General features: G+C 40.9%; 1 protein-coding gene across 1 annotated transcript; it reads right to left on the minus strand.

Annotated features, from left to right (window-relative positions):
• Window positions 24,956–67,435, minus strand: MTAP (methylthioadenosine phosphorylase). The gene is made up of 8 exons (XM_018051903.1): window positions 67,299–67,435; window positions 54,933–55,019; window positions 53,745–53,803; window positions 49,922–50,089; window positions 36,881–36,983; window positions 32,066–32,305; window positions 28,722–28,844; window positions 24,956–26,402 (listed from the first exon to the last, which is right to left on the minus strand). The coding sequence occupies exons 1-8, from the start codon at window positions 67,329–67,331 to the stop codon at window positions 26,364–26,366; spliced, it is 852 nt and encodes a 283-aa protein (XP_017907392.1). The 5' UTR covers window positions 67,332–67,435; the 3' UTR covers window positions 24,956–26,363.

Consider the following 144,179-nt stretch of genomic DNA (forward strand, 5'->3'; position numbering starts at 1 on the left):
ATGATTTATCTACAATAACTGTACACATTCATCTTCTTCAATCTGCTGGTTGTTGATGAGTCTCTCAGTCATGTCTGACTCTTTGTGACCCCATGACTATAGCATGCCAGGCTTCCTTGTCCTTCACCATCTCTCAGAGTTTGCTCAAACTCATGTCCATTGAGTCGGTGATGCCATCCAACCATCTCGTCCTCAGTCTGGTAGAGAAACAGTTTTTTAATGCTTGTACTAAATCATATAGAACACATTTGGCAGCAGTTTTATAGTTTGGTTTGCTGTATTCCCCTTTAGTTTGTCTATTGAAGGGTATGTTTTTTGGTAAAAGGAAGAAATAAGCTTTGCTCTTAATTGAATGTTTAGGATCTTGCTCATCAGTGATAAATGAAATGAACAAGGTTGGTATATAACCACGTTTTGATGAGTGATTGATTACTTATGTTTTCAGAGAGATGGACAGATACCTGCAGTGATAGAACAGACAATGAATCAGATCTGACTAGTTCCTAGGAAGAAGGTTGTCAAAGGTAAATGGAGAAGTTGAGGAGATAAATGACATTTTGATGAATGACTGACTATGTGTACATGAAGACACATGGAGTCATTCAGAAAGTAAATTTTCTTTTTTTATGAAATACTGCTTTTAAAATCCAGTCAAAAGATTGAAAGTAGGTTTTAACATCATAGTTAAAACAAGGGGGAAAGGTGTCATAGGATTATCCAAGAAAATGCAGTTACCAGACCCAAGATTGAAACCAGGCAGTACATTTAATTATTGATTGAACACCTATTATGTAAGTAAGTTTCTTTTCCAGAGTTCTTGGTTTTCCAGTGTATCTAGTTTGGAGAGCAGAAATTGTACAAAAGTAAAATTACTCCAATAAATGGTCTGTGAGAAATATGGACCAGGTGGTTTGGGAGTACAAACAAGAAAATATTTACTGTGAGTTGGTCTGATCAGGTTCTTGGAAAGAAGTGATTTGAACTGGAAATGGATGGATGACTAAAATTTCAGTAGGCAAAAATACCATAGGTTTATACATTTATTTGACAGTTATACATGGTAACTCTTATGTGTCAGTTGCTATGCTAAATAGACAATGAATCAATTATGGTAACAGTGTGCCAAAGTACTGTAATAGAACAAGGTATTTGTGGAACACAGAGGAAAGACAGACAGCAAAGGAGCCAAATGAAGAAAGGTGATAGTGGAGTAAAGAGGACTGTCTTCCAGGTGGAGGGACAGCAGTTACAAAGGGCCAGTGGCAAGAAGGGGCCCACCCAGGCTGCTTGGAGCTGCAAGCCCAAGAACTGCCCTGCTCGCTATGGTGGCCCTTGTCACATGCAGCTGTTGAACACTTGAAATGGAGCAAATGTGACTAAGAAACCAAATTTTTATTTAATTTTAATTAACTTAAGCTTAAAAATTGACATCTGTTTCATTATATTTGGAACAAATAACAACTTGATTACGTGAATCTGCTTTTTCAAAGTAAATATTATTACATTTCAATAAAGAGTAAATATGTCCTATGGTGATTTAGCATCTGAATTGACATGCACTGTTGGTGTACAGTACAGGCCAGATCCCAAAGATTTTGTGTTTGGAAAAGAATGTGTAAAATTTCATAACTTTTTAATATTAACTGTATGTTGACATAATATTTTGGATATTTTAGATTACTTAAATTAATTTTACCTCTTTCTTTTTACTTAAAAAAATTTATTTTATATTGGCGTATAGTTGATTAACAATGTTGTGTTAGTTCCAGGTATACAGCAAAGTGATTCAGTTATACATATGCATGTATCTATTCTTTTTCAGATTCTTTCCCCATTTATGTTATTACAAAGTATTGAGCAGAGTTCTCTGCTATACAGAGGTAACTTGTTGGATATCTATTTTAAATACAATAGTGTGTACATGTCAATACCAAACCCCCAATGTATCCATCCCTTCCACCCTTTCCCCTCTGGTAACCATAGTTTCTTTCTCTAAGTCTGTAAGTCTGTAAGTCTGTTTCTGTTTTATAAATAAGTTGATTTGTATCATTTTTTTTTTTAGATTCCACATGTAAGCAATATCATAGAATACTTGTCTTTCCTTTGTCTGACTTACTTTAGTTAATATGATAATCTGTAGATCCATCCATGTTGCTGCAAGTAGCATTATTTCATTTTTTTAATGACTGAGTAATATTCCATTGTACATATGTAGTACATCTTCTTTATCCATTCCTCTGTCAGTGGACATTTAGGTTGCTTCCATGTCTTGGCCATTGTAAACAGCACTGCAGTAAACACTGGGCTGCCTGTATCCTTTCACACCATGTTCTCTAGATATATGCCTCGAAGTGGGATTGCTGGATCATATGGTAGGTTCCCTAGTGGCTCAGTGATAAAGAGTCCACCTGCAGTGAAGAAGTGGCAGGAGACTTGGGTTCAATGGCATGGCAGCCCGTTCCAGTATTCTTGCCTGGAGAATACCATGGACAGAGGAGCCTGGCGGGCTATAGTCCATGGGGTCGCAAAGAGTCAGATATAACTGAAGTGACTTATATCACACAGCACACATGGTACCTTTACTTTTAGTTTCTTAAGAAACCTCCATACTGTTCTCCATGGTGACTATACCAATTTACATCCCCACTAACAGTGTAGAAGGATTCTCTTTTCTCCACACCCTCTCCAGCATTGATGATGGCTATTCTGACTGGTGTGAGGTGATGTCTCATTGTGGTTTTGATTTGCATGTGATATCTCATTGTGGTATTGATTTGCATCTCTCTAATCATTAGCAGTATTGAGCATCTGTTCACATACCTCTTGCCCATTTGTATGTATGTCCTCTTTGGAGAAATGTCTACTTAGGTCTTCTGCCTATTTTTTATTGCATTTTTTTTTAAACTTTGAGCTACATGAGCTGTTTGTAAATTTTGGAGATTAATCCCCTGTTGGTCACATTGTTTGTAAGTATTTTCTCCCATTTTGTGAGTTAATTTTCTTTTCATTTTGTTTGCTTTCCTTTACTGTGCAAAAGCTTCTGAGTTTAATTGGGTCCTTTTTGTTTATTTTTGTTTTAATTTCCATTACTCTAGGAGATGGGATGAAAAAGATATTGCTGTGATTTATGTCAAAGAGTATTCTGCCTATGTTTTCCTCTAAAGAGTTTTATAGTATCAGGTGTTACACTTAGGTCTTTAATCCATTTGGGGTTTATTTTTGGGTATGGTGTTAAAGAATGTTCTGATTTTATTTTATTTTATTTTTTACAGGTAGCTGTCGTTTTCCTGGCACCACTTATTGAAGAGACGGACTTTCCTTCATTGTACAGACTTGTCCCCTTTTGTCATACATTAACTGACCCTACATGTGAGGGTTTCTATCCTGGGCTTTCTATCCTGTTCCATTGATTTATGTTTGTGTTTTTGTGCCAATACCATACTGTTTTGATGACTGTTGCTTTGTAGTATAGTCTAAAGTCAAGGAACCTGATTCCTCTAACTCCATATTTCTTTATCAAGATTGCTTTGGGCATTTGGGTTCTTTTGTGTCTCCATATAAATTTAAAAAATTTTTGTTCTAGTTCTATGAAAAATGCCATTGGTAATTTGATAGAGATTGCTCTGAATCTGTGATTGCCTTGGATAGTATAATCATTCTGACAACATTGATTCTTCCAGTCCAAGAACATGGTATATTTTTCCATCTGTGTCGCCTTTGATTTCTTTCATCTTATAGTTTTCAGAGTATAGGTCTTTTGTCTCCTCAGATAGGTTTATTCCTAGGTATTTTATTCTTTTTGATGCAGTGGTAAATGGGGTTGTTTCTTTAATTTCTCTCTCTGATCTTTCATTGTTAGTGTGTAAAAATATCCACAGATATTTTAAAACAGATTTCTATGTATTAGTTTTGTATCTGAACTTTATAGAATTCATTGATGAGCTCTAGTACTTTTCTGGTAGCATTTTTAGGATTTTCTGTGTATAGTATCATGTCTCTGCAAGCAGTGACAGTTTTATGTCTTCTTTTCCCATTATTTGGATTCCCATTGTTTCTTTTTCTTCTTTGATTGCTGTGACTAGGAATTCCAAAACTATGCTAAATAAATTTGGTGAGAGTCAACATTCTTGTCTCATTCCTGATGTCAGAGGAAATGTTTCAGCTTTTCCTGGTTGACTATGATGTTAGCTGTAGGTTTGTCATATGTAGCATTTGTGACATATGGTCCCTCTACGCCTAATTTCTGGAGAGTTTTTGTCTGTATTATAAATGAGTGTTGAATTTTGCCAAAAGCATTTTCTGTATCTATTGAGATAATCATATGATTTTTCTTCTTCAATTTTTAAAAAATTAATTTTATTGGATCATATTTGCTTTATAATGTTTGTGGTGAAACAAAGTGAATTAGTCATATGTAATATGTATACATATGTCCACTCTTTTTTAGGTTTCCTTCCCATATTTTTCAATTTGTTGATGTGGTGTATCATACTGATTGATTTGTAGATGTTGAAAAATCATTGCAACTGTGGGATAAATCCAACTTGATCATCATGTGTGATCCTTTTAATGTATTGGCAGATTCAGATTGCTAGTATTTTGTTGAGAATTTTTACGTCTAGGTTCATCAGTGATATGGCCTGTAATTTTCCTTTTTGTAGTATCTTTGTATGGTTTTGGTATCATGGTGATAGTAGCTTCATAGAATGTGTTTGGGAATGTTCCTTCCTCTTAATTTTTTGGAAGAGTTTCAGAAATATAGGCCTTAACTCTTCTCTAAATGTTTGATAGAATTCACCTGTTAAGCCATCTGGTCCTGGACTTTTGTTTCATGGGAGTTTTTTATTCACAGTTTCAATTTAAGTATTTGTGATTAGTCTGTTCATATTTTCTATTTCTTCTTGGTTCCGTTTTGGGAGATTATACCATTCTAAGAATTTGTCCATTTCTTCCAGGTTATCCATTTTATTTGTGTGTAGTTGCTTGTAGCAGCCTCTTATGATCATTTTTATTTGGTTTTATTTCTCCTTTTTCGTCTCTTATTTTTATTTATTTGAGCCTTTGACCTTTTTACTTGATGAGTCTGGCTAAATGTTTATTAATTTAGTTTATATTTTCAAAGAACTAGCTTTTAGTTTCATTGACCTTTTACTATTTTGTCTCTATTTCATTTATTTCTGCTCTGATCTTAATGATTTCTTCCACAGTAAACCCCTTACATACAAACCTTTAAGTTGCTAAGTTTCAGAGATGCAGAAGTGTGTTCATATGTCCAGTTACATATGTTAGGTTACATGTCTGGTGTACATTATCATGTGTGTGCATCCTCTACAAGTTGTTGTGGTACTTTTGTGTACTTTACAGTACTGTGTACTGTATAGTATCTTTATTTTAAGCTAAACCTATAAGAGGACAACTTCATTGAACTCATTGCTGTATAACGCAAAGAACTTATTGATGAAGACCTAGAGTAACTGGAGGCCCAGAGAAATGACAAAGAGAGACAAGAGGAGGAAGAAGCAACTGAAGAACTGAAGAGATTCATGACACAGGAAATGGCAAGGGGACTTTCTTTATTTAGCGAGGCACTGTTAGTTTTGAGGGACAGGACCCAAATGTAGAGAGGCACATGAAGGCTGCAGCAGTCATTCAGTCAGTCAGTGATACTGTGTCATCTATGGAGAGGAAAAAAGGTCTACTACTCAGATGTCACTGGATTGTTTTTCAAAGAAGGTAAACACAGTTGAATCCAGCAAGGAGCCAGAACCCATGCCATCAGGGTCAGGCATGAGTGATACTGCAGCCTGCCCTCTGGTTCCTATTCCTGACCATACTTCAGTTCTACCATCTACCACCTCCTCCAGTTCTTGACTGTTTACTCAGTGTCAGCCCCTGTATGCCAAGTGTTGAACTATACTACTACTATTCTTTTCAAGGTACTGTACTGTAAGATTAAAAATGCTTTCTTTATTTTTCATGTTTTTTTTAATGTATTATTTGTGTGAAAAGTATTACAAACCTATTACAGTACAGTACTATATAGACAATTGTGTTAGTTAAGTACCTAGGGAACTTTGTTGGACTTGTAAACAGATTGGACTTACACACTTGCTCTTGAAATGGCACTCATTCATATGTACTGTACTGACTTTTGAGTTTTGAAGTTCTTTCTTTAGTTACTTTAGGTGTAAGTTTAGGTCGGCTGTTTGGGATTTTTGTTTCCTAAGGCACGATTATATTGCTATTAGCTTCCCTCTTAGAATGGCTTTTGATGCTGCTTGGATCATTGTGCCTTCATTTTCATTTGTCTCTGTGTTTTTTCATTTCCTCTTGTATTTCTTCAGTGATCTATTGGTTGTTTGGTAGCATATTGTTAAGCCTCCAAGTGCTTTTGTTTTTAACAGGCTTATTTTTTTTCCTTGTAGCTGACTTCTAACCTCACAGATATTAAGATGAAAAGATGCTGAAAAGATGCTCAGTCAGAAAAGATGCTTGATATAATTTCAAATTTATTGAATTGACCAAGGCTTTCTTTGTGGCCTAACGTGATCAATCCTGGAAAATATTCCAAGTACACTTGAGAAGAATATATATTCTGTTACTTTTGGATGGAATGCTCTATAAATATCAATTAGGTCTATCTGGTCTAATGTGTCACTTAAGGCATGTGTTTCCTTACCAGTTTTCCATTGGGATGATCTGTCCATTGATGAAAGTGGGGTATTAAACCTGCCACTATTATTGTGTTACTGTTGCTCTCTCTGTTAGTATTTTCCTTACATATTGAGGTGTTCCTATGTTGGGTGCATAAATATTTACAGTTGTTTTATCTTCTTTGATGGATCCCTTGATCATCATGTAGGGTCCTTCTTTGTCTCTTGTCACAGTCTTTATTTGAATGTCTATTTTGTCTGATATGAGTATTACTACTCCAGGTTCTTCTGATTTTCATTTGTATGGACTACCTTTTCTGTCCCCTCACTCTCAGTCTGTATGTGCCTCTAGATCTGAAGTGGATCTCTTGTTGACAGAATATATATGAGTCTTGTTTTTGTGTCCATTCAGCCAGTTGTCTTTGGTTGGAGCATTTGATTCATTTACATTTAGTGTAACTATCAATATGTGTGTTCTTATTGCCAATTTGTTGTTTTGAATTTGTTTTTATAGGCTTTTTTTTTCTGCCTTTCTTCTTTATTCTCTTGTGATCAGACTATCTTTAGTGTTGTGTTTGAATTCCTTTCTCTTTTTTGTATGTATATCCATTGTAGATTTGCAGCTTGTGGTAAACCATGAGATTTTGAGATAGCAGTGTATATATATACATAGGATTAAGTTGCTGGTCTTTTAATTTCAAATGCATTTACAATTTCCTGTGTTTGTGCTCTCTTCTCACAATTGCTGGTTTTGATATCATATTTGTCTGCAGATTATTTCCTGTCTTTATTGTATGTTTGCCTTTACCAATGAGCTTTTCTATTTGTAAGGTTGTTTCTAGTTGTGGCCTTTTCTGCTTAGAGAAGTTCCTTTAATACTTGTTGCAGAGCTTGTTTGGTGGTGCTAAATTCTCGTAGATTTTGCTTGTCTGTAAAGCTTTCAATTTCTCTCTCAAATATGAATGAGAGCCTTGCTGGCTAGAGTATTCTTGACTGTACGTTCTTCCCTTTCATCACTTTAAATATATTGTGCTACTCCCTTTTGGCCTGCAGATTTTCTCCTGAGAAGTCAGATGATAATCTTATGGGAGTTCTCTCATATTTTTTGTTGCTTTTCCCTTGTTGCTTTAATATTTAATTAAACATTTAATATTTTTTGATTACTGTGTCTCAGCATGTTCTTCCAAGTTCCTGCTTGGGATTGGGACTCTGTGCTTTCTGGACTTGAGTGACTGTTTGCTTTCCCATGTTGGGGAAGTTCTCTATTATCTCTTCAAATATTTTCTGAGGGCCTCTCTCTCTGTCTTCTGCTTCTGGGACTCCTAAATGTGAATGTTGGTGTATTTATACTATTGTCCCAGAGGTCTCTTAGACTGTCTTCAGTTCTTTTCATTCTTTTTTCTTTACCGTGTTCTATGGCAGTGATTTCCACCATTCTGTCTTCCAGCTTGTTTACCAGTTCTTCTGCCTCAGTTATTGTTACTGGCTCCTTCTACTATAGTTTCCATTTCAGTTATTGTACTGGTCCATCTCTGTTTGTTCTTTAGTTCTTATTGGTCTTTGTTTAAACATCTCTTATGTCTTTTTAATCTGTGCCTCCATTCATCTTCTGAGATCTTGGATCATCTTTACTCTCATTACTCTGACTTTTTTTCCTAAGCAATGTGTCTATGTCCACTGAGTTGTTCTTCCAGGGTTTTATCTTGCTCATTCATCTGGGACATATTTCTCTGCTGTCTCATTTTGTCTTTTGTGGTTGTGGATTCTGTTCTGCAGGCTGCAGTGTTGTAGTTCTTTCTCTTGCTGTCTGTCCCCTGGTGAATGAGGCTGTCTTGTGCAGGCTTCCTGGTGGGAGGGACTGGTTCCTGCCCACTGATGGGTGGAGTTGGGTCTTGTCCATCAGGTGGCAAGGCCATGTCAGGGAATGTGATTATTGGGTAGCTGTGTGCTCAGGAAGACTTTAAACAGTCTGTCTGCTGATGGTTTGGGCTGTGTTCCCACTCTGTTGTTTGGCCTGAGGCATCCCATCACTGGAGCCTACAGGCTGTTGGGTGGGACCGTGCAGGCGGCTGCGGCCGGCGCACTGAGCGCAGGCGGCTGCAGCCGGCGCTGAGAGGAGCTACCCCACGACCGAGGTCAGGGGCAGCGGCCTAGAGTGCCAGGCTGCGACGGCGCAGGGACGGCCAAGAGGAGCTACCCTGCGTCCGAGGTCAGGGGCAGTGGCCGAGGAGCTACCCCATGTCCTAGGTCAGAGGCAGCGCCTGAGACCAGGGGCGGCACCCGAGGCCAGGAGCGGCGCCTGGGAGGAGCAACCCCACACCTGAGGCCAGGGCAGTGACCGGGAGGAGCAACCCCACACCCGAGGCCAGGGATGGTGGTGGGGAGAAGCAAACCCACATCCAAGGAGTGGCGGCTGCACAGGAGCAGGAGGGCCTAGAGGAGCCATCCCATGTTGAAGGTTAGGAAGGGCAGTGGTGAGGAGATACCCCTCATCCAAGGTAAGGAGCAGCGGCTGCGCTTTGCTGGAGCAGCTGTGAAGAGATACCCCACGCCCAAGGTAAGAGAAACCCAAGTAAGATGGTAGGTGTTGCAAGAGGGCATCAGAGGGCAGACACACTGAAACCATACTCAGAAAACTAGTCAATCTAATCACACTAGGACCTTGTCTCACTCAGTGAAACTAAGCCATGACTGAGGGACAACCCAAGATGGGCGGGTCATGGTGGAGAGGTCTGACAGAATGTGGTCCACTGGAGAAGGGAATGGCAGACCACTTCAGTATTCTTGCTATGAGAACCCAATGAACAGCATGAAAAGGCAAAATGATAGGATACTGAAAGAGAAACTCCCCAGGTCAGTAGACGCCCAATATGCTACTGGAGATCAGTGGAGAAATAACTCCAAAAAGAATGAAGGGATGGATCCAAAGCAAAATCAATACCCAGCTGTGGATGTGACTGGTATTAGAAGCAAGGTCTGATGCTGTAGAGAGCAATATTGCATAGGAACCTGGATGTCAGGTGCATGAATCAAGGCAAATTCTAAGTGGTCAGACAGGAGATGGCAAGAGTGACGTCGACATTCTAGGAATCAACAAACTAAAATGGACCGGAATGGGTGAATTTAACTCAGATGACCATTATATCTACTACTGCGGGCAGGAATCCCTCAGAGGAAATGGAGTACCCATCGTGGTCAACAAAAGAGTCTGAAATGCACTACTTGGATGCAATCTCAAAAACGACAGAATGATCTCTGTTCGTCTCCAAGGCAAACCATTCGATGTCACGGTAATCCAAGTCTATGCCCCAACGAGTAACACTGAAGAAGCTGAAGTTGAACTGTTCTATGAAGACCTACAGACCTTTCAGAACTAACACCTAAAAAAGATGTCTTTTCATTATAGGGGACTGGAATGCAAAAGTAGGAAATCAAGAAACACCCATAGTAACAGGTAAATTTGGCCTTGGAATACGGAATGAAGCAGGGTGAAGACTAATAGAGTTTTGCCAAGAAAATGCACTGGTCATAGCAAACACCCTCTTCCAACACAAGAAAAGACTCTACACATGGACATCACCAGATGGTCAATGCCAAAATCAGATTGATTATATTCTTTGCAGCCAAAGATGGAGAAGCTCTATACAGTCAACAAAAACAAGACTAGGAGCTGACTGTGGCTCAGATCATGAACTCCTTATTGCCAAATTCAGACTTAAACTGAAGAAAGTGGGGGAAACCACTAGTCCATTCAGGTATGACCTAAATCAAATCCTTTATGATTATACTGGAAGTGAGACATAGGTTTAAGGGACTAGATATGACAGACAGAGTGCCTGATGAACTATGGACAGAGGTTCGTGACATTGTACAGGAGACAGGGATCAAGACCATCCCCAAGAAAAAGAAATGCAAAAAAGCAAAATGGCTGTCTGGGGAGGCCTTACAAATAGCTGTGAAAAGAAGAGAGGCGAAAAGCAAAGGAGAAAAGGAAAGATACAAGCATCTGAATGCAGAGTTCCAAAGAATAGCAAGAAGAGATAAGAAAGCCTTTTCAGCAACAAAAATAGACAAAGAAAAATGAAAAAACAGAAAAAAGACTAGAGTCTTCAGCGAATGCAACATTAGCTAAAGGAAATAGATGATACAACAGAACAGGAATGGTGACAGAAGGCAGACATATAAGAGATCACTCAAGAGAAATCAAAGCAAGGTTAGAGAGCTACAATAGCGAGAAAGGAAGCAGAGAAGAAGATACAAGCATTGAATGCAGATTCCAAAGAATAGAAAAGAGATAAGAAAGCCTCTCAGCGATCAATGCAAAGAAATAGAGGAAAAAAAGAATGGGAAAGACTAGAGACTCTTCAAGAAAATTAGAGATACCAAAGGACATTTCATGCAAAGATGGGCACAATAAAGGAAGAAATGGTAGGACCTAACAGAAGCAGAAGATATTAAGAAGAGGTGGCAAGAATACACAGAAGAACTGTACAAAAAAGATCTTCATGACCCGGATAATCACGATGGTGTGATCACTCATCTAGAGCCAGACATCCTGGAATGTGAAGTCAAGTGGGCCTTAGAAAGCATCACTACGAACAAAGCTAGTGGAAGTGATGGCATTCCAGTTGAGCTATTTCAAATCCTGAAAGATGATGCTGTGAAAGTGCTGCACTCAATATGCCGGCAAATTTGGAAAACTCAGCAGTGGCCACAGGACTGGAAAAAGTCAGTTTTCATTCCAATCCGAAAGAAAGGCAATGCCAAAGAATGCTCAGACTACCACACAATTGCAGTCATCTCATACGCTAGTAAAGTAATGCTATAAATTCTCCAATCCAGGCTTCAGCAATACATGAACCGTGAAATTCCAGATGTTCATGTTGGTTTTAGAAAAGGCAGAGGAACCAGAGATCAAATTGCCAACATACTCTGGATCATGGAAAAAGCAAGAGAGTTCCAGAAAAACATCTATTTCTGCTTTATTGACTATGCCAAAGCTTTGACTATGTGGATCACAACAAATTGTGGAAAATTCTGAAAGAGATGGGAATACCAGACCACCTGACCTGCCTCTTGAGAAATCTGTATGCAGGTCAGGAAGCAACAGTTAGAACTGGACATGGAACAACAGACTGGTTCCAAATAGGAAAAGGAGCACATCAAGCTGTATATTGTCACCCTGCTTATTTAACTTCTATGCAGAGTACATCATGAGAAACGCTGGACTGGAAGAAACACAAGCTGGAATCAAGATTGCCGGGAGAACTATCAATAACCTCAGATATGCAGATGACACCACCCTTATGGCAGAAAGTGAAGAGGAACTAAAAAGCCACTTGATGAAAGTGAAAGAGGAGAGTGAAAAAGTTGGCTTAAAGCTCAACATTCAGAAAACGAAGATCATGGCATCTGGTCCTATCACTTCATGGGAAATAGATGGGGAAACAGTGGAAACAGTGTCAGACTTTATTTTTGTTGGGCTCCAAAAATCACTGCAGATGGTGATTGCAGCTATGAAGTTAAAAGATGCTTACTCCTTCGAAGAAAAGTTATGATCCAACCTAGAGCAGTATATTCAAAAGCAGAGACATTACTTTGTCCAACTAAAGGTCCGTCTAGTCAAGGCTATGGTTTTCCAGTAGTCATGTATGGATGTGAGAGTTGGGTTGGAAAGAAGGCTGAGCACCGAAGAATTCATGCTTTTAAACTGTGGTGTTGGAGAATCTTGAGAGTCCCTTGGACTGCAAGGAGATCCAACCAGTCCATTCTGAAGGAGATCAGCCCTGGGATTTCTTTGGAAGGAATGATGCTAAAGCTGAAACTCCAGTACTCTGGCCACCTCATGCAATGAGTTGACTCATTGGAAAAGACTTTGATGCTAGGAGGGTTGGGCAGGAGGGCGACAGAGGATGAATGGCTGGATGCATCACGGATCGATGGACATGAATCTGAGTGAACTCTGGAGTGGTGATGGACAGGAGCCTGGATGCTGCGATTCATGGGCGCAAAGAGTTGGAAATGACTGAGCGACTGAACTGTAACTGAACTGAAGTCTTGGTGAGAAAAAGGCAGCTTCCAAAAGGACTCATGCCAGTGAATATTCCCCAGAACTATCACCACAGTGTTTTGTACCTGCAGTGAGATATAGCCACCCTCCAATTCTGCAGGATACCTCAGTACTCGCAGCAGTCTGCCAGCTCTTAGGGTACTGCTTTTTTTTCTTGTATTGGATTATGTATCTTTAGTACAGTTTCTGTTTCCTCCAGTCCTGTGAAATTCCTGTGATCAAACCTCAGTTCAGTTCAGTTCAGTCACTCATCGTGTCCGACTCTTTGTGACCCATGATCCAGCCACCACCTCCCTGTCCATCACCAGCTCCTGGAGTTCTCTCAGACTCACGTCCATCGAGTCAGTGATGCCATCCAGCCATCTCGTCCTTGGTCGTCCCCTTCTCCTCCTGCCCCCAATCCCTCCCAGCATCACAGTCTTTTCCAGTGAGTCACTCTTCGCATGAGGTGGCCAAAGTACTGGAGTTTCAGCTTTAGCATCATTCCTTCCAAAGAAATCCCAGGGCTGATCTCCTTTAGGATGGACTGGTTGGATCTCCTTGCAGTCCAAGGGACTCTCAAGAGTCTTCTCCAACACCACAGTTCAAAAGCATCAATTCTTCGGCGCTCAGCTTTCTTCACAGTTCAACTCTCACATCCATACATGACCACTGGAAAAACCATAGCCTTGACTAGACAGACCTTTGTTGGCAAAGTTATGTCTCTGCTTTTGAATATGCTATCTAGGTTGGTCATAACTTTTCTTCCAAGGAGCAAGTGTCTTTTAATTTCACGGCTGCAGTCACCATCTGTAGTGATTTTGGAGCCGCAAAAGATAAAGTCTGACATGGTTTCCAATGTTTCCCCATCTATTTCCAATGAAGTGATGGGACCAGATGCCATGATCTTCATTTTCTGAATGTTGAGTTTCAAGGCAACTTTTTCACTCTCCACTTTCACTTTCATCAAGAGGCTTTTGAGTTCCTCTTCAGCTTCTGCCATAAGGGTGGTGTCATCTGCATATCTGAGGTTATTGATAGTTCTCCCGGCAATCTTGATTCCAGCTTGTGTTTCTTCCAGTCCAGCGTTTCTCATGATGTACTCTGCATAGAAGTTAAATAAGCAGGGTGACAATATACAGCTTGATGTGCTCCTTTTCCTATTTGGAACCAGTCTGTTGTTCCATGTCCAGTTCTAACTGTTGCTTCCTGACCTGCATACAGGTTTCTCAAGAGGCAGGTCAGGTGGTCTGGTATTCCCATCTCTTGAAGAATTTTCCACAGTTTGTTGTGATCCACACAGTCAAAAGCTTTGGCATAGTCAATAAAGCAGAAATAGATGTTTTTCTGGAACTCTCTTGCTTTTTCCATGATCCAGAGGATGTTGGCAATTTGATCTCTGGTTCCTCTGCCTTTTCTAAAACCAGCTTGAACAGCTGGGAGTTCACGGTTCACATATTGCTGAAGCCTGGCTTGGAGAATTTTGAGCATTACTTTACTAGCATGTGAGATGAGTGCAATTGTGCGGTATTTGAGCATTCTTTGGCATTGCCTTTCTTTCGGATTGGAATGAAAACTGACTTTTTCCAGTCCTGTGGCCATTGCTGAGTTTTCCAAATTTGCCGGCATATTGAGTGCAGCGCTTTCACAGCACCATCTTTCAGGATTTGAAATAGCTCAACTGGGATTCCATCACCTCCACTAGCTTTGTTCGTAGTGATGCTTTCTAAGGCCCACTTGACTTCACATTCCAGGATGTCTGGCTCTAGATGAGTGATCACACCATCGTGATTATCCGGGTCATGAAGATCTTTTTTGTACAGTTCTTCTGTGTATTCTTGCCACCTCTTCTTAATATCTTCTGCTTCTGTTAGGTCCATACCATTTCTGTCCTTCATTGTGCCCATCTTTGCATGAAATGTTCCTTTGGTATCTCTAATTGTCTTGAAGATATCTCTAGTCTTTCCCATTCTATTGTTTGCCTCTATTTCTTTGCACTGATTGCTGAGGAAGTCTTTCTTATCTCTTCTTGCTATTCTTTGAAATTCTGCATTTAAATAGTTACATCTTTCCTTTTTTCCTTTGCCTTTCGCTTCTCTTCTTTTCACAGCTATTTGTAAGGCCTCCCCAGACAGCCATTTTGCTTTTTTGCATTTCTTTTTCTTGGGGATGGTCTTGATCCCTGTCTCCTGTACAGTGTCATGAACCTCTGTCCATAGTTCATCTGTCACTCTGTCTGTCAGATCTAGGCCCTTAAATCTATTTCTCACTTCCAGTATAATCATAAAGGATTTGATTTAGGTCATACCTAAATGGTCTAGTGGTTTTCCCCACTTTCTTCAGTTTAAGTCTGAATTTGGCAATAAGGAGTTCATGATCCGAGCCACAGTCAGCTCCTAGTCTTGTTTTTGTTGACTGTATAGAGCTTCTCCATCTTTGGCTGCAAAGAATAGAATCAATCTGATTTTGGCATTGACCATCTGGTGATGTCCATGTGTAGAGTCTTCTCTTGTGTTGTTTGAAGAGGGTGTTTGCTATGACCAGTGCATTTTCTTGGCAAAACTGTATTAGTCTTTGCCCTCCTTCATTCCGCAGTCCAAGGCCAAATTTGCCTGTTACTCCAGGTGTTTCTTGATTTCCTACTTTTGCATTCCAGTCCCCTATAATGAAAAGTACATCTTTTTTAGGTGTTAGTTCTAAAAGGTCTTGTAGGTCTTCATAGAACAGTTCAACTTCAGCTTCTTCAGCGTTACTGGTTGGGGCATAGACTTGTATTACTAGGCTGCCACAGCACAGGAGCAGCTGAGAGGAGCTACCCCCACCTGAGGCCAGAGGCGGCGGCCAGGAGGAGCTGCCCCACGCCCGAGGCCAGAGGTGGCGGCTGGGAGGAGTGACCCCATGTCCAAGGAGCGGTGGCTGCGCGGGCACAGGAGGGCCTAGGGGAGCTATCCCACATTGAAGGTCAGGAAGGGAGGCGTTGAGGAGATACCCCTCGTCCAAGGTAAGGAGCAGTGGCTGCACTTTGCTGGAGCAGCTGTGAAGAGATACCCCACATCCAAGGTAAGACAAACCCAAGTAAGACGGTAGGTGTTGCAAGAGGGCAGACACACTGAAACCATACTCACAGAAAACTAGTCAATCTAATCCCACTAGGACCACAGCCTTGTCTAACTCAATGAAACTAAGCCATGCCCTGTGGGGCCACCCAGGACGGGTGCGCATGGTGGAGAGGTCTAACAGAATGTGGTCCACTGGAGAAGAGAATGGCAAACCACTTCAGTATTCTTGCCTTGAGAACCCCATGAACAGTATGAAAAGGTAAAATAATAGGATACTGAAAGAGAAACTCCCCAGGTCAGTAGATGTCCAATATGCTACTGGAGATCAGTGGAGAAATAACTCCAGAAAGAATGAAGGGATGGATCCAAAGCAAAAACAATACCCAGCTGTGGATGTGACTGGTGTTAGAAGCAAGGTCTGATGCTATAGAGAGCAATATTGCATAGGAACCTGGAATGTCAGGTGCATGAATCAAGGCAAATTGGAAGTGGTCAAACAGGAGATGGCAAGAGTGAACGTCGACATTCTAGGAATCAGCAAACTAAAATGGACCGGAATGGGTGAATTTGATGACCATTATATCTACTACTACGGGCAGGAATCCCTCAGAGGAAATGGAGTAGCCATCATGGTCAGCAAAAGAGTACGAAATGCAGATCAAACGTCACTGGCCTGCAAGCAGATTCTTTGGGGGCTACTCCTCCTGTTGCCAGACCCCCAGGCTGGGAAGCCTGACATGGTGGCTCAGAACTTTCTCTCCTTTGGGAGAACTTCTGTGGTATAATTATTTGCTAAGTGTATCCCATACACCCTGTGTATGAGATTTCATTTTATCACGATTGTGTCCCTTCTACCATCTTGTTGTGGCTTTTTTGTCTTTGGATGTAGAGTGTCTCTTTTGGTAGGTTTCAGTGTTTGTTTGCTGTTTTGTCAGTGGGGTTCAGCAGTTAGTTGTGATTTTGGTGTTTCCATAAGAAGAGGTGACCTGGCTTCCTTCTACTCTACCTTCTTGTGTCCTCTCAAAAAGGAATTTTCTTTTCAGAACTGGAGAACTGGAGGCAGGTAACTGGCTGCTGGCTGATTGCTGGCCATCTGCACTTACAGTGCCAGACTCTGTCTCTTCCACTCTGATGTGGGATGGTGGGAAAGGAGGAGGCAGCTGCTGTTTCCAAACAGCTCCTCCGCTATCTTTTTACTTTTTAAATGTGGCTTCTAGAAGATTTAAAATTACATATTGGTGCACATTATATTTCTCTAGGCTAGCTCTGATCTAGAGTGCCATGAGGTGTGGGAGGTGAGAGAAGAGGCTGTAATAGGCCAGAAAATGTTAGAACATGCAGGGCTTGTGATAAGGAAGGGGAAACTGTACATTTAAAAAGTATTGGCTGAAAGCCTTCTAAGTGCCAGACAGACACTATTCTGGTCATTTGGAATACGTATCAATGAATGATAGTATTCCTGCAGAGTTTACATTTTAGAGAAGGCAGTAGGGGAAGGGCGTCAACAGACAACAAAAACAAATAAGCAAACACAAATACTAGCATGTGTTGGGAACATTGAGAGCTATGGAGAAAAAAGAAAAGTTGAGCCAGGAATGCTGGGGGTGTGCAGTGGAGTGAGGATCTTTGCCTTCTGTTAAGGTAGGATAGTTGAGGTTGACCTATTAAGGTTTATTTTGAGCAGAGAATTGAAGGAGCTGCAAGCCTGAGCCACATGTTTATCCGGGGTAACTTTTCAGGAAGAGGGACACAAAGCAAATACTTAAGGAGGAGAAGGCCTGGTGTGTTATAGGAAAAGTAAGGGTGGTGGTATGGAGCAGAGTGAGTTTTGAGTATAGTTAGGAAGGAATTAAGAGAGAGAAGGGAAAGGTGCAGGTCTCATGGAGAAGAGTAGAAGCTGGAAGACCAGATAGAAGATTATTTCAGTAGTCAGATAAGAAATGAGAGCAGCTCAGATCAGGGTAGAAATAGTAGATGCTGTGAGGAATAGTTAGTTTCCGGATGTGTTTTGGTGGCAGAGTGAATAAAGTTTTCCTGGTGTGAATATGGCTTTTGAGGTGGCAAGGATGACTCCATGTTTTTGGTCTGAGTAACTGGAAGGAAGGAACTGCCAGCTCTGCTGGGAGGGCAGATTTGGGATGCAGATGAGAAATGGTCCCCAAAGAATGAGTGAAGATAGAAAAATCCAAAGATTGAGCCTTGAGGCAGGTAATGTTGAAAGATTAGGGAGGAGGAATAAGCCGAGACTGAATCGCAGCTATCGAGATAAAAGAAAAATCAAGTGTGATGTCCCTGAAAGCCACGTGAAGAAAGGTTATCAAATAGCAGGAATGGATAAATTTATCAAATGCTGCTGATAGGAAAAAGATGAAGTCTGAGAGCTGACCAGCAGATTTACTAGAGATAACTTTGAGAATAATTTTGGTGGTATTGGAAGTGGGTTGCTGACAAACTTTGATTTGGAGTGAGCTGAACAAAGAATGAAGACCAGTTGGAGACAGTGAAAATATATAACTCTTCAAGAGGTCATATTTCAATGAAAGTCAAAGCATTAAGACAATCAGTGAACAGAATTGTGGTCAAGAAGTTTTTTGTTTTTTGTTTTTTTAATGGGAGAAAGAATAGCATATTTGTGCACTGAGATGCAATGATCCAGTAATGAGAGATGGTTTGATTTTTAGAGAGGGTCAAGTGTCACAGTGACATCTTTGACTAGGTAAGAGTTACAAGATCCAGTAAGTGGATGAGCAGGGGAAAACATCTATGATAGTAGTTTTCAAAGTGTGGCTTCAGTGTCACCCGGAACTTATATAAGAAATGTAAATTATCAGGCCCTATCTCAGATGCCTTGAATCAGAAACTCTGAACCCTATCTTATACTACTCACAAAATTAAATTGAAATGAATTGAAGACCTAAATGTTAAGACCTGAAACCATAAAACTCCTAGAAGAAAACTTGGGAGAAATACTTATTGACATGGGTCTTGGCAGTGATTTTTTTAATATGACACTGAAATCACAAGCAACAAAATACAATGGTAAACAGATGGGACTATGTCCAATTCAAAAGCTTCTGAATGCCAAAAAGAAACAGTCAACAAAATGAAAGAGCAGTTTACAGAATGGCAGAAGATATTTGCAAATCATGTATCTGACAAGGGGTTAACATTCAAAATATATAAAAGCCCCATACAACTGAATAGCAAGTAATAATCATCTAATTGAAAAGTTGGCAATGGACCTGAATAGACATTTTTCTAAGATATTCAGATGACCAAAAGGTACATGAAAAGGTGCTCAACATTAGGGTAGTGCAATCAAGACCACAATGAGATTACATGTCAGCCATTCCATCAGAATGTCTATCCTCCAAAAAAAAAAAAAAAAAAAACAACCAGAAAACAGATGCTCATCAGGATGTAGAGAAAAGAGAACCTTTGTGCAAGGTTGGTGAGAATGTAGATTGGAACAGCCTCTATAGGAAACACTGGAGGTTCACAAGAATAAACAAAATCACTATGTTGAAGAGATCTCTACACCCCCATGTCCTTTTTTTTGCAGCATTATTCACAACAGCTGAGACATGGAAACAAACTATATACTCACTGAGGGATGAACAAAGAAAATGTGGTATATATAGAAACAATGGAATATGCTACAGCCATAAAGTGAAGGAAATTCTGCCATTTGTAACAACACTGATGGACCTTGAGGGCATTATGCTAAGTGAAATAGGTGAGAGAAAGACATATACTGTTTGGTCTCATTTATATGTGGAATCTAAAACAGAACACTAAACTCATAGAAACAGATCAGATTTGAGGTTGCCAGAAGTAGGGCATAGAGGATAGGGGAATTATGTGGAGGTGGTTAAATTTATAAACTCCCAGTTATAAAATAAGTAAGTACTGGGGATGTAGTGTACAACATGATGACTGTAGTTAACAATCCTTTATGGCGTATTTGAAAGACGCTAAGGGACAGGTCCTAAAAGTTCTCCTCACAAGGAAAAAATTTTTTTCTGTAACTATGGTGATTTTCTGTAACTAAGTTGATTGATGCTGAAGCTAAAGCTCCAATACTTTGGCCACATGATGCAAAGAATTGACTCATTGGGAAAGACCCTGATGCTGGGAAAGATTGAAGGCAGGAGAAGGGGATGACAGAGGATGAGATGGCTGGATGGCATCACCGACTCGATGGACCTGAGTTTGAGCAAGCTCTGGGAGATGGTGGACAGGGAATCTTGATGTGCTGCAGTCCATGGGGTCACAGAGTGGGACACAACTGACTGACTGACTGAATGGAACTGAATTGATGAGGTGATGGATGCTAACTAAACTTACTGCAGTAATGTTTGCAATAGATACATATGCCATTGTGCTATACATTTAAACTTACGATATCAAATGTAATTTTATTTCAGGAACACTGGAAAAGAAAATGAACTAAAGATGTTCAGGCAAAAGATCTCTTGGGAGGACAGATAGACCGCCATCAAATCTTAGAACTGTGCTGTGTGGAAGAGATTAGATGACGCCCGAACAGTTCCAGAGAAGGATAAATGAAAGCTACAGGTAGATTAATTTCAAAATTTAAGAGAAAGAATTTTTTCTAAGTATCCTTTGTCCACCAGTGGAATGGGTTATGTTGGGAGCACCAGTCAACAAGCTCAGTAGAGGCTGGAAGATACAGATAGAAAGGGGGACTGAGACACCAGTACTGAAATGTGTGTATAATTTCAAGATAGCTACGAACCCCAGATTACGACGTCCCAGACTGAGGACTTTTAAAAAAGAAACTCTAGGGTGGTGCCATGTAGTCTGTTTCAAGAAGCCCTCCAGGTGCTGCTATGTATATTGTCAGAAATAGCAAGAGAGGAGAAAAGAGTTTGGGGAATGGTAAAGAGGGGTATGCCTGGAAGTTCTCTGCTGAGGCTTCAGTTTTGTCAGTGAATAAGGAACTGAAGTTACCTAGTGGAAGTTGACATGGAGGGGAAGGTTCATGAAGAGCTAATGAAGGTTTTATGTAGCAAAAGTAAGATCAGATTTTCACTTACACAAATATAGATTGATCTTGTGATAGTAAGTTCAAGGAACAAAGGATCTCATAAATAAAAAGATGTTTCACGATTTTATGGAGGCTTACTCAATAGTGAGATAGACTAGTCTATAACTGAATGACAGCCTTTTAAATATTTGAAATGCTCACGTAAGATTTTCTCTTAAATGGTTAGACATACTCAGTTGCTTCCACCATTACGTATGTGGGCATTGCTTTCCCAGTTCCTGTACTCTTCTGTTGGTGCTTTTTGGTCAGAGTTCCCCTGAAAGTATTGTGCCCAGAACTGGACACACTGACCCAGACATGACCTAACAGAAATCAACGTCAGGCTAAAGAGATTATTTTATATAAACTGCTACAAAGCAAGGTCTCTATTCTCCATTCCTCAAAACATGTAAGCATCTACTAAGTAGATGCCTATGGTAAAAAGTCCAAACAGTACAGAAAGGTATGAGGTAGACAGTAGGGCTCTTGATTCACACCTCAGAGGTGGTCACTCAGCTTCTTGCCAGAAACTCTGTGGCCGTAAAACATAAATATGCTATTCACAAACAAACTGCTTTACTTCACATAATTTTCTGATTTCCACTTCTGTCATAGACATTGTTCTCTACTGGTGTATAGACACTGATTTGAATTAATGAACCTTATTTAGACTTCCCCACACCACTGAGAATTTTAGCCGTTCTTAAGTTTTGACCTGTTATGAACAAATCCAGGATGCACTGAGGCTAATCTGCAAAGTATTTTCAGTTCTCAAATGTAACCCTACTATTCCAGCCTTCTCCACTCTTTGCCTATGAACTATCAACACTCTGCCTATGAAATATTCTAGTTATCTGCTCATCAAAATCATGAAAAACAATGCAAAATAAAAATAAGCAGCTCACAATGCCAATAAAATATTTTTACGTAGATGCAGATATACTAATTAGTAATTCAGCACTCTTCTAAGGGGCTGAGTTGCTAAGCTACAACTTTTCTAATATGCCCATCATTCTCTGGAGAAACTCTGACATACTCAGAGCTCATCACAGTGTTCACTTATTGTTGTAGCTAAGAAAAGGAGTGAAGAACCAGGGAATTGAGAAGTATTCCAGGAAGAAATGGTCAGCAAAGTCTTCAAGGATGAGCTATGAGAAACATTATATTGTTGGCTTTGCTTAAGGAGTGAATGGTGGGCAACAAAATAAGTGAACTGTATACTTCGTTTGAGAAGTTAAAAATGAGGTTGCAAGAAAACACTACTGAATCAAGAAAATAACTTCTGTAATTTGGAAAGCAAAAGTAGGAAGTCAAGAAATACCTGGAGTAACAGGCAAATTTGGCCTTGGAGTACAGAATGAAGTAGGGCAAAGGCTAAGAGAGTTTTTCCAAGGAAACGCACTGGTCATAGCAAACACCCTCTTCCAACAACACAAGAGAAGGTTCTATACATGGACATCACCAGGTGGTCAATACCAAAATCAGATTGATTCTATTCTTTGCAGCCAAAGATGGAGAAGCTCTATACAGTCAACAAAAACAAGACCGGGAGCTGACTGTGGCTCAGATCATGAACTCCTTATTGCCAAATTCAGACTTAAATTGAAGAAAGCAGAGAAAACCACTAGACCATTCAGGTATGAAGTGAAGTGAAGTCGCTTAGTCGTGTCCGACTCTTTGCGACCCCATGGACTGTAGCCTGCCAGGCTCCTCTGTCCATGGGATTTTCCAGGCAAGAATACTGGAATGGGTTGCCACTTCCTTCTCCAGTGGATTTTCCCAACCCAGGGATCTAACCCAGGTCTCCCATATTGTAAGCAGATGCTTTTACCGTCTGAGCCACTAGGGAAGTATAACCTAAATCAAATCCCTTACGATTATATAGTGCAAGTGACAAATAGATTCAAGGGATTAGGTCTGATAAGGTACCTGAAGAACTATGGACGGTGTTCGTAACATTGTACAAGAGGCGGTGATCAAGACAATCCCCAAGAAAAAGAAATGCAAAAAGGCAAAATGGTTATCTGACAAGGCCTTACAAATAGCTGAGAAAAGAAACAAAAGGCAAAGAAGAAAAGGAAAGAAAGATTTACCCATTTGAATGCAGAGTTCCAAAGAACAGCAAGGAAAGATAAGAAAGTCTTCCTCAGTGATCAATGCAAAGAAATAGAGGTAAACAACAGAATGGAAAGACTAGAGATCTCTTCAAGCAAATGAGAGATACCAAGGGAACATTTCATGCAAAGATGGGCACAATAAAGGATAGAAATGGTATGGACCTAACAGAAGCAGAAGATATTAAGAGGTGGCAAGAATATACAGAAAAATATACAAAAAAGATCTTCACTACCCAGATAGCCACAATGGTGTGATCACTCACCTAGAGCCAGACATCCTGGAATGTGAAGTCAAGTGGGCCTTAGGAAGCATCACTACAAACAAAGCTAGTGGAGTTGATGGAATTTCAGTTGAGCTATTTCAAATCCTACAAGATGATGCTGTGAAAGTGCTGCACTGAGTATGTCAGCAAATTTGGAAAACTCAGCAGTAGCCACAGGACTGGAAAAGGTCAGTTTTCATTCCAATCCCAAAGAAAGGCAATGCCAAAGAATGCTCAAACTACCACACAGTTGTACTCGTCTCACATACTAGCAAAGTAATGCTGAAAATTCTCCAAGCCAGGCTTCAACAGTACATGAACCATGAACTGCCAGATGTTCAAGCTGGATTTAGAAAAGTCAGAGGAACCAGAGATCAAATCGCAAACATCCATTGGATCATCAAAAAAGCAACAGAGTTCCAGAAAGACATCTATTTCTGCTTTATTGACTATGCCTAGGCCTTTGACTGTGTAGATCACAATCAACTGTAGAAAATTCTGAGAGATGGGAATACCAGACCACCTGACCTGCCTCCTAAGAACTGTATGCAGGTCAAGAAGCAAGTTAGAACTGGACATGGAACAACAGAGTGGTTCCAAATTGGGAAAGGAATACGTCAAGGCTGTATATGATACACCCTGCTTATTTAACTTATATGCAGAGTACATCATGAGAAATGCTGGACTGGATGAAGCACAAAGTGGAATCAAGGTTGCTGGGAGAAATATCAACAACCTCACATATGCAGACGACAACACCCTAATGGCAGAAAGCAAAGAAGAACTAAAGAGACTCTTGATGAAAGTGGAAGAGGAGAGTGAAAAAGTTGGCTTAAAACTAAACATTCAGAAAACTAAGATCATGGCATCTGGTCCCGTCACTTCATGGCAAATAGATGGGGAAACAATGGAAAGAGAAAGGCTTTATTTTTTGGGCTCCAAAATCACTGCAGATGGTGACTGCAGCCATGAAATTAAAAGACACTTGCTCCTTGGAAGAAAAGTTATGACCAACCTAGACAGCATATTAAAAAGCAGAGACATTACTTTGCCAACAAAGGTCTGTCTAGTCAAGGCTATGGTTTTTCCAGTAGTCATGTATGGATGTAACAGTTGGACTATAAAGAAAGCTGACTGCTGAAGAATTGATATTTTTGAACTGTAGTGTTGGAGAAGACTCTTGAGAGTCCCTTGGACAGCAAGATCCAATTAGTCCATCCTAAAGGAAATCAGTCCTGAATATTTATTTGAAGGACTGATGCTGAAGCTGAAACTCCAGTCCTTGGCCACTTGATGCAAAGAACTGACTTCATTTGAAAAGACCCTGATGCTAGGAAAGATTTATGGTGGGAAGAGAAGGGGATGACACAGGATGAGATGGTTGGATGGCATCACTGACTCAATGGACATGAGTTTGAGTAAACTCTGGAAGTTGGCAATGGACAGGGAGACCTGGTGTGCTACAGTCCATGGGGTCGCAAAGAGTCGACACAACTGAATGACTGAACTGAACTGAATTTGGAAACCACCGTACTTTTGAAGGAACAAGAACAATTCCTACATTTCAGCCTTGACATCCTTAGATGTCTACCAAGAAAGAAGGATAGTAAGGCATAGCATATATTATAGGGTAGTGAAAACAATCATGGTGTACAGAGCCAGAGAACCCTGGGTTCAGATCCATCATGTCCTGTGGCTGTTTCATGCACAGAGCTGAAACGCTGCTTCAGAGTCCAAGAGCCATACTTATATATAACCCAAACATAAGGGTAACTGGTTTATTATTTACAGTTAGCTGCTCATTATCTTGAAGACAATTCCTTAGACACAAACACATTCATTCTACATTCTCTTTAAACAGGCAAGAGATATACATTACTAAAGGACTGAGAAACAGACTATAGTGGGGAGTAATTCTGAGGGAAAAATGATCTTTCTATAAGAAAACAAACCACATTCCTATAAAATTAAGAATAAAAACCAGTAAGAAGCTTCCATTTTTTTTTATTTAAAAAAAATCAACTCATGTAAAATAATTCATCAAATCATAAACAGGTGTAGAAATAAAAAGTCAAATATCAGTTTTAAAAATATCTGACACACTATAATGTGTGTATATGGTCTCTTAAATAATTTAAGATTAGCTCCATATTAAACACTCAGCTTTTCTTACATTGTTGCAAACCCAAATATTGTTCTAACCATACAGTCATTAATGGTCTTTTTAACAATATAAAGATGGAACTCAAACAGAACTCCTCTTGGCAGTGCCATCTTAACTTCTGCTGCATTACCAAAAACAGTGGGTTTTCAAGAACTGGATCTTTCTAAGCCCATTTTTATTTCTAAAACTTCACTATTCAATTATATTCATTGTAGAAAAATGTGAAGAAATGGAAAAATAAAATTAAAAATTACCCAGTATCCCTCTTCCCAAATACAATAACAGAAGAGTGCATATATTTCTTTCTATTCTTTGTACATAACTATGTAGAATTTTAAAACAAAATTAGTACTGTAAAATGCTTACATATCCTCATTCCATATTTACAGCAACAATGTCTTTTGTACATTATGTGAAGCTATGATGTTCAGCTGGCTGCTTCACAATCTAAGAGCTTGACCATTATTTACCTTCATTTGTTAGATATTCAGATTGTTTTGAATATTTGCTATGATAACTATGTTATACATCCTTCTTTATTCATAATTATTTATATGTATCTCTGATAATTCCTTAAAGATAAATTCCTAGGAGTTTAACCAGCACAAAGAGTGTTTTTTAAGCCTTTGATACATTTTACCAAACTGCCCTCCAGAAAGATTATACCAACTTACAGTCACACCAGTAAATAGTCTAAGAGCTTTTCTTCTTCAAATTCCTTGGCAGCATAGGAATATTACTGACTACCTTTATTGTTACAAATTTAATAGGGGAATGGTGAAAGGTGTCTTCTTTTTCTTTTCTGGAAGTGTAATTTGCTTTCCTTCAATTATTTGAAGCAGTCCAAGTCTCTGAGAAGGCATTTCTGATGAGTGCAATGCCTTATCACTTCTTCCTTGGGCAGCAAGGGCACAAAAGCTGCATGTCTTTTCTATGTTTTCTCAAGCAGGAATTCCCAAAAGGACTGGAATTTCAAAGTCTCCTGGTCTTCTGAGCAGCCATGCTATTTTAATGTCTTAGTAACAAAACAGAAAACTGGGCCATTTTCTGAAAGGAAGTAGGCACAGATTATGATTAATCAAACAACTGCTACAGGCAGGAATTCTCATGCTTGGGGGCATGATAGTCACCTGGAGTGCTTATTACCACTTTGATTTTTATAGAGTGAGACTCATGGGATATATACTGATAAACTCTCCAGAAAATTCTCATGTTCACTGAAAGTTTGATAATCACTAACCACATATGGAGTTTTGAGCATAACTCTTTTTTAACTATTAGTTCCTCATTCTCCTTTCATGTAAAGTGAGGTTTAGAATGTTTATCTCAGAGGACTGTTCTGATTCTCACTTATCTCCACCCTTGCCCCTTTACGTCCACTAGGACATATTTTATACACCAACCGCTAGCCTTTGTCTTATTCTGCTGAAAAATGTCATTGAAATTTTAATATGTGAGTATCTCCAAACAGACCAGGAGCTTCTCCATAACAGCATCTTACATATCTGTGTAAACCATAGCTTGACATATAGTTGGTGCTTGTTAAGTGATTCTGAAATGAATTAATGATACACACTTCACTGTTCAGAGAGCTGAAAATACTGCCTTGGAATAAGGGATTTTTAGTGTGGTATTCCTTATATGTTACAGAATGGAGGCCATGATTCCCAATTTTGTCTAGAGTAGCAATTCTTCATTTTCTCTCTTCTACACATATTAACCCTTTTAAAAAATGCCATTTTACATACACTTTCAGAAGCTTCACAGAAGGAATAGAGAACACCAATCTACTATCCAAACATTTTTACTTAAAAATGAAGCTGAAATAATAAATTTATTCCTTGACAAATTATCTTTGAAAGTTCAAGGGACTATGGTCAAATTGGCTTAGTCAAATTCTGACCAAGGGTCAGAAACCTTAAAAAAACAAAAAACCAAACCCCAAACCTCACCCTCCCATCCTGCAGGTAACAGCCTCAGCAGTACCAAAAGTATGAATCACATTTCCTGCCAGTCAACAGTGTGTTTAGATACGCCAAAGTCATGCTGTTACACTCACTACCAGATGCAGCTGTTTCTGTTTAAAGTGATAGTCTCCAATTCCTAAACCTTATTTTCTGTTCCCCTTTTCTTCATCCATTTAAAAGAGCTGCCTATATTTCAATTATGATGAAGTAATTCATGAGGGAAGGGACCTATCATTAAAGAACATTTATCTCCTGAGCAGATAGGCTGAAACCAACAGATGTGTTTCCTGCTCCTTATGGATTTAAAATCTGGTAAGGAAGACAGATTACAAAATGCCAGTATTCCTGACTTTGCCAGTCCTCAAGGCTGAGAGACATTTTATTACACTGGTTTTCTGGAGCCTGCTTGTACCAGCTTGTAAAAACCCATTATGTATATCACTTCCCAGCTTACCAGTGGCTTCATGTTGATAGCTTGAAATGGGCTGTGCAAGAGCATTTATACCATGGCAGTCAGCAAACGACAAATCATGGCTCCTCCACGCCCAGCAGTTGGCAGTCATTTACTACCACAGTACTGCCATCACACTGAAACAGTAGCTGTCATTCCAGGGCTCCTTGGCGGTTATTCAGGTTGAGAGGGATTTTATCAACTTTTCAAATCCTCTCTCAACTCTAAGACCTAAGAGTAGAGATGTATCCTAGGAGACCTTTGGATATGCTGGCTACCCTCTTTGGATACTAGGTGAATGTAACATCTGATCAATTTCAGCCAACTCCTTATCTAAGGTGGTTAGTCAAGAGACCTAAGAGGTCCAGATAAAAACCATACATCTGAGCTCAGCCATCAGTTCAAATCATATTCTGGGAATTGATACGAGAGTTGAAAAGCTACCAATGTGCAACCCTCCACATGTTTATTACTGTCTTAGTTTGTCTGATGCAGCATTAAGTGTAAGTGGACAATCCCTGGCACCATTTTGGTATTGTATGCCAGTGTTCTGGCTTTAAAGGCTGCAGGACTTAGCATGGATCTGCCAAAGAGAAAACAGCCTTGTCTGCAGCATAATACGTGTACAGAGCAAACACCACCAATCTTCTGTCGTAAAATTTGCGGATACACCGCAAAGCAGTGTATCAGTGTATCAGTGTCAAGAACCTGATAGATTAGATAATCAATCTCCTTCACCTCAACTTTTAGTGCTCTTGCGTTACCAGCCAGAATATCTCTCTCTTCCGTTTATGGTTAGTATGCTAGTAAATGACATGAAAACGTGTAGAGAACATCTAGTCTAGTATAAAATACATGAACAGATGGACCAAGGGTCCAATGCAAATTAGAGCAAAGGGCAGCTGAGAGTCTAGGAAGTGTCTGCTGGCAGATGGAGACGATACATACCTTCATGTTATGGAGGGTTTCTGACCATTCCATGGATCCTATCTGAGGTATGGTAGTGAGAAGTAAGCTTTTGGCTTTATTGGCATTTTCTTTCAGGGTCTTTAAGACCCGGTCCACTGAAACCTAGAAAAAACAACAGCACAGGCTATTACCAGCAATTTAAAATTCCACTGCTTTTCACAGAACATTTTTTTCTGAGTTCCTACCTGATCTGTTGAAGTCAGTTTACTCCCAAGAACTTGAACCCAAGTTCTGCACTTATTAGGGGAGAGGTCATAGAGAAATCCAATGACATCTCTGAAAAGCACAACTAGTTTTCAACATGGTGTCTGAGAAACCTTTTCAGTTGTATAATGTGTTGGCATGGCCTAGAAAGTTTGTGGCTCTTCTCATGTCCACAGAATGAATTCCAGTTTTAAAACTGTTGCTATACTGGACAGATCAGAAGATAAGAACATTTCCCTTTAGAGAAGCCTTTAATAAAAATAATGGAATCAAAGTATCACCATTTTTATAGTCCCAGTGAATTAATGGATGGGCTGTTAACATCACAAAACCAGAAACCCAAACCAAACAAACAGTCTACTTTCATGAGTTTCCTTGTGGATTATGATGTCAGAATTAGATCAAATCTCTGGATCCTGCTGCCAATTTACAGAAAATATAGAACACTGCGAAACTGGATAAACCATCCTAAGGAGATGATTTCAGCAATTCAGACTGTGGGAAACTCTATAGGACAAATGACCTAGTTTCTTTTAAGAACACCTGGAAGCAAAAAATCACGCTACTTGAGATAGCTAGAAAATGGAACTTTGCCTGGATTTATTAAGGAATTATTGTTGGAGTGTGATAACAGCAATGTGGTTATGTTAGATGTCTCCTAGAATGTTCACAGATAAGATCATGGATCAGCATTGAGATGAAACATGGTTGGCTTAAAATCGTTATGTTTATGACTGAAGTTGGATGTTGGATTCACAGAAGCTTACCCTACTGCTTCTGTGTATGACTGAAATTGCTTCCTAAGGAAGCTGAAGGAAGTTGAGTATAAGACAGATGACCAGAAAGCGTACTTGTCATGCTTAACTATGCTGAGAAGAAACCCAAGATTCAGGGCACCATGATTATACCTTCCTATTCCTTCCTAGACCCCTCCCACAACATGGAGATGTGTTTACAACAAAATGATAAGCACGGTAGCGGAGAGGAGTGCCATCACTGTGGGAGGGATCACAGCAGAAGGAGGCGGCCAGCTGGGTGCCTGCCAGGTAGGAAACTCCAAATGCAGCATCGTGAAACAACCAGGAGATTTACCTTGTATTTTACTCTTTTCCTCATACTTTGTGACTGCTATTTCTATATAGATTCTGACCTCCTTTTCCTCTGTGTTTTTGCTGCTGCGCTCCACCCAGAAAGTCCTTTCTGCTTTCTCACAATAAATTCTCACTTGGTCAACATCCAGCTTTAATCTCAAAAGATTTCTTTGGAAACTACATCCCTCCACCATTCCATCACACCTATCATCTGACTACGACCTTCTTAGAAGCCAGCCAGTACTATACTGTGCATGCTAAGTCACTTCAGTCGTGTCCAACTCTGTGCGACCCTATGGACTGTGGTCCACCAGGCTCCACTGTCCATGGGATTCTCCAGGCAAGAATACTGGAGTGGGCTGCCATGCCCTCCTCCAGGGGATATTCCTGACTGAGGAATCGAACCCGTGTCTCTTACATCTCCTGCAGTGGCAGGCGGGTTCTTTACCATCAGTGCCACCTGGGAAGCCCCAGCACTGTACTAGTGGCTCTGTATTTATCATGTTTAATCCTTCCAGGAATCCTAGAAGGTCAGAAATGTAATTAACACCCCCCACTCATGTGGAAGGGTTAAATTAGTCACCCAATATTACAAGTAAAAAGAACAACGGGAATTTGAAGAAGGGGTTAAGCAACTCTAGAACCTTTTTCTGTGCCAGGCTGCACATCTGGTTTAAAGCACAATGACACACATAGCTGACTGAGATGATGCCATCTTTTCTATGCTTTCCTTGTGGCATTTAACATTATTTGCTTTCATGCCTTACCACTTACACAGAGCTTAGTTTTTCTGCTTTTAACTGAAGTAGCTCCAATTGACTGTTTTCCAAACCTCATGTGGCCTACTAAATGAAAGCACCATTAGCTCTGCAAAGGAGACAAATGTTATGAGACCACGCAGAAAGCCACAGGCAGGAAGCAGTCTGCTCTCGGGGAGTGGCAGAGGCTGGAGTCTCCTATTAATTGGAAGCAGCTTCTCAACATCATGAGGCCGAGCTGCCCCTGAGGTGACCAAAGCTGCCAAATCAGAGACTACCTTGGGTCAGGATTTGCAAGTCTCTTAACTAACAAACATCCTCAAAGAATCTGTGTTCATCCATGACTTAAACTCCATACCCATGGATGGAGAGGCAGCTAGAATATCTTAGCCCATTTTACATGAAACTGGGTGGTGAAACAAGCAGCTCTGAGATGGTGGTACGGTCCCCCTAGAGAAGATGTCCCCTCCCCTAGATGCGTCCAGAACAGCCACTGCCATACTCCTTCCTTCAAAATTTCTTGGCTGCAGTTTTGTCCTTTTCTCTTTTTAAAATGAGATAAATGACAACACAAGTGATCTGGTTGCTTCAAGTAAAATGCAAGGAATGAAAAGGGAGGAGAATATTAGATTAAAGACTTAAGAGGTTTATCATTCAAATACAAAGTGTGGATTATAAGGGATCCTGATTTGAACAGTTAAAAATTATGAGACAGGAGGGGAAAATGTGACAAGTCTGGACATTTGATTTTATTAAAGAATTAATATCACTCATTGTTTTGTACAACAGTGGTGGTGTGGTTTTAAAAAATTATTTTTAAAAGAGAGGTCTTTTAGAAAAATTTACTTCAAAATCATGAGGGTAGTGGGGAGAAAACTGAGTAGGGAAGAGGTACATTAATAGGTTTTCCCGCTACATAATAAATAGGAACATAAAGAACTTATAACCAAGAATCTTTATCTGTAATGTAAGGGCTGAGTCTCAGTAAGATTCCCAAAACACCTACATGTTTACAGTGTACTCTTCCCTGTTGATCCTTGCATAAGTGTCCTTTCATTCTCTATGAAGATTTTGTTCTTCCAATGGGAACTACAGAAAAAAAATCTGGTAACACCTAATGACAATGTATAAAAAGCTGACTTTAAAACTTGGTATAAAGGCACTTTTTGGAACTAATGTAATAGAAACAAAAAGTTAAGACACTCTGTCACTGGCTCTCATGGCACATGGAAACCCAGGCCGTACATGCATCAAAGAGAATTCCACCTACCGCTTCCTCATGCTCCTTCCAGCAATCATAATCTGTCGCCATGGCGATACTTGCGTAGCAAATTCCCGCCTCCTTAGCAAGAACCACCTCTGGAACTGTGGTCATGTTGATAACATCCGCCCCCCAGGTTTGGAACATGATGCTTTCTGCCCGGGAGCTGAAACGAGGCCCCTCAATGGTGATCACTGTCCCTTTTGAGTGGCACCGGAGTCCTAGCTTCTTAGCAGTCTCTATGAGGACCTAGAACAGAAAGAACCAAACTCAAAACATACAAACAGAAGCTGAGCTTTATTTTTTCTTCCCTACTACTTTAAAAGATTCTTGCTATAAATACCCAGTACCTGCAGGCCCTCAAAGAGAACCTGGGTGATCACAGAAGGGAGTTTCCTAGCTCCCTATCTATTTACATAATGCTCTGTCCCACCTAACATCTAGCTCACAGCAATAAGAGCAAACAGTGGGCTTTTTCTTTACACCAGGCATTTGTTTACATGCTTTAATCTCACTTTTTAGCTGATTTAATAGATTATCATGGACTGTGAATGTGGGCTTGAGTCTGAGCTCTTAACTTTCAAAGCGACACAAGGCACCCTCCTCATCCACATCTCAGAGATGTGCAGAGTAAAGTTTCCAAGCTCCTGAGAAACTCATTCTCATTGCTCTTCTATACAAAACTTGAGGGCTTTTGTGAAAGCTTTTTTGGGGTAGAAAGTGCTTTCATAATCTCTTTGCCTGCTGCCTCTCTAAAGACATACAATAAAAAACAGAATGGAGGCTATGCTGATTTCTTCTATCCAGAGATAAACTTATCTTGGCATCCTTTTAGAGACAAGGCTATATATGAGCTTAGAAACATTACTTAAAAGTTTGATCACTTTTCCTAGTGTCTAATAATGTATATCTAATCTAATTTCATTTTTCTCTTACTCTGTGCTTAAACATTCCTGTTTAATTGAAAAAAAGTTAGTCCTTTAAACTTAACTGTTAAAGTACTGACAAGAATTCACTTTCCTATGCCCTAGTTTTTTCATCAGTGATATGGGAGTAATAATATAACTCAGAGATATGAGCTAAGGAATACACTTCCACTTCTCTGGTGGCTCAGATAGTAAACAATCTGCCTGCAATGCAGGAGAAGCAGGTTCAATCCCTGGCTTGGGAAGATCCCCTGGAGAAGGAAATGGCAACCCACTCCAGTATTCTTGCCTGAAGAATCCCAGGGACAGAGGAGCCTGGTGGGCTACAGTCATTGGGACTGCAAAGAGCTGGACACGACTGGGCAACACTTTCAAGGAATAAACGGCAAGGAGTGCCCAACACAATATATAAATGCTTAACTGGTCTTCTGATTTTTTTTTTAATTAATCATTTTGGCTGCACTGGGTCTGGGCTGCTGTGCACAGGCTTCTCTAAATGCAGCGCCTGGGCTTCTCGTCCAGGTGGGTTCTCTTGTTACGGCGCACAGGCTCTAGGACGTGCAAGCCTCAGCAGTCGCAGCTCACTGGCTCTAGAGCGCAGACTCTCTCATTGTGGCGCAGAGCCTTAGTTGCACCGTGACACGTGGAATCCTCCCGGACCAGGGATCGAACCCATGTTCCCTGCATTGGCAGGTGGATTATTCACCTCTGGACCACCATGGAAGTCCTCTTCAAATTATTAACACTGGCAGCTTCTACACATTTCCTAAGTAATTGGTCAAAGTTCCTAGGATACTATATACAAAACGGAGTGACTCAAAGTCAATAGAAGGCTCCAATCTAGGCCAAAGTCTTGCCTGCACATGTCTGAACCACACAGGCAAATTAACCTATTTCCTTAAAAATAACATTGTGCTATGGCAATAGAAGAATTTTAGTAAGACCTTGGCAACTAAATTTAGAACCATGACAAGCGCTAGCCAAAAACTAGTTGATGCTCCATCATGTTTATTTATCCTATACATGCTGAAAATAAGACTGTGCTAAATCAAAACTGTTTCCTAAGGAGCACAGGTTATAAATAATAAGCCTTATTAAATCACTCCTTCCCCTGCTGTCCCCACCCCCTTTCAAAATTAAGGTATAACCAGCCCAGTCCTGTCTTCATTAAATGTCTTTTAAAAGTCCCAAATAACTGAGCTGTATGTCTTGGCCAAACTTCAGAGTACTTCTAAAGATGTGTGAAGGAAGATCACAATTCTCGCAAGCCAGTGCCATATGGCATGTAAGTCTTCACCATCACCCTGGGGTGGGTGCCACGCTGGGGAGGAGAAGTGGAGGCTTATGGGCATGGCCCAGTCAGTGTTAGACCCTGAGGGCTTGCCACCCGAAGCAGCACTTTGCACAAACAGGTAATGCCATTGTAAGGTGCCAGAAATGCAACTCCAGCCTGAGAGGTCTTTTTAATGTGTCAGGACTTTTTGAAGAAATATGTTTCAGATTACTTTTTGACTAGAAGTGGCACTGTTTTCTGAATAGGTAATACTCGTACATGGTACAAAATGTAAACAGCACAAAGGTTCTTATTTGACAAGTATTTCTTCTGCCTGTGTACGAGGGATTCAGTTTCCCCATGGGAAATCACTGTTTCTAGTTTTTGGTCAGCTTTCCAGAAACACTTTACATATAAATATTTTCATAGATGCTCAGTCATGTCTGACTCTTTGCGACCCTATGAACTGTAGCCTGCCAGGCTCCTTTGTCCATGAGATTTCCCAGGCAAGAATACTGGATTGGGTTGCCATTTCCTCCTCCAGGGGATCTTCCTGACCCAGGGATTGAACCCATGTCTCCTGCATTGCAGGTGGAATCTTTACCACTGAGACACCAGGGAAGCCCCTTATATATATACACACACATATTTAACACAAATGATAAGATACAGAACAACCATTATGCACCTTGCTTGCCACTGGACAGTTCATCTTGATAATCTGTCGTCAGTACACAAAAGATCACAAGGATACTGAAAGTTTAAGTGATAATTACCGAAGGGCAACACCATCTACTCTTTACATTTTTTGACAGTATTTTTAAAATCCCTTTTAGGGTATATAAGAATAAAATGATATTGTGAAGGCCTCTCCGCGCCTCCCCATTTTCTGAAACTGCCTTCCCTAGCACTCTTAATCTTTATGGGTCCTTAGCTTGGCTAGACTAATAATAGCTGAATTAATTCAGTCTCCAAGGAGGCCAAACTGTATTTATTCCTGGGTACTATTACTCAGCCACCACATTCACAAGTACTCTGAATACCTCATCAGCACCTCCCTCACACACCTCTACTCCTAGTACCCAAACCTCTGGGGCAGTACCTCAGATTCACTATTAACATGCATATTCTCTCCCTAGTCTATTTCTTCCAAGCTTCTCCCAATCTGAAGTGGACAAAAATGTTACTATACACTTCCAACTTCTCTTGGAGAGCACATTTATTTTGCGGAGAGATCTGTGTTTCAGAGGTTAAGGCCAACATCATTCTGATATATTCTGCTGATAACTACCCAGGAACATATATAGTTAACCCTTGAACAACACAGGTTTGAACTGTGTGGTCTACTCTTACATGGAGTTTTTTCACAATAGATTCATGCTACAATGCTGTTCACTCTGTGGGTTGGCTGAATCCTTGGATGCAGAACCGCCAGATATGGAGGGCCAACTGTAAATTTATACTCAGATTTTCAACTGGATGATGGGTCAGTGCCTCTAACCATGCTGAATGTTGTTTAAGGCTCAAATGTATATCTAAACGCCTACTCAAAAATATGCTTTCACAGAAGTCACAAAGAATAAACATGCAGTGATATACCTGAAATAGCTCCCTTCAAAGCCTGGCTTCGGACTCTAGATTTCTGAGACCAGAGTGCGGTTATTTAAAGCACTCTAGCTTTGCCTGTAAAGAAGCTAGTTACACGATTATGCAAGGCTGAACATAAATCTGTTTCACATCAGGTGTTAAAATTATCTGAATGAGTAACATGTTTAGTTATTTGTATTGTCTAAGTAAGATTTTACTAGGCAGCCTCCTTCTGACAGTACTTCTGACCTACTAGGTTGCATTTGACTTTCAAATTTGGGGGTTATAAGAAAAGTACCATGGATGGACTTGTGAACTGTGGTAGCCATTTTTATTCTCTGAAAGCTAAGGCTAGGATTTCTTATTTTATACCACCACTGGCTTTTGTAAGGGTTACCTCTACAATCCTGAGATCTTACTATAATCCTGGAGAGGAGAGAAGGCTGGACAGGAAAAGTCAAACTCAGCTCAAAGGCAAATAATACCAATCTGACTATTTAGATTATTAATAAGTTAATTCATAAAAGCAGTTACCAGTCACTAGATGTCTTATAATTGACAGGCATCACTCAAAGCACTTTATTTAAGTAAGTTACTCTTTTATCTTTCACAGTCCTGTGAAGTATCAATATGTTATCATTACTTTATTTTATAAATAAGGAAACCAGAGTCCAAGGTTCTGATCCAGAAACAAGCAACAATAAGTTGAAGAATAAAGACCTGATCTAAAGAAATCTGGTTCCAGAGTGTATACTCCATATTATGCTGTCTAAATTATTTTAAAAGGCATCCAGGTATCCTGACGCTAAAATCAACTTACTGAAAAAAAAAAAGGTTGCAAATTTGAGCAATTCAGCTTATAAATGACTGAGACAGTGGGATCATTAACAAAGGTACACAACTCTTCCTAAAACCTTACATAAGCATCAAACTAGAGAGGGGAAGAGAGACCACATGCTTGGCCAACTAATCTGTCTGTAGATGCCACCCCAAGCCCTCATGGTTTACTCTGGCACACCTTCCAGGAAGATTACGAACCTCTCTTGTTTTAGGGCAGAATGGCTCAGCCATTGGAATATGGCACACTCCTCTGGCACAGGAATGATTTCCATCATAGAAGGTCTGAAGCCTTCTGGTAGTCCTACAAAATAAAGTAAAAAAGTTATTTTTTAAAAAGTTACCTCTCCACCCTTTGGAGCTGGTAACCAGTTATATCTAGGTCAGGATCTTGGTCCTCACTCTAGAATCAATAGTTCTGGATAAGCTGAAAGAAACTGTTTAAAAAGAGAGCGAGCTTCTTGACAGTCCCTGGTTTTTCTGGCTCTGGGTTGGTAGTAACCTGCCTCCCAACAGGAGTTGAAGTATCTGTGGTCTGCTGACCGTGACAGGCTAACCACACTGCACAGTAGGAGAAAGTCAACTGTGGGCTCAGCAGGCCAGGTGAAACACTCAAGAAGTCAACTGTGAACATCTTCCGTCATCTCAATATAGAGAATCGTACAGTGAACCCCTTATATATATTTAGATTCAAAAATTTCCTAAATTTCATCAAACCTACTTCATGTATTGCAAATCCCAGACTTTGTCACTTTATCCCTACTTCAGAGAGACTAAAATACATGGATTATTTTCCATGGCAATGTCATTATCACACTTGATGAAAATGACAATTCCTAAGTATTATCTAATATATTATAGACCATCTGCCAATTTCCCTCGTGTCCTCCTCAAAAAATAAAGTCTTTTTTCTTTTTTTAAAAACTGTGGTTTGGTTAGTTTCATATTCCAAACAAGGTCCAAGGTCCAAATTTTGCACTTGACTGCCTTGTCACTAAATTGAGAGTAACTCCTGCCCTCCACCCTCAACCTTATTTTTTCATGCCTTTGATCCATTGAAGAAAGCAGCCATTCATCCGGCTCTGCATTTCGAAGCATCTGTCTCTGCTGTCTTGCTTAAACTTGTGCGTCTGCCTGCCAGAATTAATTCTAAAGTCTCATGAAAGTTCTAAAGTTAACTTTCTGATAAAACATTTTTGAGTCCATAAGAGAGTCCAAAATTAACCCAGTGCCAAGTCACCCAGCAACTTCTCTCTCAAAGTTTTCAGAATAAAGCACTTTTTATATCCATTGCACTGTTCTAAACTTGAACTCATGAGTAATATAGGAAAGAGAGAGCCCTCATTTTCCTAGAGAGGGGAGAGCAGGGTAGCAACAGGGCATGGGAAAACCAACAGCTGAAGGTACATTGCTTCATTTCTACTTCTACTGGGAGGGCAGAGAAGAGCATGGAGAAACATTCTGGTTCAGTTTACACAGCTGGCATGTCTACCTCTCAAAGTTCACCTGTCACTTCCTCCCCATCACACATTAAACAGTGATACCAGCTGGCATCAAAGCCACCTCTCTCAGAGATTAGGCCTCAGAGCTTGGGAGGAATGAAATCAAAGTCCATGCTCCTCTCAACCCCCTTATCACGCGAGTCTTCAGAGAAAGGCTAAATTAACCCCAAGCAATTCCAGATGGGGTTGAGGAACAAGTCAAATGACTCTTCCAGCCTATATACACAGAGGCTGTTTTCTTTTTGTAAAACTGACCAATAAAATGGTGCCACATATTCCAGCTTTGACTTGGTTTCAGCCTTCAGTGAAGCAAATATTAGCAATAATCCTATTTACAACCATGATTAAGTGTAAAAACAGGGCCACAGAACCCTTCAGGGGCTATGTCCCAGTAGACATCTATGCAGTAACACTCCATCTTATCTATTCTGTCCCCCTCTCTCCCCGTCCCTTCTTCGCCTAATTACTCCTCTCTCTGTTCTGAACATTTACCTTAAGACATCATTAGTGGGCTTCCTAGATGGCTCAGTGGTGAAGAATCTTTTTGCCAATGCAGGAGATGCACAAGATGCAGGTTTGATCCCTGGCTTGGCAAGATCCCCTGGAGAAGGAAATGGCAACCCACTCCAGAGTACTTGCCTGGGAAATACCATGGACAGAGGAGCCTGGCAGGCTACAGTCCATGGGGTCGCAAATGAGTCAGACCTGACTTGGTGACTAAGCAACGATTATGTATTATTCTTCAGCTCAGTTCAGTTCAGTCGCTCAGTCGTGTCCGACTGTTTGCAACCCCATGACCGCAGCACGCCAGGCCTCCCTGTCCATCACCAACTCCCAGAGTCCACCCAAACCCATGTCCATCGAGTCGGTGATGCCATCCAACCATCTCAACCTCTGTCATCCCCTTCTCCTCCTGCCCTTAATCTTTCCCAGCATCAGAGTCTTTTCAAATGAGTCAGCTCTTCACATCAGGGTCTTTTCCAGTGAGTCAACTCTTCGCATCAGGTGGCCAAAGTATTGGAGTTTCAACATCAGTCCTTCCAATGAACACCCCAGGACTGATCTCCTTTAGGATGGACTGGTTGGATATCTTTGCAGTCCAAGGGACTCTCAAGAGTCTTCTCCAACACCACAGTTCAAAAGCATCAATTCTTTGGCTCTCAGCTTTCCTTATAGTCCAACTCTCACATCCTTACATGACAATGGAAACAACCATAGCCTTGACTAGACAGACCTTTGCTGGCAAAGTAATGTCTCTGCTTTTTAATATGCTGTCTAGGTTGGTCATAACTTTCCTTCCAAGGGTAATTCTTTATGTTATGCTATAAACACGTGATGTTAACTGCCTACAGTTTAACATTTTACATTTTTCTCTTTAAACAAAGCTCCCCAACTTCCACCTCTACGGTTTATAGTAAAACCACCATATCTTTTTGATTCTTCATTTTCCAGTTGTAAAATGTATTGTTCACTACCCATTTGTAAGAGTGCTATGAGGATTAAGTCAGCCCTGAGGCCCAGCTACCCCACAGCAGCTCAGGACTGAGGTCTGAGCTGGAGGCTGAATCAGGAGTCAGCACCAAGGAGAAGCTGTAGTTGGCCCTCAGAACACCCAGCCTTGCAGGAGGGGCAGCCCCAAGGAAGACCTGGGGACTTTAATACCCATATGTCTAATAGTTTCAGGGTTATACTGTTAAGATTCCAGGAAGGAAAATGCTGATAAGAAACATCTCTTCATGCAGCCTGCCCACCTAATCACGGTGTTCTGTGCAACTCAGATAGCAATACATTCAAATAATGATCTGAATTTAAATCACTGTGAACATTCCAATACCGGATAAAATGAGGCATGATTATGCTGAGTGAAATTCAGATCAAGAACAATGAGGTATGCAACCACAAGTGAAGGTACTGAAGGACACACCCAAGGGAAATTCTAAAATGAAAATACATGTAATTTTAAGATCTCCTATCCTCCCCCTGAGAACATTAAATAGAAGTCAGAGGTTCTACAAGTCTGCAAGAAGCAAGGGACATCCCACAGTGGGGACTGTTACCTGATTGAGCCTGTGTTGACAGGGACTCCCCTGCCTGTTCACTCCTAATTTCTAGTCAAAAAAGAAAAGCTCTTCTGTAGACAGAATAGTGGCTCATCCTCAGTTTTGTACACGGATTTCAATCTTGTTACTGATTTTTCATGTGTCCTTGAGAAAATTACTTAACCTCTGTGAGTTCTTTCTTCATAACGTATTAACAACATACACTTACACCCTTGTTTAAATATGTTTAAATATATTGAAATATTGTTTAAATATGAAAACAGAGTCACAGAAATCTCTAGTAGCGACATCCCAACAGGCAGATGCAATAAGTCCTCCATTTTTTTATGTCAAATGTGTGAGTTTGGGGATAAACAATAGTTGTTACAAAGCACTACTACTATTGCCCTGAGGATCAGTGAGGGAACAAAGTGTCCAGCACACAGACTCACACAAGTCACGTTACAGATGGATGCAGGCACAGCAGAAGCAAGCATATGGAGCCCGTCGATGGAAGACACCTGCAGATTTCTCTAGATCTGGAGCGGTGCCCAAGTGAGCATCTTTTCCTGATAAACAGGGGCCTTAATGGGATATCTTTTTCCTTCCATTAAGAGCTAGAACTGAAATACATTGCTGGGCCATAGGAAAAAAATTAGCCTTAGACAACGTCAGACTGGCTGGATCCGTGGGGAAGCAGTGTTCTAGACTGTGGGTGAGAAGAACAGAAGGATCACCCAGTTGCTAGAAGCAACCTAGACCAAGGATGACAGTTTGGGGGCAGTGGCTCCATCCTACCAACCTGTGAAAGTGGCATGTGGTAGCAAGCAGAATAATGCCTCCCACCATACCCCCAAATATCCATACCCCAAAGCCCAGAACATAGGTTGTCTTCCATTGTAGACGGAAGGGGGCCAGGAGCCAAGAATGCAGGTGACAAAAAACGAGGAAAGGGATTCTCCTGAGCTTCCAGAGAGGAATTCAGCCCTTGATTTCAGCCCACTGAGACCCATGTTATACTCCTACCCTGCAGAGTTAGCTAATAATGTTGTGTTGTTTAAGCCACTGCATTTGTGGAAATTTGTTCCAGCAGCAAAAGGAAGCTAATACATGTGCTGATATGATTTAACCTGGTTAACACACTGTAATTTCTCTGGTAGTAAAGATCTGATGCCAAAGGTCTGCCTCCAACTCTTGCTTCAACTGGTGAACCCTCCTAGCAGGGCTAAGGGACTGCTAATTCTCACTCCCAACCGCACCATCATCCTGGGACACCCACTGGAAATACACTTCAGGGACTGCCCGACTGGCTGGCTTTACTACTCCCTGGCTAGCTGTGTGCCTGCAGGAAAGTCACCCTGACCTCTGTCTACCTCAGTCTCTTATCAGCCTTCTCATATTTAAAAGGGGGACATGAAGGGGAAATACAGTCAGTGTGAAGACAGAGAGCACACGAAGCAAGTGCTCAGCCCAAGTCCTCACTGCCGGTCGGAATCTGCTTCTGCACTTCTCGTCTGCCAACCTCTGAGGGTGGCTTGTACGTGGGCCTCAAGTCAAGGATACCCCCCAAAAAGAGATACGTGATAAGAAAAGTCAGAAAACAAACAACAAACTGCCATGGAAGAGTGAAGGAGACAAAATTATGGTGTGTGTTGGCAAGGGAAATGAGTTCAAGGCCATCGAGGAGAGAACACCAGGCACTTTCAGACACAGCAGGGAACAAAACGCAGAGAAAGAATGACTGGTAGGTTCTTTCAAGATCAAGACCCTTGAATCTGCACACAAAGATTGCTATCTGTTAATAGTTTTCCTTTGAAGAAATGCTGAGTTGCAGACAAGTTGAGAGAAAACACTTGTCCCACAGCAGAAACACCTGTCACACACCTGCACACTTCCAAGGTAGTTCTGGAGCACAGGACCTGTCCATAAGCCTCAGCACACAGGGATACCAGGCAGTTAATTTACCAGCAAAGCGGTGCCAAGGGCTCCTTATGAGGAGCTTGGGTTCAGGGAAATGATTCCACCCACATCTCTTAAGGTCTATCCAAACAGTCTATCTCAGGAGAACCCCTAATTGAAAAACGCATCCTTTGGTGCAGTTATTCGTAAGACTACAAATTGCAAAAGGTGGAAGGCTGGTTGGAAAGGCATGCATATTAAAACTTTAGTTATGTGACAGATTACCTTTTATGATTCTAACCATCTCTACCAGTAACACATATATGTATGTTAATACCCAGGACCTAACAGCATTCCCTCATAGATGGGAAGAACTCAGTATTCCACCACCCCCTTCATAAATATCCAGAAATAACTTCATGTTCCAAAGACCAGAGATGACCAGATAATAAACATTAATCCTTCACTGGGGCAAGGAATATGAGCAGGGATGCGAAGTAGAAAAGCAGTGAAGAAACCACCACAAAGGGCACGGGACAGTTTTAAGTTTACGTCAAAGATCATTACCATCAGTGACAAAAGGAACGAGGAAAAATTACATCAAATTACAGTAACAGATTTCAGGGCAAGCCCTCCCAGAGGCAGCAGATGTTTGGGCTTGGCTTCCAGCTCTCTTGGTGACTGTGTCTTTCTTTCTATTTCCAGGGAGTAGTACGGAAACCAGGGAGTCAAGCTGAGAGAAGCAAAAATGTTAAGAAACTTAATAATCCAGATGAGGGCAGTGGTGACGGACAACAGGGTGGATTCAGGGCACATATGGGCACGACTTGGAGACCAGCTGGATACAGGGGTGACAGATCCTCAGCAATGACCACGTGGTGGACGGCAGTGCCGTGGTATTACCAACGCAGCAACTTACCAAGTGGAGAGGAGGGAGCTCGGGATCGGGGGAGGTGTGGGTTGGAAGACTACCAAGGGGGATAATTCAGTCTTTTTAAAAACAGCTTTTTATTGGAATATAGTTGCTTTACCATGTTGTATTAGTTTCTGCTGTACAGCGAAGTGCGGAGTTATACATCAGTTCAGTTCAGTTGAGTCGCTCAGTCGTGTCCGACTCTTTGCGGACATACACCCCCTCTTTTTTGGACTTCCTCCCCATTTAGGTTGCCACAGAGGACTGGATTAAGAGCTACCAGCACTGTACAGCAGGTTCTCATTAGTTACCTGGTTTATGCAGAGTAGTGGATATATGTCAATCCCAACTTCCCAGTTCATCCCACTTCTCCTTTCCCACCTTAGTGTCCATACCTTTTTTCTCTATGTGTCTCTATTTCTGCTTTGCAAATAGGTTCATCTATACCATATGTCTAGAGTTCATATATGTACTAACATACAATATTATACACTTGATCTGATAACATACACTTGAATTACAAAGTGTGAGATGTCTTTGGGACCTTGTCCTGTATCTGGGAGCCAAGGGGGATCTCAAGGGGGAGGACAGATCTGGGAAGTCCACAGATCAGGAGTGGCTGAGGTCAGTCTTTGGAGATGAACCCAAATTCAGATCCCATAGGTCCCACTTTTAGCAAATGACCAGTATTTCTAAGCTTAAGTAACATCAATTTAAACTGATCCTTATATGTGGTGGTGGTTTAATCACTAAGCCGTGTCTGACTCTTGCAACCCCATGGACTGTAGCCCACCAGGCTCCTCTGTCCATGGGATTTTCCAGGCAAGAATACTGGAGTGGAGTGCCATTTCCTTCTCCAGGGGATCTTCCCGACCCAGGAATCGAACCCAGGTCTCCTGCATTGCAGGCAGATTCTTTACCAACTGAGCTATAAACAGGGTTAATTGATTTGTGGCACTTGGTGGGAACTCAAACACTGGGAGCTTATTAGCATTTTTAAATAAGAGTAAGGACAGAAGGTGAGAAGGCAGGTTGCAGAACAAGGAAAAGAGTTAACCTCACCCAGGGAATAAAGGCCCCCACTTCAAGGACAATATCATGATGACAAACAGGGATGCAAGTAACTGGTGACAGGGAGAGTGAAGGAAGATGACGTGTTTGTGCCTAATAACATCTGTTTTCTTGTAAAGAGGCAACCGTTTCAACCAAGAGTGAAGGATATGAGCAGGAAGCTGTGAGAGAACAGAAAGGTTTTAAAATAACTGCTGACAGGAACGGGAGAAAGAGCTCGCCGAGCAAGGTTTCCCGTATAATTCTTTATCATAAACCTCCATTTCTCTTGGTAAGAACCCACCCCCTGCCCAAGAGGCGGAAGGACTAATGAACTGACATTAGTACACATCTCAACCTCCCCAGGCTGACCTCCCAAGGGTGGCAAAGAAGAACTTTGCACTGAGACACGGTGGGGGAAGCCCAAGGCAGGGCTGTGTCTTTGGGAGAGGGAAATAAACTGACATAATCCCTTACCACTCTTGCGGGACTTTCCTGATGAGTAAGCCTGCATCACCAGCCAACGCTTATCCCAACCCCCAACCTTTCCCGACTCTAGTGAGAAAAGAAAAGAATTCTCTTAAGAGGGTGGACATCAGAACTCTTAGGAACCAATCCAGCACCCTCACTTAGCAGATGAGGACACTAAGTGACACAGGAATTTGGGGGCAGAGCCAGGAAACAATTTTGGATGTCCTCACTTCCAAGCCAGGACTTCTACTGCATTCTTTTAATAGAATCTAACCGGGGGCCAGAGGCCAGTGTATTAACAGCGTTTTGCAAAAAACACCTGGCATTAGGAATTACTTCCTGCTTTTTTTTTAATCTTAATTTTTTGGTCATACTTTTCTCATTATTTAAAAAAACAAACAAAAACACCCCTTAAGAGGCCACTATTAAAAAGAAAGAAGCTTATTCTTACCCTTATGGATGTTACCCAGCCTCACCTTGAGATATTTCTGGTAGAAACAGAAGCAATTTAAGAGATCCAACTAGTTTGCATCTTTTTTAAAACCTAATATAATGTGGGCATCTTTCCAAACACTCTGCAGATCCAGTTGTTCCTTTAATAAATGTGTAAGTTGAATTCCCTTCAATGATAATAATCAGGATTGACGGTGAAGAGGAGAAAGGTCATTTGTGGAAACTTCTAGAATCCCCTGCCCATGTGCATCTTCATGGTATGGACAGTTACTAGTTTGGAGTGAAAGGCCATATAATCGGCTCACCCCACTACCCCGAAGACAAATGAATCTGTAGAAGTCCCTAACTGGTCCCCAATGGCAGGGATGGGCAGCAGAAGGAAAACAGGAAGAGACAACAAAATACTTCCTGCTTTGGAAAAAGCAGCTACTGGGCAAACAGTGCTGCTCGCTCTGTAACGGCAAAAATCTCATCAGAGATCAGCTCTCCACTCCATTTATAACGTATCATTAAAGTCAGGCTAAAGCGGGGGTAGGATGTGAGGGATGGTTATGTCTTTACCTGCAAGGCTGAAAAGCAAAAACGAAACAAAAGCCAAGTAAATGCATAGTCATGCCTCCAAGTTTCTAAGTCTCATCTCAGAATCTGGTTAGTCTTATATGGAGCCATCACCAAACCTCAGGCAGGGAGGACCCAGCTCCATAGAACAAGTACCACTGATCCTGCTGGGCTCAAAGGAGGGGAGCGCTTCTATCAGCAGGAAGGGAGGGGAGCAGAGCCAGTGAACAAACACAGCCTGCTGACTGTCCCAAGCGCTTGCTGGGCAGGGGCAAGTAGACACGGGAGAGCACCAGACGCAAGGATGCAGGCAGGCGTGAAGCACAACAGAGAGACAATCTGAAAAGCCCCGTAGAAACGGGAGAGCAGCTGAGCTTTCAGACTGCTCTCTCCGTGTCCTGAGCAAAGCCAGATTCTGGCGAGGGGATGGACTAGGATTTCCTATGAGATCTTTTCTCTGCCTCGCTCAGAGTCCTGCTTCCCCAGCGCTGATACTGTGAGAACCGGGTGTGCCCTGCTCAGACACAGACTTGTACCACAGAAACACCCCAGATTATGAATCTTGGGAGCATCTCCCTTATAAGATCCTTTTAAAGTAGAAACAGCCTCACAGCTTTCTCTTAAGACAGATGAAAGGTCAGCCACATTCTCTCCACAGTTCATATGGACTGTTAAACGATGGTCAAGAAGCAGAACAAGCCCCATGCTCACCCATGTTTTCTCCTGAATTGCCAAATGACTCATGACTCTGTTAGTGGAGTCCTCCACCAAGCAGAAGAAAGGGATTAACCAAAGCAGTGCATCAGGAGGCCCAAGGCGCTGAGGACATTTACTGTGGGTGAGCCTCTTACAGCTCCCTGGAATGAGTTACTATTTTGGGTTTGTGAAGAAAATTACACATGTGAGTCAGGATGAGGGAAGAGTTCACTGGGAAACCTGTCACTGTGTAGCACGCGTGGGAAATGACAAAAGGACTCCTCCTTTCAGCTTTAAGGGCTAGATCCATATCCATTTTCCTTTAGACAGCAGCCCTAATGATGAATGAATGATTACTTTCACTTTGCGCGTTAGCAAAGGTTATTTCCTTGCAGGTCTGAGAAACAGAAGGACTAAGAGGACACATCCCAAAAATACTGGAACCACTCCTCTCCCTACCTGTCTGCTGTTCTGATTTCTCCAGGTCAGCCACACCCAGGATTCCCCTTTTCTCATGCCCAGGCTTTCAAGTTTTCACAGGCTGGAAGGTAGCATGAGCAATCCCAATGATTTTTAGAAGAGAATGATCTTATTTTCTTAAAAGAGCTTTCAGCCTGTCAGATACCTTCAAGGATATTTTTTCATTTTTAGCTTATAAAAATCTGATGATTTTAAAAAACAACCATAAAAATCAAAGCTGCCTGTCACTCTTAAATTGTAATGACCTCTAAGGTATGCACAGCATAGGTGAGAGGCCAGGTTGATGTCTTTTTTCCCTATGCTAAGCACCAAGGGCAGAGAAAGCAAGAGGTTCCAGTCCTGTCATCTGTTAAAAAAAGAACAGCCACACTCTTCCCTTTTGATTCTTTATCCTGAATGTATGTCAGAGATTAAAACAATCCTTCTAGCTTTTGAAGACACTTTAGGATGAGGGCACTGTTTCTTAGATGATGTGCTGGCAAAGTTATAGCAGTAGGCAAATATGTGTTTCCAGATCAGTCCCTGGAGGAGAACCCATGGATCATTCAAGGAAAAGGAGCTTAAGTGATAGAATTCAACTTGTAATTCCCAAGAGAGGACCAAAGCCCACAGGGGTGAAATGATCTGCCTGAGGCCAAACAGCCAGACTGAATCCTTCTAGTCCAGGGCTCCTGCCCCCACAGCACTAATCCTCTGTGCAGCTTGGCAGGATATTGCAATTCTACTCAACATGTTGAGGCTGTGGTTCTAGCTAGGGGCGCTCAGTCTACAAGCAGTACAGCCTCCAGCTCACCATTCATCCCTGATGACAGGAGTAAGTGGAGGTGCCTGCCTCAACACACCAGGATTTACTCTGTTAAAATAATAAAGTACTATCAGTACAACACATATAGGCCATTTCTCACAAGGCAAAAAGTTCGGATTCTCCTATCCTATAAGACATTCTCAAGCCTGGGTAACAGAAACCACACAGCTCAGCCAGCAGCAGCAATATATAAGATGCTCTCCAAGAGCAATATAATACAAGGCACATATGTCATTTAAAATTTTCTAGCAATCACATCAAAAAAGTATAGGAGAAATAGGTAAAATTAGCTTTATATCTTATGTAACTTAATATATAAAAAGTGTTACTGTTATATAATCAATATAAAATTTGACATTGCATTCTAAATGATTCTTAGGGGATTCTCCCTTTTAACAGATCATTTCTTCTGTCTTTACCAAGTGATGTTAACTAGTAGAAATACTCCAGCCCAGACTCACAGTAAAGGTGTTTATTGGGCAGGTAATGCAGAGTTGGACACGACTGAAGTGACTTAGCAGCAGCAGCAGCAGCAACACAAACTAGATTCCATTAAAGGCACTCGCTAAGTTGAGAGTAAGGAGGCAGGTTAATGGACATGACACACAGAAGCAAACAGATACCAGAAGATTTTAAGGTCACACAGCTAAGTGCCAAGACAGGAAGAAACCAGATCTGATGGCAACACTTTCTATTGTCTTTGTGTCCCAAATGCTTTCGTGGGAGCCAGTATGTGAAACATCTACGTTTACTATGTGAGAAAAAGATCTGGGAAATAGAACAGTGTACAGTTACACCACTTAAGGAACAAATTAATCCCAGGCTTAGTAACCAAGCCAAACTTTTCTTTCCAGTATCATATATAATACTTTATAAATCCGCATCATTCTAGAGTTTTGTGTATTGCATTATTAAAAAACCACATTACACCCATTTTCTTAAGTCATTGCCCCTAAACACTCGTCTGACAGCCATAGAGATTTTGATCAAGATATCCCCTAAACACAGACTCCAGCCTCCCTCTCCCTTCGAACAACCACGTTCACACAATCACTCAAACACTACTGCCTGAACTACCCCGGGCCAGGAAGTGTGGTGGGTGTTGGGGATGAAGTGGCAAACAGGAGACGTGGGGTCTGTAACCTTCACACTTTCCATTCAAGAGAGGAGATTGTAAAACACGCAGTATCAGATGCAGAAAAATGCCTGGAGAGAATGAAAGGGGCAGGTAATGATTTTAGTCTATCCTCAGACTGCACCACACGAAACTGCTGATGTTCAGCCACTTCTACCTTACAGAACAGGCAGCTGCATTTGGTTCAAGCTAGTAGCTTCATTTCATCAGCAAACATTCGAGAATGTTCCTGATGGACTAGGGATCATTTTAAATCCATGAAAACAGAAGGCACAGAATAGGACTGAATAAACTTTCCTCCTGTAACAGATACAGTAGGAGAGGCATTGGGTATAGTGAGCAGGAAGACCAGGATGGACCGAGGTGATGGTCTGGGTGACTGGGTGGGGGACTCTGATAGGAGCTACCGGGCGGTTTACTCTCTGTGGTACTTCTCCCCAACTCAAGTAGCAGAGTGCAGTAACCTGTCTCTATCGAGTGCATTCCAGGAGGCGGTTACTCCCACCAGGAATGGGAGGTGAAGGCAGTGTGTGGATGGGATCCCTAGGAGACCATCCACTCTCTCTCGTCCATTTCTTCACCTACTTCTAAATGCAAAGCCCAGGATCTTGGCAGTCCATCCTTGTTTAATATTTTAGTAAAGGAACATTACCTATTCCTTGTGCAATTCAGTAACAAAAAATCCTAGTTCATGAACAAACTATTGATCTTAACATCAGAAAAAGACAACCAGACATTACGTGCCTCCTGATATGACACAGAAAGATTCTTGCCAAGAATTCAGACCTGGTTCTGATCAGGCCTCCAGAATTAAGCACTGTTTTATCAGGTAAATGCATGGGACAGAGGAAGACACTAAACGACACTTGAGGATGCAATCAGTAAAATCTAGCATGTGGGGAAGACTAAAGGGCAAAAAAAAAAAGGAAAAACAGGCTTCTTTGGATCTTCATTTGAACAAATCAACTATAAAAAAGTTTGTGAGACAACAGGGAAAAAAATATTGCCTAGACACCTAATTCTAAAGAAATATGAAGTAATTTGTTTTTTAAAGAATTCTTATCTTTAAAAGTTACAAACTGATAAATGTTGAAGCTGGGAATTAGGAACTTGAGAGTTCATGGGGATTATTCTGTTTTGTTTCTGTAGGCCTGTGCCGCCTCTCCCCCAAGTCCCCACACTATCCCCCGGGGCTGGGAATGGTCTTACAGGAGCCGGAAGCATCTTAGGTGACTGCTCACCTGTCAATGAACTGATCAATAATGATGATATCGCCAGGCTGAATCTCTTCCTTCAAGGAACCGCAAGCTGTGGTCACGATGACATGTGTGCAACCCTCCTCCTTGAGAGCCCAGATGTTCGCCTGATAGTTGACTTTCGAAGGCATGATGGTGTGTTGCCTCCCATGCCTAAGGAAGGAGAGTACACACAGTAGAGGAGTGAGCAGGGCATTTTCACACTTCTGGAAAAGAAAACTCATTTCCAGCAGTGCCTTCCAGCCCTTTCCACCAAAGTGCTTTCCTTGGCAGAGGAAGAACGCAAACAGGTCAGGCAATTACCAGCCTACTTTAAGTATAAACTATCTGGTTTTAAAGTAAAGACTCACTTTACTCTCCATATTGACTTTCCTATCGAGGGTAGGTTAACAGCCAACTTAGAATTCACTCCCCGGGAAGACATGCCGTGTCTATCCTGTGAGGCACCAATACCCCCAAATGCGAGGCATCTGGTCTCCCCTAAGCCACAACACAGAAAACAAGAGGTGCCAATGAAGAAACAGACAGACAGAAATAGAAACTCAAGTTTCCAGTTTAATCTCTCTATTCTTTTTTGCCCGATCATCCAAATAAATTTAAATTTTGAAACATTTAAAATACCAGATTTCCCAGTTGTTTGACATCAGCAGGTATGGTCCAAGAAGGGGTCACCTCACACATCACCAGTGTTATGAGCTGAATTATGTCCCCTCCAAATTCTTAGGCTGAAATCCTAACCCCCAGTATATCAGAGCATGACTGTATTTGGAGACAGGCTCTTTAATGAGGTAATTAAGTTAAAATGAGGTCATTAGGGTGGGTCCTAATCCAATACAAATGGTATCCTTATAAAAGGAAATCTGGACAGACACACACAGAGAAGAAATGTGAAGATTCCGGGAGAAGACAGTCAGTCCTCTACAAGCCAAGGAGAGGGCCCTGGAACAGACCCTTCTTTGCTCCTAACCTCAGAAGGAACCAGCCCTGCTGATCCCTCGGTCTCGGACCTCTGGCCTCCAGAACTGTGAGGAACAAATTCCCATTTCACTCAGCCTGTGGCTTCTTATTGTGGCAGCCCCAGCAAACTTCATACAGCCACTAATGATTTCCTGTCACACTTCACAGAAAATCCAAACACCTTACCGTGGCCCTCAGATCATCTGGGCCCAGCCCGCACATGGCCGCTTCAGCCCGCGCCTTTCTCCCGCCCCACCTGCTTGGCCTCGCTGCTCAGCTGTACCCACTCCTGCACAGGCCTGGCCCCCACGTCACCTCCCCAGAGGCGTGCTTTCCATGACCACGGCATCTACAACACATCACTACCCCGACCTTATTTTTCTTCTTGGCACCTACTGGCCACTCAGACTATTTCCTTCTCATCACCCATCTTTCCACTAGCAACAGTGCTGAGGGGGAAAGCCCCTTATCTGTCTTCTCTGCTTCAAGTACCTAGAACTGCGCTTGACATGATTAGGTCATTCATTGGACAAGAAACTGAGTACTCACACACACTTTCTCCATCCCCCTCTCTCACATCCACCCACACCCACCCACCCAGGGTGCCAGGAAACAGCCAGTGAAGGGAACCCAATTTCTTATATTATTTTTTAAAAACTCACACCTTAGAGGGTATATTTACAAGCAGTATTTCAGAGTTGAAACTATCCTGAGCTGCTTGGAAAACTACAGACATCACGGATAATGTTCGACTATAACAAGGCTAAGTGTCAGGAGACCAGTGGTCTTCACACGTAACGCAATAAGCAGCCTCTCAAGGAAGTAACTGACACACAAAAATCTTACTTTGTACCATAATGATTTAAAGCTTGGGCTCTGAAGTAAAACTGCCTGGGTTTAAATACTACCTCTGCCACTTACTAGCTGTGTGACCTCAGAGTCACTCAGCTCTCTCAGCCCCGATTTTTGGCGGGGGGTGGGGGGCGAAATTTGTTAAAATAGATAATAGAAACCAGTACCACAGGGTTGTTACTCAGTATCTCTTATATCATTCCATATTTATATTTTGAAATAACTTTATCTCTTCTGATCACTAACAACAGAATTAAGACTATCAAAATAATTCGTACGTTAACTGCAGATAAGCATAGCATATCAGGGTTTTTACCCCAAGGTCAAAAATGGCCTCTCCGAAGGTGGAAGTCCATGAATGCCCAGAAAGTACAGCAGCCCCTCCTTAGCCACAGGAAATGCATTACAAGACCCCCTGAGGCTGCTGAAAATGCAGGTAGTACTGACTTCCATATATGCAGTTTTGTCCTACAACAGGTGGATACGCTGGAGAAAGGGTGATTCCTGGTCCAAGCATACGGAGCAGGATGGCACAGAAATTAAAACTTATGAATTCTTTCTGGATTTTCCATTTAATATTTTTGGACCACAGTTGACTATGGGTAACTGAAATCTCCAATGAGAGTGGACTACTACTGTACATGCATTTTTCTAAGTCTGGTCTCCAAATCTCTGATTCAGTTCAGTTCAGTCGCTCAGTCATATCCAACTCTGATTAGATTTTCAATAGAAGTTCAAACATCAAAAGGAGTTATGAACCACTACATAGAGTGGTTCACAATCCAACACTTTAGTTCAGCTGGTAGGAGTATAAAACCTTCACCACGGGGCTACAACACCAACCACTTTCTCTTAAGAGTCTGGAAGAAATTAAGTGTTTCTCTAGCAATGACCACAGATTAACAAGAAGGTTGCCTGAAACCAACCCTGTGTGACCATCTAAAATTAAAGTTTAGATTCACTGGTTTCAGCAAAGTCACTTGTTTCAAAAATGCAGTGTGGCATAGACCTTAGGGTGGCCTTCATTTTCATGCTCTGAATAATTCCTTCTGTCTCGAGTGTGGGTGGACCTGAGATGCTTCTAACCAATATAACACAGCACACAGGAGCTGGAGGTCACTCCCATGATCAGGCCCCTCCTTCCAGCACTAGAGACCTCCCATTGGCTTTGCAGAAGCAAGTTACTGTCTCCTGAAATGACCATGGGGAGGGCCACAATGCAGGGAGCATGGACAGCCTCTAGGAGTGACAGCCTCAGTCCTTCAACCCTGAGGAACTTTTTCTGCCGATTCCTATGTGAGCTTGAACATGGACCTGGAGCTCCGGATAAAAACAAGCACTTATATATACCCATGTGACCTTGTGTGACCCTGAAGAGGACACAGATGAGCTGTGGCCACACTCTGGTTACTTAGAAACTGTGGGATAATGTGTGCTGTTTTAGGCTGCTACATCTGTGGTCATTTGTTATGCAGCAACAGAAAGCTAATATATGCAGTCTCACTAATTTCTAACTGTGAAAAATGACTTGTTCCTTTTCTTTACGGAAGAGCATGAGCCTTGTCAAGGGAACAAGGGTATAGACACCATAGAGAACTCAACTTCAGGGACCTGAAACCCCCTCCCAAAGATCCAGAACTATTATTAAACAAAAGGTCATGAATAAAACAGTTTTTCTTGACCTTGATAAAAGACAAAAAAGAACAGAAGAAAACATTGCCTCTTGCTGCTAGAACTGAAAGCAGAGCTTCAAGTTTAGTCAAATCATCGCATTGGTCATTAGATTCTTCTAAGCATTTTCCCAACATAAGGGGGTATGGGCAAGATCTTTAATCACCAAAGTCAGTAAAACCTACCCCCAAACCATAAGCGATAAAGATGACCCAGATGCTATGGCTCCACCAAGACATTAAAAACTCATACCTGCACCAATACTCTTTTCAGAATTTAAGTTAAACTGTCCTTTAGTAGTAACATTCACAAGATTGAAATACCTTACCTTGCAAGGAGGACGCAATCAACATTCTTTATCTTCCCCAAAACTAAGGCATCAGAAGGCTGCACATAATGAAAACGGTTACAAGTCAGTGATTTGAAAATACATAGAACAACCAAAAATTGCTCAACTACAGTAGGATTCATAGAAACTTGAGGTCTGAGGATATATTTTAAAGACGTAAAAGAGTCTAGATTTGATGGTTCAACTTAATCACTCAGTAGCTACTGAGCCCTCTCTACCAGCACAGAGACATGTAAGACTCAGAAGGGTGCGTGGGTAGGTACCATTTAGTAAGATCTATTTGTAGCAAGCACCCCTGGGGACTCTGATGCCAGACTGATCATACACAGATGTGTCAAGGGTATTTGGCAGGTTCAAGAACAGGTGTGAGAGTGAAATGCAAAGGGAGTAGGAGGCCACTCTCAGGCAATTTATGAACTGGAAGCATTCGCTGTGTTAACTAGGCCTCAGATAAAGGTCTGAGAACCTAGGAGGTGAAGAAAACATGTCAGCAAGTTGACAGCAGGACTTGGGAGGATGAGATATCAAATCTAAGGACCTGGCTGAAAAGGGGGATTTGGGTTGGGACTGCCAGATGCAGGGATCTTTGTAGGAGGATCAGAGGAACCACATGTTTAGAAGTACCCCTATGGAATTAGGAGAAGACAGACACCCTCCCCCTGGCTGGATGACGCATGGTCTGGGAAAACTAAACAGCCTCCTTTTAACAGACAAGGAGGAATGTTTTATTTCCAATTCAGTTCTGCAGTTGTGCTCTCAGTCCCCCTAAAATCTCCCCTTGAGCCAGGGTTTACTAAGAAAAGACCATTTGATATTTCCTCCCATTTGTTAAAGACTGTGGCATGACCGACAAGCCCCAAATTAGAAGCTGATTTGAATGCATTGATCTAGAGGGTACAGTTCCTGTGTTTGAAATGAGCATCTGGCTTCTAGGGATATAATTAAGAAATTTTTTGTATGTATTTAAAAGCTATGTTCTTGGTAGTCAAGTATAAGGCATCCCTAGGGACACCATCTCAGTTGGCAGAACTCCTGGCCCCTCTCTGCCTGGGGCAGGCAGCCCTGTGCTGCCAAGACAAAAGCAATTAAACTTTTTTTTTTGCAACTTAAAAAAATCAAGCTAGCAAGGAAAAAGAAAAAAGCTAGTATGTCTCCATAAATGGATACCTTGCCAAATGGAGTATCCACATATTTTTCGGTTCTTCCTTCTAAGATTTCTGGATCATCTAGGCCTGTCCCACCAATTATTCCAATCTAAAGGAGACAATAAAAAGATACCACATTTGATCATTTTTCAGTAGAAACAAATTCATCGTTTTAAGCAAATTCATTTATCCATACTTAGATGCTCTTCTCCATTCCTGCTAAGCCCTAAATTATTTTTAAAAATCTGAGCATTACTGAAAAGCAGTCATTTATTCAACAAATACTCGAAAGCCTTCTGTATTTGAGAAATAACCAAAGCATGAGTCACCTTTTTGGACTAAATCACATTTTTGCTCACTATTTGAATAACAAATTAGCATAGTAAAGTAACTATTTTAAGTTATAAAACCAAACATAAAGTAAATATGGTTGGAGAAAGTACTTTCTAACCAATTTTATTATCTTTATTGAATAAGTAATGGAATAAATGTTCAAAAGACAACTAGGATAGAAAATAGTAGGTATTTCCATTTGGTAAGGATTTCTCATTACCCCACTTGTAAAGAAATGAGAGATTTTCTTTCCTATGCGACTAAAATCAGAGCTGTAAGGGATCAGAGGAATACGGAAAAGCATTTAAAGTTAGCCTCATGTATATTTATGAAATCCAGCTATCATTCATATATATGTAAATATAAATAATTCAAAGGCCATAGTCCTAAATTATTTTTAAGTGTTACATTGCATTTTCCAGCGATTAACTTTATTGTGCTTATCCTCAGGGATTAATTTGAATTAAAAAAAACCTGATATTACCCTGTAGTTAATCTAATTTGATGATTAAGACACACAAACAAAAACAATTACAAAGATAACTGATTAACTGTAAACTAAAAATTAAATAGCTTAAATCATTAGCAAGGTTTCCCTGGGCTGATACTTCCTAAAGGAAAAATAATAAATTGTTAGCAATAAGCTACAGAGATGACGAATTACTAGAAACCTAATGAAGTCACCTGAGCAATTTTTTTTCAATGAATAGCTTTAAATCTATTGTCACTTGAGTAAAATTTCTATTCAATGAAAGAAAGTAGCTCCTTGAGAAAAAAATTTTCCAAGTTAAGAATTAACTGAATATCTAAATTAAATAATTTTCAGATAGGGTTACACAAGTTGAATTATACTAATATGTGGGAAAGCACTTACCTCACTAGCTCTATTCCCTAGAAAAAGACATCAGCACAGTAAGAAAAAGCACAATTGCATAAGATTTTTGCAAAGAACTTTAAAATTTTTACAAAATCAGGTTTATGACAGCACTTTGAAAGCATTCCCACAACATTGGGTGGCTAAACCTGTTTTTGAGGTTGCTGCCACCTTGTGGCACGTTGTTGAAACTACAATGGCACCCCACTCCAGTACTCTTGCCTGGAAAATCCCATGGACGGAGGAGCCTGGTAAGCTTCGGTCCACGGGGTCGCTAAGAGTCGGGCAGGACTGAGCGACTTCACTTTCACTTTTCACTTTCATGCACTGGAGAAGGAAATGGCAACCCACTCCAGTATTCTTGCCTGGAGAATCCCAGGGACAGAGGAGACTAATGGGCTGCCATCTATGGGGTCGCAGAGTCCGACACGACTGAAGTGACAAGCAGCAAGCAGCAGCAGTTCACCATTTTCTGCTTTGTTAATCATAGGTGAAGACTAACCAGTACACTACTGCAGTTTTCAAATCAATGGAAGTGTTCATTCACTTAAGTCAGTGGGTTTAAATCATTCCAGTTCAGAAGAAAATTTTAAGATCACACTGTTTTATGAAATCCTAATCCTTCCTCCAGCTGGCATCTCCCTTTTATCATTTTATGTACTGCCAAGGCATCTCAGATCATAGCTGGGATGGGTAGGTGATGTAATGAACTGTTCAACCCATGTCATCCCCTAGACCACCAAATTCAGTTGATGACTCTGAAATCACTCTCAGCCTACTTTTGGGGATTCTGCTACGGATGCAAACTTCGGGTGGTTTTTGGGGTTTCTTTTTAATTAAAAAAAAAAAATACTACCACTTTGACTTGGCTGTTTCCTCGGGCCAAGGCATCTGCCATTCTGGATTTAACAATGGACTCACACTCGTATATACAAAACAAATCTGACTTGGCTGTGAAACTACTCTCTTGTTTAGGCAAGCTAGCTCAGTAACACAGCAGTGAATAAGAAATGCCAGTTGGGGTCTTGCTCAAGTTCAGTGCCCTGGAGCCCACCCTCAGCTGCCCTAAGCTTCAGCCCATCCCACTCTGGCTGCATAGTGACCATGCACTAAAGTGAAAGTGAAGTCGCTCAGTCGTGTCCGACTCTTTGCGACCCCGTGGACTGTAGCCCACCAGGCTCCTCCATCCATGGGATTCTCCAGGCAAGAGTACTGGAATGGGTTGCCGTTTCCTTCTCCAGGGGATCTTCCTGACCCAGAGATTGAACCCAGGTCTCCAGCACTGCAGGCAGAGGCTTTAACCTCTGAGCCACTCAGCCCTGGTGAGCAAGATTTAGTTGTTGTTCAGTTGCAAAGCTGTGTCCAAATATTTGCAACACCATGAACTACAGCACACCAGGCTCCTCTGTCCTCCCATCTCCTGGAGTTTGCTCCAATTCATGTCCATTGACTTGATGATGCCATCCAACCATCTCATCCTCTGCCAGCCCTTTCTCCTCCTGCCCTCAATCTTTCCCAGCATCAGGGTGTTTTCCAACAAGTCGGCTCTTCGCATCAGGTGGCCAAACGATTGGAGTGTCAGTGTCAGTCCTTCCAGTGAATATTTAGTGTTGATTTCCTTTAGGATCGACTGGTTTGATAGCCTTGCAGTCTAAGGGACTCTCAAGTCTTCTCCAGCATAATTTGAAAGCATCAATTCTTCGAAGCTCAGTCTGTTATGGACTGTCATATCTGTACATGACTACTGGAAAAGCTATAGCTTTGACTAGAGAGACCTTTGTCGGCAAAGTGACGTCTTTGCTTTTTAATATGCTGCCTAGGTTGGTCATAGCTTTTCCTTCCAAGGAGCAAACGTCTTTTAATTTCACTTATTTTAGTACTGGGTGTGAAAACAAGAGCTGTTACAACTCAGAAAGGCCAGGATATGGTCTCTAGTACTGGAATTATCCGCAGGAGAGCCTGTCCAGTCAAAATGGCTTCAGCGGTTTATGAAAACCCATTATCTTATAAGGGATACAGAACAAGTGTAGCAACTGAGCCAAACCAGGGAACTGAATCACTCACCTTTTTCTTGCTGCATATGGAGGCCAGCAGTGAAAAGATGTGGCAAAGTCGCCACCTGCTGGTTCCATGGTAAAGTACAACTAGGGGATAAAAGTCCCAAGCACCAGTGGCATAATTCTATCATTCCCCAGTTCAATTCAGTTCAGTCATGTCCTATTTAACTGTTTGGACCCATGGACTGCAGCACGCCAGGCTTCCCTGTCCGTCACCAACTCCTGGAGCCTACTCAAACTGATGTCCATCGAGTCAGTGATGCCATCCAACCATCTCATCCTCTGTCGTCCCCTTCTCCTACCTTCAACTTTTTCCAACATCAGGGTCTTTTCAAATGAGTTGGTTCTTCACACCAGCTGGCCAAAGTATTGGAGTGTCAGCTTAAGCATTAGTCCTTCCAATGAATATTCAGAACTGATTTCCTTTAGTATTGACTGGTTGGATCTCCTTGCAGTCCAAAGGACTCTCAAAAGTCTTCTCCAACACCACAGTTCAAAAGCATCAATTCTTCTGCATTAAGCATTCTTTATAGTCCAACTCTCACATCCAAACATGATACTGAAAAAACCATGATATGACTAGATGGACCTTTGTTGGTAAATGTCTCTGCTTTTTAATATGCTGTCTTAGGTTGGTCATAACTTTCCTTCCAAGGAGTATGCGCGTTTTAATTTCATGGCTGCAGTCACCTTCTGCAGCGATTTTGGAGCCCAAAAAATTAAAGTCTGCCACTGTTTCCCTATCTATTTGCCATGAAGTGATGGGACCATATACCACAATTTTGTTTTCTGAATGTTGAGCTTTAAGCCAACTTTTTCACTCTCCTCTTTCACTTTCATCAAGAGTCTCTTTAGTTCTTCTTCACTTTCTGCCATTAGGGTGATGTCATCTGCATATCTGAGGTTATTGCTATTTCTCCCGGCAGTCTTGATTCCAGCTTGTGCTTCATCCAGCCCAGCATTTCTCATGATGTACTCTGCTTATAAGTTAAATAAGCAGGGTGACGATATACAGCCTTGATGTACTCCCTTCCCGATTTGGAACTAGTCTGTTGTTCCATGTCCAGTTCTAACTGTTGCTTCTTGACTGCATACAGATTTCTCAGGAGGCAGGTCAGGTGATCTGGTATTCCTGTCTCTTTCAGAATTTTCCACAGTTTGTTGTGATCCACACAGTCAAAGACTTTGGCATAGTCAATAAAGCAGAAATAGATGTTTTTTCTGGAACTCTCTTGCTTTTTCAAAGACCCAGGGGATGTTGGCAATCTGATCTCTGGTTCCTCTGACTTTTCTAAATCCAACTTGAACATCTGGAAGTTCACAGTTCACGTACTGTTGAAGCCTGGCTTGGAGAATTTTTAGTACTACTTTGCTAGCAAGTGAGATGAGTACAATTGTGCAGTAGTTTGAGCGCTCTTTGGCATTGCCTTTCTTTGGGATTGGAATGAAAACTGACCTTTTCCAGTCCTGTGGCCACTGCTGAGTTTTCCCAATTTGCTAGCATATTGAGTGCAGCACTTTCACAGCATCATCTTTTAGGATTTGAAATAGCTCAACTGGGATTCCATCACCTCCAATAGCTTTGTTCGCAGTGATGCTTCCTAAGGCCCACTTGACTTCACATTCCAGGATGTCTGGCTCTAGGTGAGTGATCACACCATCATGGTTATCTGGGTCATGAAGATCTTTCTCTCTTTTTTTTTTTTTGAAGATCTTTTTCTATAGTTCTGTGTATTCTTGCCACCTCTTCTTAATATCTTCTGCTTCTGTTAGGTCCATACCATTTCTGTCCTTTATTGTGCCCATCTTTGCATGAAATGTTCCCTTGGTTATCTCTCATTTTCTTGAAGAAATGTCTATCTTTCCCATTCTATTGTTTTCCTCTATTTATTTGCATTGATCCCTGAGGAAGGCTTTCTTATCTCTCCTTGCTATTCTTCAGAACTCTGCATTCAAATGGGTGTATCCTTCCTTTTCTTCTTTGCCTTTCGCTTCTTTTCTCAGCTATTTGTAAGGCCTTGTCAGACAACCATTTTGCCTTTTTGCATTTCTTTTTTTTGTGGATGGTCTTGATCACTGCCTCCTGTACAACGTGACAAACCTCCATCCATAGTTCTTCAGGCACTCTATCAGATCTAATCCCTTGAATCTATTTGTCACTTACACTGTATAATCATAAGGGATTTGATTTAGGTCATACCTGAATAGTCTAGTGGTTTTCCTTACTTTCTTCAATTTCAGTCTGAATTTTGCAATAAGGAGTTCATGATGTGAGCCACAGTCAGCTCCCCATGTTGTGTTTTGCTGACTGTATAGAGCTTCTCCATCTTTGGCTGCAAAGAATATAATCAATCTGATTTCAGTATCGACAATCTGGTGATGTCCATGTGTAGAGTCTTCTCTTGTGTTGTTGGAAAAGGGTGTTTGTCATTCCCCTCCAGTCTCTAAATTCAAATGGTCAACATAGTATCTGCCTTGATAAAGGAACTGTGTCTTCTCATTTACACATCACAGGCACTGTGCTAAGTGCTTCAGTGGCCTTACTTCATTTACTTTCCACAGTCATCCTGTAAAATAGGCTCTATAGTGTTAATACCCATTTTACAAAAGAGCAAACAGAAACACAAAACTTAAGAATTTTCAAAGAGCAAATTATAAAGAGCAAAGCTGGGATAGGAACCCAGGTTTTCATACTCAACCACTATGATGTATTACCTCCCAATATAACCTGGAATCCATAATAACACCCTACCCTATTAGAACTGATGCAATGAACACGAACTTGAGCAAACTCTGGGAGATGGTAAGGGACAGGGAGGCCTGGCATGCTGCAGTCCATGGGGTCGCAGAGTTGGACACGACTGCGACTGAACAACAACAACAACAATTAGAAACCTGTCTTCATGTTAGGAAGAAACTGATGCTCAGTTCAAGCTCTGGACCAGTCACAGAACAAGCATGGCAATGCAACTCTGGGCGTCTGAGTGAACCACCCCAGAACGGAGGGGGCAGTCCATCCAGGACCTCGTGCGTATGTATCAGGTCTTCAAGGTGTTGCATGCATCCGTGCAACCCTAGAATGCTCAGAAGTGTTCAAGGTCTGAGATGGAATTTCTGGGCCAGTTCTGCCCAGCCAGGACTTCTTCACTACACAAGATAAAGTTCGGAAAGAGGAATCCCCTGGTCATTTAAGGCCACTGCTAGATTTTAACATTAAGTTGATTCTGCCCACATTTTTTTTTCCACTTGCAGACCAAGTCAGACTCTTCAAAAACAAGAGAGGGCTTGACTTCTGAGACTGTGAAAGCATTCTATCTAAATGCTGGCTCACCTGGCAAGAATGGTTATTTCCAGTGATGCCAGAAGGGTTCATGTTAACCCCTTCTCTGTGTGCAGCTCTACCAGCAACTGATTTCACGTACATCACTTGTTTCCAACAACCACTCACCATCAATTTGAAGCCTGGAAATATTACATGGAGGAACCTAGAACTCCATGAAGGCACTCTCAAAAATACCATAACCCCGAGCAGGTGAGACTAGCCCCTGCCAGGGAGATGGGCTGCCTCTGAGTTCTTCAAGCCCATGATGAGGGAAGAGCCAAAGTTCCAGCTGGCGGCAAGCCCTGCTCTGAGCACTGCAGTCCTTCAGCTTTGGTCACCACTGACAGGTCTGAAAGTACAGCCGACGAAAGTCCTCCTCTTAATGAGCTGACCTCGCTGTGAGGCCTTCTAGCCAGAGTCTTGCAAAATCTTGGAAGGTCAGCTGTACGGGGAGCGTGGCCAAATGTCTCAGTCTGGGAGCCTGTCCAGAACCTGCAATATGGTCCATGGTGAGAGCCAGCGGCTCCATCTCTGACAGGAGGCCCTTCTCTGTAAGCCACCCTAGTAGGTGATGGTTATGGATGCCACTGTGTTTTACAAATCCATATGTCGACGTTCTAACTCCTAACCCCTCAGAATTTGACTATTTAAAAATTTCTGAAGTACAGTTATGCTACAATATTTGTTTCAGGTGTATCGCATTGTTGTTGTCCAGTCGCTAGGTTGTGCCTGACTCTTTGCCACCTCACGAACTTGAGCACTCCAGGCTTTCCTGCCCTTCACTATTGCCTGAAGTTTACTCAGATTCATGTCCATCGAGCTGGTGATGCTATCTAACCATCTCATCCTCTGCTGCCTCCCTCTCCTTTTGTGTCCAGGCTTTTCCAGCATCAGGGTCTTTTCCAATGAGTTGGCTGTTCATATCAGGTGACCAAAGTGTTAGAGTTCCAGCTAAGTGATTCAATTTTTGTAATGATACTCTATTCAAAGTTATTACAAAATATTGGCTATATTTTCCTGTGTTCTATATCCTTGTTGGTTTTTAATTTTATACAGAGTAGTCTGTATCTCTTAATTCTCTACCCCTATCTTACCCCACCCCCTTCCTTCTCCCCACTGGTAATCACTAGCTTGTTCTCTGAGTCTGTTTTTTTGTTATAGACATTTGTTCATAGATTCCACATACAAGTGATAGAGTATTTGTCTTTCTCTGAGTTATTTCACTATGCCTAATACTTTCTAGGTCCATCAACACTGTTGCAAATGGCAGAATTTCATTCTTTTTTTTAATGGCTAATATTCTATTGTGGAAGAAAAGTTATGACCAACCTAGATAGTATATTCAAAAGCAGAGACATTACTTTGCCGACTAAAGTCCGTCTAGTCAAGGCTATGGTTTTTCCTGTGGTCATGTATGGATGTGAGAGTTGGACTGTGAAGAAGGCTGAGTGCCGAAGAAGTGATGCTTTTGAACTGTGGTGTTGGAGAAGACTCTAGAGAGTCCCTTGGACTGCAAGGAGATCAGCCCTGGGATTTCTTTGGAAGGAATGATACTAAAGCTGAAACTCCAGTACTCTGGCCACCTCATGTGAAGAGTTGACTCATTGGAAAAGACTCTGATGCTGGGAGGGATTGGGGGCAGGAGGAGAAGGGGACGACAGAGGATGAGATGGCTGGATGGCATCATGGACTCGATGGACGTTGAGTCTGGGTGAACTCTGGGAGTTAGTGATGGACAGGGAGGCCTGGCGTGCTCGACTGAGCGACTGAACTGAACTGAATTGATTCTATTGTGCACACACACACACACACACACCCCACTTCTTTATCCATTCATCTGTTGATGAGCACTTAGGTTACTCCCATCAACATGATATTTGTAGGCCCTTTATTTATTTATTTTTGGCTGTGTGAGTCTCCATTGTTGCATGGGGGCTTTTCTCTAGTTGCGGTGAGCAGGGGCTATTACTTTTCACTGTGGTCCGTGGGCTTTCACTGCAGTAGCTTCTCTTGTTGGGGCGCATGGGCTCTAGGTATGAGGGCTCAGTAGTTGTGGCTCTCGAGCTCTAGAGTGCAGGCTGAGCAGTTGTGATGCAGGCGCTTAGTTGCTGCACCTGTGGAATCTTCCCAAACCAGGGATCGAACCCATGTCCCCTGCACTGGCAGGCAGGTTCTTAACCACTGGCCCACCGGGGAAGTCCTGGCGACTTTTTGATGATAGCCATTTTGACAGGTATGAGGTGACCTCATTGTGGTTTTGATTTGTATTTCTTTGATGATTAGTGACATTGAGCAGAATTTGACTATTTTTGGAGAATGAGTCTTTGAACAAGTAACATTAACTGAGGTCTCGGGGTGGGGGCGCTAATCTAAAGTAACTGCAGGTTCAGAACATCATGGTTTTAATTTAACCCACCTCTCCTTGCAAAGTCAAGGTATTATTCTAATGGGTCAAAGTGTTAGTCACTCAGTCATGTCCAACTCTGTATGACACCATGGACTATAGCCCGCCATGCTCCTCTGTCCATAGAATTTTCCAGGCAAAGATACTGGAGTGGGTTGCCATTCCCTTCTCCAGGGGATCTTTCTAACCCAGAGATCGAACCTGGGTCTCCTGCATTGCAGGCGGATTCTTAGCCACCAGGTAAGCCCAGCCTTTCCTTAATCTGTACAACTATGAGAATCAAATGAAATAATGCATTTATATCTGTCACTGTTTCTATACACCTTCTCACCTCCAGCAAAAGTAAAATAAAAAGAGCCTTCCTTAATGCAACAACAACAAGCCCCTTATTTCTGTCTTTCTCTGCTACTCAGAGCACCCCTGGCTGTGTCGTCTCCTCACCAGGCGGTCTCTGCTTCAAGGGTGCCCAACCAAGTATGGAGGCTCTCCTGGGAGGTGCCTGGGAGCCCACGGGGACGTTTCTGGCCGTCACCATGACTGGGGGAGTGCTACCAGCATTTTGTGGGGAGAAGGGACCCAGGATGTGTTTCTTTTATGTCCAACAATGCTCAGGACAGTTCTACTAAGGGAGGAACCATCCTGTCCTTGGGTCTCTAGGCAGAAAACAAAGGCTCCTTGTCATGTGGTTTCCAGTTGGGGTCTGCGGGTTGTCTACCAGATTTTAAGGTCACTCAAGGACTTTTCAGTGTAAGGTCCACACTCAGCCAGCAAAAGGGAGAGCTTCAAAGGCCTGTCCTCCACAGTCTACACTCCATAACTGGCCCATCATCCCCCTTACTACCATTTTGTTTACAGCCCACTACCCAACTATGATGGGACCACATCCCCTCCTTGTCATAGCAATCATGTAAACAAGATTGATTTTTAATCTTTCAGAGTAGAAGCTGGGCAGCTGCCTAAGGGAGCCATGGCCCATTAAAGGAGCCCCTCAGAATGGCAGAGACTGGTTCAAACCTTCTACGTGGTTAAGCATGCCACCTGCCCATGCCTGGTGCTGTAGGATATGGTATATCTGAGGTCCTCTCAGACACTGGCTGCTATTAATTCTGTGGAAGAGTGTCCGGAAGGCACTTGGAAGGCTGCTTGCTTATGGACACACTTTATACTCCGTCTTCCTTAAAGCTGCATGACCTTTCTCAACACAGTAAAACAGGGCACAGGGACCACATGTGTCAGAGTTCAGAAATGGCTCACAGCACCTAACTGGTGGAATGTCTACACCAGTTCAATCACTGTCAAGGTCCAGCTGTGTAATTCTGGACTCTTTAGGTGACCTTTCTGGGCCTCTGAAAAAAGAGGTATGTGTGGTTATATGGTCTTAAGGAACACTCTAGCCCTACAGTTTATGATCTGGGGCTACGGTATGATTTTCATTAGCTTATTTTGCTCAGGACATTACCATCTCGTGTTCTTTATATAGGATGTTGCCTCAACAGTCTGGCAGAAATGGTGTAGGAATAAAGGAATTGCAACAGCAAAGTTTTCACCTGTTCTGACTCCAAAGAGAAATCAGCAGGCAGGCCCAGCACTATTTGGACCTATTAATTTTATATTCAGCAGCTGGCCAAGAACACATATACATCATTCAATATTTACATCAAGAGTTCTAATCACAGTGCCCATTCTGCACTTAAATGCACTAATTTACAGGGAAACTGTGTGGTAGGGAGAATGCCAAACGAGGTTAAAGTGAGACTGTTTTAAATATCACCCCTCTTTATCTTTAACGTCACTCTAAGTGCATTCCTGTAAGAGAAAGGCAATAGTTTCTTGCTTGCCCACTGAAAGCTGCAACCTAATTTAATTTTTGGAAAAAAAGATAATCAAAATTAATCTCAGCTCCCCCACTTGGAAGCGCTACCACTGAATAAGTTTCAGCCACATGCTAAAAGACAATACAATTTTAATGTCCCAGCAAACCCTACAGTAAGGTTCCCATTTTACTGAAATGAAAAAGAGCTTCGTAAAAATTCTGCTTTGTTCTCTATGACTGATAAGGAAGAGGTAGTCTACAAATATTGTTTAATGCAAGATTCTTTTCGAAATGGAAAAAGGAATTTAGTATCCTAAGTGTGACTGCAACTCTGCCCACCCCACCCCCTTTTCATCTAGTGTCTCTGATAGCTGCAAGAGCCTACTAAGGTAATCACTCTGGCTGAGTACACACTGACCACAGATTTGCTTTCTCCAGGGGAACTGAAAACTGATTCCACAAAACGTGGAATCACGGACCTTCCTATCTCATCAGCCAAGAATGTCTAAAGCCAGACAAGTTAACTGACCTCTTAGCTGGTTAGGCCTGAAAGCGATGTTAACTTTGATCATTAATTTACTTCTGTGGACTGTAATTCTACATTCAGCCCTGCTCCCTCCCCCCCCCCCCCCCACGCCAGGACCAACAGGAAAAACTGTTTAAAAGCCCCTGGGAAACTCGTTGCAAACCTTGGAACTACTGGTCAAAGCTTCCACAGTACAATGATCCCTTATACGGAGACCCCTGAAGACCGAGGGCAAGGAAACTGATCTCCACCTTCCAAGGTTGCCCACAAAGCAGTTGGACTGCCCTGGTGGCTCAATGGTGTAAGAATTCGCTGCCAAGGGGGAGTCGGGGTTCAATCCCTGGGTCGGGAAGATCCTATGGAGAAGGAAATGGCAACCCACTCCAGTATTCTTGCCTGGGAAATCCCAAGGATAGAGGAGGCTGGTGGGCTATGGTGGTCCATGCGGTCCCAAAGAGTCCCACACGACTTAGCGACTAAACAACAGCAAAGCAGGTTAAAGCCAGAGGCCTCCACACAGGGAGCGGCCCAGTACTCCTATACTCCATTTCGGTGTTGTAAAAACTCTCAAGAGTTCCCAAAGCAGAGAAGGCCTACGTTTAGAACACAAACAAAAAGCCGGAAGCTTGCAAAAGAGCAAGCATGCAGTTTTCCCACGTGGGCCGCGGGCAGAGGGCCAAGTCGGAGCGGAAGCGTTTAAGTCGGGCAGGGCTCAGGGCTCGAGGAGACCCTCAGGAGTTGTAGGTGCCCACCCCGTGGCACACCCAGCCCCAGCCTGACCCATCTGCTCAGAAAGGTACTTGCAGTACCGATTCGCGGCCCCTCTCCGAAGGGCGTGCCTTCGCCCTGCGTGAGCAGCTGAGACCTAAGGCAAGGCAATGGCAAACTCTGCAGTGGTTTCCTGTCCCTCGCTCGCCGCCCCGGGCTAAGCCGCAGACCCTCCCCGCCGCGGCGGGGGCGCCCCCGCTAGGCGCACGGCCCAGAGGCGCTGTCCGCCCGGGAGAGAGAGACAGCGTACAGGTCAGGCAGGATCGCAGCAGCCCGGACGTCTAATCTCACCTTCACGGCAGCCGGAGTGGCACCTGAGGACATGTCTGGCGAGGAAGGAGCGGCGGCCACGCTCGGGATGGAGGCGGGGAACAGAGCAGCTGCGCGGGTGCAGGCGCGGCGCGGGACTGAGCAGGGAGGTCCTGGGGTCGGCGGTGGCTCCGCCTCTTCCTCCCGGGGACAGCTGGATTGGCTGCTGGCGTGGGCTCTCCCCCGCCTCCCCTCTCAATTCCAGACGCCCGCTTCCCGCCTCTTCTGCAGACCTTTTCGGTTCTCGGATGATTTCCCCGCCTCGCCTTAGCCCCAGTTGTAGCTAACGGGTTCATGATAGTGATAATAATAGGGACCGTTGATTGACAGCTTATGCTGTTCCAGACTTTGTGCTTTGCACTCTCATCGGCTCCGTTAACTTTCGCAAGAACACGACAAGGAAGAGCAGCGCTTCTGGCGCCGTCTCGTATCCGCGGCAAGCTCGGCCTCATCTGTAGAGTCGGGCCCATCTTGTTCCAGAAGTTCTCGGGGGCGGGGGAGGGAGAATCGTGGCGACGAGGGGACAGGCTCTTCGCTGAGGCTGCCTCCAGCTGCGAATGCGGGGCGGGGTGCCGTTGACTCGTCTCATCCCCGCTACTCAACCGGGGTTTGCTCCTTTCTGTTAAGTCGTTGGAGACAGAACAGAGGTGGGGTTGGCTGGCCCAAGTCTCTGGGATGACAGAAAGAAAATAAACAGTGTAACGTGCTGCTGGATAATGATAAACTTTCTGACCTACAAACTCTGGCTATGGGGCAGGTTTTCCACGGGATAAACCATACTCTAACTTCCAGCCTGGGTCCACAATGCCAAGGCCGACTTCAACCCTAACCAACCCGATCAAAGTCCAATTCAACTAGATTCAGAATCCGGTTTTCTGTCATCACTCAGCCACTAGTTGGGTACCCCCCACCTCCACCCGCCCTTTCACGTTGCACCAGCCCTCCATTGGGATAATCCAATTTAAACTCTTTGGATGAGTTGAATTCTCTTCAACAAAATGCTGGGTGACAGCGATATTCTGACAGGCAGAAATGTTGCAAAGATTTTGCTCTGGGGGTGGGAGAATGGCTGTGGAGGGGTGAACTTCCTTTTTTCCCTACAGCAGTAAGACTGAGACCCCACACAAGTATGACTTCATTCAGACATCACTGGGGGCTTCCCATATCCTGTTTACTTAAAACAGTAAAAATTTTCACTCATTATTTGCTCAAGATGTAAAATTTCTTGCAATGTAAAGTTTTCTTCTGTTTCTTTTAAATTATAAAATGAAATGGCAAAGTGGAAGACTGGAGTGCTCCTTTGAAAGGGCAGGGGGCTGCAAGTTCCTCCTGAATGTGGTTTCCTAGGAGCTTGTCTGCTCAGAGGGGAACCACTGCAGGGACACAGAGACCTTGGGTTACATGGTGCTTCACAGTTAGGGAATCTTGACAAACTTAGGTGCTTTGATGTAAGATAACTACCACCAGAGTTTGAACCCTTATCAATAAGAAACAATAAAACACAGTTACAGCCCTTAGGTAAGAGGTCTGCAAACCTTGCCTACAAAGAAGCAAAAATTAAGGAGTGTGTGAAGTTAAAAAACACAGATGATATCTAACTGAATGAGCCTGGCTGTATTCCAGTGCAACCTTATGGACACTTAAATTTGAATTTCATATAGTTTTCACCTGTGACAAAATATTCTTTAGATATTTACCCAGTCACTTAAGATTGTAAAAATTATCCTTAGTTTGAAGCTAAACAAAAACAGATGGAAAGCTGGGTCAGCTGTGGAGAGCTTGTCCTGTTGCTGATAGCCCACTACTCATAGGGGCAAAAGATAGATAATATCTAATTGAATGAACTTCTCTCCTCCCAGAAGCAGATGACCTTTGGGCTGACTTGTCAGACAACGCTTTGATAAGCAGGCAATAATCTTTTGGGCTTATTTCCAAGTTTGGATAATTTTTTTTCTTAACAAGGCCCAGAATCAAACTAGGCCAAAATTTCTGATAGTCAGTGGTCTCTCCCTTTATGATTGGCATAGAGAATCTGGAACAAGATAAGGTGTCTATAACCTTATCTTGCCTTGCTGTTCTTGCCCTGTAAATTCCCTCTGTTTATCTGTACCTTGTCTTTCTGAAGACAATTCTAAAAAAGTACTCAGGCCACCTTATAAGTTCTGATTAAGGTACTATATCGATATTTCAGTGGTTTAGTTGCTAAGTAGTATCTGACTCTTTGTGACCACATGGACTGTAGCCCACCAGGCTTCTCTGTCCATAGGATTTCCCAGGCAAGATTACTGGAGAGTGTTGCCATTTCCTCCTCCAGGGGATTTTCCCTACTCAGGGATTGAGCCCGAGTCTCCTGCATTGCAGGCAGATTCTTTTACTGCTAAGCCACTAGGGAAGCCCCAGAAATCCCATATTTAATAAAAATGGAGTGTCCAGCAATAACATGTAACTTGTATCTTTGATTGAGGGAGGAAACACATGATTTGAAATGAGATAATAAGGGTCAGTTTTGACCAGCTATTTTGAACTTGGTGTGCTCGAGATAGTTGGAGATTCCCCTATTCAACTGTCTTATTTCATCTCATCAATTTCTACTTCTTTAGTTTTTTTCATTACTTATTTCTACCATGAGTTCATTTCGCCCTAAAATGCCTAGAAATAGCTCCCATTCAAGTCATCTTGTCTTTTGTTCCATGTTCACTTCAAATTGTGTCTGTCCTTTCATTTCTGGAGATCCCACCAAAGGTGAATTGTTATGTATTATTTGGATTTGTTGAAGGAAAATCTTGATCACTCTCCCTAGAGCAATGCTGCACAGGAGGAATGCATTCTGGTTAACAGAATGGCTATCCATCCTGGAATTACAAAGTCCTCACATCCTCTGAGGTAGTTATTATTGTTTCTATTGTAAGAAAAGGAATATCAAGATGAATTCCTAAAGCCTATTCACCTCCGCTGGTGAAGCAAAGAGTATGCAATCTTGTCATAAAGAGACAGGGAACAGACTTAGAGAGTGAACTTATGGTTACCAGGGGAGAAGGGTAGGGGAGAGTGGGAGTTTGGGATTGACATGTGCACTCTACTGTATTTTAAATAGATAACTGAAAAGGGCCTACTTTAAAAATAAATACATTTTAAACAAGATGCAAATGACATTACATGAAAATGCTTGAAAATAAAAATATGTGCCATAGAGTATCTATGTGACTAAATCGTTCTCTGTATCTCCTTCTTATTGTGAAACACAGGCATCACGAATTCTCAAAAAAAAAAAAAAAAGGAAGAAGGAAAGAAAAGAGAAAGAGACATGGGCATTTCTGTACTCTGGAAGAAAAGGGACCAGGATGTTTTAAGTGCTCAACTATATTTTAACATACAGTTGCGATGTAATACGCTCTGTTCAGTAAGTCAGTATCTGAGCTATGACAAATGTTATGTGTTGAATGTCTGTGTCCTTCCAATATTTGTATGTTGAAATCTTAACCCGTCCCCATGTGATGGTATTAAGAGGTGAGACCTTTGGGAGGTGATTAGGGCATGGAGAGGGGTATCTCATGAATGGAATTCATTCTCCTATAAAAAAGACCCCAGAGATCTTCCTTACCTTTCCTGCCCCATGAGAGAACAGTCACCTATGAACTAGGAAGCAGACCCTTACTAGATGCCAAATCTGTCCTACTTTAAAAATAAATACATTTTAAACAAGATACAAATAACATTACATGAAAATGCTTGAAAATAAAAATATGTGCCATAGAGTATCTATGTTACGAAATCTATGTAACTAGACTTGCCAGCCTCCTGAACTGTGAAATATGCTTGCTGTTTGAGCCCCGCAATATGTGGTATTTTTGTGATAGCAAACTGTGGTTTCTTCTCTTCATTCTGCTTTTAAAACATGAGGCACACCTGTGGGCAGTGGAGAAAAATTAAAATACAGGAAATAACTTATAATATTTCCTTATTTCCCGGCTAAATCCATGTGCTGTCTGGAAATAATATCTTAAAAGTAAATTGAGAATGGGGTCATGTTTGTCTTCTGCAAATCTTTATGAACAACAATAAGAACAGCTACTATTTCTTGAAAACTACAAATTCTTGATTTAACCCTTACAATCACCTTGGATGCTGTTATAATCCCCATTGTAAAGCTGATGAGACTGAGAAAAGCTGACTCACCCTCACCCCGCTTTTTCTGCTTATTTACCTTTTTCAAAAGCTTCCTTGTCGTTTGGTCTTCTCTCTCCCACCCCCACCTGCCATCTAAAAGTCCATCACATCTATCACTCTTGATAAATTTTAAATGTCCAGTGGCAGTTTTTAATGTTACCCTTCCTAGGGATCTGGGAATTTTACAGAGATTAAAACAAACTAAGATAATAAAATTCTAGGTGGAATGTGATGTTAGAGAAGGCACAAGGGTATGTGTTATTATGCCAATTATCGCATGAGGCTCAGTACATTTAAGAAGTCTTCTCAAATTTATATAACTAGATAATTGGGATTCAGTTCTCAATCTAACTGCAAAGTCTTAATTCTTAACGACTGTATTATCCTTCCCACCATGTGCTGGGCCTTAAGCTAAGAGCTGAAGAGAGAAAGATGTATGACTTTATCCCCTCTCAGCCCATAATGAACTGCCATCTGGTGACAGGAGTCAGGAAGTCAGATATTATCGCACACTGTGGTGAGGGTGAGGATAGAGACTGCCACTAGGTACTATGAAAGGACAGAGCAGAGCATGTTTCCTAGCCTTCCTGGAGAAAGTTAAAACATCAGACAGAAAACTTGCTCCAAAAGGAACATGCTTGTGTTAAACTCATCTAGCGCCTTACTAAAAATTTTAATGCTTGTAATGGACTAAAGAGGATGCAGCAAGTCGTCGAGACTGGATTTCGTCATGTTCACTGTGCCTGCCTACACTCTGCTTCTCCCTCTCCCGCCCCTCACCTGTCCTCCCCTTCCATTCTCTCTTTCTCATCCTCATATTATTACCAAGCCCAGGCACCACAGATTTTGTACAATTGATTTGATGATTCTCGGTTCAGTTTAGTTCAGTTGCTCAGTCGTGTCCGACTCTTTGCGACCCCATGACCGCAGCACACCAGGCCTCCCTGTCCATCACCAACTCCCGGAGGTTACTCAAACTCATTTCCACTGAGTCGGTGAAGCCATCCAACCATCTCATCCTCTCTTGTCCCCTTCTCCTCCTGCCTTCAATCTTTGATGGGTTCTAGGGACGTGTAAAAACAGATTTCATGTAATTTTGCCTTGAAATTCTTTGTTCTCTCCTTGTCACATTGGTCAGTTTTGTGTCTCAGTCGCCTGCAGCCAGCACGGTTTGTAGGTGCATAGGATGGCTTCCGTTCTTTCATTTAATGAAAGCTGAGTGAACGGCTATATGAGTGAATGAATAGAGGAACCGACGCGTTAATTACGTTTGCTTTCAGCGAGAATTAAAGTTCAGAAACGCCAAGGAATTTGAACAGCAGGGGGCAGCAAACATTAGCTTTTTTGTTGCTTTTAACCCTGCAAGTCAACATTGTTTAACGCTTGAGTCATATTAGCTTCATATGAGAAAGAGAGTGTGATAATTTAAAGCTTAAACAACTGTCCTCAGCTTCCATTGCTTGTATAGAACAAGGCGCCTTTTTTCTTTTTTTTTTTTTCAGAATTCTTTCCTCAAAAATCTCCAAACTGTTCATATGCAGTTATATGTATCAATGGCCAGCAGATGGCAGCACTTTTCATGGGTCAGGAATATAGAACACTACTTGGGGCGGGGGGAGGGGGGAAAGACAGACGGTATGAAAACTTTATTTTAAAAATTACCAAAGTAAAAATACTATCTAGAGGATTAGACCTTCAATGTCACAAATATCTAGATTAAAGGAATGTAGAATTTTAATCATGAATACATTGTTCATTTTGAAGCAAGGTGATAAAAATGTTTTAAAATGTCAAGTTTGAGCCTTACAAAAGGTGAGCTGTAATTGATGGCAATCATTTGGATTTTCCTACATACTTCAAGAATGTCCCCTTATCAGATTTTTCAACGATCATTTCACAGATGTTAGCCAAGAAAAAGACACTTGCACACAGAGACAATGCTTTTAGATTACTGATTAATAGCACTAAATGACTTCCTGCGTTGTCCTTGGCTACATTATTTGAGTGTCAACAGAGTCCCTCAAAGTCTCTTACGTATTATCAGGTCTTCACCTTTTCTAAACATTCAACTGCTTTAGTTGGACATTTATAATCAGATTAAAAACAGTAACAACGTCTACAGTTTGAGTACTAGAGCTGCAAAGGAAAATGCAGACCTACTGGTTTTTTGAGACCGACAGCACTTACCCTGAAACTCACACAGGCCTGCGAAACCTCCATCTGGGTAAAAGAGCAGAGGCCAGTCTAGTACTTAGTTTCTTTTTAGAATTTCCATTCCTTAGCTGTGCAGAAAAATAATAACTGCTTGAATGGGAATACAAAGCATTTCTTTGCGTTTCTGCATATAATGAAAAGTCCCTTTCTTCGGCTCTTTGATTTCCCACATGAAACTCAAACTTGGATTTTACTGTAATAACAAAGAGCACTAGGAAAAACAGAAGGGCATATTTGCTTAAATTGCTATTTGCACCAAATGAAACTCCCTAATGGGGTTATCACCAGGTCAAGCTGCACTGTTTCTCACCAAGGCTGAATCAAGGGCAGATGAATTCAGAAACCTGGGTAGGTTTAGATTCTTTAAACATTATTTTAGTGAAGTTTTGCCTTCTTGACAAAATAGTCTTTCAGCTTTTCTGATTAGCAACTGAAAAATACATTAGAAAAGGATTAGAAGTACTAAAGAGTGATCCTGTATTAGAAAATGACCATTAGATATAATTTTATTTCCAAAGAATAATGCTGTTCCATATAGTCTAACGTGGTCTAACATCTAGACTATGCTTCCAGATTAGTGTCTAGAAGTGTCTAGTTGCTGCTGCTAAGTCGCGTCAGTCGTGTCCGACTTTGTGTGACCCCATGGATGGAAGCCCACCAGGCTCCCCTGTCCCTGGGATTCTCCAGGCAAGAACACTGGAGTGGGTTGCCATTTCCTTCTCCAATGCATGCAAGTGAAAAGTGAAAGTGAAGTCACTCAGTCGTGTCTGACTCTTAGTGACCCCATGGACTGTAGCCTACGAGGCTCCTCCGTCCATGGGATTTCCCAGGCAAGAGTACTGGAGTGGGGTGCCATTGCCTTCTCCAGAAATGTCTTGATTAGTGTCCAGTTCCAGATTATTTGGCGTTGAATCTTCTTGCACTCTGTGCTTCAGTTTCCTCATCTGTCAAATGAGGAGGATATTACTAGTCTGGTGTGAAAGTTCAAGTTAATACTTGCAAGGCATCAGGAACACGGTTAAATACTGTGTGTACTAGTGATGATGGTGAGGTACCAGGCGCTGCATTGAGAGAGAAATTGATAAAATATTGCTCCTGTCTTTGGGGAGTTTAGAGTCTCTTAGGAGGAGTCGGATAAATAAAAAAGAGCAATAAATTACAGGTTAAGGGAGAAGATACATGGAGTTTGGAGAGAAGGGTACAAGGACAGTGCAGTGAATATGGTCTGAGTTAGGGCCAAAGGGTGTCTTGAGGAAAGGCCCTTGAGCTGAATCATGAAATATGACTTATGTGTTCACAGGCAAGAAGGGGCTTGTGAACATGGGGCTGAAGGCAGGGCATTTACAGAGCTGCCTTTCTCAGAACATGACCTGAGCACAGGGTGTGCGCTTAAGGGGTGAGTGAGAGGTGATGCCCTACAGGCAGCAGATGTCAGAGTCCAGCCTTGCAAAGAGGGCCCTGTGGCCTGAATTTGAAGTTAGATTGGTTTTGTTTGGCTCATTCAGTATTTTCCTTAAATCAGCGGCATTTAAAATTTAGCATGTTTTACTTGGGAAACCAGGGATTCCGGGCTTTCCAGAAAATCTAGAGGATCTGGCAATGCTGCTGAAGTTCCAGCACAGCAACAGGGGTGGCGTGTGCACCGCCCAGTTTGCGCCGGGTCTCTCCTCCTTCAGCACAGTCATCAGCCTCCTGTCCATCAGCAGTTACGTCTTTGATCTTTATGTTATATACACTAAGTTCTGACTCTCTTCTGTAGGGCGTGCAGAGCATTACAGTGTTTTAAGGAGGAGATTCTATGTGATCTAATTGCATTTTCATCCGGAGGATAAAGCAAACATTTTATCAGGAGAAGTGACTGGACACACTACAGGGCAATGGAATATCATTGGCTTTTACTATATGATTTTATTAGTAAATCAGTTCCATTCTTTGAAAACCATGACTTTTAATCTTGTTAGGGAGGGAGTGATCAATTGTCCAGTCACCTCTGTTATTTTTATTTAGAAAGGTATGCCGGAAGTCCAGGATTTTAAGAGGAGAACTCAGTCTAGTTTGACAGCTCCTTTAAGGATCAATAGATGGTCCCCTCAGAATTGATAGTGAGATAAAATCATATCTTAGGACATCTGGAAAGGGCTAAAGGGAATGCATACATTTCAGCAGGGGAGGGGGATGGTACAAAACAACAGTTATGGAGAAGCAGCAAAGTATTTCTAGCAGAGGGGTTTTGCTATATAAAAGGTGCTCTTACTATAAAGACAACGTCTCATCTTCAAATAATCCATGATTTTCTGGGAGAAAGGCACCTGAGTTAAATTGAGCTGACAGACACAAATAAACCCAATGTTTTCCTGGCTCACCATTGGAAGGTTAGATGGATGGATCTCTCCAGTGCATGAGATTGAAAAGTGAAAATGTAGTCACTCAGTCGTGCTTTTCCAGAGCAAAAGCAGCTGTGCTGGGATCAAAGTCCAGAATGATGGAAACATTTATGAAGCTTCTCATTCGCACTTCTCTTCTGGGTCAGGGACGGGAGAAGGGAAGCTAATCATGGGGTGGTGGTATAGTCTCTAAGTCATGTCCAATCTTGCAACCCTATGGACTGTAGCCCACCAGGCTCCTCTGTCCATGGGATTTCCCAGGCAAAAGTACTGGAGTGTATTGCCATTTTCTTTTCCAGGGGATCTTCTTGACCCAAAGAAAGAACCCACATCTTCTGCAATGGCAGGTGGATTCTTTACCACTGAGCCACCACGGTAATCATGAGAAGGGTGAACTAATTCTAGGCTCACGCTCTCAGTTTCTGTGAAAGCATCAGTTGGTTTGTAGCAAGAGAGCTGTGCCAGCAGGCAGTAGGCTAGAGACCCAAGGTAGGCTGATGTTACAGGTGTGAGTCTGAAGACAGTCTGGGGGGAGAATTTCTTCTTCCTCAGTGGAACTCAATTTTTCTCTTTTAAGCCATCAAATAATTGGATGAGGCCCATCCACGGTAGGGGCTTCCTGAATGGCTCAGGAGTTAAGAATTCGCCTGCAGTGCAGGAGATTTGGGTTCAATCCTTGGATTGGGAAGATCCCCTGGAGCAGGAAATGGCAACCCACTCCCATATTCTTGCCTGGAGAATCCCATGGAGAAAGGAGCCTGGCAGACTACAGCCCATGGGATCACAAAAGAGTCGGACCCAGCTTAGTGCCTACACCACCAGCACCAGCACCACCGTCAGTGCAGTTCACTTCAGTCGCTCAGTCGTGTCCGACTATTTGCAAGCCCATGGACTGCAGCACACCAGGCCTCCCTGTCCATCACTGACTCCCAGAGTTCACTCAAACTCATGTCCTTTGAGTCAACCAATGTGATGGACACGAGTTTGAGTGAACTCCGGCAGTTGGTGATGGACAGGGAGGCCTGGCATGCTGCAGTCCATGGAGTTGCAGAGTCAGACACGACTGAGCGACTGCAGTGAACTGCACTGAACTGATGAGTCTCCTATGAGAAGCAATCTCAGACTTCTTCTGTTTACAGGTTTCCCCCCTTTCTTTCATTAAGAGATGTCCCCGGGATAGTCTTTGAAATCTAACTGGACTGAAGATTGGTGAACATATCTAGGTCCAAGCATACCTTCTTCCTTTTCAGGCCCTAATCGGCAGTCACACTGACTGCTGCTTAACAGGCCCAGTCTGTGGCAGACTGAATTGGTGATTCTGTGTATTCTGGAGGCAGGAGGTGAAGAAGTAGGGTGAGCCTTCCAAAGTCGAAAAGAGTAGGGAGGTGAGGGGGCCATAAATGATGGTTAGCTGAGAGTACTAGGTGTTGTAACACAAATCTCTTAAAGTATCAGTGGCTTAAATCAATAAGAAATGAAGTCATTTATTTCAAAGTGATCTGAGAGGGAGCTGGGAGGTCATTAAGAAAGCAGAGCTTACACGTGTCCACCCCTAACACAACATGAACTTTGGATCCAGCCCTTTGGAGACCACCTAGAATGCTTTATTCCTTAGAGATCACAGCCTAGCAACCTATCTGCTGCCAGCCAGTGACTGAATGCCTGCCAGCACCAATCATAGCTCTGTGAAGATAACCTGTGTAATTTCTCTTTGTTGCCTTTTTAAGCTCCCATTGTTTTCTTTTTCCCCCAGAGTACATTTGAGTTGCATTCACATTGGTGCCTCCTGTAATGCCATTTTTAGGACTGTAAAGAAACTCTTTTTCTTATTTGTAGATTAAAATAATGAACATTTGAAAAGAATATTGATTCTTAGGAGTGAGCTAGAGAAGAGGGCTAGTTTGGAGTGATGAATCAGTATTCTGGGTCTGCTGGAAATGTTTCCACAACCCCACAGTCTCGTGCTATGCCAGAGACACCAGTGGACTGCTCCTCTAAAATGAATCTAAACTGCATGTGTGTGCTGGAGGACACTCAGATTACTTTTGTTTTTGAGGGAAAGCAAAAGAAGATTGCTATGACATTGGGCAAAAATGCTCAAGGCGAGATTTCCTACAGGCTTTTTATTTTTGAAAGAGGAAAAAATTTCAATCATTTTAATATAATCTTTAAAAAAATTTTATTGAAGTGTAGTTGATTTACAATGCTGTATTCCTTTCTTCTGCACAGCAAAGTGACTCAGTGATACATATATATAGATAGATATATTGTTTTTCACGTTCTTTTTCCATTTTCACATTCTTTTGTCACAGGATGTTGAATATAGTCCCTGGTGGTATACAGTAGGACCTTGTTGTTTATCCATCCTATACGTAATAGCTTGCCTCTGCTAATCCAGAACTTGCATGCCTTCCCTCTCCTACCCTCCTCCACCACTGGCAACAAGTCTCTTCTGTCTGTGAGTCTGTTTCTGTTCCATAGATATGTTGATTTGTACCATATTTTAGATTCCACATATAAGTGATATCATCTGCTATTGTATCTTTTTTTCTAGCCTGTGCCTTTGCATTTCTTCATGTGCCCCCAGGAAGCATGATTTTTTATGATTTGATTGTAGCTTTTTCAACAGCTGAATGGTAACAGTACTCACCAGGTAGATGAGCACCTATAAGCGTTATCTTTATCTCAGTATGGAGATAGGGCTGATTGTCCCCTAGAGCTGACAGTATTAACTCTCCCTGAATCAGTTATAGCGGAGACTGGTTTACTAGGAATGATAGCAGGAATGGAGAAACACAGAATGCTCCTTGTTTTCCAAGTTCCTTATAAATAAATGATTCTTAGGAGTTAGAGAAATCCCCATGGCAAAGAATTAAAGAGATCTATTTTCCATACCTTTAGATTTATGTAGAATAGTTTGCATAAAAACCCTTCTTTGTTAATCATTTAAGCAATGTCTCAACCATAGTATAAAGCAGCTTGGAAAAGAAAATAGTTCATTGTTCGGTCACCATGAGGCCAGATTGGCAGGGGTTGAATTCTGACTCTCTGCCTTCTGACTGTAGCTGAGTGACCATGAAAAAAGTTATTAAACATTAAGCCTCTCTGGACTCCCGTTTCCTCATCTGCAAAATGGAGATATTAATAATGCCTACTTAATTGGGTGGTTTGAGGATTGCATTAGATAAACAACGGAGAGTACTTAGAGCAGTCCTTAGCCCAAGTAAGTGCTTAGTAAATATTATGCTATGCTATGCTAAGTCTCTTCGGTCGTGTCTGACTCTGTGCGACCCCATAGACGGCAGCCCACCAGGCTCCGCCGTCCCTGGGACTCTCCAGGCAAGAACACTGGAGTGGGTTGCTATTGCCCTCTCCAGTGCATGAGAGTGAAAAGTGAAAATGAAGTCGCTCAGTCGTGTCCGACTTTTCGTGACCCCATGGACTGCAGCCTACCAGGCTCCTCCATCCGTGGGATTTTCCAGGCAAGAGTACTGGAGTGGGGTGCCAATATTAGCTACTATTATTATGCATTTTGAAATAGTTATATTAAAAATGTTAGTTCCTTTTAATCTTAATCCAATTCCATGTATTTTATTGAGGGTAATCTCAGGGCATATATAAGTTTAAACTTCGCATTTTTTTGTTGATCTACAGAAGTATTTTTTCATGTGGCTAAAGAGACTTTGTAAGCTTATTTAATTATAATAATTATTAATTATTATAATTACTATAATAATTATAATATATTGATAATAATTAATATAATCCATGACATTGTTCCACTGTCATGTACTACTGCAGTCCCTTATGTGGGGTGCATTCCAACATCCTCATTGAATGCCTGAAACTATGTTGAACTCTACATATACTATGTTTTTTATATATATATATATATATATATATATATATAGAGTATGATCAAGTTTAGTTTATAAACTTGGCACAGTAAGGGATTAACAACAGTGATAATAAACTAGAACAATTATAACAATATACTGTAATGGAAGTTATGTGAATATGGTCTTTCTCTCTCCCTTAAAAATATCTCATGATATAAACTTAATGTCTTTTCCATCTTGTGGTGCGTGCCTGCATGCTGAGTCGCATCTGACTCTTTGTGACCCCATGGGCTGTAGCCCGCCAGACTCCTCTGTCCATGGAATTTCCCAGGCAAGAATATTGGATCAAGTTGCCATTTCCTTCTCCAGAGGATCTTCCTGACCCAGGGATTAAACCCACATCTCCTATCTCCTAGTGTCTTGTGCATTGGCAGGCAGATTCCTTACCACTGAGTCACCAGCATTTTCTAACTTAACTAAGCATTTATCACACAATGTGACCATAACTTTTGTAATCTGAGGTACAACAGCAAAACCAGCATGAATTTCTTCTTCTTTCTTAAAATTTCACAGAGAGATTTGTTCTGACTTATATTTTAGCAACCTCTGCATACAATTTTTTTTTTTTTCCTTAGTAAGTCAAGAACTTTTACCTTTTCACTTAAGGGAATCTTCCTACAGCTTGTCTTTGGCATATTCGAATTGCCAGCATCACTACTCCTGTGCTTTGGTGTCATTATTAAGTAAAATAAGGGTGACTTAAGCACGGGCATTGCGACAGTGTGATAGCTGATCTGATAAATGAAATGGCTGCTAGGTGACTAAGAGGCAGGATAGCCGGACAAAGGGATGACGCACATCCTGGATGGGACGGTGAGATGGAGCAAGCTTTTTTCTTGCTACTCAGAATGGTATGCAATTAAAAAACTTATGAATTATTTCTGAAAATTTCCATTTAATGCTTTTGGACTATGGTTGACCATAGGTAACTGAAAGTGAAACCATAAATAAGAGGGGTTTTTCTGTAGAGCAGTCAGTCTACGGATTTCATATAACCTTCGTAGTACTCTAACTATACCTATCCCTTTGTTATAATTTGTATGGACTGTTCCTATTATGATTTTACAATCGAAAATAGTCTGTGGACATCTTGGAAAATTTTGTATCCACTCTATTGATTTCTTTTTTTAACTGAAGAGCTAGAATTATTAAATATAAAGGTAGGAATGTTAAAACAATAACACTTCAATATAAGTTTTTTAAATGGTTACCCTAAATTACAATATTACAAGTTCTGTGCAAATATTTTATACCACACTTTCACTAGCATTTGTATTTTTATTAATCTAGTTTGGTTCATTTGTTAAGTATAAACTAGTATTTTGATTGTTATCTTAAGTTTATTTCCTTTACAATTTTCATCTCTTTGTGAAGTTGTCATTCATATCTTTTGATTATTTAACTATTGAGGTTATTTTTCTTCTTAACCCTTTTTCCTATTTAATGAAAATATTTTTCCTTTCAATTGTTTTGTGATTTGCATATTTATGATTTTATAAATTTTTGTATATTTGAATATTTTCCTTTGTATTTTTTTATTGCACTTGGGTTGCATAAATTTACAATGGTTTTGTTCTATTTTCCTTATTTTTTCTCTCATAATAAATCTTTATTTTAATATATAGCATAAAAGATTTTTTAAAAATAATATACTAGCAAATCACATATTAGATTAAACACTTGGTACCTGGATTTTTGAAATACATCATTATAAATGAGGAAGAAATACAACAGGGTTCTAACACAAGAGACCGAGATCAGACGGCAGATTTTTTGAGCAGAGATTCTCTCCTCTTTGCCTTTGTTTTGTGTTAGATTGCCCAGAGTCCAAACAACAAATTCCAAAGAAAGGGAAAACCTGTGCCCCACATAGAACAAAAAGTTTAGAACTAAAAACTATGTTGAGGTCTCATTTTCTCCTTGGGTTAGCTGATCTAATTTATCCTTTCATGAAATGAATCTTAAGCTCACACACTGTTCACGCTTCTAAATTAAGGGATGCTAATGTACTTAGTGCAAGCTAGAAATATTGATTTCTTAATGTAATACTTAACCACGTATATTGTGGCACCAATTCCTGGCAGAAAGTATTTTAATTTAATTATTTTAACAAGTGAAAAATAAAAGTGCTCTTTGTGGTTAGAAATGTAAGTGTACTTAGCAGTAGGTCCAGCCTGATTAAGATTGCAGTCTAGAATTGCTAACAAAATATTGTGCCTCACTTGGTTACTTAACTCTAGATGCAATAAAGTCTTGTCTTTAGCTTTTTAAGCAGTTCATTTCAGTACATCAAACATTTATTAAGCACTTCCTTTGCAGCCAGCACTGTGCTAGGTGCTGAGGATAAAAAGTTAATAAAAAAAGATTCTGCTAGGGCAATTTAAAGTCTAGTAAACAGACACATAGATAATACAACAGCACTCATTAAGTTCTGATTTTCAGGCCATTTAACTGCTCGTGTCAAAGATTTTAAGGAAAGCTCATAGCTTACACTTGTGGGAACGACTGTTCTACAGCTTTTGACACTGCTCTCAGTCCAACTTCAGAGGGTTTGAGATTCACAGATTCCCACTCCACCTACCCAGTTCCTCCACTTGCTTCATCACCACATGCTACCTAAGCAACCTATCCCAAGAAGGAAGTGATCCTTAGAATTAATTTTCCACCTTTCCCTGAGAGACCATGGGACTAATCACTACAACTCAAGCCTCTCAGATTAACATGGGGACTCTCATCCATGCATTTCTGAATATCCCTCTACCTGACCTACTCTCTCATTCCTTCCCAAACTGCAGTCCTTACCAGGGCAGCCTTTGGAACTCAAGGCTTGAACCTCTTTTACCTTCACACTCTTCTCTAAATTGTTTTTTCTGAATTCTTGTCTCAGACTATTCTCTGGATACATCACCTTCTAAGACCTGACTCTCCCAGTTACATCCAGCTTACCTGCTGCCCTTTCAAAGGACAATTGTTTTTGCTTTCATGCCCCACATTTCCAGATCAGAGGGAAGAATAGAATAATAGTTATTCTCCTTGTTTCTCATCATTACTTCTCTTTCAGAAACCCCAGTTCCCTTGAGATTATGTTAAAGTGCTTTCATTTCCTATCTACTCAGTCATTCTGCTTCATGCATGAAAGATTTTAGCAGCTGGCTCACTGTGTTTCCCTTCACCACTGCTCCTGAAATTGAGTTCCCTAAAACCAAGTTCCCCTGCCAAGTTTATGATTAACGTCTCTATTGGAAACTTTATTCCCTTTCTTGTCTCATCCTTGTTCCCCTCCAGATTGAAGAGTATCAAAGAGAAGTGGGGGTTAAAACCAAGCAGGACCTTATGAAGTTGTCTCAGGTCAAAAAGCCCCCCCCCCTCCCCGCCATGTTCTCCATTTCTTGTTTGTAGAGAAAGGCATTACTCTTCTAGATTTTCCCTGAGGTTGCCAAGAATAGACTCAAGCAGTTACCAATTATAGAAGACAGAGATTGCAGAAAGGAAAAGCAGTCAAGCAAGAAAAGTAATGACAATGGTTCAGATAGAATATTCTTTCTCTACGTAACAATCTGTCACGTATCTTTGAGTTGTTCAACTAAGACCTTCTGGGGGAGGATGCTGACTACATGCTGACCGCAAGCAAGCAGACCCCAGACTGAATAGAACCAGAAGGCTGATGATTAAGATTCCTAAATCATCACCCTGTTACCTCACCATTAGCCAATCAGAAGAAGGTCCACAAGCTGCAACACTCACCCCAAGTAATGCCTTTAAAACCCTTCCCTGAAATCCACCAGGGAGTTGGGATCTTCTGAGCATGAACTACCCTGTTTTTGTGGCTTGGCATGCTGTAAATGAACACTGTACTTTCCTTTATTACAAACAGTGTCATTAATTAGTCAAGATGGAATTCAAGTATTAGAGGGTTTTTTGTTTTGTTTTGTTTTGTTTTGTTTTGTTTTTAACTCTCAGGTTGCTCTGAATGAACAGAAACGATTCAGAACCACTTATTTGGGAGATCAATTCTAGTTCTTTGACCTCGTCACTCCAATCTCTCTTCCTCCCTCCCACCCCCACCCTCGACTGTGTTCACCTATTCCCACAGTCATAGCCTAGATTTTATGATTATCAGTAACCTCCAAATTCTTCTTTTCCATCATCCCACTTTCTGATATCCAGAGCATCTGTTTCTGTCTCCTCAAGAACCCTACCACTCCAATAATGCATGGGTCCACCCCATACCTCTTCTCTGTCCAGTTCTCCCCTTTGTCCTTCTTGAGTTACCCATCTCAGATTCCGTAGACGTCACCATAACTCCCTTTCATGTACTGTCAATTCCTTTGTTCTTCCCTGTCTCCATTGTGCGTCTTTGGCAAAACCCAAACCCAAACTCTGCTTACTTGACCCTTTCATTTAAGCAGCTAAGTAAAATGGAAGAAAAACACATTTGCTTTTTGGATATTGCCACAGATCTCAAAACTGTAGGATAGATAATTATGCTAGAATCCTCTCATCAGTTTCCTGTCCACGTTTTTGTTTTGTTTTGTTTCGTTTTTAAATGAGTGCTTTATATCTTCTCATTTGTCAAAGCTCCAACATTCCTTACCAGTCCTCACTCTCAGGTGATAATCTTGACTTTTAAAAATTTCACTAAGAAAATAAGAACAAGAGAATTGCTTCCTTTCCCCTTTACCAAATCTACCAGCCTCCTTGATCCTACCATTATGTTCTTCCCTCTAGATACAAAGGACGAGCAGGTCCAGCTCTTCTGAAGGACAGTCCCTCCACTCTTGCTGTACCCTGTGAACATCCATCCCCACCACCCCCAATACTGGGTCATTCTCATCATCATACAAATAGACCTCCCATCTCAATGAAATAAAATGACCCTCCTAGACTTATTATCACACTCTGGTTCCAGCAGCTTTTTTGGGCTTTGCTTTATAACAAGACTTCTCAAGAGGTTTCTGTATTTAGCACACACATCAAGTTACATAATTACTGAATTACACAATCAAATACGTGTTTTATTCTCTCAAACATTACTTCTCTTCTGTCAACAAGTCTGGTCTGCTGTACTTTCAAACATACCTTGAATCTGACAATTCTCATCATATCCATCTGTCATGTTGGTCCAAGTTATTATTATAACTGGCTGTGACATCAATTAAATTCCTAATTTGCCTTCCTATTTTTGTTACTGCATTCCTCCAATTATATTCCATACAGCAGCAGATTATATTTCCAAAATATAAATTTGTTCCTTAAAATCCACTTAAAACTGTCTTGTGGCTTGCTATTACATTTTGAACACTTGTTATTGAACTTTGGAGAAATTAATCCTTATCATATATTACAAAGCCCTCTATAATCTGGCTCCTGAATCACCCTCCTGACTTCATCTTAACCAGCTTCCCTTTGCTCAGTCTACTGAGTCAAGCAGGCTGCTTTTGTTTTCCAGAATGCACCAGGCTTGTTCTCTTTCATGTCTTTGTCCTTGTTGCTCACTCTGCTGAGAATGCTAATCCCTTAGATCTTTACATGACTCCTTCCTTCATTTAATAGAAGGGGTCAGTTCAGTTCAGTTCAGTCACTCAGTCGTGTCCGACTCTCTGCGACCCCATGAATCGAAGCACGCCAGGCCTCCCTGTCCATCACCAACTCCTGGAATTCACTCAAACTCACATCCATGGAGTCAGTGATGCCATCCAGCCATCTCATCCTCGGTCGTCCCCTTCTCCTCCTGACCCCAATCCCTCCCAGCATCAGAGTCTTTTCCAATGAGTCAACTCTTTGCATGAAGTGGCCAAAGTACTGGAGTTTCAGCTTTAGCATCAGTCCTTCCAAAGAACACTCAGGGCTGATCTCCTTTTGAATGGCCTGGTTGGATCTCCTTGCAGTCCAAGGGACTCTCAAGAGTCTTCTCCAACACCACAGTTCAAAAGCATCAATTCTTCGGCACTCAGCTTTCTTGACAGTCCAACTCTCACATCCATACATGACCACTGGAAAAACCATAGCCTTGGCTAGTCGGACCATTGTTGGCAAAGTTATGTCTCTGCTTTTGAATATGCTGTCTAGGTTGGTCATAACTTTCTTTCCAAGGAGTAAGCGTCTTTTAATTTCATGGCTGCAGTCACCATCTGCAGTGATTTTGGAACCCCCCAAAATAAAGTCTGACACTGTTTCCACTGTTTCCCCATATAAGGGGTACCTCCAATGAAAATATATACTCATATCTCTCTTCCTAAAATGAATCCAAGCCTACCCAATCATATTCCATTCTCTTAATTTCCTCCTGAACTTAAATATTTGTTTACTTTTTAATTATTGTTTCTCTTGCTAGAATCGGAGAAGGCAATGGCAACCCACTCCAGTACTCTTGCCTGGAATATCCCATGGATGCAGGGGCCTGGTGGGCTGCAGTCCATGGGGTGGCTAGAAGTCGGATATGACTGAGCAACTTCACTTTCACTTTTCACTTTCATGCATTGGAGAAGGAAATGGCAACCCACTCCAGAGTTCTTGCCTGGAGAATCCCAAGGACGGGGGAGCCTGGTGGGCTGCCGTCTATGGGGTTGCACAGAGTCGGACACGACTGAAGTGACTTAGCAGCAGCTTGCTAGAATGCAAGCCTCCTGAGGTTAGAAAACTTACACCTTATTTATACTGGCATTCCCCATGCTTAGAAACAGAGCCTAGGATTTAGGAGATTCTCAATGACAGTTTGTTCAAAGAATGTATGAAAGGCACAAATCATCACTGAAACTGACTGAAGTATTCATGCAAAGAGGTTACCCTATTGATATTATTTTATTATGTATTAAATACACCACCTAAAACCATCTTGTCTACCTTTGAATACCACTGCAGTTACCACACTTTGATTAGCACTATTTTCAACACTGTGAACATATGATCTCTGCTGACCTTGACTAGCTCAACCAGGGGTGAATACCTGGCTAAAGAATCACCACTCTATTGTTTGATAACTGACCGACAAGTTGTCCTGGTTTGAAAATCTGGCCAAGAGGAGCATTACCACTTAGGTTGAAGCCTGCTTCTGGGTAGAACAGAATAGCTGGCAGCAGACAATAATTACTGTCTCATTTATAATATTATAAAATTTGAAATACCTTAAATGACCAGCATTAGAGGATTGACTAAATATGGTGTATAGAATATTATACAATCATTAAAATGATGCAAATAAAGAACTTTGAAAGATATCCTTATTATATAGTATGTATTGTTGAGTGAAAGAAAGAGAGAGCAAAGCTGTTTATGCAGTATTTATTAATCCTCCCCCAACCCATATGAGCTTCCCAGGTGGTGCTAATGGTAAAGAATCCTCCTGCCAATGCAGAAGATGCAAGAGATGCAGGTTTGACCCCTGGTTCTGGAAGATCCATGGAGTAGGAAATGGCAACCCACCCCAGTATTCTTGCCTGGAAAGTTCCATGGGCAGAGGACCCTGGTGGGCTATAGTCCATGGGGCCACAAAGAGCCAGACACAACTGAGTACATTCACACACACACCCTACCAATATATATATACTCATAGTAAAAGAAAAAGAAATATACCAAAAATGCAATAGGACTATTTTTCCTGGGTGGTGCCAATGAAGTGTATAGGAATATACCCACTATATGTATTATTTTTATTATAGTTTTATAATTTTTTTTCAAATTAATGTAATTAGAATAAACAAATGTTACTTTGAAACCTTTTCACAAAAAGGAGACTCTAAGAGTTAAGGCATTGTTTAAAATTATATTTAAACTTTTGTATTATAGGTTCATTATATACTAAACTATATGAATAAAATATTACTTATGATTACAATATTACCTATGGTGGATTAGAGTATATTGTACATGTTATGTATACACACACATATGTGTTCCCACACATACACACTCACATAACTTCATTGTTTACTCAGTTCCTTAGTAGCTCTTAAACTGCTGCTTCAGTTCAAATTCTGAAATGCGATATTATGATAATCCCTTTAAATGATTGCCAAACATTTGCTTTTGATTCTAAAGCAGGTAAAATACAATAAATACCCCTAGATGCAAGACTTCTTTTAATTCATGAGAAATAAAAAGTTGAAGTCCAATTCTTTAAAGATCAAACTATGGAATAATGAAAACTTCATTTGAGCATTATTATTCATTTTATAAATTCAAATATATCCCTGGTTAGATTATAATGACCTCCTCTTTAACCCCTAAAATGCTGCATGCATGGTTTGTATAAAACTGAGCTATTACACAGTAAATCTCAAAGAGTAATTTATTATACTCCAAATATTAGGGCCTAAGACTGATAGTTTGAATAGCAGCTTAAAGTCAATAGAATTGAGTAATAAAACACATTTTGGTTGAGAAATAAAAATAATGGGCTTAGTTTAGTTTGTATTTAATTAGAAGTTCTATAGTTTGTTTTGTTTCCCTTGTAGCTCAGTTGGTAAAGAATCTACCTGCAATGCAAGAGATCTGGGTTCGATTCCTGGGTCAGGAAGATCCTCTGGAGAAGGAAATGGCAACCCATTCCAGTATTCTTGCCTGGAGAATCCCATGGACAGAGGCGCCTGGCAGGCTATAGTCCATGGGGTCACAAGAGTCGAACACAGCCTAGCAACCAAACCACCATCATAGCTTTTTAAAAATTCAGTCATTAATTCTTTTATTTATTTGGCAAATATTTATAGAGCATCTGTTGTGCCAAATGGTAAAATTACAGCGGTGAGAGAGATGAAGTCAACCTTCTTAAAATAGACTGTGGTTTGTCAATTGATTGCACTATTTTTTGGTGAATTAGAACACATATTAGGAAGTTGAGGTGGAGTTAAACATTACATTTGAGGTGGTGTTGTAGGAGCTCAAGGAATCCTTTCTTATAAAGGAAGTTTTAAACTTCTAAACCCTGTAGACCTAGAGCACCCTGGTAGGAGGTGGGATCCATTTTTCTTTCTTGCTTAGTTGAAAGCTGATAGTACAGTTAGACGTGACATGCTTGAAATTCTATACTTATATTTTCCTAAGATACTTCACAGGAATGAGAGCAAAATCAAGAACTTGCCAATTTGTAAGAAAATTCTTTAGATGGTGGGCTCTTGATAACCCCAAATGGCTTGGCTCCAAGTTATTATTTGTTTGCTGATAAATGGTCAAAGCAGACAGATGGTCGGATGTCCACCAACTATTCTGAACCAACAAACAAATTTCTATGGTGGATCCTGGGCAAAGGACAGAGAGAAGGGGAGAGATGAAGGACAAATTATAAGAAAATAAGTTCTTATTTTGGATTCCTACTATGTGCCAGAAGTATTACATGTGTTATGATTAATCCTTACAAGAACTCAACAGCACAGATATCACCATAATTTAAAGATAAGGAACCTTAAGCCACAAAACACACAAGGACTCACTCAGGGTTACTTCACAAATACACGGTAGATCTATGGTTAAAATTCAGGCCTTTCAAACTCCAGAGCTAGCACTATTTTTAAAAACCTCAATGCTAGTAGCAGGATGCCTACACAGGTAGAAAATGGAACAGTAACTATAAAACAAGGTGTGGATGACTTGTAACTATGCTAAAAATGCAAGGATTAAGGTCGCTAGCAAATAAAACCTATCATATACCTGTTTAATTTGATTTATTGCTGGAAACTCATAGCTTTTCTAACTGCAGTTTGCTTTTTTCTTTTTTAAACACTTCTCTACCCCTCTCCTTCCAGGAGTTGGTTCACTAGGAAGCCCAGCATTGTCTGTGGAGATGGGCCAGTGTGGTAGATTGAATTTTTGGTCTCAATTCTTCCTTCTCCCATGAGATACTTATATCATTTCCTCCCTTGCCTTTCCCTCATGTGTGTGAACTGTATTTTTCCTAGTCTCTGACTTTGGGCCTGGACATGTAACTTGCTTTAGTAATCAGATATGGGTAACATAGCAGAGACCAGAAATGTGCCTGAATGGTCATGTTTGCCTTCTTATGCTCCAGTGCTCCACCATGAGAGGAACATGGCCTCGACAACGGTTTCTCCATGAGCCTAGGCCCAGAACAAAGATACTTGAGACAGACTTGAACTGAACCTACAGCCAAGAGCCAAGGCTAGCCCACCCACAGCCTGAAAGAAAGCCTGGATTAGCCAAACCATGTTATGCACAGATCCATAAATGTTAGGATAAATGCTTACTGCTGTAGGTCACTGAGTTTTAAGACTCATTTGTTATGTAGCAATATCATGCCACAAGGTGACTAATACAGCCACAATGTGTACATAAAATAATTGGAGATACATAAGATGAAAAATAGTCTTCTTGAGTCATCATAGACAAAGTCAGAAATGAAGGACTGTGATTAAGGGACTTGAATACATGGCCAAAGCACATGAGAACTTATTCAGGAGTGTTTGTTTGCTGGACCTGGGGACAGCTTGAAGATGAAGGGTAGAGAAAACCCGACCAGTGTGAAAGCTTTGCCCCAGGCAGACTCCGAAGCTTAGCCCTAGGAGCCACATAAATGATGGCCTATCAGTGGGTAGAAACAGGATAAGGAACAAAAGATTAAAGCAATTGTTGTTTTGGCTCTCTGCTGTGCAGCCTAACAAATGAAATTAATAAATTGCTAAACATAGTTTTTATGTTACTAGCTGACTTCATACCAGTAAGCACATTTCATTTCCCTAGAGAATGTCATTTTAAGCCAAAAAGTGTTTAGGCCCCATTAGATATATCAGTATGTACTCTGCTGATGAAATAAGCTATAGATTAAAGTCACTGGAACAAAGTGCTAAAAATGAAGGTGCTTGAGGCATTTCTTTGTCTCAGTATAGATCATTGCCTGGTGGAGGATTTACCACAGAAATATGTTATTCAGAGTTATGCAGGTGAGGATTTACTGTGATATTTAATAAAAACACACACAGGGCTTATCATGAAATATGCTCTTGTGATGTGTCTGACACCCCTAAGGAATTTGGCACAAACACTAAACTTCTGTTATATACCAGAGATACTAATATGAGCTGGTTGATTTCAAGAGATACAACTATTTGCTTTATATAGTCAATAATAGAAAATGGCATTTTAGCTCAGGTAAAAACATTCATATGCTCTTCCCAGTTTTAAGCCATTTTCTGATAGATTTAAAACATTTTCTGATAGATTTCTTTGCTTGGTTGACTCTCTTCTACTTACTTTCTTTAAAGTTCTTGGACTTGTTACATGGAAATTTTACCATGTCTGGGAAGATGCTTTTGTTGCTTGAGTTACATGAAATGTTCATCCCATGAATGTGAGATGAGATTTTTCAGAAAAAATTCCTTTATTATATACAGGCCAATTTTATAATTTTAAAAGCCATGTGCTATATGACAAGTGCAATCAATCATAGCTTCACACCCATTTTTAGGAGAAGGAGTCACTGATATAATAATATCATTAAAGAAAATAAACAGAAATTTCACATTCTTCATATCCCAAACTATGAGACTGTCTCATTACAAAGTATGTGTCCATTGAGATAATTAACTCTCCTTACTTGGGACCCAACATTTCTCACTTTAAATTCAGAGGAATAATAGTACCTCTTTGTATTCATTTTCTATTGCTGCTGTACAAATTATCACAAATGTAGTGGCTTGAAACAACACACAGTTATCTTTCAGTTTTGTCAGTGAGAAGCCTGATGTGGGTCTCACTGGACTAAAATCACGATGTTGGCAGAGCTGTATGCCTTCTGCAGACCCCAAGGGACAGTCTGTTTCTTGCCTTTTTCAGCTTCTAGAGGCTGTCCACATTCTTCATTTGGTGATGCCCTTCCATCTTCGGAGCCAGCAATGGCCATTTAAGTCTTTTTCACATTGTATCACTCTGACACTGACTCTCCTGCCTCTGCCTTCCACATTTATGAACTCTTTTGATTACCTCGAGGCTACTCAGATGACCCACAATATTCTCCCTGTTTTAATTTATATGCTACTTTACTTCTCCTTGGCATTATAATGTAATGTCCCCTGGAGAAGGAAATGGTAACCCACTCCAGTATTCTTGCCTGGAGAATCCCATGGATAGAGAAGCCTGGTGGGCTATAGTCCACGGGATTGCGAAGAGTCGGACACGACTGAGCAGCTTCGCTTTCACTTCACTTTTCTTAGATTTGGGGGATTAAGGTGTGGACATCTTGTAGACCATTATTCTGCCTACCACACTCCTCTTATTTTTTGTTTAAATTAATTAATTTATTTTAATTGGAGGCTAATTACTTTACAATATTGTAGTGGTTTTTGCCATACATTGACATGAATCAGCCATGGGTGTACATGTGTCCCCCATCCTGGACCCCCCTGCCACCTCCCTCCCCATCCCATCCCTCGGGGTTTTCCTAGTGCACTGACTTTGAGTGCCCTGTTTCATACGTCAAACTTGGACTGGTCATCTGTTTCATATATGGAAACATACATGTTTCAATGCTGTTCTCTCAAATCATCCCACCCTCACCTTCTCCCAGAGAGTCCAAAAGTCTGTTCTTTACATCTGTGTCTCTTTTGCTGTCTCACATATAGTGTCATCATTACCATCTTTCCACCTTCCTCTTTTATGGTTGTTGTGAGAACTAACTGAAATGATACATGTATAAATCTGGCCCATACAAATATTTAAGACATGTTCAGTTCAGTTCAGTTGCTCAGTCGTGTCCGACTCTTTGCGACCCCATGAATCACAGCACGCCAGGCCTCCCTGTCCATCACCAACTCCCGGAGTTCACTCAAACTCACATCCATCGAGTCGGTGATGCCATCCAGCCATCTCATCCTCTGTCGTCCCCTTCTCCTCCTGCCCCCAATCCCTCCCAGCATCAGAGTCTTTTCCAATGAGTCAACTCTTCACATGAGGTGGCCAAAGTACTGGAGTTTCAGCTTTGGCATCAGTCCTTCCAGTGAACACCCAGGATTGATCTTCTTTAGGATGGACTGGTTGGATCTCCTTGCAGTCCAAGGGACTCTCAAGAGTCTTCTCCAACACCACAGTTCAAAAGCATCAATTCTTCAGCGCTCAGCTTTCTTCATAGTCCAACTCTCACATCCGTACATGACCACTGGAAAAACCATAGCCTTGACTAGACAGACCTTTGTTGGCAAAGTAACATCTCTGTTGTAATGCTATCTCTAGGTTGGTGATAACTTTCCTTCCAAGGAGTAAGCATCTTTTAATTTCATGGGTGCAATCACCATCTAGTTAATATTATTATTGTTACTTTGTATATGTAAGGTTTTCCAAGTGTTACCTCGGATTGAATGCTCACTAAACACAAATACTACCACAAATATTCTCCATAGTCAGATAAATATTCCTTGGGATTGGACTTTGAAAACTCCAAATCTTAAGCAGGCTCTGCTGTTAAGCAATTGGGAACCCCCATGTCTACCTGGTGCTTAAAAGAGGGAATCAGGTAATTGAGAAATGCCATGATTTTCAGAACATGACTTTCATTGATAGGACAATCATTCATGCATAACAGAACATTTTTCAATGCCCATATGACCAGAAAGTAGGCTGATACTCAGTCTAGGCTGGTGTTTCATAGCATGAGAGATAGAGAAGTTTTCAAGTCATTAGTGTGGTTTCACATGGCCAATTTGGTTTTGATCAGGGTCCTTGCCAGTGGTTAAAGAAGGTAGAGCCCACTCATACTGAAGGGTAGATGTCGTGTGACTGGCTTCAACCAACAGCAGCCCCAGGCCTAGGTGGGCAAATGGAATTCATAGTAGTAAATTATAATAGGAGTTCAGTATGAATCTATAAAACAAATCAGCCAGATGCTGGGCAAAGAAGCAGCATGGTGGTTGATACTGGTTCACTAACTACTCTGTTTAGGGAAATAAGATGAATTATAGACTGAATCAGTGAATGAGACTGAAGCTACAAATACCTAACTGCTTTGGCCAGCTTTGGCTCAGGGTGTGTGCAGACATTGCTTTACTTGCTGGTTTCAGGACACATATGACCAAACCTAGGGAAGGCCAGTGAGTAACATGTCACTGGATTCTATATAATAGTTTAGCATTAGTCATTAAATTAACAGATAATTATTGAACTCTGTGTATGGATATGTATATTTTGAGAGGGTCTAAGGAGAAGGCAATGGCACCTCACTCCAGTACTCTTGCCTGGAAAATCCCATGGGTGGAGGAGCCTGGAAAGCTGCAGTCCATGGGATTGCTGAGGGTCGGACATGACTGAGCGACTTCACTTTCACTTTTCACTTTCCTGCATTGGAGAAGGAAATGGCAACCCACTCCAGTGTTCTTGCCTGGAGAATCCCAGGGACGGGGGAGCCTGGTGGGCTGCCGTCTATGGAGTTGCATGGAGTAGGACACAACTGAAGTGACTTAGCAGCAGCAGCAAGGTAAACATAATAGAAAGAGTACAGGTTTCATTTACAGACAAACTCATACTTAAATGCAAGTCACAAACTTCTGTGAGCCATATCAAATTCTACATGTAATAGAAACTTGATAAATGATAGATGTATACAAATTTGGCAATGGAAGATAAAGTTCATTTTTTTACTTTTCCAACTACTTTATCCAGGAACCAAGTTGTCCTTACAGAGAGGTGAGCACTCTTTTTTAAAGAAATTAATTAATTAATTAGTTTATTTTTGACTGTGCTGGGTGTTCGTTGCTGTGCGGGCCTTTCACTAGTTTGTGGCAAGCAGGGGCTCCTGTCTAGTTACCGAGCACAGGCTTCTCATCACGATGGCTTCTCTTGCTGCAGAGCACAGGCTCCAGGGCACACATGACTCAGAAGATGCAGTTCATGGGTTTCAGTAGTTGCAGGGCTCAGGCTTAGTTGCCCTGCAGCACGTGGGATCTTAGTTCCCTGACCAGGGACTGAACCCATGTCCCCTGCATTGGAAGGTGGATTCTTAACCACTCTACCCCCAGGAAACTTCCAGAGTTTTTATTTTTTACTTATAGTACAGTTGAAATGTTTAAGCGTCTCTGTACAAATACTCAACTATGCTATCCTTGGAGAAATGCTATGAGTTGGGAAACTGTTTCTGTACAGGAACAGATAATAAGCAATTAAGGCTCTGTGGGCCACTTATGGTTTTTGCTTCTGCTGCTGCTGCCACTCCTGCCTCTGCTTCTGCTTTCTCTTCTTCCTTAACCCATCAAGAATGTAAAAACTGTTTTTGTCTTAAAGATCATAAAAAACAAGCCCTAGACTGTAGTTTGATAACCCTCACTCAGAGTTAAGTTTTATTCTAGTAGACAGTTAAATTATAGACAGAACATTTTGGACTTACAGGGTTTGGTTCAACAAATTGTTTAATCAGGCCTGTTTTAGTTTTGTCCTTAGTTCAAGAGAAAAATCCCTTAGTCCTGGAATGTCATATTTATTTTCAATGTGTGACTTTCTGGAATTCAGTGGAAAACCCCCAAAGTTTACCTGCTGCTGCTGCTGCTAAGTCGCTTCAGTCGTGTCTGACTCTGTGCGACCCCATAGATGGCAGCCCACCAGGCTCCCCCGTCCCTGGGATTCTCCAGGCAAGAACACCGGAATGGGTTGCCATTTCCTTCTCCAACGCATGAAAGTGAAAAGTGAAGTCGCTCAGTCGTGTCCGACTCTTAGCAACTCCATGGACTGCAGCCCACCAGGCTCCTCCATCCATGGGATTTTCCAGGCAAGAGTGCTGGAGTGGGGTGCCATTGTCTTCTCCAAAAGTTTACCTAGCCCCTCCAATTTGATTGGACTTGAACTCTAAATTGCCTCTCTGCAGCAGGTGGCAGCTAAAATATTCGGTTAGTTCTTTTGGGCTTTCAGTCTTTCAGTCATTTTCCCTCTTACTTCCTTACACGTGCAGCTGGGGAGACAGGCAAGGATTTTAAGGGGACATATGTATGCAACTTTTAAGACATCCCTTTCTGTGACTTCATCTTTTCTCAGAGGAAGGTACTTAATTTCATTTCTCAGGTCCCTAAGGCTGCAGATTTTTTTTTTTTTTTTTTACTCTATATTCCAAATACCACAGAGACCAGAGAGAGCCTCAGGGGAAAAGCTGCATAAACCCAATGTGATCCCATAATTTCAAGGGTCACATCACCTCCCGTTTCTGCTGCTCTTGGCCACTCTCCATTGCTTTTAAAGTTTTTTGTGCAGAGTTTATAATTGTTTCCTGAGGAACTGTTAGTCTGATATAAGGTGTCCTGCCATTATCAGGCTGGAAGTCTCTGGGATCACAATATTTGAAATTCCATTAGAACCCTTCGAAAAAGAAATAAAAGCTATCTACTGAAAGGAGCACTGGAAAAGTGATGAAGGAGTTTAGACAGAGTGTGACCTGGTCTGATCTGTGTTTCAGATAAACCTGTCGGTGGAAGTATAGATGATGGATTTGAAAGAAAAGAAAGAACCTGAACAAGGGGGAACCCACTTAGGAAAATGTTGCAATCATTTAGGCGGGAGACATCAAGGGCTAGAGGTGATTCTAGAGAACAAAAGGTTACTTTGAGAAATATTTAAGAAATACAATTGGTTGAAATCAAGAGACCTAGTAATTGTCAGTGGTGAGGTCTAGCATGCTTCCCAGGCTTTTATTTTGGTGCCTAACAGCAAGTGGAAACTATCACTGAAACAGAGAACATAGTATGATAAGCAGACTTAAGGGCAGAAGAGAGGAGGGTTTTGTTATTATTGATACACATACATACTCAGGATAGGCTTCCAGACACTTTACTACCGTAGCTGTGTAGTGATTATTTTTTCATAATGTTCATGGGGTTCTCAAGGCAAGAATACTGCAGTGGTTTGCCATTCCTTTTCTCCAGTGGACCACGTTTTGTCAGAACTCTCCACCATGACCTGTCCGTTTTGGTTGGCTCTACACCGCATGGCTCATAGTTTCATTGGGTTCGACAAGGCTGTGGTCCATGTGATCAGATTGGTTAGTTTTCTGTGATTGTGGTTTTCAGTCTGTCTGCCCTCTGATGGAGAAGGATAAGAGGCTTGTGGAAGCTTCCGAATGGGAGAGACTGACTGAGGGGGAAATTGGGTCTTGTTCTGATGGGCGGGGCTGTGGTCAGTAAACCTTTAATCCAATTTTCTGTTCCCCCTGTTGTTTGACCTGAGGCCAAACTATAGTGGAGGTAAAGAAGATAATGACAACGTCCTTCAAAAGGTCCCATGCATGCACTGCCACACTGAGTGCCCCCAACCCTGCAGCAGGCCACCGCCTCCACTGGACACTCCTGGACACTCATGGACAAGTCTGAGTCAGTCTCTTGAGGGGTCACTACTCCTTTCTCCTGGGCCCTGGTGTGCACAGGTTTTGTTTGTGCCCTCCAAGAGTCTGTTTCCCCAGTCCTGTGTAAGTTCTGGCAGCTCTAGTGTGGGGTTATTCCAAGAGGGCTTATGCCGCAACAAGGTCTGCTGCACCCAGAGCCCGTGCCCCTGTGGTGGGCCATTGCTGACCTGTACCTCTGCAGGAGACACTCAAACAATCAAAGGCAGGCCTGGCTCAGTGTCTGTGGGATCTTCTGATGTGCACAAGGTTTTGTTTGAGCCCTCTGAGCATCTCTGGCAGGTATGGGGTTTGATTCTAAACATGATTTTGCCCCTCCTACCATCTTGCTGGGCTTCTCCTTTGCCCTTGGATGTGGGGTGTCTTTTTTGATGGGAATCCAACATTCTCCTGTAGACGGTTGTTCAGCAACAAGTTGTAATTTTGGAGTTCTTGCAGAAGATGAGCACACCTCCTTCTACTCCGCCATTGTTCTGGAGGCTGGAAGTCTAAGAACTAGTTGCTGTCAGGATTGGTGTTTGGTGAGGAGTTTCTTCCTGGGCTTGCAGACAACCATTTTCTCATTTTGTCCTTAAACAACTTTCCCTCTATGCTGCAGAGGATGAGCAGGGAGTGGAGTGAAGAGAGAGTATGAAAAGGCGAAAAGATAGGACACTGAAAGACGGACCTGTGCTACTGGAGAACAGTGGAGAAATAACTCGGGAAAGAATGAAGAGATGGAGTAAAAGCAGAAACAACACCCAGTTGTGGATGTGCCTGGTGATGGAAGTAAAGTTCAATGCTGTAAAGAACAATATTGCATAGGAATCTGGAACGTTAGGTCCATGAATCAAGGTAAATTGGAAGTGGTCAAACAGGAGATGGCAACAGTGAATATCAACATTTTAGGAATCAGTGAATTAAAATGGACTGAAATGGGTGAATTTAACTCAGATGACCATTATATCTATTACTTAGAAGAATCCCTTAGAAGAAATGGAGTAGCCATCATATTCAACAAAAGAGTCTGAAAGGCAGTTCTTGGGTGTGATCTCAAAAATGACAGAATGATCTCTGTTTGTTTCCAAGGTAAACCATTCAATATCACAGAATCCAACTCTATGCCCCAACCTGTAATGCTGAAGAAGCTGAAGTTGAACAGTTCTATGAAGACCCACAAGACCTTCTAAAACTAACACCCAAAAAAGATGTCCTTTTCATTATAGGGGACTGGAATGCAAAAGTAGGAAGTCAAGAAATACCAGAGTAACAGACAAATTTGGCCTTAGAGTACGAAATGAAGCAGGGCAAAGGCTAACAGAGTTTTCTCAAGAGAACACACTGGTCATAGCAAACACCCTCTCCCAACAACACAAGAGAAGACTCTACACATGGGCATCACCAGATGGTCAATACCAAAATCAGATTGATTATATTATTTGCAGCCAAAGATGGAGAAGCTCTATACAATCAGCAAAAACAAGACTGGGAGCTGACGGTGACTCAGATAATGAACTCCTTATTGCAAAATTCAGACTGAAATTGAAGAAAGTAGAGAAAACCACCAGACCATTCAGGTATGACCTAAATCAAATCCATTATGATTACACAGTGGAAGTGACAAATAGATTCAAGGGATTAGATTTAATAGACAGAGTGCCTGAAGAACTATGGATGGAGGTTTGTGACATTGTATAAGAGGTGGTGATCAAGACCATCCCCAAGAAAAAGAAACAGTAAAAGCCAAAATGGTTGTCTGAGGAGGCCTTACAGATAGCTGATAAAAGAAGAGAAGTGAAAGGCAAAGGAGAAAAGAAAAGATATGCCCATTTGGATGCAGAGTTCCAAAGAATAGCAAGGAGAGTTAAGAAAGCCTTCCTCAGTGATCAATGCAAAGAAATAGAAGAAAACAGCAGAATGGGAAAGACTAGAGATCTCTTCAAGAAAATGAGAGATACCAAGGGAACATTTGGTGCAAAGATGGGCTCAATAAAGGACAGAAATGGTATGGACCTAACAGAAGCAGAAGATATTAAGAAGAGGTGGCAAGAATACACAGAAGAACTGTACGAAAAAGATCTTCATGACCCGGATAATCACGATGGTGTGATCACTCATCTAGAGCCAGACATCCTGGAATGTGAAGTCAAGTGGGCCTTAGAAAGCATCACTATGAACAAAGCTAGTGGAGGTGATGGAATTCCAGCTGAGCTATTTCAAATCCTAAAAGATGCTGCTGCTTAAAATGCTGCACTCAATATGCCAGCAAATTAGGAAAACTCAGCAGTGGCCACAGGACTGGAAAAGGTCAGTTTTCATTCTAATCCCAAAGAAAGGCAATGCCAAAGAATGCTCAAACTACCACACAATTTCAATCATCTCACACGCTAGCAAAGTAATGCTTAAAATTCTGCAAGCCAGGCTTTAATAGTATGCGAATCGTGAACTTCCAGATGTTCAAGCTGGTTTTAGAAAAGGCAGAGGAACCAGAGATCAAATTGCCAACATTCTTTGGATCATTGAAAAAGCAAGAGAGTTTCAGAAAAACGTCTACTTCTGCTTTAATGACTACACCAAAGCCTTTGACTGTGTGGATCACAACAAATAGAAAATTCTGAAAGAGATGGGAATACTAGACCACCTTACCTGCCTCCTGAGAAATCTGTATGCAAGTCAAGAAGCAACAGTTAGAACTAGACATGGAAAAATAGACTGGTTCCAAATAGGGAAAGGAGTACATCAAAGCGGTATATCATCACCCTACTTATTTAACCTTTATGCAGAGAATATCATGCGAAATGCCAGGCTGGATGAAGCACAAGCTGGAATCAGTGTTGATGGGAGAAATATCAATAACCTCAGATATGTAGACGACACCACCCTTATGGCAGAAAGCGAAGAAGAACTAAAGGGCTTCTTGATGAAAGTGAAAGAGGAGAGTGAAAAATTTGGTTTAAAACTCAGCATTCAGAAACCTACGATCATGGCCTCCGGTCCCATCACTTCAAGGCAAATAGATGGGGAAACAATGGAAATAGGGAGAGGCTTTATTTTGGGGGGCATCAAAATCACTGCAGATGGTGACTGCAGCCATGACTTTAAAAGACGTTTGCTCCTTGGAAAAAAATTATGACCAACCTAGACAGCATATTAAAAAACAAAGACATTACTTTGCCAACAAAGTTCCATTTAGTCAAGGCTATGGTTTTTCCGGTAGTCATGTATGGATGTGAGAGTTGGACTATAAAGAAAGCTGAGCATATAAGAATTGACGCTTTTGAACTGTGGTGTTGGAGAAGACTCTTTTTGGACTGCAAGCAGATCCAACCAGTCAATCCTAAATGAAATCAGTCATGAATATTCATTGGAAGGACTAATGCTGAAGCTGAAACTGCAATCCTTTGGCCACCTGATGCAAAGAACTGACTCCTTGGAAAAGACCCTGGTGCTGGAAAGATCGAAGGCGGGAATAGACGGGAATGACAGAGGATGAGATGGCTGGAAGCCATCACCAACTCGATGGATATGAGTTTGAGTCAACTCCTGGGAGTTGGTGATGGACAGGGATGCCTGGCATGCTGCAATCCATAGCATTGCAAAGAGTCAGACACAACTGAGTGATTGAACTGAACTGAATTGAATGACTATTTTGGGGGGATAAGTTAGAAAAATCTCAGTATTTTACAATGATATGTTGATTACTAGGACTTCATTGCAGTCCCCTCTATTAATGTTGGGTTTCTAAAATATATTCCCAGTATGTTGAGACTGAGAAGGACAAAATTCCAATGTTTATTTTCAGCATTTTAATTTCATTCTCTCTTCTACAACATTCGTGATACTTAGAGGAACTGTTGGTAGACTGCTTTCCAGCATCTTTTTCTCATCAGTAATTTCTGTGGCTATAGACCATGTAATTAATGTTTTTAAAAGAATCATATATAAATATTGAATATTCTCTATGCCATGAATAGATAATATTCTGTATTCTTTTGATAATCCTTTAAAATGGAATCTAACTTGGAATTTATTAAGATTTTGTTTTTTCAATTGTTTTTATGTAAAGAATATATTCTTTGTCTCTTATAGAATATGTAATGTCATGTAGATAATATACTTGATTGCTTTATTTAAACTACTTCGCATCAAAATTATCCCAATCTACAGTTTCTCAAATTATTCTAAGTAGATCAATATTTACACAGAAGTATTTTATAATGTTAAAAGTATGAATATTGGTTTTTCCCTACATGTAGGGGTGGCTAATTCAAGTCTGAATTTGACCATGGTTGATTTACAGATAGTACTGTGGATTTAACTCAGAGCTAGAAATGACTTGAAAAATGAAATTTTCTCTTAGCACCAAATGACTAGGAGATATATACTTATAGAATCATTGAACAAGAAAGATTCTGAATCTTTTAAACTGTTTTTAGACTTTGATGAAAACAGAGCTCTATGATTAAATTCCTCTAATCACATTTTTGAGTTCAGTAATAACTTCACTTTCAAGCTATCATCTGGTTCTTCTATCCTTTTCGCATTTTTCTTCTCTCTTCCCTTCCCCTCCAACCAGTTTATCTGACTTTTTAAAAAAAACCCAGACTTCATTCATTTCTCTCTTTTCTCATGCCACTGTGTGTGTGTGTGTGTGCCAAGTTGCTTCAGTCGTGTTCGACTCTTTGGACCCCATGGACTGTAGCCCGCCAGGCTCCTCTGTCCATTCATTCTCCAGGCAAGAATACTGGAGTGGGTTGCCATGCCTTCCTCCAGGGGCCCTTCCTGATCCAGGGATTGAACCTGCACCTCTTTCGTCTCCTGCGCTGGCAGCTTTACTGCCGGCACCGCCTGGGCAGCCCTCCCTCTGTCATTATCCAAATCCAAATCATCATGGCCTTTCACAGCCTCTTGCCTGGTCTCCTACACCCTAACTTGCCCCTAGTCTGATGACCACATTGTTGCCATTGACATTTTTTTTTTTTTCTAGAATAAAAATCCCTTCAGTAACTTCCTGTATCCCTTGGGGGGAAATTCTTTAACCTGGCTTGAAGTTTTCTCCTCTCTCTCAGCCTTGGGTTTCAACTTCCTCTAATGTCGCTCCACCCTCTCCTCTGAATTCCAATCATTCTGAACTGTCAGTTCCATGTCTTCGCTGTGCTTTCATTTGCACAAACAAATGCTTTGGAAAATGTTCCAAGCATCCTTCCATCCCTACTCTTTTCCCAACGTCAACTCACCCACCCTTTGTTAACTTCTTATGTAGCACTTCTCTCAGAAGACTTTTTGTCTTGACTTTTACTTGACACCAGACTGCCTGGATTTCCTCTGTCATAACACACATTAGTCTTCGTCCTAACTTCTTGTTTAGTCAGCTGCCTTGATTCTGTGTTGCAAGCTGCATGGGAACTATGACAATGACAGTCTGGTTTTAGTTGCCAGGTATTTAGTGGGTTCTCAATAAATACTTATTAAAAATGGTCTATTCTAAAACTTCTTAAAAATAAGACAAACTATTAACTATGATACTCAAGTTAAACCTTTAAAGTCAAGCATTAGATGCTTAGATTGAATTCGAACCCTCATTTGTACCAATCTTAGACTTCTGAATTCCTCTGGCTTTAGTGGGAAAGAGGGAGTTTGACATCCTATAATCAGTTTCTGTTTTAATTATATCCAAAGGTGCTTAGAAACTTGGGGAAAGTTTGTTGAGTAAATTGGGGTGTGTAAACTATGTTCCTCATTAAATAATTAATCAACACCTTTCAAAAATGTTCATTGAGGACTAAGAGCTGGTTAAGAAGCCAAGTTATGATACACTAATCTGAGATTCGGATCAAGAATGTGTCTTACAATGTTTTATGTCAACTATATCTCAATAAACCTGGAAAAAATAATAAGTAATAATAATAAAACAATCATACTTAGAATTCAACACTAAAGGCACCTTGAGGACAGTGCTTGAGTAAGAGCAGGGTTGATTAATTCTGAAAGCTACAGCAGTGTCCCAACACTTCCACAGTTATCCAGTGATCCAGGCAAGAAGGCTTAGAGCATTTGACATTAGTCAGAGGAAAGTGTCACCTCTACTTCTTGCATAAGGACTTATAGAAGAATAATTCAGAACAGAAACGGAAATAAGAACAACAGAAATGTGGCTGATGAAGTTTTGATGGCTGAGATGGAAAGCTTGCATTTGCAGCTTGAATTTGAACAAATGCAAAGTGCGCAAAACTCTCCACCTTTAATGTATTGTCCTGTTACCTGAAAGTGACTACTGTGGAATAGCGCAGTGTGAGGGTGTTGAAAAAATCAGCAAGTCTTAGAAATATAAATTTAGGACAAGAGAAAGACAAACCCAGACTCAGTACTGGCACAGCTGTTTAGGTATGTCACCTATAGTCTGGTGAATAAGAACTGGAGATAGCATCAGAGTATATTGCAGTTATATGTTATGCTATTTGTGATTTATTTTATATTTGTATGTTTCAGAGAATCTCGGAATAAATCAAAAGGCTATATCAAAAGATTTCCAATCGTCTGGGAGAAAATTAAAAACTCCAGTCTTTAAGTTATTGTTTCAGTGCGTCTCATTATTTCTGAAACTTTCTGATAGTGATGGATTGTTATCTTTCAGGTGTTTAAATGGATAGTATATCGAGTATTTCAAATAAATGGAGAGGTTCAGCATCTGCCCTCCAAAACCCATTTTCTATAAAATATAAAAATAAGATCAGATCTTGAAAACTAGACATGGAAATAAAAGTTTCAAGCAATAGCCATGGTCCTCTCACTTTGCTTCTCTCCCTCCATCACTGTTTTCTTATTCCTTCACTATCTCTCTGATAGGTATTGGTACAAGGAACTCAAAGATAGAGTTTTTGGAAAACTTAAGGCTATTTCTGTTTACTCACAGCCCTCCCAACACTCAAGAAAGTTAAATCTGTAAATAATTAACTTAAGGCAATGTATTACAACTTTTTTCAAACTGATGGACAAAGTTCAGTCCCTTATTGAGAAATGAAAGGTCTAAAGTATTTGGGGAAATGTTCCATAAACTTTGTAAATAAGTGTGTCTATTTCTTCTAATACATGGGCATATTACTCTTTGTACAAGAAAATGCTAGTATATGTAGTATTTCAGTTGAAAATCCTTTAATGCAAATCAAAACCACAATGAGGTACCACTTCACGCCAGTCAGAATGGCTGTAATCCAAAAGTCTACAAGCAATAAATGCTGGAGAGGGTGTGGAGAAAAGGGAACCCTCTTACACTGTTGGTGGGAATGCAAACTAGTACAGCCACTATGGAGAACAGTGTGGAGATTCCTTAAAAAACTGGAAATAGAACTGCCTTATGACCCAGCAATCCCACTGCTGGGCATACACACTGAGGAAACCAGAATTGAAAGAGACACATGTACCCCAATGTTCATCGCAGCACTGTTTATTATAGCCAGGACATGGAAGCAACCTAGATGTCCATCAGCAGATGAATGGATAAGAAAGCTGTGGTACATATACACAATGGAGTATTACGCAGCCATTGAAAAGAATACATTTGAATCAGTTCTAATGAGGTGGATGAAACTGGAGCCTATCATACAGAGTGAAGTAAGCCAGAAAGAAAAACACCAATACAGTATACTAATGCATATATATGGAATTTATTTATTTATTTATTTTTACTTTTACGATCCTTTTATTTATTTATTTTTAAAATATAAATTTATTTATTTTAATTGGAGGTTAAGTACTTTACAATATTGTATTGGTTTTGCCATACATCAACATGAATCCACCACAAGTATACATGTGTTCCCCATCCTGAACACCCCCTCCCTCCTCCCTCCCCGTACCGTCCCTCTGGGTGGTCTCAGTGCACCAGCCCCAAGCATCCAGTATCATGCATTGAACCTGGACTGGCGATTCGTTTCATATATTATATTATACATGTGTCAATGCCATTCTTCCAAATCATCCCACCCTCTCCCTCTCCCACAGAGTCTAATTTAGAATGATGGTAACGATAACCCTGTATGTGAGACAGCCAAAGAGACACAGAGGTATAGAACAGTCTTTTGGACTCTGTGGGAGAGGGTGAGGGTGGGATGATTTGGGAGAATGGCATTGAAACATGTATATTGTCATATTTGAAGCGGATCACCAGTCCAGGTTCGATGTATGATACAGGATGCTCGGGGCTGATGCACTGGGATGACCCAGAGGGACGGTATGGAGAGGGAGGTGGGAGGGGGGTTCAGGATGGGGAACACATGTACACCCGTGGCGGATTCATGTCAATGTATGGCAAAACCACTACAATATTTTAATTAGCCTCCAATTAAAATAAATAAATTTATATTGAAAAAAAAAAGAAAATCCTTTAAGTTAGTGAAAAAGGTAGCTATCTGCTTGGGAAAATGGAACATTTAGGAAGGAGCAATTTCTTTTTTGTTTCTGTTAAACAGATTCTTGGCAGTCAGATTCTTTACCACTGAGCCTCCAGGGAAGCCTGGGTCGGGAAGATCTCCAGGAGAAGGAAATGGCAACCAGCTCCAGTATTCTTTCCTGGAGAATCCCATGGACAGAAGAGCCTGGCAAGTCCCAGTCTGTGGGGTCGCAAAGAGTCGGACACGATTGAGCGACTAACACTTCACACAGATTCTTGACTTGAGGAGCCTTGTGAAGATACTAGCAGCAGTGACAACTGACGGACAACTTGATCGGAGGCAATTATCCTTCTGAACCTATTCGAGGTGACATCCCAGCCTCACCTCTTAGGAGTACAAACGAGTTTTTTTAGAGTTGGAGACTAGTGCAGAAGGAAGTCCTGAGGCTAGAAATGAAATAACCCTGTCAGCTTGTTATATTTTGGAAGTGTTTGTTCCAGGTTCTTATCTTCAGTAGATTTCCTTTTATCACGGAGACAGGGAATAGCTAAAAGTAGCATATTCATTAATGGGAGAGAAGCTGCTCACCTTGATGTTCAAATAAGCTTTTCTTTTGTTTTTGTTTATTGCTTCTTTTAAAATTTGCATGCATGAAAATTATATTTAAGATGTACAATGTGTGTATCTCTCTCTCCATATATATATATATATAAATATATATATGCTGCTGCTGCTGCTGCTAAGTCGCTTCAGTCGTGTCCGACTCTGTGTTACCCCATAGACGGCAGCCCACCACGCTCCCCCATCCCTGGGATTCTCCAGGCAAGAACACTGGAGTGGGTTGCCATTTCCTTCTCCAATGCAGGAAAGTGAAAATTGAAAGTGAAATTGCTCAGTCATGTCCAACTCTTAGCGACCCCATGGACTGCAGCCTACCAGGCTCCTCCGTCCATGGGATTTTCCAGGCAAGAGAACTGGAGTGGGGTGCCATTGCCTTCTCCAAAAATATATATAGGTGAAGGTAAATATATGGTGTACATATATGTGTGTATCTATATATCCATTGGTGAAGGTAAATATACTGTCAAATATATTTACCTTCACCAATGAGTTTTATACTTTCATATGGTTTCATGGTACTAGTTAGTATCCTTCCTTTTCAGTTTGAAGTACTTGCTTTCTTGGTTCTTTCTTCACCAATTATGGATACTAACTGCTTATGGTGTCCCAGAAATCATTTTTTACTTCGACACATATTCATTCACTTACTTCTTCCCTGAACAAACGCTTGCAGAGCATCTACTCTGTATGAGGGGTTGTATTGAGATGTGGCATGATGACTATGCAGACAGCAACATCTCGTATTAGAGACAAAAGTATAAACAAAGATTCATAAGATGTTACGACAAGAGGAAAAACTGAGACAGTGATAGACTGCACTTGGGGATTGGGATGGATAAGCCAGAATTTTTGAGGGGGTAAGAGTGAGAGACCCCAATTACTGATGGGGTCAGGGGAACTATATTTCAAATTACGTTCGTATCCTGGACATGAGAGGCACTGTCCCTCACCCCTCACTCCCTTCTCATATAGCACCCTACTGAGCTGCCATTGCTAACAAGATCATGCCAGATCCCAGGGGTGCCTATGTGCAAAGAAGCCTGAAGGACGTTGAGCTAAGAGGATATACAAATTGCTTTGGGACACTGAGGACTTCCTGGATGATTTTATTGACAAGGAACTGTTTTTGCCTTTTTTTTGAAGGATAGAAAGTTTATCAATTGAGAGAGGGATATCCTGAGCAGAGGATACAATGTGCAAAGACATGGAAACAAGAAAGAGGAAATTTATTCTCTTTAGGAAGTGTGAAGGATTTGTATAACTTCAGCAGTGTGTGTGTGTGTGTGTGTGTGTGTGTGTGTGTGTGTGTGTATAGGGACTGGACATGGTTGATATAGGACTATATTTCAATGAATGGTGTGTACTCCGCTGGAAAGTTTTTACTCTGTTTTTTGGAGAAAGTTATCAATTGTCCCCATAATCAACACCTTCTTCATAGTCAAATTCAAATTTCAGGAATAGCCTGGATTAGAATTGTCTTTCTGGCTGTCTCCTCCCCGTCTCTTCTTTTCTAGACAACTGAATTTGCAGATTTGATATGAACCAGTGGCTGAAGAAAATTTCCGCTGTCAACCAGTTTATCTTGTTACTGACATGAATAATCAAATTCAATTGGATTAAATAAGCTGTAACACACTGTCAGAAGCCATTAGCAATATAAGAGTATCCAGCCATAAAGAACTCTTTTTGTGTATCTTAGAGTTTTCCTCATGTAGGGAAAAACTCAAACTAAAGGAAACAGTGTGGTTTCATTTACAAGCTCTGAGTCCTCTAGGGTCTTCTCATAAGCATTGCGGTTTGATTTTTTTCTGGAAATAGCAGCAGCACTGTCTTCCTGATAATCTCACACGTGTAATGTTTTCTTGAAAAGGATTAAAAAGCCTGGTATATCGAAGTTTGCATATTATCCAGATTTTCAAAAGGAAAAAAGTGACGAGGTATAAATCAAGACCAAGGCAGAGGACCTGATACCCCTGCTGTCTTCTGAGAGATTATCTGCTTTCTGGAGCTGCTGTTGTGTTTTTCCTGACTCAGTATCATGCTACAGCTCCTAAATTCACATGGCTGCTAATTCCCTGTATATGCACAGGTAGAGAAGTTGGCTATTGTAATTGACAAGATGCCAGTGACTCCCTGGACTATCGGAAGTAGAAAACATTGGCAGAGCTACATAAAAACATAAATGAGCTGCAGATGGACCCACATTGGACAATCCTAGTGCACTTTGCACTGATCATTTTCCTTTAAAGATAATCCCATTGCAGGTAAAAACAATATCTGATGCCATCCATGTAGCAACTTTATTAAAATGCCTAGAAAATAGAGATTACTTATACCCACTCAGTGCATTTTTGAATATACATACTGTCCCTGATGAAATGATCAATCAAGCCATATATACAAGATGAAACTTAAATCCACACCACCATTTTCTCCTCTTTTGGACCTAATCATCTCAAACATGTGTTGATCCTGGGTTCAAGTAAATAAAATGCAAAGAGAGGAAAAAACAAGCCCTAAGAAAGGAAGCTTTAATGCTTCCTATGGATTCATTTTCACAAAGTGCTACAGGACAAGACAATAGCGTAAATAACATCTGTGCATCAGGTACCTTGCTCTCCAGTGCCTCAGACAGATTTCATGTCTTATGAGATTTAGGAAGGAAGAGGTGAACTCCAATCTTAACTGAATCCCTTTGTATTAGAGATTTAGCTAAATTAATCAAGTTTAATCTTGACTTTGTTTAGAAAATAAATGGTTGACCTCCAATGGAAGCTCTGAGAGTTCTGTCTGCAGAGTGTTGCCAAGGATCCTTAAACACTACTATGTTCTTCTTGTGAGAAATGCCTTAAAAGCATTACTTGAAGTACAGGGGAAATAGATTGCTGGCGAAAGTGAAGTTGCTCAGTTGTGTCCGACTCTTTGCAACCCCGTGGACTGTAGCCCACCAGGCTTCTCTGTCCATGGGATTTTCCAGGCAAGAATACTGGAGTGGGTTACCATTTCCTTCTCCAGGGGATCTTCCTGACCCAGGGATCGAACCCAGGTCTCCCTCATTGTAGGCAGACGCTTTAACCTCTAAGCCACTCCAACCTCTGTATTGGGAATAGCCCCAGATAGGAGTCAGGCCTGCTAAGAAGGCTCGGTTTATCTTCCCTATCCTACTGGGCCCCCAGGTGGTGCTAGTGGTAAAGAACCCATCAGCCAATGCAGGAGATGTAAGAAACCGGGGTTCTATCCCTGGGTTAGAAAGATCCCCTGGAGGAGGGCATGGCAACCCACTCTAGTATTCTTGCCTGGAGAATCCCCACGGACAGAGGAGTCTGGCGGGCTACAGTCCACAGGGTTGCAAAGAGTCTGACATGACTCAAGTGACTTACCACACATGCAGGAGGGCTCTGGGCGCTGTTTACCTTCCTGCCCTGCTGAGCACCAGAATCTTAACTGCTGTGGTCAGTTGGGATTCCCCTGACCTGATTTCCCATCTTTAGTATGTCCAGTGGGGTCTTTTGTCTCTAGACTTTATGAGAAAAATGAAGGATTAGTTAAAATAATTTAGACTAGATTTAGTTAAAATAATAGACTTTACAGTATATTACCCTAAGCAGAATTACTTACAAGTTCTAAATAAAATTTGTAGGTTTCAGTCAAAATCTTCAAATCCTTTCTTTCTAGGGGTAAGCCAAGTGTGTGTTGGCTAATTGTCTCTGGTTTGGTCTTATTTGGATTTCTTTTCCTTTGTCATTTAGATACCTCTTACTCATCTGTATAGCCTTGATACTCCCAACTGACCTCCATTAAGGTGGCTGTTTCTCTGTTTTTCAATGTTTTTTGGTAGTGATAAAAAATTCTATTTTTAATTAAAAAGCTTTTAATTGAAGTATAGTTGATGTACATCATAAGTTGCAAGTATACAACATAGCTATCTATAATTTTTAAAGGTTATACTCTATTTATACTTATTATAAAATATTGGCTATATTTCCTGTGCTGTATAATATATACCTGTTGCTTTTTCATTTTATACTTAATAGTTTGTACCTCTTAATCCCCTATCCCTTTGGCCCCTTCCACCTCTCCACCAATATCCAGTTTGTTCTCTGTGTTTGTAAATCACTAGCCTTTTTTTTGTTGTTATATTCACTAGTTTGTTTTTTTTTAGATTCTACATATAAGTGACATCATACAGTATTTGTCTTTCTCTGTGTAGCTTATTCCACTTAGCATAATGCCCTCCAAGTCCATTCATTTCATGCAAAAAAAATTCTTGGTCATTGAATTCTTTCATTTATGGTCTTTATCAAGTATATTCAAGTGAAGTGAAAGTTGCTCAGTCATGTCCGACTCTTTGTGAACCCATGGACTATGCAGTCCATGGGATTCTCCAGGCCAGAATATTGGAGTGGGTAGCTTTTCCCTTCTCCAGGGGATCTTCCCAACCCAGGGATCAAACCCAGGTCTCTCGCTTTGCAGGCAGATTCTTTACCAGCTGAGAGTATATTTAAAGATAATGATATTTCCCCACACTGTGGCCTCTGGTTATCTCTGGAACAACTTCTCTTTCCGTCTGCCTGGATCTGTTGCTTTCTGCCACTGTTGCACAGTTTCTGACTGCTCTCTCTCATTCAGTCTGCTCCCTCCACATTCTCCTTAATAGAAGATGGGTATTCTGACCTTCCTCATGTAAACATTATCGAATTTCCTCCTTAGCTGCAGAGATTCTGGGGTATTGTTCTTTAAAAGTCATTCTTAGCTTTATCTGTGATATTCCATGATGATGCAAAAATAGTTCTTAGGAATCACCAGAAGTATTTCCCAAATACTCTTAAAACATAAAAAAGTAGGTAGGAGACATTTTCTGATACTTTAGTTTGAAATAGGTCATGAAATCAAAGTTCAATAATCAATCAGCAAACAAACATTTGTCAAACACCTATATCCTACCCCTGTTGGCTTGTCTATATTCTACTAGCAATGATGGATTATTTACAAATCATATTTTTTTGCTGTCTGTTGTATCACTGCGATATAAGGCAACTTTCACATAATTATAAAATACACTTTAACAATGCTTACTGTGCAGATTCTATCATGTCAGTTTGATATTAATATAATAAAGAGGAAGTATTATGAACACAAATAACATAGCCTATATATTGAAGATAAATTATGTGCAAGTGTGTGTGGGTACATACGTGTGCACCAAGATGGCTATGTTTCCCTCATCATCACTAAATATTGGACAGTCTTCTTCCTCACGCGAGGCCCTCACTTCCCTTTCTCTAGGGCACTTACGTAAGAAAGCTTATAACTGTACCTCATTTCTCTGCTCCTTTGAGTTGTTGTTCTTTTTAAAATCCTTTTTCCTGTTTTATAACCCAGGAATGCCTTTCTCAGGGACCTCAGAGCCATCACTTTGAAATGTAATTATTGTGGAAGCTAACATTATCACCTTCCAGGCTCTGAGAATAGGTAGGAGCCTATGGCCATTACTAATTAGCAAACACAGATGGCTTGATCACAGAGAAAAGCATTTGCACACTCTATGTGCTCCATATACTATCCCATTGATCAGTCACTCCCCAAAGCCTGAGCATCTTCCAGGGCTTTTCCACTAATCATCTCAGCCCTTAAAGACCCTTCCACCTTTTTTTCAACTGAGTTCAGACTGAGTTCTGGCTTCTCTCTCCTATAGTAATAGTCTTGAATAATATTTTACTTGCCTATTCAACTTCGATACAAGTTTTCCTTTGGCCACTCACAGAAAAAAGCAAAGGATATTATAGCCTCCTAATGTTATTGTCTCTAAAGAGTTCAAGTTTATGCACACATTCTGGGATATTCTTTGTCTGAGAATTTCTGCACTGCTGTTTCAATAGTGTTTAATTCTTGCATCTTTTTACTGTCCCACTTCTCAGTTTTATCTTTCTCCATACCAGACATGCAATATACTTAACTGATCTATTTATTTTCTCTTTTTTACCTAGAATGAAACTCAGTGGCAGCATTGATTTTTATCTCTTTGGTTCACTGCTTTCTCTTCAGCATTTGGCTCATGGAGTAGTTGCACGGAGAGCTATCTGTTGAATAAAATGACTTAGCTATTAATATTTTGTTATTATTATCATCCATATTATGTTCTATTCATTTATCTAGTAATTATAAAAGCTAGCCCAGGATTAAGCCAGAATTCCAGAGAGTATGTCAGTGTGGGCTCTTCCCAGAATTACTTTCTACGATTATGTTCTGGTGTGTTGTCATTAGTCTACTCTGAGGGAAAAATGTACGCATTGCTAGAATATTGGGGAGGAAGCGACTCATTACTTCTGCAGCGTCCTCTGTGTGGAGACTAATAAAGAAATCTCTCTCTGCTATCAGTGTCAGGATTATTTAGGCAACTGGTTGGTTTTCAAGTTGTGAATGCTAGGAATCCAGTAACTGATGATGTTTCCTTCCTTATGTTTGCTCCAGAAAGTGTAAAATAAAACGTGTATTCCTCTACCAGCAAAGATAAATAGCATTTATGCTAGAGGTCTTGTTCCTAGATCTGTTTGCTTGGCAACATTTTCCTTTGCCTTATTTTTATTATTTCAAATTTGTATTATTTTGTTATATTCCAGTGTCTTCAAAAGTCTACTTCAGCCCTTTTTGGAGATATAAAAAACTGATATAAATTTTCATAATATTTAATAAGCCTTTTGTTAGTAGAATTATTCTTATTGAGGTAGTAGTAATAATTCAGTATTTAGACACGTTTTAATGAATATGACTTACTCAGTTCTTACAAAAGTCATGTGAAGCAGGCATTTTAGGGATTATACATTCATGTTATAGTTAGCAAATGGGTACAAAGTGGTCATGTGATTTATCCAAATTCAAATAGCTAGCTAAACTGAGGAAGCCAGAGGGAACCCAGACCTCCCAAGTATTCCTCCAAGGCCTCTGGATGATCTTCCTTTACTTGATTCCAGTTTTATAATTAGACAAATATTTCTCATATTATGTCTGACTCAGCAGTACTCCCTTGGATAATACGTGGCAGCCTTTTTGGCCAGGGGAATTGGCACTATCTATACATTTAACCATAAAAACAGACTTGAAGACCAATGCAATTGCACATAGAGCATAGGGCCTTTTCTCTAGAGGCAAGCCATCTGTGCGTCAAATCCTAGGTCTGTCATTACTAGCTATAGAACTTTGTGAAAGATCCTTAATATTTCTTTGCCCCAGTTTCTTACCTGTAAAACAGAAATGACAGTACTAAGGATACGGATGTCATTGAATTGTTTAGAGAATCCAGTGAGAATATATTTAAAGCTCCTAGAAGAGTACTGGGCACCTAGCTAGTACAGAATAATAAACTAGTTTCTCAGCTTAGGTCCAGGAAAACAGGCTGAAGCTGAAACTGTATTTGGAATTGTGACTCCAGGGTAGCAAGAGAAAAGAACAAAAAGGAAACGAGGTAGGGATAGAGGGAAAGCAAATGCAAGGTAGTGTGTTTTTGTGCTGGCCATAGAGTCACAAGAGAAGAGAGACGGGCACTCAGTCTTGTGGGAGTCAATGCAGATAGGGTATGTGGAACCTCTGCACTGTGGGACAGCCCATCGAAGGGGAGGAAGTATGAGAGATTTCTTTGCTTCATCCTTCTAATCTTCCATTTCTCACTGGTTAGAATTCAGCCTTTGGGGCTTAATTCTCTTGTACTTCAAGCAGGTTGGGTTACTTGGCCACATCCACGTCTTCTTGCGGTGGGCCCTCATCTAAGTTCAGAAATTAGGCAACCAGAGCCTCCGTGGGTCTAATTGACTGAGGTGAGCATCAGAGCTGCTGCCACTTCCACCATGGTGGACGCAGCAGAGGCCAAAGGTGAACCTGGCCTGCACAACAGGGGAGGCCAAAGCTACTGGTATAGGAGATGAGGGGATTTTGAGGGTGGCAGAGGCTCTTTCTTCGGAAAGTGGCGAAAGTCCAGGAACAGGTAGTGGCTAAGAAAATGTGAGGAAGTACATAAACTGGGTCTGCTATACACTGAATATCTGCGTTCCCCAAAGTTCGTATTTTGAAATCTAATCCCCAATGAGATAATATTTGAAGGGGGGCTTTTGTGAGGTGATTAGGTCATGAAAGTGGAGCCCTGGTAAATAGCATTAGTGCCTTTATAAAAGAAGCTAAGAGAACTCCCTTCCCCTTCTGCTATGTGAGAATACCACAAGAAGATGACTACCTATGAACCAGGAAGCTGGTTCTTACCAGACACTGAACTTGCCAGGGCCTTGATCTTGGACTTCCCTGCTTCTTGAATTGTGAGAAATGAATTTCTGTTGTTGAGGTGCCTCCCAGCCCATGGTGTACTGTTATAGTAATCTGAACAGTCTCAGACAGGGTCCATTGTTGACATTGTACCTCCTGAAATCTTCCAATGGCAGACACTTTCATGCGCTCTTCAGATGTTCCTCCGAGGAGGGCCTTGCTGCTTAGCTATGAGAAATTCCACTAGCTGAAGGCCGCCATCTAACTCCTTCACCATCCATATCACCTTTCAAGCTGAGGACATACCTATTTTGAAGTGTTCTGGAATTCAAGTAAGCCAAGCTAGTGTTATGTGCTTCTCAGGGTGACTCTGGCCAGTAATTGGTGAAGGCAGGCTACGAAGGCCCAACCCTTAGGCCCAAGCTCATGACAACACTAATGAGCAAATCTTGCTCTGGGCTCTCCTTAGGCCTGGCAGGGACCTTGTCAGTCTGCAGTGAGTCTGAAGGCTAGCCCTACCTATTCTGGCTACTTTCCTTCCATTTTATTCCCAATAAACCTTTCACATTCCTCACAGTCCCAGGTAAACCAACTCCAACACTTCCCTCAAACAAACATATGTATCAAGAAATATTAAAGCTATAATAGCTAAATATCAAAATAGAGATGGGGAAGTGCTACTGGCAAGCAGAAAGTCCCCAGGAAATTTCTAATACAAATAAAGGGATAGTCATCAAAGTATTTGCCCTGTACAAAAAGGCCAAACTCAGGCTTTTATTAAGTATCCAAAATGTATTCAAAATTATTTCACCCCCAAATTAATTTTTAAAAGTTTAGAAAATATGAATAAATTTTTCTTTAGTATGATTTATATACTCATCTCTTTTCTCTAGTATTTATTTAGTATGGCTTATATATGCACAATTGCACTCATCTCACATGCTAGCAAAGCAATGCTCAAAATTCTCCTAGCCAGGCTTCAACAGTACATGAACGATGAAATTCCAGATATTCAAGCTGGATTTAGAAAAGGTGGAGGAACCAGAGATCAAATTGCCAACATTCGTTGGATCATTGAAAAAGCAAGAGAATTCCAGAAAAATATCTACTTCTGCTTTATTGGCTATGCCAAAGACTTTGACTGTGTGAATCACAGAAAACTGTGGAAAATTCTTAAAGAGATGGGAATACCAGATCACTTGACCTGCCTCCGGAGAAATCTCTGTGAGGTTCAAGAGGCAGCAGTTAGAACCGGACACGAAACTACAGACTGGTTCCAAATTGGGAAAGGAGTACATCAAGGCTGTATACTGTAACCCTGCTAATTTAACTTATATGCAGAGAACATCATGCGAAATGCCAGGCTAGATGAAGCACAAGCTGGAATTACTGTCACTGGGAGAAATATCAATAACCTCAAATATGCATATGACACCACCCTTATGGCAGAAAGTGAAGAAGAACTAAAGAGCCTCTTGATGAAAGTGAAAGAGGGGAGTGGAAAAGTTGGCTTAAAGCTCAACATTCAGAAAACAAAGATCATGGCATCCAGTCCCATCACTTCATGGAAAATAGATGGGGAAACAGTGGAAACAGTGGCAGACTTTATTTTGGGGTGCTCCAAAATCACTGCAGATAATAACTGCAGCCATGAAATAAAAAGACGCTTACTCCTCCTTGGAAGAGAAGTTATGACCAACCTAGACAGCATATTAAAAAGCAGAGACATTACTTTGTCAACAAAAGTCCATCTAGTCAAGGCTATGGTTTTTCTGGTAGTCATGTATGGATGTGAGAATTAAACTATAAAGGAAGCTGAGTGCCGAAGAATTGATGCTTTTGAACTTTGGTGTTGGAGAAGACTCTTGAGAGTTCCTTGTACTGCAAGGAGATCAAGCTAGTCAATCCTAAAGGAAATCAGTCCTGAATATTCATTGGAAGGACTGATGCTGAAGCTGAAACTGCAATCCTTTGGCCACTGATGCAAAGAACTGACTTGTTGGTAAAGACCCTGATGCTGGGAAAGATTGAAGGCAAGAGAAGGGGTTGACAGAGAATGAGATGGTTGGATGGCATCACCGACTCTATGGACATGAGTTTGAGTAGGCTCTGGGAATTGGTGAGGGACAGGGAGGCCCGGCGTGCTGCAGTCCATGGGGTCACAAACAGTCAGACATGACTGAGCCACTGAAATGAATTGACTGACTGATGATTTAAATAATATTAATAACAACAAGAGATGTTATTTTTGAGTACCTACTATGTGCCAGATATTGTGGTTATCACTTTACATATACTTCTTTCCTCAATAGATTTTTTCCAGTTTGAGATATAGTTCTCTAATTTATCTTCACAATAATTCTATGTTCCTGTCCTGTTTACAAGTGAGGAAACCAAAGCTTAGAAGCTAAGTAAATTGCTGAAGATGGTACAGTGGCAAGATTCAGATTCAGATGAGAACAAGAGGACACTCAGGGTCTTCACCACTTCTCTGCAATAGCAGCTCACATATTCCAGTGTCATACAGGAACCAGAATAATACACACACTGTCTTATTTCATCTTCATAGTAGCCCCTAAGGCAAGTACAATGGTATTTTACAGATAAAATAATTGAGGTCAACTGAGTTTGTGTGGTTCAGAAAGAGTAAATGTGGTAGGTAGAAGAGTTAGGATTTAGAACAGGGCAATCTGATTTCAGGAGAAGGCAATGGCACCCCTCTCCAGTACTCTTGCCTGGAAAATCCCATGGACGGAGGAGCCTGGTGGGCTGCCGTCTATGGGGTCGCACAGAGTCGGACACGACTGAGGTGACTTACCAGCAGCAGCAATCTGATTTCAGAACTTATCCCTTTTCTGTGATGCTTCTATCAGGTTTGGACAGTTTGACCTTGACCTGTAGTAATCCAGTTTACATAGATTCATGAGAACAGTTATTTCCAAGTTAAAGTCATCACAGAAAATCAAGAGGACTACCTCATGTCAACTTTGATAAAGGACAAAGTGTAGTTAAAACTTAGACTCTACTTAGTGTTGACATAGCAAGATACTATCAAGCAATGTTATTTGCCCTTTAAACTTGTCCTCTGCCCCTATAGAAACTGACATTGAATGTGTGGTAAGCCCCAGAAAATGGAGCATACTTTGATGTGCTTAGTGACTTTCCAGGTGTTCAAATGAGAAATGACAGACTGGTCTTAACTTTCCACTGAAGTGTTTAACCGGAACAGTCTCTGGATCTGAGCCTTTGGTCTTCAGGAGGTGACAGAGAAAAGAACAGACAGAGTGTCCGCCTACCTGCTGTTCCTCCAAACACTGCTCCCAGGCATGTGGGCCAATCTTCAGGTTATCCCCTCCACGTAGAATTCCTTTCACTTCCTTCATTCTGAGCAAATGCTTCCAACCTGTAAGAGCTGGCTCAAACCTCACTTTCTCGTGGAAACTCCCAAGCCCTTTCCCTGTGTACAACCACCAACCATATTCTTTGAAAGAATGAAGACTTCTGTACTCCCATTTGTTTTATACCTCTGTTCCAGAGTCTTCCATCATGTATATGGTCTATGTGCATCCGATGGTTTATGGTATTCAGTTCAGTTCAGTTCAGTCGCTCAGTTGTGTCCGACTCTTTGCAACCCCATGAATTGCAGCACACCAGGCCTCCCTGTCCATCACCATCTCCTGGAGTTCACTCAAACTCACGTCCATCAAGTCAGTGATGCTATCCAGCCAACTCATCCTCTGTCATCCCCTTTTCCTCCTGCCCCCTATCCCTCCCAGCATCAGAGTCTTTTCCAATGAGTCAGTTTTTCGCATGAGGTGGCCAAAGTACTGGAGTTTCAGCTTTAGCATCATTCCTTCCAAAGAACACCCAGGGCTGATCTCCTTTAGGATTGACTGGTTGGTTCTTCTTGCAGTCCAGGGGACTCTCAAGAGTCTTCTCCAACACCACAGTTTAAAAATTACACAAGTATAAAACACATCGTGGGCTTCCCAGGTGGCGCTAGTTGTAAAGAATCTGCCTGCAGTGCAGGAGGTGGGGGAGATGTGGGTTGATCCCTGGGTTGGGAAGATCCCCTGGAGGAGGGCATGGCAACCTACTCCTTGTGTGGAGAATCCCGTGGACAGAGTAGCCTGGCGGGCTACAGTCCTTAAGGTCTCAACGAGTCAGACACAAACGAAACGACTTAGCACACATACACGGAAGCACTTCTTAGATTGTTAGTTTTTTGACAGCAAGGACCATATGTTGCAGGTATTCTTGAACTTGCTCTGCCTAGCACAGTGTCTGGCAAATGTAGGTGCTTAGTAGTTAGACTGATAGTTAAGAATCTAAGAATATTGAAAAACGTAAGAGAGATATTACTATCTAACCAGATTCTACAGGACTAAAATATTCAGTAGATGTGTCAGGAACAATTCACTAGCTCACAAATCAGTCTGGGACAGGGTGAGGCAAAGACTATGCTCCTCTTATTTCACAACAGCACCTCTGGCGTATGTAGCTTGATGTCTGGCACATAGTAAGTGCTCTGCTTATTACATAGCTGCTGAGCCAATATTGTGAGACCATTATTCTTATGAGCCTGCCATAGGGACACAATGTGTGTACCCCACCTGTATATGGTTACTATGAGAATGCCCTTATTTTAAAAACTGCATCCCCATGCCAAAAAAGGGGAACTTTGGTCAAAACAGGGAGTTGGTGACCTGCTCCATCAATGTATGCATAAATTTCTTCTTTCAGGCTCTCCATGATATGATTTAGCAACAATCAAGATCCTGTGACTTTCCCACTGTTTATTGGCTCATGTTACAACTAATGGGTAAATAGGATCTGAATAAATTGCATCTTTATGTGAGCACTGAAGAACAGCCTGATGAGCTAATGGGCCAGGTGCACCTCATCTAACTCAGAAGCCTCTCCTTTTCTGGCAGAACTTCAACAACTGCATTTCAAGCTAACGTGATTTGGCCAGCCCTTCCACACCTGGGGAGACCTTTAATGCTTCTGAACACAAATACAGCTCCACACCCACCCACTCACTCACCCACACGTCTTTTCCCAGACTGAGCTTCTAATGGACACGATGCTCCGTTTACAATGACACTTTTATTTTCCCCTGAGGGTCCTCATATATTCTTCAGTAAACTAGATGCCATGCAGTTGTTGAACAAATCAACCATGAATCAGTGTGTGAGAGTGGATGATGATAGCGTGTTTAAAATAAGAATGATGGGTAGGCCTGAGAGAAAATAAGAAAGGTGGAAATTTGCCAGAAACCAACTCAAGGAAATAGTGAGGCATTTTTGTCCATTTAGAACAGGGTTTAGCTCCCCACAAACACAAGGTTTTTCCCCTTACAAAATTTTTCTCTACACAGATGTTGAGAGTTGCATTATTCATAATATCCCAAAGGTGGAAACAACTCAGATGTTTATCAGCTAATTCATGGACAAACAAATGTGGTATGGTATATCCACATAATGAAAGAAGCCAGTCACAAAGCACTGTACATTATATGATTCCATTATGTGAAATGTTCAGAATAGGCAGATCTAGAGAGGTGGAAAGTAGATCAGTACTTTAGAGGGGTAGAGTGATAGGGCATTGGGGCTAAAGGATACAGGACTTCTTTATGAGGTAAAATGAAAACATTTTAAATTGCTGTGGTGATGGTTGAGCGTATTTGTGAATATGCTACAATCCGTTTAAATGAGTGAATTGTATCATGTGGTAATTTGCTAGGGCTACCATAACAAAATACCGGAGACTGAGTGGATTAAACAACACAAAGTTATCTTCTAATGGTTCTGAAGTCCAGAACTTCAAGCCCCAGGTATTAGTAGGGTTGGTTTTTCCTGAAGACCGTGAGGGAAAGGTCTGTCCCATTCCTCTGCCTTTGACTTGCAGATCACTGTCTTCTACGGCGCTGTCGTACTTTCTCCCCGTTTATGTCTGTGCCCATATTTCCTCTTCTTAGAAGGACACTAGTCAGTGGGGTCAGGCCCACTGTAATGACTTCATTTTAACTTAATTATCTCAACAAAGACCCTATTTCTGCATATGGTTGCATTCGGAGATACTGGATGTTAGGACTCAACATACATATTTTGAGAGACTACAACTCTGCCTATAACATATGGTATGTGAATTATATCTCAACAAAAGTTGTTGTTGTTTTTTTTTTTTTCAAGATTTCCTGTAGACGCTGAGCCTGCTTCCCAGGGTTGCCCTAGGTAAGAGGAAGTTAAGAAATATACCTATTTTGCACAGAGTTGTCCCTTGCTGCTTCTTTATTGGGCAGGGCTCATTTTACCCCTAAACCCACAGGTGTGCAATGTAAGAATATGGTAGGAATAGACCAAGGTTCATAAAATTTGAATCCAACAACTGACATGTTTCATTTAGCCCGTGGTGTTTCCATAATTTTTAAAATTTATGTCTCTGAATTCAAGGCATGCAGGCATGCTGCTGTTTGCTATAGTGCTTACCACCCCCTATTTTCCTGCATACCGCGTGCTTCAATCCTTGTTCGAACGTTTGAACATTTGAGTCTGAGGCCTCAGGAGGAAGCACATTGAGAGGCTACAACATCTCTTGACACATCTATCGCATAGCATTATCATTTAAAAATATCAATAGATGTTTTATGACTTCCTAATTAAAAGTCACAGTACAGAGGGACACATATGAGAGTCTGAATTTGAACTTACTATCTAGGCTATATAGTAAGCTATATATGTGTGTGTGTGCATTTGCTGGACTGTGCACAACTGTTATAAGCAAACTCTAAGTCTGTAACATTGAGTTATCAAGGGAGGACTGAATGATAGAGGTTTTGGACACAGCTAATAAATTTCATTTGAAATTTAAAGCCAAGCTCCTTAAAATCAGAAACTAAGATAGTTGAAGACATTTTCCATCTTAGTTTAATATTACAAACATACAGCAAGTAGTTCGAGACTGTTATGGTATAGTCCCATATATTTCGATATACCAGGGGTTCCATTATTTTCTTCCTTTGGAGTAATTTCATATGACAAAGACTTGTGAATCAGGGTTTACTCACTCCAGTGTTTTTCAAGGCTAAGAGTGCATCAGCATCATCTGGAAGGCTTGTTAAAACAGATTCCTGAACTCCATCTCCAGGATTTCTGATTCAGACAGTTTCAAGTGAGGCCCAAGAATGTGCATTTTTTTTGGTAAGTTTCTGGATGATTCTGCTGGTCCGGAGACAATACTTGGAGAATCGTAATGGCCTACACAATGAAGGTGAGCCTTGTCTCTCGATTTCACCTTAAATACAACTCACCCTGATTTTTAAAAATTTAGAAGAATTCTGGGGAATGAATTTAACTCACCAGGTTGTAAGTGTCCAGCCCTCCCATCAGTTAAGCAGGTGGAGTCTGTTTGCAGAAAGACACAGGGAAGGCATGTGGAACAAGATAAAATCATCCATGTTCACCACGCTCTTTCTTTGATTAGGAGAGGATAGAGTTTTTAAAGAAACTTCCTCTTGATTATTGTAGAATCACTAGCTTAGTTTGTTATGATACTGAATTTCGAGATAATTAAATCCAAGGGCTTGAGCAAGTGATTAGTGGCAATAGTCTTTTGTGTTTGGAATCATGAACTAGCAAATAAAATACAGAAGACAGGTCATGTATGTGAAACATGTGATGCCCTGCACGGCTCATAAAAATGAGGGGGAAACAAGAGATACAGAATAATGATAATAATAATTTGTCCTTGGAAGACAGGCCTTATTTTATGATAGAGTAGAGAATCTTTTGATCAACTTGGGATAATCTCAAAACTGTGTTTCTCCAAAAATGTGACTGTGTTCACTGAGGTTTTATTTACTGAAAATGCTGACAGTAATAACTGTTCCTGTTAAATCCATATTTTTTACATAGGTCCTTTATACATTAATTAATTTGACCTTACAACAACCCTATTAGATAGTATTATCCAGTAATAGTATCCATTATTATATTTTACAAGAGTTGAGAATTAGACTCACTTTCCCTTGGTCATATTTCCACTATCCAATTTACTCCAGGGCCTGGGCTTTTTCCACTTTCAAAACTTCTTCCGCATGACTTCAAAAGTACATGGTAGATGTTCACAGCAAGAAACTGACCGAGGGCATGAGAATACTAAACCAAAGTGGTGATTCTTGAACTCCCCTCGTTTTTATTTCCTTGAAAATCAAATAAAAAATTGGCATTGTCTTCAGAAAGTATGATCTAGTGGTTGAAAAAATGGATAACATAAATTACATTTTTTGTTACTTTTGACCAATATTTTTTAAACCATTTTTTTGTTCAGTTCAGTCACTCAGTTGTGTCCGACTCTTGGTGACTGCATGGACCGCAGCACGCCAGGCCTCCCTGTCCATCACCAACTCCCGGAGTTCACTCAAACTCACGTCCATCGAGTCGGCGATGCCATCCAGCCATCTCATGCTCTGTCGTCCTCTTTTTTGTTACCTTGCCTAAATTTTGAAGTGCTGAGAACTATGGGGAAGAAAGGAAGATACACTGTGAAAGAAAAGATATTATGACTGAGATTTTACAACAGGATAAACTTACTTTGATATTAAGTCTTCAGCTTTATAGTATTCTGCTATATTATTTCATTTATATTCATGCATTGAAGTTTTCATTTTCTCTTTCCATAGCTCCTGAGTTTAGATTAGGTAAAAGACTGCCTGATTTTCTTAAGACTTGGGAAACTCAGTAGCATTCTCTGAGCAAGACTCAACCACAGGGTGACTGAGGGTGATGTCAACTCCCAATTAAGGAGACAGGAATAGTATTTACTATTATGAAGCTTAAATGTGTACAGACCATATCCTGTCCTTTAAATGACATGCCTTAGTAGCTAATTCATGCTGATTTATGAAAGACATAAGAAAATAGCCACACATTAGCTTCCTTTGGCATGTGGGCATTTAGCATATAAATCCAGCTTGGACCTGGCTTGGTTTCTTTGTCAGGTGATTCTGAAAGTGAAAGTGAAAGTCACTCAGTCGTGTCCGACTCTTTATGACCCCATGGACTATACAGTCTGTGCAATTCTCCAGGCCAGAATACTGGAGTGGGTAGCCTTTCCCTTCTCCAAGGGAATCTTCCCAACACAGGGTTCAAACCCAGATCTCCTGCATTGCAGGCAGATTCTTTACCAGCTAAGCCACAAGGGAAGCCCGAGGTGATTCTACTTACACACAGAAGTCTAGGTTTCCAGTTGCTCACTGATATCCAACTTGACTCCTCCCATTTTCTTCCACTCCAGTCCTGTCCATCAGCTAATCTTGTCCCTGTTAGCTGCCAAATATATAGAAATCTGACCATTTCTCACCACTCCCACTGCTTTTACTCTGGCCCAAGCCACCATCACCACCATTTGGATAAGTGCAGTGACCTCTGGACTAGGTTCTCTGCTTCCAGCTTTGTTCCCCTGGAAGTCAGTTCAAACAAAATAGCTAGAGAGAGTCTAACAGAGTGATCACCCAACATATATATATATATATATATATATATATATATATACACACATATATATATATATACACATATATATATATATATATATGTATGTATGTATTTGGCCATGCTGCGCATCATGGGAGATCTTAGTTCCCCAACTAGGGATGGAACTTGGGCCCTCTGCAGTGAAAAGCATGGAGTCTTAACCACTGGACTGCCAAGGAATATATCTATATCTATATATCTATATATTATATATATAATTGGAATATAATTGATTTACAACATTTTATTAGAGTATACAGCAAAGTGAATCAGTTATATGTGTACAAATATAAAATCTTCTTCTTTAAGATGCTTTTCCCACGTAGACCACTACAGAGTGTTGAGTGGAGTTCCCAGTGCTATACAGCAGGCTCTATTTTGTATAGTAATGTGAATATAACAGCCCCAATCTCCCTATTTCTCCTTCCCCTCCTTTATCTCCTGGTAACCATAAGTTTGTTTTCTACATCCATGCCTCTACTACTGTTTTGTAAATAAGCTCACTTGTACTATTTTTTTAAAAAGATTCCACATAAAAGCGATATGATATTGGTCACATATATATTTTAAATATCAATATTCTCCATATTGATTGATTGATTGATTTAGGCCACACTGTGCAACATGTGGGATATTAGTTCCCCAAACCTACACCCCCTGCCTCGAAGTGCAGAGTCTTAACCATTGCACAACCAGGGAAGTACTTGTCATAGATTTTTATAAGAGTCATTAGTCATGCTCAGAATCCTCCAAAGGTTTCTTATCACACCACAGGGTAGAAGCAATAGGGACTTGCAACAACTTATACTGTGGCTCCTCTCTTTCTCTGAGCACATCTCTCTGCCCCAGCCAAAGCAGCCTCCCCTGATCTCACCCTCACCTTCTCCAGGTCCTTGCTGAAATGTTGACTTCTCTTCTGCAAAGTCTTCCTTAATCACCTTATTTAAAATTGACCCCTGCCTTGACACCCCTTTTCCTACTTTATTTCTATTACTCTCATCATTGTTTTACACACTTTATACATTTTACGTATTTTTAAAATATGTCTCCTTCCTCTGGAATGTAAGCTTCAGCAGGGTAGGGAATTTATGCTCATTGTTGTATTTACGGCACCTAGAATAGCGCTGGATGTATAGTAGGTTCTCAACAAATGCTTATGAAATTGAATATTTTCCAGGCAACACCTCAAGGAACTATTCATTTGAGGGTAAAGCCAAGCCATAGATTAGAATCTTAGCTTCTTCCCCTCTCCCCTTGATGAGCTAGGAAATTTGCCAGGATGTAATATGGTATGGTAAGGCCCAGTATGGTGTGCAGTGTTTCGTAGCAGGGAACACTTCCTGGAGGACTTATACCCTTCCAACTGCACACTTATGCCCCATCTCTGCAATTCACTTGACAGTTGTATAGCTGGGTTATGGATTTAATTAGGATCATGAAAGACAGCAAGTTTAAAATGTAAAAGAACTGAGACATGTCCCTGTTTTTGGAGAACTTTTCTTTTTCCACTAAGCAAGTCAACTGACCCCTGTACTGTTAATTTCTAGGTGGTGCTAAATGCTGATATCTAATCCAGATCTAGAGGAACCAAGAAGGAACCATCCCCAGCAAGGCAATGACATGTGAGTAGAGTGAAATGATTTTTCTAGGTAGAAGTTTGCATGCTAGCATCATGGGAACATCTGGACTATGAAATCACTCACACCTTCCAAGGTTCTGAGCTTTGGCCAATGACTGCCAAGTGCCAGCCTTCTTAATCTTGTAAGTTGTCACAATCACTAAATAGGCTCTTTTTTCTTTAGAAAAAGAAAAGACATGAGCTTTTATGCTTCATAATCCCAAACAAACATGCCAAGCAGCTTAAGAAATTATGCTGAATCAGAAACAATACGGGCTGCCAATTCACACATGTCGAAGGTTTCTTAGTATCACTCAGCTTGCTTTGACTACCAAAGCCCATGACGGTAGGTCTGAGTTTCCAGCAAGTCTGAAATGAAGGATCTGGCAGAAAGCTTTATGTTTTTGGTTTTTTTCATTGACAGATTTCCCCCTGTATTTTCCTGACTCTCCTGATACCTATTATGTCATGCCCCATCATGTCAGGCCAAGCAACATCGCACAACATAGTGGAAAACAGTTCTAAGAAAAGTAGGGGATTAGGTGTCTGTGTGGAGCCTCAAAGAAACAGCTCCTGGATATACAGTTTTTGTGGTCATGGGTACTAACACCTGAGACTTCGGCAGTGCTCATTCTGCTGCTGCTGCTAAATCGCTTCAGTCGTGTCCGACTCTGTGTGACCCCACAGACAGCAGCCCACCAGGCTCCCCCATGCCTGGGATTCTCCAGGCAAGAACACTGGAGTGGGTTGCCATTTCCTTCTCCAATGCATGAAAGTGAAAAGTGAAAGTGAAGTCGCTCAGTCGTTTCCAACTTTTAGCACCCCATGGGCTGCAGCCCACCAGGCTCCTATGGGGCTATAAATCTAGCGGTGAAGCCAAACATTAAATCCAATTGATATGATATTAATGAGTTACACACAGGCCAAAAGCTAGAACTATGGGAAAAAGAAGCAGCGATTAGAAAGAACATGCCCATATACAAATATATATATGTATGTCATATACATATATGTGTGTGTGTATATATATATATCAGTTCAGTTCGGTTCAGTTCAGTCACTCAGTCATGTCAGACTCTTTGTGACCCCATGAATCACAGCACGCCAGGCCTCCCTGTCCATCACCAACTCCTGATGTCTACTCAAACTCATGTCCGTTGAGTCGGTGATGCCATCCAGCCATCTCATCCTCTGTCGTCCCCTTCTCCTCCTGTCCCCAATCCCTCCCAGCACCAGGGTCTTTTCCAATGAGTCAACTCTTTGCATGAGGTGGCCAAAGTACTGGAGTTTCAGCTTTACCATCAGTCCTTCCAATGAACACCCAGGACTGATCTCCTTTAGGATGGACTAGTTGGACCTCCTTGCAGTCCAAGGGACTCTCAAAAATCTTCTCCCTCACCACAGTTCAAAAGCATCAGTTCTTCGGTGCTCAGCCTTCTTCACAGTCCAACTGTCACATCCATACATGACCACTGGAAAAACCATAGCCTTGACTAGACAGACCTTTGTTGGCAAAGTAATGTCTCTGCTTTTGAATATATTATCTATTATGGTCATAACTTTTCTTCCAAGGAGTAAGCATCTTTTAATATATATATATATAAATATATGTATATATATGAACCAATGAAAAGTCTTAATGTAAATGAGTTTCAAAGGGTTAGGTTTCCATGGATTTTAATATTTATCTTCTTTAACTTTAGGAAATTGTAATACAACTGCATAAAACAGTTCTTAAAGTAAAGGTAGTAATAACCCCTGCTTTGGGTTATAGACCCTTTTTAAGCATCCTATCTCATCAGTCCTTCCTGTTCCTGCAACCTTTTTATCCACCTTTTCTGCCTTGCTCTGTGCCTGGTTCTCTTGCTAGGCCTCTGGATGATATAGTACTTGGTACCAAGAGCAGCCTCAGAAAACAGACCTTCTGGAGGAGGTTCTGAAATTAGGATTGCTTACATATGTGTTGTTTATGAACACATGAATGACCTCCTTGTTAGGTAGAAATTGAACCCTGGTAGTGTATGGCATGTAATAGAGTCATAATTCCTCAAATTATCACTGGCAGCAGTGTGAGATGGTGAGCTGATAAAGAGCATGGTTCTGAGTGACCAAGTCGAGGTTGCATTTGATTGCTGTGCAACAATGATGATTAGAAAGATTTTAGAGTGTGTTAACTGCTCCTGACTGTGTTAGAGAACTTATAAAAAGAAAACAATAAGTTTGGAGCCTTGAACTCTCAACTCAAAGTGGGAATGAAGAACCAGAAAACTTTTATAATGGTAGGAATTAGATGCATGAACTCAACACCATAGAATTCACATCATCAAGGCTGATCTAAAGCCATTGCTGTAGCACAGAGGCCAACAATAGGTCCCTGATATATCATTACTCCTAGGAAAAATAGCTGGCCACCTGGAGAAGGAAGATATATGTCCTCAGGGAATAGATATGAATTTCAGATTCAAATTTTCTTTTCATGCTTGCAGTGTTTTTGCCAAGATCACAATTTCTATCTGGGGCCTGGGTCTTCAAAAAAGTTTATTCCATAGAGTTTCCTTCCATTTATGGAAGAGTCTCTTACATTCTTTTCCATTCTGAAGTATAAGGCTTTACATATGTATGTGAAAACTGTACTTGAAAAATAAGTCAGTTAGAGTGCAAACATCATTTTAGAAAGAGGATCTTTGTATCTCTTGAGTTGGATTTAGATCATTAAATAAGAGAGAACATTTGAGGTTAAAATGTTGGAGGCCATTGTTGAGTAAGAATAAATCAAAAGATAAGACGGGCAAACATAAAATTATAACAATGAAAATAGATGAATTATTGAAAAAGCCATTTCTTTTATTTTATCAGATAACTAAATACTATTTTATTTTATCAGCTAAAATACTCCTCTGCTCTATTTAATTCTGGAGATGTAGAAGCTTCCTCAAGTGTACCAGACTTCATGAACAATGCTTGGGTCTTGGGCTAAAGGAGGAAAGGAGATGATAAAGATGAAATCAGATTGGGCCGAGGAAGGGGGCGACCTCTTGGCAGACCTATGATATGCCAGAAGCCATCTGGATTTCAAGGCTTATTTCATCTCTTAGGTGCTCCAAGCATGGTGCTTGTGATCTCTTCAAAGCCTTTTGTGCAGGACTGTTTTTCCTTTCCAGATGCCCTGTCCTCAGTCTCTTTTACCAGCCCTATGTGCCTGTCCCCCAGCCACTGTATTCTTTGCTGATAAAGGCTCCATTATTTCCATCAGAGGACTGTTCTTGAACACATAGCTGCCTTACCAGTAAGGGAAGTACCTGGGAATATTGCTGTCTACTGGCTGCCAGCCAATGACTGACTGATGTGAAAGTACAAAAGCCCAACTCCATTGCCCCAAAAGACAGGACAGACCTTCCTGTGTGGTGTCTCAGAGCTCCCCACAGGATCAGGCTGAGGCTGGGACTTCATCTGAAATCATACCCATGCTTGGCTTCCTGTTTCGTCCCCACCTATTTCTCCCATCTGCTGGAAGCATTTCCATAATAAACCACCTGTACGTGGTTGCTCATCTCAGATTCTGCTTGAGAGGAAACTGGACCAAGACAGCTAATACAAATATTTGAGAGCAAAAGACAAACTGACACCAAAATATGGAAGCTACCAAATTGAAATAAGTAAAAACATATATTTTTTATAATATATGTGCAAACATTAGAATAAATAAAACTACCAAGTGAGATAAATTCCTACAAAATTTGACAGTATATCAATGAGCCTGTTGCAACTAAATTTAGTTGACATAATTACATATAATATATTTAATCTATAATGTGAATATATTTTAATATATCATCTAAGATGAGGAATTTCATCTTCAAAGGCAAGAGGGCCATCACCATGCCTGGTTCCAGAGCTGGTGAAAAAAAACACTGCCCTTTTACTTGTATCACCTAAAGTATGGATTCCACTCAGGAAGCAGAGGTCCATCTGGGTAGGGGAGACTACAGATTTTCCTTGAAGAAAAAGTCTCTTTTCTCTCAAATGAGATAAACATAGTCTGACTTGCAGTTTTCTGAAGTCTACAATTATAATCAAAGTCAGGAAGTAGAGATGCAAATACTCCTTAAGTAGTATATTGACTGACAGACATATTATAATGTAATTGGTTAATTTATCAACTTGGGTAGATAAATCACATCAGATTCTCTCCATTTTGACTGGAGTTGAGGTCAAGCCTGGCAGTCACACTGAAGTCTGGATCCCTGAAGAAGGGGTGGAGGTAAGGAGCAGAAGAAAAAAGGCACCAACAGGGAAACTGTGGGACGTAAGACAGTCTCAAAACAATTATGTTCAAGCATAATTTAGCCTTTCTTCAATTTGGTAGCAACAAAGGAACTTGTATTTTGAAACCTAACTCCAAAGAGACTCAACATAACATCTAAGGTAGTTAAATATGATGAGAAATCACTGTAGCTTTCTCCAGCTTCCTAATTTAGGTCTTATTTTGTTAGAGTGGTGATGTTATGTTAGTTTTGAGAGATCCTTTCAACAGGATGCTCAGCCAGAAGCTTAATTAAATATTAATAGTAATAATACCCACCTATTGCCAGAACTGCTTCAGGCATCCCAGCTGGTGCAAGCTTTCTCTAGGAAACAGGGTTCAGCTTATGTTGTTCAAATGTCATCTACAAATTCTTTTCATTGGCCTTTTTACTGGGAAAGACTGAGACTCAATATTTGCTGCAGATATTGCAATATGTACTTGAATGCTGATGGTTTGCTGGAGATTTTCTTCTTTTGCAAAGAACAGGAACACATGGGCACACTGTATTGACTGCTTATGTGAGCTTTTTTAAAATTATGAAAAACATTCTTTTCAGATTTTCTTGAAATAGAGTCATTCTCCAACCAACCCTTTTTACATTGGCAACCTCAAGATAACATTTCCTTTGATCTTGTTGGTTAGTTGCTAAGTTGTGTCCTACTCTTTTGCAACCCCATGGACTGTAGCCCACCAGACTCCTCTGTGGGTGGGATTTTCCCAGCAAGAATATTGGAGTGGGTTGCCAGTTCCTTCTCCAGAAGATCTTCCTCATCCAGAGATCGAATCTGTGTCTCCTACATTGGCAGGTAGATTACTTTACCACTGAGCCATCAGGGAAGCCCTTCCTTTGATATATCTTGTCCTTATTCTGTAGATCACATTGCTCTGGGGCTTCTCACTCCTTGAGACAATGAGTTTTAGTGCTTCGGGTGAAGGGTGTCAGGACACCATCCCCAACAGAACACAGGGAATCTGCTTAACTTTAACTGTCAAATAAGATTTAGGTTTGCATCTATAAATTAAAATAACCTCAAAATCTAGGCTTTGTCAAGAAAAAAGATGTCATAAGTCTCTCCAGCACATCCAGGCTTAAGTCTGGTGGACTCATCTCATATTTCCCCCATAACACAAAGAAGATGCCCTTTCCATGATTCTAGGTGTAAAGCTTGCTTAATAAAAGTAGATAGATAGAGGTTTCATACCTCTCAAATTCACCATGAGGAAGAACCACATTTTAAAAGTTTTTAATATATCTTGCACCTATGATTTTTAAAACATAATAAAAATTAATTATGAGAAAAAGCAAATACAAAAGCATTAGATTTGATAGATATAAAATTACTCTGCCAAATTGCTATTAAGAGTATAAAAAACTTCACCTTCAATTTCTGTGCATGTCTTGATGTGGACCATTATTGGCCCATTATTGGCATCTGAGTAGCACTGGTTTAGAGGAAGTGGAAAGCCAGATACTTGAGAAAAGAAGAGAGAAGCAGAATAAGACAGAACATAAGGTTTTTATGTTCTCCCCATACCTCTGTCCTCTGTGTTGGCTTTGTAGAATTCTGTCTCATCATGGCCAAGGGCAATGGCATATCTCATTGATAGAGAGTACCAAGGGAGGCAGACAAAGAACTCGAGGGTGCCTGCGTGCCCCTTGGCAGATGCTGAAGAAAGCTGAAGCGTGGGGAGTTGGGTCTACTATAGGTCCTTGAAGCAAGACATCCAGTGACTATGATAGAGGCTGTGTGTTGGGTAGCCTAGGGCCAAGCTATAGAAGAAGAACATGCTTGAGTCTTAGAGGGGTTTGCTGTACCAGGGTGGTCCATGGTGGGGCCAAATCACTCAGGAAGAGTAGGATGTGACTAAACTGAGAGAGGGGCTGTAGGCTATATCTGCTTCAAACTTAGCAGCAGATGCCTGCAAACTCGGGGACTGAAACAGTCATACCTGGTGGTTCCTGAGAGACACAGAAGCAGCCATTCTTCAGAAAAGAAAGGAGAGGACAATACAAAGTAGGATTCCATTCATCCAGGGCCTTTTTGGAGAGGACCTGGGTGGAGGAAGAACCTGTAGGACTGAGTCTTTTATTTGAAAGAGATTAAGTATTTAACTCAACTATTGTATCAGACAATTTATGAAGTTGAACTAAAGACTCCCTCTGATAGACATCAAGGAAAATCCAATAGGTTGCAAAGAAAATAAAGAAAATGTGTTTTCTTTGCACATCTGGCTGTAATGTTTAAAACTATAACCACTCTGCCCAAGGAACATGCATGTCTGTGGGCAGGAGGAATGAATCCTTGATGAGTTATCCACCCTCTGCCCTCCCTGACATCTTCCTTTGAAGAAATTTGGAGACAATAACTTTACTCACAGTTGTATCATTTCTGGACTAGGCATGGTCAGCAGATAGAGTTTGAATTTCCTAACCTCACTATAACTTATTTTCTTTAAGAATGTCTGTAAAGATGAATCTTCTACCTTCCAGCCAAGTCATTTGGCCTTCCTTCATGCCATTCATTTAGAGTTTGCCTACAAGTGAAATTATATTGGAAAAAGGGAGGACAGCAAGACTGATTCCCAAGGGCTTTGTAGGCTCTTAAATAACAGTCAGAACCTTACCTTAAAGTAAATAACAAAACTATTACTAAAGAGATCAATTTCTAGATTTAGTAAATGCAGTTCCTGGTGAATTACATATCTCTTCCAACCTCCAGGAGAGGGGAAGGGAGACTCATTTTCTTTCACGTATCAATTTATCTTGACTTTTTTTTTTAACATAACCATTTAATAAAATAGTATGAAAAAGAAAAGTTGTATGAGAGACATTCTAAAGACTATTTGATACCTAGGACTTAGAGAAGTTATAATCCCTGAATCAATTATTAAGGAGAGGATTTATAAACCAAAGGGGAAATGAATTTCTACTGTCTCAACTGACTTAAATATAGTTAAGTAACTACTCAAATATCAAGACAGATAATATTTTAGTAAGCCTTCTAGCAGAGTATATCTCAAAGTTTAACATGCAAAAGAAGCACTTGATCCAATAGTCTAAGGGCCCAAACGCCTGCATTTCTACACGCTCCCTATTAATACTAATGGTGGCGGTGTAGGAGCTACACTTTGAGTAGCAGGCTACAGAGGAGTCCCTGAGCTTTCTATAGTGCAGAACTACTTTTAATATTTCTGAAGTCAGACATTGAACAGTGGAGTCAAACATGTTTGACACAGAAAGTTCTTAAATAGAATAGGGGAGGAAAGTCATTGCCTTACCTGTCAATCTTGGCATATTGCTTGGAGACCTTCCTAAAGGAGCCTGCCTGCCGCCCCCTCCACCCAGTGTTATTTCCTCTGTTCCTGCATTCCCCATTGGCCTAACACTCATTCTCCTGATTGTCTCCATGGCATATTTCCCCTCTCCATTTCTGATCTAGGTTGCCATAGAAAACAGTTAGTTCTAACACATCAGATTCCAAAATTTCAGTGCCTCTTTATGGAAGAAGTTGGCTGTCACAGGGGTCTGTGCCTCACAGGCAGATCATGGGTAGAACAGTGACCACTATTGGTTTGTTCACACGTGTAATCTATAACTTGTGATGCCCAGTGGTCTATTTTGAAAAGGGGTGATGCTGCCTGCCATAGCACTTTGTATTGCTTTTTCACACTTCTTTTTTCCTAGACATTTCAAATACATTCACCATGAATTGTAGGATGATTGCTTAGTATGATTGTATAGTTCAACCCTTTATTCACCATTAATTCCTGTTTTGTTGAGAAAAACAGTATATACTAGGTTTTTGTGAGTAGAAATTGATAAGAAATCATCGTGATTAATTCTGGGAATTAATTTCATCCCAAATGTAATTGAAAACCTTAATTGTGTTGGTTTCAAAGAACACATGTTCTTTTTCTCACCTAAGTCTGGAGATTGCTGGCATTACTAACATTAGTTCCACATCTTGAGTGATCAGAATAGAGGTCTTTGAAATTCTCTCAGCTTTTTTCTTCAGGTTACCTGACAACTGTTGTGGTACAGCCCTAGACACTGAGTTCATGAATTCCTGAGAGGAGTACAGAGAAGAAGGTAGCATTTATTCCAGGAAAATAATTATAATTGTCAAAAATTTGTGCTTGACTTCTGCTTACATTTCATTGAGGAGACCTATGTCACATGACCTGTCCTCAGCTTCAAGAAACACTATCACATGTCTATATTTTTTTGTTTGTTTTGTTTTGTTTTGAGCTGAGCACACTGAGATCTCCAACAAGATCATGAATGTTAGGGAGAAGGGCAGAATGAATTGTAGGTAGGCAATTAGTCACATCTGTTTAAGGCACTTAAAGTCCATGGGATACATTATTAATTCTGCCTAGTTCTTGTTGTGTTTGCTTCTATAGCCTATAGAAAACTCACTTACTGCACAAAGGCCAAACCACAGACATTTTAAAAAATGCTTTTAACTAGAAAATCAAGAGTCACCAATGGCAAACTCTGATCTTCTGAGATCATCTGCTTAAATATTTACCAGAAAAAATATTGAGAACACCACATGTGTTCAGTTAAGGAGGTTTGTTTCATTGTGTATATGAAGGTTCAGGCAGTATTTCTGTTCTACATTGCTGGTGTTAGTGGCAGTTTTTATCTCTGCATGGCTGAACATAGATTATTTTTACAGACTTTATCTGTATGCAGGCCAGTGGATTGCACAAAAGAACAACTCAGTATTTTGTTTTCATTTTACTGTGAATATTGTTTACTTTCCCTGTCCTTATCCAGACACAAAACAACATGGAGAAACACTGATCTCAAAGGCATGTACTTACTGATGTTTTACTCTGAAAATTATAAACCAGTTGAATGTATTAAAAAACACACTGTCTTTTATATTTTCGCCATCACCAAATCATAATATCAACAGCTACCACTTTCCTCTTTTATAGCACCCTTTTAGCTGACTTCAAGGTCAAAATTAGTTACTGAGACCTTTCACTAGCTCAAATATATTCCTGCTGTAGCATTTGATGGTCCAAAAAATGTGATTAAAACTAGAAGAAAGCAGGGATGGAGAGAAAATGGCATGATGGACCTTGACTGATAGTTAAGCAAGTGCCAAATCATAGCAAAGTCTGTACTTATCTGGAGAATGGTCATAAAGGATTCTCCATCCATCTGCTCATCCATCCATTATCCATTTATTCAATATTTGTTGAGTAAATGATGAAATGATGAAAAAGAGAGGACATTCTTAAGGAATCTAAATCTTAATAAGCAAGATGACATAAACACATATTTCTTTTATGAAAGAGAGATTATCATAGTATGGATTGGGGTATCAGGGATGGTTGATGGCGTATGGCCAGGGAAGGGCTTAAAAGTTACAGAGGCACTGAAGTTCAAACCTGAAAGATTTGAACATATGAAGGAGGTGAGGTAGAAACCATGTTTACATTTTAGTCAGAGAGAATAACATGAGCAAAATCCTAAGTGAAGAAGCAACCGGCTATGTCCAAGAAACCAGGGACTATCTGATTTTTCAAGAACAAAGAATGTATTAAGGGGAATAACCAGAGATGATTTATGCCTACTACTTTCTCAGGAAAGTTTTCCCCATGTCTCCAAGATGTCTGGACACCCTTGTTCTGTCCTTCACCAGTATCCTGTGCTTATCTCCCTCACAGCCAACCAGCTAGAATATACGGCTCCGAAGTCTGGTAGAAGCAGTATTTTTCAAACTGCATAGTTGTAATTTGAAATTATTTTATTTACTTCATCTGTTATTTTCACAATTACTATTCATATAGGTCTGCATATCTATGTATTCATTCTTGCAGTCTTTCTTTCTTCTTGTATGATTGAACTTCCACCTGGGATCATTTTCCTTTTGTTAGAAGAACTTCATTAAGTATTTCTATAGCAGCAACAAATTCTCTTAAGTTTTTGTTTGGTCTGAAAAGATTTTCACTTTGTCTTCGTCTTAGAAGGCCATTTTCCCTAAATAAAGAACGCTGCATTGGCAACCATCTGTTTTCAGTGCTTTAAAGATATCGTTTCATTTTCTTCTGGTTTCCAATGTTTCTGTTGAAAAATCTGAAAAGTCAGCACTTAGATTTTTGTTACTCTTTTTAAGGTAATGTATCTTTTTCCTCTGAGTGCTTTTAAGATTTGTTTTGTTTTCGGCTTTTACAGTAGTTCTATGGTGATGTATATAAGCTTGGTTTTCATTGTTTTCTCTTGCTTGGGGTACAAAGAGCTTCTTAAATGTTTTGTGTCTTTCGTTACTTTTATATAAGTTTTGGTAGGTTATTTCCTTTCTTCTCCTTTAGAAAGTTCAGTCCCACATATGTTAAATATTTTCTCTAAGTCCTGGATATCTCTTATGTTCTTTTCTATATTTTTTTCTCCTTTTTGTCTCTGTGGGTACCAATTTTAATATTTTCTGTCAAGCTCTATTCTGAATCTTGTTTTCTACTGTCCATGATATTAACCCATGTATTGAATTTGAGTTTTTAATTATGGTTAAATTCTGTAATTTGAATTAGATATCTTTTTAGTAGATTCCGGTTCTCTGGTGAAATTCGATGTCTTTTTTTAAACCTCTTTTATTAAAAATATTAATCATGGCTATTTTAAAGTTTGTGTTTGATGATTTCAGAATCTTAATTTTTGATTTGTTGACATTGTCTATTTTTGTTTATGGCCTTTAATTTTTTGATCCTTTGTACATGTATGCCAGTTGATTTAATATTGAATATTGGATACTGTCTATGAAAAACTTTCAGTTCAGTTCAGTTCAGTCGCTCAGTAGTGTCCAACTCTTTGCAACCCCATGAATCACAACACACCAGGCCTCCCAGTCCATCACCAACTCCCAGAGTTCACCCAAACTCATGTCCATCGAGTCGGTGATGCCATCCAGCCATCTTATCCTCTGTCATCCCCTTCTCCTCCTGCCTCCAATCCCTCCCAGCATCAGAGTCTTTTCCAATGAGTCAACTCTTCGCGTGAGGTGGCCAAAGTATTGGAGTTTTGGCCTCAGCATCAGTCCTTCCAGTGAACACACAGGACTGGTCTCTTTTAGGATGGGTGGGTTGGATCTCCTTGCAGTCCAAGGGACTCTGAAGAGTCTTCTCCAACACCACGGTTCAAAAGCATCAATTCTTCAGTGCTCAGCTTTCTTCACAGTCCAACTGTCACATCCATACATGACCACTGGAAAAAACATAGCCTTGACTAGACAGACCTTTGTTGACAAAGTAATGTCTCTGTTTTTTAATATGCTATCTAGGTTGGTCATAACTTTCCTTCCAAGGAATAAGCGTCTTTTAATTTCCTGGCTGCAGTCACCATCTGCAGTGATTTTGGAGCCCCCCCAAAATAAGGTCTGACACTGTTTCCATTGTTTCCCCATCTATTGCCATGAAGTGATGGGACCAGATGCCATGATCTTAGTTTTCTGAATGTTGAGCTTTAAGCCAACTTTTTCACTCTCCTCTTTCACTTTCATCAAAAGGCTTTTTAGTTCCTCTTCTGCCATAAGGGTGGTGTCATCTGCATATCTGAGGTTATTGATATTTCTCCCAGCAATCTTGATTCCAGCTTGTGCTTCTTCTAGCCCAGCATTTCTCATGATGTACTCTGCATAACTTTAGGATATATTAATTTTCTCCAAAAAATTTTAATGTCCATCAGCAGATGAATGGATAAGAAAGCTGTGATACATATACACAATGGAATATCACTCAGCTATTAAAAAATGCATTTGAATCAGTTCTAATGAGGTGGATGAAACTGGAGCCTATTATACAGAGTGAAGTAAGTCAGAAAGAAAAACACCAATACAGTATACTAACACATATATATGGAATTTAGAAAGATAGTAACGACGACCCTATATGCGAGATAGCAAAAGAGACACAGATGTAAAGAACAGACTTTTGGACTCTGTGGGAGAAGGTGAGGGTGGGATGATTTGAGAGAACAGCATTGAAACATGTATATTACCATATGTGATATAGATCGCCAGTCCTGTTCGATGCCTGAGACAGGGCGCTCAGGGGCGGTGCACTGGGACAACCCTGAGGGATGGGATGGGGAGGGAGGTGGGAAGAGGGTTCAGGATGGGGGACACATGTACACCCATGGCTGATTCATGTCAATGTATGGCAAAAACCACTATAATATTGTAAAGTAATTAGCCTCCAATTAAAATAAATACAAAAAAAAATAAATAAAAAAATAAAATAAATACAGTACCAATAAGATACCTTGATTCAATCAGGGACTTAATTGATTTGAAATTACGTCTCAGGACTTGTGAAAACTAGCATGTTTATAATTTATATTTGGCCCTAGGATCTAAGACTTTAAGGATATTAAATGAAATCCAGAGTATTTACTAGGCTCTATCTCCTTAATAGGATACGAACTTCAGTTTTTGTCTCTCAATCACCAGTACACAGCTTAGGGACTGGCAAATGTTTTAGGGGTGAAATGCATTCAGAATGTTAGGCTTTCTTTTCTTCAGAATGTGTTGTTGCTTAGTTGTGTTTTGTGTCTGACTCCTTTGTGACCCCATGGACTGTAGCCCATCAGGCTCCTCTGTCCATGGGATTTCTCAGGCAAGCAAACTGGAGTGATTGCCATTTCCTTCTCCAAGGGATCTTCCCAACCCAGGGATCAAACTCACGTCTCCTGAATCTCCTGCATTGGCAGACAGATTCTTTACCTCTGAGCTACCAGGAAGCCTTTCTTCAGAATATTAGTCCCTTAAACAGCATCTGTCTTGAAGTTCTGAACTCTGATTTATCATCTCTCTGATCAGTGAGACTGCCGCAGGCTTTAGAACACTATTTTTGGTGACTTTGGTGCCCTGAGCTATAAATTAGCAAATGTCTAAGAGGAAGAAGTAGCAGCAAGTAGAGGATAACTGCAATCCTTTTTCCTTCTTTCTACATCTTATATACCTGGCTGCTTTGGTTGTTCTTTAATAGCTTCGAACCCGCAATTAAGTTCTGATTGCCAACTAATTGTAAACATGAATGGATGAGCTACGCACAGGTCATAGGACTAGAGAAGTAGCTGTATCTGCTGATGTAAAACTGCATGCCCTTCAGCATCTTGTGCCTGAATACTTCTGTGGTGCTTTTATCAGCAAAATACATTTTCCACCATTCAGCAAGATTCCTCATATATCTGGAGCACACGTCCCATTCAATTCAGAAGGAAGTGAATATGAATTCCTTTCTTTATTATTTTCCTACCACTTTCAGTTTAAAAAGATAATAAATACTATGAGATGCTATTTAAATTAAAAATGGGGGCAAATAAGCAAAACACAATTATGATAAATGAAGAAGCAGTTACTTAACTTGGTATGTGGTTTTTTTGTTTTTAAAATGAATCTCTGTTGTTTATGGTGTCCTTCCTTGATCATAAAGGGTAAGAATTCTTACTGATTTTCAAAACTAGGAATTTTCTAGAGTTCTTACATAAAAATTCCTGAGACTTTTGCCAATTTAGCTAGCAAGTTGAGTTTGTAATTTATTATCAGAATATGATTTGCTACAAGCTGTGTAAACTTTTGCATGATTTTTTGAGGTCACTTTTGCATGTTAGCAGTATTCTATTTTGATCTCAAGGTTAATACTATAGCTCTGATAGGAACACAAATTCAGCTAGACCTCCTTTAAAAGTCAGTACCTTCTTAAAACTTAATTGTTTTTACAAGCCATCCTGAAATGGAGATAATAATTGTTTAATTCAGCCTTGTCGTTTGCCGTAAACACCAGCTGCTACAATTGTTTGTATTCCACGTGGAGTATTTTTACCAACTGTTAGAAAAATATTTTTAAAAGCGCACAAAGCAATCTGGAAGTATGAATCAAAAGCACACAATGCCTTTAAATTTTAGTCCATCTGTACCTTCCAATTTATATTTGTTTCTGTCTGATAACTTTGGACTGTCAGTTTCTCTTTTATTATATCAAAAATATATTTAAAACCAGGAGAGCTCGGACAATATAGTAGCAGTTGAGGATTAGAAATAATTTATGTTTCTAGGAAAGGAGTAAAAGATTATTTCCAAATTTTACTAAATTGTGTAAAAGGGATTCTCTACTAGTATATTCCTTACTGATGTAAGACAATAGTATGACAGTATGACAGAGATACACTTTTTCAATATACATTTTGCATTTTTATATGGAATGCTAACTTTAAAAATATATTAAGAAACAGTCTCCTCTTAACATATCTATTAATATAGTCTTATCTCCCATTTTTCAAAAGTTCTCTTCCCCCGGGATCCTTATCCTGTGAATGGTTCATCATCTACCCAGTTCATCCTCGCCTTGCTTTGTCTTACCTCTTCCAACATATCAACCACCAAATCCTGTTAATCTACCTCAGAAACTCTCCCTGCTTCTCCCTGTTCACTTTGCTATTCCCTTAGCATAGTTGTCTGGAGAAGGCAATGGCACCCCACTCCAGCACTCTTGCCTGGAAAATCCCATGGACAGAGGAGCCTGGTAGGCTGCAGTCCATGGGGTCGCGAAGAGTCGGACATGACTGAGCGACTTCACTTTGACTTTTCACTTTCATGCATTGGAGAAGGAAATGGCAACCCGCTCCAGTGTTCCTGCCTGGAGAATCCCAAGGATGGGGGAGCCTGGTGGGCTGCTGTCTCTGGGGCCGCACAGTGTCAGACACGACTGAAGTGACTTAGCAGCAGCAGCAGTAGCATAATTGTCATTATCTCTTCCTGGGATGACTGTAACAGCCTTCCAGCTGGTCTTTGACTCCCTCGTATCACTTCTCAACTCTGCACCCAGCACTTGTTAAAACCTGTCAGTGGCTCCCAGTCCATCAGTGTAACCCCCTGAATTCTTAACGTGGCTCTCACGGTCTTTCGTGATATAGCAGCATTGTCACTCTAACCTAGTCTCTTACCCTTTATACTTCAGATGCTATCAGTTCCTCAAACATGTCAACTTCTTTTTAATCTCATAGTTTTGAAGATGTTCTAGTTTAGAACCCCTTTTGCTGAACCTTTTCGCCTTCACCCAAGTCCTATACATCTTTTAGGGTCTTAGATAGTATTTCCTCTGATAAACAGTCCTAGTCCTCCTCCCCTTCAAATCTGGGTTACTTGTCTCTCATCTACAGTGTTGTACCATCCTATACTTATACTGCATTATTGCCTGTTCACTAGTGGGTATAACTTATAAGACAGTAAATTCCATGATGCCAAGGATTGTGTATGGTTTGCAGTTTTAGCCCCAGGGCCTAATACAATGCCTAGTATATTGGTGGTACTCAGTGAAACGTGGCCTTTCAGACGGTAAAGAATCTGCCTATAGTTCAGGAAACCCAGGTTTGATCCCTGGGTCAGGAAGATCCCCTGGAGAAGGGAATGACAATCTACTTTGGTATTCTTGCCTGGAGAATTCCACGGAGAGAGGAGCCTGGAAGGCTACAGTCCATAGAGTCACAAAGAGTCAGACACGACTGGATGACTAACACTTTCACTTTTAATGAAATGTGTCAAATGTCTTTTGTTATTGCTAAACTTCTTGTATCATGTCTATAGTGAGTTAATTTTCTCAGACAAAAATGGAAAAATATGATCTAAAAGATATGTTCACTTCATGGATGAAGCAAATGAGAGAGCTTGCTTCCTGTCTCTCTCTCTTTCTCTGTTATCCACCATATGAGGATATGACAAGAAGTCAGCAGTGTACAAGCCAGGAGCAAACTCTCACCAGAATCCGTCCATGCTCTTGGACTTTTGGCCCCGAGAACTATGGGAAATAAGTACCTGTTGTTAATGTCACCATTTTATGGAATTTCATTATAGCAGCCTGAACTGAGACAGCAGTCAGTACCAAGAGGTTGCGGTGCTGCTATAACAAATATGTAAAAGGTGGAAGTGATTTTGGAACTGGCTAAATGGGTAGGGGTTAGGAAAAGCCTACATTGCTGTAAGTGGACCATTAAGTCCTATTCTGGTGAGAGTTCAGAAAGAAAAATGGAGAGTTGTAGACAAAGCCTCAATCCTCTTAGAGTGCACCTAAGTAATCATAAACAGAATTTTGGTAGAAATAGGAGGTAACAAGGTAAAAGGTAAAATAAGGTAAATAAAGTAAAAGCCTTTTGATGAGGCCTCAGGTAGAAATAAGAAGCACATTATTGGACAATGGGGAAAAGTAGATCTTTGTTATAAGGTGGCACAGAACTTGGCAGAACTGTGTTCATGTTCTACTGTTTTTCGGAAGTGATTTCTAAAAAATTTTGAAGGTGCAACTTGACTTCACCTGACTGATTATAGTAAAATTTGGGAAGAGAGACATGATTTGAAGATAGAATTATTAAGCAAAAATGAACTAGAACTTTGAGACTTGGAAAATTCTCCGTCTATCCATATTGCAAAAAAGAGAGAGAAAGTATATTCAGAAGGGAATGCTAAGGGTGTGGCAATGTCAGACTTTATTTTTTGGGCTCCAAAATCACTGCAGATGGTGACTGCAGCCATGAAATTAAGAGACACTTAATCCTTGGAAGGAAAGTTATGACCAACCGAGATAGCATATTCAAAAGCAGAGACATTACTTTGCCAACAAAGGTCCGTCTAGTCAAGGCTATGGTTTTTCCAGTGGTCATGTATGGATGTGACAGTTGGACTGTCAAGAAAGCTGAGCACTGGAGAATTGATGCTTTTGAACTGTGGTGTTGGAGAAGACTCTTGAGAGTCCCTTGGACTGCAAGAAGATCCAACCAGTCCATCCTAAAGGAGACCAGTCCTGGGTGTTCATTGGAAGGACTGATGCTGAAGCTGAAACTCCAGTACTTTGGCCACCTCATGCGAAGAGTTGACTCATTGGAAAAGACTCTGATGTTGGGAGGGATTGGGGGCAGGAGGAGAAGGGGACGAGAGGATGAGAGGCTGAATGGCATCACCGACTCAATGGACATGAGTTTAGGTGAACTCCGGGAGCTGGTGATGGACAGGGAGGCCTGGTGTGCTTCAATTCATGGGGTCGCAGAGAGTTGGACACGACTGAGTGAATGAACTGAACTGAACTGAACTGAAGCATCCCTTTGGTAAAGGATGTAGGTATGAACCCTGCACTTAATCAGCCACCTGAGGAGGAAAATGGCCAGTTGGAACTGAAGAGGAAAGAGATAAGAAAGAATTAAGAAGTTTATTAGATCCCTAGGTTTTTATAGGACAGGACCATAGAGCTGTTTGGCTGCAAACATGCTATTCTTGAAGACAGGGAGGAAGGCTGATCCCAAAGATGATGCAGAGATCATCTGGATTGCCTCTTTGGTCTCAAAAAGGGAGGTCATCACCTTGCTTTCAACAGGCCAGATAACTTCTGCCCAAAGTGGGGCCTTTCAGAGCTGTGGGGCTGAACCCTGCCCAGCAGAGCTTAGGGGGCAAAACCACCACCCCAGTGGGTCTGGAAAGTGAGAGAGCTTCTGCAATGGGCCTGCAAAGAGCGTTAAGCCAAAGGGAATTATTATCCAGCCTTAAGATCTTATGAAATTTGCCTGGCTGGGTTTTGAACCTCCTTGGGCCGCACATTCCTTCTTTCCAATTTCCTCCTTTTGGAATGGGGATGTCTATCTGTTCTTGTTCTGCCATTGTAGTTTGGATGCACACAACTTGTCTGATCTCATGGGTTCACATCTTGGGAGGAGTTTTGTCTTTTTAAAATTGGAATCTAGTTGCTTTACAATATTGTGTTAGTTTCTGCTGTACAACAAAGTGAATCAGTCGTACGAATACATTTATGCGCTCTTTTTTAGATTTCCTTCCCACTTAGGTCACCATCATTGAGTAGAGTCCCCTGTGCTATACAGAAGATTGTTAGTAGTTATCTATTTTGTCCATAGTGGTGTATATATGTCAACCCCAATCTCCAGTTTGTCCAACCCTTCCCTTCCCTCCTTGTTAACCATTAGTTTTCAGAATGACTCTTACCTCTAGTCTCACCCATATTTGATTTACTAGCTAATATGGTCTATTGATTATTATAAGAACCAAAAAAGAAATGTGGCTGGACCCACATAAAGATATTGAAAACTTGACCATGAGAACTCAGAGGTCCTAGTGTACCATGTAAATCTTCATTCTACCTGAAGGACTGTATCTGAGGGACTCTGGGCAAGTTGCCTTTT

The sequence above is a fragment of the Capra hircus genome, chromosome 8, assembly GCF_001704415.2.
Source record: "Capra hircus breed San Clemente chromosome 8, ASM170441v1, whole genome shotgun sequence".
Lineage (NCBI taxonomy): Eukaryota > Metazoa > Chordata > Mammalia > Artiodactyla > Bovidae > Capra > Capra hircus.

Coding starts and splice junctions, on each gene's coding strand:
- MTAP (XM_018051903.1), bottom strand. CDS start 67,331: ATGTCCTCAGGTGCCACTCCGGCTGCCGTGAAG. Junction 50,090..53,744: donor GATTGCGTCCTCCTTGCAAG/GTAAGGTATTTC, acceptor CTCCTTCCTTAG/GCATGGGAGGCAACACACCA. Junction 32,306..36,880: donor TCTGCCCTAAAACAAGAGAG/GTTCGTAATCTT, acceptor TTTCTGTTCTAG/GTCCTCATAGAGACTGCTAA.